General features: G+C 38.3%; 4 protein-coding genes and 1 long non-coding RNA gene across 9 annotated transcripts in view; 2 read left to right on the top strand and 3 right to left on the bottom strand.

Annotated features, from left to right (window-relative positions):
* The window catches only part of LOC121315478 (tyrosine-protein kinase fyna), a 69,299-nt gene extending 16,482 nt beyond the window's left edge, over nucleotides 1–52,817 (bottom strand). For 2 of the 4 annotated variants that reach the window (XM_041249590.1, XM_041249591.1), the window contains exons 1-3: nucleotides 52,616–52,817; nucleotides 27,786–27,852; nucleotides 114–370 (exon numbers count right to left, since the gene is read on the bottom strand). In XM_041249590.1, coding sequence (XP_041105524.1) covers nucleotides 114–360 — 247 coding nt within the window. In that variant the 5' untranslated portion in view covers nucleotides 361–370; nucleotides 27,786–27,852; nucleotides 52,616–52,817. The remainder of the gene's footprint in view (nucleotides 1–113; nucleotides 371–27,785; nucleotides 27,853–52,615) is intronic. The other 2 variants (XM_041249594.1, XM_041249593.1) reach the window with 2 other exon arrangements.
* Nucleotides 52,818–67,486: 14,669 nt separating this feature from the next.
* Nucleotides 67,487–74,262, top strand: ccn6 (cellular communication network factor 6). The gene is made up of 5 exons (XM_041249589.1): nucleotides 67,487–67,621; nucleotides 70,180–70,459; nucleotides 71,876–72,106; nucleotides 72,865–73,058; nucleotides 73,325–74,262. The coding sequence occupies exons 1-5, from the start codon at nucleotides 67,574–67,576 to the stop codon at nucleotides 73,604–73,606; spliced, it is 1,035 nt and encodes a 344-aa protein (XP_041105523.1). The 5' UTR covers nucleotides 67,487–67,573; the 3' UTR covers nucleotides 73,607–74,262.
* Nucleotides 74,263–74,635: 373 nt separating this feature from the next.
* On the bottom strand, nucleotides 74,636–85,485 carry tube1 (tubulin, epsilon 1). 2 transcript variants are annotated; one of them, XM_041249587.1, is made up of 12 exons: nucleotides 84,511–85,485; nucleotides 84,191–84,264; nucleotides 83,761–83,813; nucleotides 83,321–83,381; nucleotides 83,105–83,220; nucleotides 82,455–82,576; nucleotides 81,868–82,055; nucleotides 81,156–81,328; nucleotides 78,545–78,685; nucleotides 78,130–78,270; nucleotides 76,023–76,197; nucleotides 74,636–74,948 (listed from the first exon to the last, which is right to left on the bottom strand). In XM_041249587.1, exons 1-12 carry the CDS (start codon nucleotides 84,533–84,535, stop codon nucleotides 74,790–74,792), a joined length of 1,428 nt encoding a protein of 475 aa, XP_041105521.1. In that variant the 5' UTR covers nucleotides 84,536–85,485; the 3' UTR covers nucleotides 74,636–74,789. The 2 variants fall into 2 exon arrangements, with proteins under 2 accessions (XP_041105521.1, XP_041105522.1); XM_041249588.1 differs by lacking the exons at nucleotides 83,105–83,220; nucleotides 83,321–83,381.
* Nucleotides 85,486–87,550: 2,065 nt separating this feature from the next.
* On the bottom strand, nucleotides 87,551–130,852 carry lama4 (laminin, alpha 4). The gene is made up of 40 exons (XM_041249586.1): nucleotides 130,380–130,852; nucleotides 122,550–122,651; nucleotides 121,428–121,555; nucleotides 120,931–121,011; nucleotides 120,118–120,332; nucleotides 119,529–119,629; nucleotides 118,538–118,718; nucleotides 117,986–118,078; nucleotides 116,288–116,439; nucleotides 115,601–115,711; nucleotides 115,078–115,189; nucleotides 114,654–114,818; nucleotides 113,750–113,943; nucleotides 112,296–112,412; nucleotides 110,939–111,087; nucleotides 109,871–110,012; nucleotides 109,058–109,157; nucleotides 108,388–108,504; nucleotides 107,217–107,402; nucleotides 106,438–106,577; nucleotides 105,955–106,119; nucleotides 105,392–105,537; nucleotides 104,595–104,757; nucleotides 103,499–103,632; nucleotides 101,181–101,355; nucleotides 100,450–100,581; nucleotides 99,688–99,830; nucleotides 99,091–99,220; nucleotides 98,706–98,843; nucleotides 98,008–98,141; nucleotides 97,298–97,456; nucleotides 96,773–96,926; nucleotides 96,057–96,250; nucleotides 95,665–95,854; nucleotides 94,486–94,641; nucleotides 92,938–93,097; nucleotides 92,503–92,633; nucleotides 89,160–89,253; nucleotides 88,411–88,530; nucleotides 87,551–87,820 (listed from the first exon to the last, which is right to left on the bottom strand). The coding sequence occupies exons 1-40, from the start codon at nucleotides 130,485–130,487 to the stop codon at nucleotides 87,675–87,677; spliced, it is 5,658 nt and encodes a 1,885-aa protein (XP_041105520.1). The 5' UTR covers nucleotides 130,488–130,852; the 3' UTR covers nucleotides 87,551–87,674.
* LOC121315474 lies at nucleotides 106,526–113,880 on the top strand. The gene is made up of 3 exons (XR_005950275.1): nucleotides 106,526–106,614; nucleotides 106,996–107,081; nucleotides 113,797–113,880. It is a non-coding gene; the product is annotated as an uncharacterized LOC121315474 (long non-coding RNA).
* Nucleotides 130,853–144,179: the final 13,327 nt, after the last annotated feature.

The following is a 144,179-nucleotide window of genomic DNA, read 5'->3' as shown; positions in this document are numbered from 1 at the left end:
GCATTAGTAAAACCATGTATAAGAATGTCTTAAAAACACTTCAGGTCTGCGCTAATGCCCCAGACTGACACCTACAGCAGCACTGTGGAGCCCCTAGAGCCTGTGTATCGTACCTGTCCCGCCCCGCGAGCGCAGGGTCCCAGTGTGCAAGGAGGAGTTCACCCCCCCGAAGACAGTCACCCCCTGAGCAACGGGTGCGTGGAAATTGTTGAAGTTGGGAATTGTGGCTATGCCGAAGCCGGGGTAGTGCTGGGGTGTGGGGTCGGCACCATAGCGATAGCCTGCGCTGGGGGTTCCACTGGTGTCCCTCTCGTCTGTTAGTTTTGCTGCTTCTTTATCCTTGCATTGCACACAGCCCATTATCTAAATTCTGCAAAGAAAGAAGAGAGATCAAACACTGTACTTGTTATGCCAGTAGCAGATCTACCTGTATACCCCATCAATGACATTAATAACACATACTAGGTGGCAGTACTTTTGAAAAAGTGAGTCACAATGTATGCAGTAAAACATCCAAGTTTTATTTTCTAAGATATAGTCTTTAACAGATCATTCAATCAGGGATCAATATGGCATCACAACCTACATTCATGGTATGTGGTACACCTTCTTGAAACAAATATCCAGGCAACGGTTATTCACAGTTGGGAGAGTGGTTCTGAAGATACTCTTTTTTTTTTTTTTTTTTTTTTTATAGTCCAATTGATCAGAGACCAGAACTAATGCAGAATATAGGTCTCTGGATATGTAAAAAAGTAACATAAGATATTCAACCACGCCTACAATAGGGAAATAATACCATCACAATCAAGTCCTCCTGTTTTGAGATTCTACTACTGTTTCAGCAAACAACAACATTATGTATTCCAGCAGGTAAGAAGACCGGAAAATTATAAATTTTTTTATAAAATTGTTTTGTCCTTAGTAAGTCTTTAAACACTATCTAAATTAGACCCTCGAATACAAATTAATATCAGATTTAAATTGAACAGAACTGCAGAATTCATAAAAACAACAAAGCAGGATGAGAACAAATGAACCAATTCACTGCTGCTGTTAATAGCTTAACACACACTTTGTACAGAGTCAGGATAAGAAAGACAATGAAATCAGCAGACATATAGAGGAACAGTGAGACAAACTGCTGGTTTGCACAATCAACTCACTCCTGAACACCTAGAATACTATAGGTGTTTTCTTCAAACAAAACCAGTACTTTTTTCCTTTTTGAATGAATGAAATTCCAACCCTTAACCCTTAAGATAGATGGATTCAACATAAGGATCCTCTCCAGTATTACCCATTTAAAGATACAGGATCTGGCCACACTACCGGCTTTCTCTGTATTTAGCAGCAGTGGCTTATTTTATAATAAACCTGTAAAAAAACAAAACACACAACACACACAAGTACACATGGCTTGAAATCCACACTAGCCAAGCATCCAGTCCTGGGTTTCCAAACTACCTGGCACCTGGTCATTTTAATAATAGATCTAAACAAAGGAGGTTCTGAAACCCTGGACTAGGTGCAGGGCGAGGTGAGGTAAGATTGAATGAAATGCAGTGAATACTGGTCCCTTTTTAAATTGCACTGTTTAAAAGGCCAAAATACCTAAACTGGGATTTGAAAAACAGTTGAAATAAGATTCATGGAATCAAAAATAAGTAGTTCTGATGTCTTACCACTGGAGGGCACAACTGAAATAAATGCACAGCATCGTTCCATGGAAATGCTTGATCCACAGTTAATGAAATTCTGGGATGATCATTTCAAGGTAAGCTGTTAATTATACTGTACTCAAAGTCTCTGAAAGCCTGCCCATTCTTAGAGAATCACTTAATGTCTTACTGCTTGAAATTCATAGTGAAACTGTGAAGTCTTCAACCAATTGCAAACAGAATTTATATTTCAATTACAATTGTATGAAAACATTTGGGAATGCAGACATGTTCAGCAGACCAGATATTTTCTTTCTTTTTGTTTTACCCACAAAAATCCTTTTAAAATTATTAGGTTTGAGAACTACATGAAAAAAGTAGATTCTCCAAAGATGCAAGTTTACAAGAGCCTTTGGTCCAAGATTCCTTTACACCACACCCACTTTACAAAATCCTTTTCCTGACAACAGTAAACCACTTTTCTTTGCCAAATAAAACTGGGTGTTGGTGGCTCTGCAGGAAACACACTCGCCTCAAGGCTGCAAGGTCACAGGTTTGATTCCTGCCTGGGACAAAACCAGCACATCATGCATTTACCAACACCCAAAAACAGAGTGAGAAGCGCTGTTAGAGGCGACTACAGAAGTCTTTGAAATCCCTCCACAGGTAGTGACAGGGGATGAGCCTCTTCACAAACAATTACTCTCCAGGCACAGAGTGAGAAGGGCTTTTAGAGGAGGCTTTGAAATCCCTGCACAGGCAGTGACACTGTTCAATCATATGCACCTTTTAAATGTTAAGTAAGAGTCTATTGCTTAAAACAATAAGGAAGAATATGGTCTGGTGGGAGTCCCCATTTTACTGCTGTATCCTGATTTCCTTCAAATGTTATATTGATAATGAAACGTTTCCTTCAGACCTAACCGTTTCCATATTAGACAATACGGTTCGACTCCAAATAGGCCACCATTTAAAAATAGTCAAAATATGCACAATCCTGGCACGTTAGTTTTAAATACAACAATACGCTGAAGAGACCCACACACTGTAATAGATGTTGGTTGTCTACTGACCCCAATAAACAGTTATGACCCACAGTGGTGGTCCTAGAATCTTGGAGTCCATTGTGCCACACTTGCCAAGCTTCCTTGTTCAATGGTCCATGGTTTTTCCACAGCACTATTATGAAGTAGCATACTGAATTCTGAAAATCACCCGATAGTTTAACTTAGTTTCTTTGAACGCCTTATAAACTAGGATTTCTTTCACTCTCGCCCCCCACCCCAATCGATCCAATTATTCCCCCCTATTAGAAGTGAAAAATGTGCGCAAGTCAGCAGGAAGTAGAGTATAATTATCAGCACCCCCCCCCCCCCCCCCCCCCCCCCCCCCCCCCCCCCCCCCCCCCCCCCACCCCCCCCCCCCCCCCACCCCCCCCCCCACCCATCCCAAAACAGAGTTTGTATAAAAATGGAAAAGTGTTCAAACCCTTTGCCTTGGCAGACCTAAATTAATTCAGGTGCACAAATGATTCTCATGATTTCAGAATAAAAACACCTGTCTCTGAGGTTCCTTGGTCAGGTAGTGAATTTCAAGTAAAGACTCAACCATGTTGAAAAATTAACCTTTCAGCAGGACAATGATTCAAAGCACAAGGCCAAAGCTACATTGGAGTGGCTTAAGAATAAGAAAGTGAATATCCTTGAGTGGCCCAGTCAAAGTCCTGACTTGAATCCTACTGAGAATCGGTGGAAAGACTTGAAAACTGCTGCCCATAAGCGATCCCCAAGCAACTTGAGAGCTTGAGCAAATCTGTCAAGAAGAATGGGCACAAATTGCACCAAGCTGGTGTGTAAAGCTGGTAGAGACTTACCCAGAAAGACTTGCAGCTGTAATTGCTGCCAAAAGGTGCTTCCACCAAATATTAAGTTGACGGGTCTGAATACTTATGCAATCAACATATTTCATTTTTTTCTCTTTAGTTTGTGTTGACATTTACTGTAACTTACCTTATCCTCAGAAGTCTTCAGTTTCAGCATTCAAGTTTTGAATACAATTTTAAGTTCGGGTTAGGGTTATGTATGCATCATTTTATAATTTCACAAAATGCGACACCGTAGGAAGGGTCTGAATACTTTTGACACACACTGTTTTAAATATGCTATTTAAAATTTAGCAGGTGCGAGTAACATGCCTGGGGACTTACAAATGTATTGTGTAATTATTTTAATTACTGTACCGTGTTATGATACTTTTGAATCAAGAGCGCTATACATGTAATAAATAAATAAATAAATAAATAAATAAAACAACACAGCAGTGGTGTAGTCAGTTCTGAAACAACATTTTATGTCTGCGTTAAACACCAGTAAATCGGAATTCTGCTTTGTCAGAAAAGCCAAAAGTACCTGGTCTTGAACAGCATAATGTTTCACTTTCTAGATTGTCCAGCAAACACAAGGCAATGTATGCATGAAACTGACCTCAAAACATCAACCCTTTGTACTGTACTTCCACATGGTTCATGTACACAAAAGAATGAACTTCACAAATGAAGGATGTCACATTGTAAGCAGTAAACTACTGTACAGCCAGCCACTGAGAAAGTAACTTGAGAGTAATGCAGCAAAGTAAGTAGTTTACAAAAATAGCCTGGGAGATCCGAGAAGCCAGAGGAAGACGCCAGTTCAAAACAGAGCAGTGTGTGTTGTATAATAATGAGTCTAAAATGACAGAATATCTGAGGGTGAGTGACTAAGAGGTATCGCCTTACTGCTGTGCATCTGCACTGTCCACAGAATAATCTGAATAAGATTGATTAGAATTAAGATTGCTAATAGTAAGATCTTACCCAACAATCACTGCTGAATATAGCATCAGACTCTCAGATGTGACACACTGGCCTCCTAGCTCCCAGAAAGCTTTTATTAAAAATTTGTAAAAGCATAAAAAAGAAGAATGTTGTATGCTAGAATGATACATATCTCCACAAAAGGACAGCAGAGAATCAATATAAGCCTCCCTGAACACTTCCTTCATCTGGAGCTACTAACACGCGCCCAAACTCAGCATGTTGTTTTTGTCATTGGAGATGTTTGTCACTTGAGTATATTATTAATATAGAGAGAGAGAAGAATCTTAATTGTTTATTTTAGGTGTTCGTACTTTCAAGTCAAGAAGAAATCCTCTGGACCAAGATGTTGTTATCATTAGCCAGATGCAGTAATAATGAGGAGGTCCGTACAAACGCACTTCATATGGGCAGATACTATAGCTAATACACTGTATGTATCTTCTTTTATATGATTACCAATTCACAAAGAAGAGGCGTGTTCTGTACCCTATCATTCGTCCAACCAATCTCAAGCCAGAAGTCATTGATAAGTAGGTCACCATGGCATCACCTAGATTATGAAGCCATCAAATTTTAATAATGATTTGCAGATGTCATACTTTAGTTTTTATAGGCAGTAATCCATACAAGACTGTTTCACATTTTACTTCAATGTAAAAGAGAGGTAATTGGTACAATGACTGAGTCTGGTGGAGCCCACAGTGATGCAAGTGGAAAGAGAGTTTAGTGCACAATTATTTCCAGTAACGAGGAAGAATGCAGGGTGTAGCCTTGCGCTGCTGCCATCTTTGAGAAAAAAATGTTTAAAGTGCATCCAGGAACAAAGAACTCAGAATTTGCTTCCAAAATGGTGACACAACGTTTCCTGGAGGTCCCCTCGTCAGCTTAGGCATCAGCTGCGGCAAGTTCCAAGAATTTTTCTTCATTGAAAAAAAAAAAAAATCTCGATTTATAACAGATGCTGTAGAGAACACTTAAGGGAACACGTCAGCCACATTAAGCAGTTCCTTTCAGCTTATTTAACCCTGATAGCATTCAGCCCACTGGTGTTACTGTAGCAGCAGACTGAAAAACAAAAATACTCCTTTTTCACAGTACTGTATTATTAGCAGTAGTGTTTTTCTTCTTTGTAACATTGTCTGGGGCTGGCCCAATTAACAACTAAGTAGCTTGTGGTCTAAAACTATGAAAACTGACCACCTGATTAAGCAAAGCACAGAGTTAAGAGCCTTGAAGAAAAGCCTGGTAATTACTGTTAAAGGCCTGGTTTAATTTTATTCATCAGCAGCTCTGAGGAAGTGGAAGTAATCGTTCCATCCAGGCCACAGCTTCGGAGATTGACTGCACTTGCTGTGCTTATCTAGGGAGCAGTTGTTCTGCTGGAACTGGCCCACTGCCTAGAGGTCAAGGGGTCGGGCAACACAGCGGCTGCAAAAAGGGGGCAGCACAAGGAAAACCAAACCATTATCTGCTGTAGGTTGTCCATCACGCTTCAATTAAAGCGTGATGGACAACCTACAGCATAGAATGGTTTTCCTTGTGCTGCAGAAGCACTTTTCAGTGCTGTAAATTTCACGAAGGGGGCTCCTGCCACACATTGGGAGCACAGCCTGCAATATCTGGTCTCCATTATCTTGTTTGCGGTACCTTTTACAACACAGATCTGCTTAGACGTCTGCTTGCTGCTGCTCCATATTCCCTAATTAAAAAGCAGTCAGGGACCATTTTATTCCCCACAACAAACTATTCATTTTCTAATGCTGCTCCTTTGGGTTGAAAAGAAGCAGTGCATTCTACTAAAAGAATGACATTTGACTGAATTTAGATTTTTTGTTCTACATGAATTGGAAATGCTGTTTAACTGTTTATTACACCTTTAATTTAGCATGAAACATTTTAAAATTTGATGTGCTAAAAAAAACTTTTTTTTTGGTAACTGGCTTCCTCCATGTTTCCTTTGTTTGGCTGAACAAAGCTCATCTCTCTAGTAATGTACAGTTTAGGGTTTCTTTTTGCTGCATGTTGTATTACATAGCTGCAATGTATATTATGAAATGAAAAATACTGTGGACAAATATCATAAGAAAGGTTACAAACGAGAGGAGGCCATTCGGGCCATCTTGCTTGTTTGGTTCGTTTCTACCTCTCTTGGCCTTTCTAACTTCCATTTTGATTTGCACTTGCAGTTTCAAGTACTCGTTCTGTGTACTTTGTTCTTGGTCCCTTTTAAATTCGCTGCAAAGTGCCTTTTGTCTGGATTTTTTATTTATTTTTTTCTTAATTGATCTATTAAACCATTTTGCCCTTTTTGCTTTAGATATTGATTGGTCTACTTTTTTGGATATGTTTATTTTTGAAAAATAGCCATCCTTTTTTCATGGAAGGACTTTACATACGGTTCAGGTTGGTCGTGAACTTTAAATGTATGACCCTTGCTTTGCAAACTACTCTTGAAAGGCAACCCTCCTCAAAAGGTGCAACAGACCACTGATTTGTTTTAGCCAGGGGACATGTCTTAGTGAATGTGTAGAACGAGTAGGACACCAGAGAGTAATCAGAGTCAGCCGTACTACACAGTGCACAATCAGCATGTTGAAATGCCTGGTGTTGGACTAGCAGTGACATCATTACGTCATAACGGTTTAACATTGTTGCAGACAGGAGGCTAAAGAAAGCTTAACAGTGTAGCCGACAGGAAGAGGTCGTAATGCTGCGGCAGTTAAGGGTACTATCCAGAGGGAATTTTGTTTAAGGTCCCTTAGCTGTTGTACTACAGGGATTCCTTCCCATCTTGTCATCAGGCCAAAATCTAAATGTGACTGCCTCCAGTCACGAATCTGGAAACAATTTTATCATTATTTTTCATGGCCAATGTTCCTCCCACAGAGAATGATCCAGTTCTACAGGTGTCTCCTCAAACACTGCATCCTGTTGGATGACTGTCTGGAGCAGCTGTGGAAATACAATGCCAATACCAGCTTTCCCTTGGTTAACCAGTTAGTCACAACCCAGAGAAACTGCTGTCCACTGTCAATTAAGATCAAATTAAATGTGCATCACGTTACTCACACTTTCAGGTTCTCTGCTGGTGTATGCACTCTTGACACTAGACTAGTAGGTCAACCCATTGCAGTGCTGAGAGCCTTACTCTTAATAGTAAGGTGCTGAATTACCACAAATGGACAGAACAGATTTTTTAAAAATAGTACTTTTAGTTAACAAAAAAAAAAAAAAAAAAAAAAAAAATCTTATACTATATAAAATCAGACACTATGCAAGCTGAAATAGGTATTCTCAATTCTGCTACTGGGTTGCTATAGGAACTGTTTTGTAATGTGCTGTAGTTAGGGGAAAAGGATATTAAACCTTGCCTACCTTGAAAGATTTATTTTATTCATTTTGAAAGACGGAATGATTCAGATGCCCCAAAGCTAACAACTAAGGCACTCATTGCAAAGTTCTCCCAGGGCATTCTCAATTATTAAAACTGAATGTGATCAGCAAGCAACCACAGCTTCTCTTCGGCGGGCCCCCAAGCCAGCAGTCACAATCCCTGCACGCGCAGGAATATGCGCACAATCTTTCAAAGGGACACACTTCAGGATCGCTCAACCACATAACATGATGAGTTTGGTGTTACAGTGCTATGGAGTGGCAGCCTTTACACTGTGTCCTGTGTTCAGATCCTGGCTCACCAACCTCATGCGAAAGTTCAAGGCTGCTTAGATTCTTTGACTTCAGCAGTACAAAAGCACTGTAGAAGTAGGACCAAAACAGAGACGACGAGAATATTTCAGGATTTTACCTGCAAAATTATTCACTGCAATTCAGAAAACCTAATGATCAATTTTGTAGTACAGACTTGACCAAAGGCATTAGGCCATGCTGGCTAATCCTGGCTAAATAAGTGATAATATCAAGTGCTGCCTTAACTCAGTGGAGAAACATGTGGGTGTTGGATGATCTTAACTTCCCTGCAGTGACGATGAATCGGTTAACTGTACAGTCATCAGAAGCATCAATTTACATGTGGTCCGTCACACAAAACCTCTTAACTGAAACAATAACACTAAACAAAAATCACCTTCAGTCACTGCAATCTCGCTGCCATCAGGAGACTTGCATGTGCTCTAGGGCTTGTGGGAATTGGTTGGTTTGCCAGCTAATGTTAGAATATATTCCCTTACTTGGCATTGAACATTGTAGGATTGGTTTAGGATCACAGTCCATACCATGTAGGCCTCAGAGGAAGAAGCCCACTATGCAGGCTTGTTTTTATTAACCACTTTCCAGCTTATTGCAAAAAATGTTGCTAAAAAAACAAACAAACAGTCCGTCTACCAGCCTGTGAGGTGGAAACAGCTGTTCAAAATTAGGAAACTGGTAGGAGGCCAATGTCAAATAATACAATTATCATCTACCTTGATTATTAACTGGTAATAAAACAATCACCTATTTTGATTAACTGGTAACAATACAATTTATCTTGATTATTAACTGGTAACAATAGAATTATTATCCATCTTGACTATTAACTGGTAGATGCCGATGTTGAAAAAAAATACTACAATTAGAATATTATCATCTCGGCTATTCTCTAGTAAAATGATTGCGTACAGATCTTTTCTCCTAGTAAACCGGAATCTGACAACACACAATATCTGCATTACTAAGATTAAGACGCTGGATAACTAAAATACATCTGTTTTTTTCCCAAAGTTTGCAACATGTCTCTTACTAAAAGGGTACAATAAATGGTTGTTATAAAACTGTAAAAATTCAAAACAAAAAAACTCAACAACTTACCATAAAACTTCAATTAATTGGCTCAGGCATTTATTTACAATATTTGCCAGCAGACCTGTCGTGTACTGGAGACCGGTGATTATATTTGATCACTAGCTCACATGCTTCATGAGGTCATTGAGAAGCTGGTAACACACAACTTTGTAGCAACATTGTAACTCAATTTAAACATTCCAGCAACTTTGTTAAAATGTTATGTGTCAGTGGGAACCAAGTAACAGTTTTGTCTTAACAAAATTACAATGTATTGCACACCCTCAAGAATAAAGTGAAAGTATTATTACAGTCTTTGTACACTGGTTAATAAGGATACGGGATGCAAAACATTGGAAAATGAACAAGCAGAAGTATAAATTTGTACTCAAAACAGAAATAGATCTACCATTGTTAATAATAATAAATAATAATAATAATAATAATAATAAATAATAATATTAATTCACTAAAAAGACTGCCCTGTAAATATCACAACACAAGTGTGTAGGCTACGCTTACACACAATAACATCTAAAATGTTTTTAAAAATGAAAAGCAATAAGTATTCTTATCAAAAATAATGTATTGTACAAATCTCAAAAAGTGTACATTGTTAATACAACAAAACACGTTAAAATACACCAAGAGGTTTGTATCTGGCCTACTTTCAGCACACTTAATTATCAATTTTAAAAAAACGTAATAACTGCATTAAACAAATATGCAGGCCTACCTTAAATCATATTTTCTACTATTTATTAATCCTGAGAGTCACTTTCATCGCTATCACTTATTAGCAGTTCACTACGCTCAAGCTCCTCCTCATCTTCCTCAGCTTCAATGGCAATGACAGAGACCCGGCGTTTATTTACAATGTTTGCCAGTACACCCGGCGCTTACTGGATACTGGCGATTATTTGAGACCTGGCAATCACTTTAAGTTTTACGGTATATGTTTCAAAATGCTAAATCATAAATTCCAATACAGGTGGACAAACATTTCATCAGTGTTGCGTACCTCATGAAATAAAACCATGTGGTAAGTTTATTTGCAGACCCCTCTTTGCTAAAACACTACAGAGCAGCAACTTGATCACCATTGTTTATTTTATAGTACACAAGACAGAGACCAGACCTAAAATGTATAACATGTTGCAGGAAGTATCTCTCTATACATATCTCTGTATTTTACTTTGTTGTAATTTCCTACACTGCTGTAAGGCTCTGACAGCAATACAGTGACATTTGGTTGTAAATCTCCTTCCTGAAGTGTAAGGGTGCTAAGCAGCTAGGACAGAGTGCATTTGTTTAGCAAGGGGTCATGCACTGATTTGTAGTGAGTAAGAACCAGGAGGGACAGTGAAAGTATATTGCTACTTAAAATCATGAGCGTTGTGTTTTTGTTTGTTTGCAATTGTCTTGTATGTTACCAGCCAGTTAATACAGTTCCAGAGCTGTCTCCAGGGGCCAGCAAAAAACTGGACAACACTGCACCTTTGTCACAAATATAAAACTGTAAATCACACATCACGAGCACTACTGCACGAACTCAGGACTGGTGACTGTGCTGGTATTATTGTGGAACGGATACTTGTTTATTATTTGGGACTGTGTTCTGTTTTATATCCTGTGCTGTACACATTGGTATGTACTGCTGGGGAACTATCGTTTGGTCGCCAGACCTGGAAATAAAATAAAACTGGATTACAATTCTGTCTGCTTCTTTCATGCACTGCTTCACCCCTACACTCGTCTACAATAACCCACTTTGCCACAGAGGCGTAAAATGCTTGTTACAAATGACACCGCTGTTACTCAAGGTCAAGCTGACCTTATACCTCCAACTCATTCAATATGGTGAACAAAAATACACAAATAGTAATAGTCAAATCCTTCAATACTCAAATTTGTATTCATTATACATATACATATATATATATATATATATATTATATATATATATATATATATATATATATATACACACACACACACACACACACACACACACACAGAGTACCGTGAAAGTATTTGCCCAGTCTGACATTTTACTTCATTCATTTATTAAAGAAAATTATGCAACACCCAATGCCCCTGTGTGAAAAAGTAATCTTCCCCCTTAGAGTCAATAACTGGTTACGCCACTTTTAGCAGTAAAATAACTGCAACCAAACGCTTCCTGTAGTTATTGATCAGTCTCTCACAGTGCTATGGAGGAATTTGGCCCACTCCTTCATGCAGAACTGCTTCAACTAGGTGACATTTGTGGGTTTGAGCATAAACTGCTCGTTTCAGGACCTGCCACAACATCTCAATTTAGGTCTGAACTTTGACAGGCCATTCCAGAACTTTAAATTTCTTGTTCTTCACCCATTCTGGTGTAGGCTTGCTTGTGTGTTTCGGATCATTGTCTTGCTGCATGACCCAGCTGCGCTTCGGCTCACGGACGGATGGCCTGACATTCTCCTGTAGAATTCTGTGATACAGAGTAGAATTCATGGTTCCTTCAATGACGGTAAGTCATCCAGATCCTGATGCAGCAAAGCATCCCCAAATCATGACTCTACCACCACCATGCTTGACAATTGGTATGAGGTTCTTACTGTGGAATACAGTGTTTGATTTTCATCAGACATAACGGGGCAAAAATATTCCATTTTTGACTCATCTGTCCATAGACCACTGTTCCAGAACTCTTGAGGATCATCCAGGTGTTTTTTGGCAAAATTGAGATGAGCATTCATGTTCTTCTTAGTGAGCAGTGGTTTCCGCCTTGCTACTCTGCCACGAATCCCATTTTTGCCCAGTGTCTTTCTGATGGTGGAGTCATGAACACTGACCTTAGTCAAGGCGAGAGAGGCCTGCAGATCCCTGGATGTTGTTCTAGGGTTCTTTGTGACTTCCTATGATTTTACAGCTTGCTCTTGGAGAGATTTTGGCAGGACGGCCACTCCTAGGAAAATTCACTACTGTCCCAAACTTTCTCCATTTGGACAATATGGCTCTGACTGTGGTTTTGTGGAGCCCCACAGCCTTAGAAATGACTTTGTAACCATTTCCAGACTGATAGGCATCAACAACTTTTTTCCGGAAGTCTTCAAGAATTTATTTTGATAGTGGCATGATGTGCTGACAACTCTGATGGGAAGGGCCAAAGTTAGTCAGATTTATTTTAGGCAGGGCTGGCCCAAAATCAGGCCTGATTGTTAACCAAAGTATTCAAACAGCTGACCCTAATTATCCCCTTAATTGGGTTGAGTTAACTAGGGGGCAATAACTTTCACACCTGAAGTTTGCATGTTTAACTATCTTGCACATCAAAGAAATGAAAGAAGCACCAAACTTTGGTGTCATTTTTTCTCTCAGACTCCCTCTACATACTACAACCCACAAAAAGATCTGACCAAAATCAAAATGTGAAAATTAGGCAGGGGGCAAATACTTTTTCATATATATATATATATATATATATATATATATATATATATATATATATATATATATATATAGATATATACAGCTCAGCCAGACTCAGAGTCACTGGAAGGCAAGGCAGACTGGCTCGCTTTGTCTTGCCGAGGAGACTTCAGCTGTCAGATAATGAATATTGTGCACAATACCCCAAGTGTTTTCCTCTTGCGCACCACTTTCAAGTCAAACTAGTAACTGTCACTGCATACCTATAGCAAAAGCTTACGTACACCGTAACCAGCTAAATTTGAAGTACACGCTTTGAATGACAGGCGCTGTAGCTGGCAAATGAAAGTGCACAGTCTGTGCAGGTTTTGATGATTGACAGTCATTTAAACAAATTTTAGCACTCTAGCAGTGCTTCAGTCAACGAGATCTGTCAGAACAGGGTGAAACTGCAGTACTAATGGACCACTGAGATGACTGACAGCAACACCCAGCCACTCATAGCTGAATGGCGACAGGACAGACAGCAAACATAAACTACACAAACGAGTGGATTTCTAAATGATAATTTTTGATAAGAAAATAAAAAAATAGCAATTGGTATTACTGACGTTTATCGTATATAAATTTACTTCAGTCGCTCACATTTTTGGGGAATTCAATTTCATTCATACATACATATACATACATATATATACATATATATATATATATATATATATATATATATATATATATATATATATATATATATATATATATATATTACATTACACACACACACATACACCACAATAGTTTTATTTTCATTTATCTATACATCCTACCCCAGAACTTCCAAGTGAAAAAAATATTCTAGACATTTGTAGAAAATTATTTGAATGAATTTGTAGAAATGAATGAATAAAAACTGCAAATAGCTTGGTTGGATAAGTGTCCACCCAACCCCCTTCCCTTGTAATATAAATTCTAAATTAGCTCAGGTGTAACCAATCGCCTTCAAAATCACACACCAAGTTAAGTGGCCTTCACATGTGTTAAATTGCAGTGATTTACAAGATTTCAGGACAAATTCAGTAGTTCCTGTAGGTTCCCTCTGCTGGGTAGTGCATTTCAATGCAAAGACTCAACCATGAGCACTGAGGTGCTTTCAAAAGAACTCAGGGACAAAGTTGTTGAAAGGCACAGATTAGGGGATGGATTTAAAAAAAAAAAAATCAAAAGGCCTTGACTATCCCTTGGAGCACGGTCAAGGCGATTATTAAGAAGTAGAAGGTGTATGGAACCGACAAGACCCTGCCTAGATAAGGCCATCCCTCCAAACTGGATGACCGAGCAAGGAGGAGACTGATCAGAGAGGCTACCAAGAGGCCAGGCCGGCCAATGGCAACTTTGCAAGAGCTACATGCTTTTATGGCCAAGACTGGTCAAAGTGTGCATATGACACCAATATCCCAAGCACTCCACAAATCTGGCCTGTATGGTAGGGTGGCAAGAAGGAAGCCATTATATAATGAAAGCCCACCTCGAATCCCATTTGAAGTATGCAAAAAAACTCAGGAGATTCTGTAGCCATGTAGCAAAAAGTTTTGTGGTCTGATGAAACTGAAATGGAACTTCTGGGCCTACACGTAAAACGTTGTTTGGCGCAAAACCAACAAAGCGCATCACCCAAAGAAAAAGCTGAAACTGGGACGGAAGTTCACCTTTCCACATGACAACAACCCAAAGCACACAGCCAAAGCTACACTGGAGTGGCTAAGGAACAGAAAGGTAAATGTCCTTGAGTGGCCCAGTCAGAGTCCCAACCTAAATCCAATCAAATTTGTGACATTAATTGATTGCTGTACAACAACGCTCCCAAAGGAACTTGACAGAGCTTGAACAGTTTTGTAAAGAAGAATGGTCAAATTCCTTAATGTGGAGTATGATGTGTAGATAAGTGTAAAAATCCTCATTTAAATGCATGAAACAGAGGCACTGTCAAAAAAAAGGGGTGTAGACTTTGTATAGGCACTCCGTGTGTGTAATATAACACACATACACACACGGTTTTAGATTATTTCATGTATTGTATTTCACTACTGCATACAAAAAACACAAAATCCTAGGCAGTTCTTAGTGAGAAAGACTGAAGTACTGCAGATAGATACCGATTGCTTTGACAGTAAACATTAGCTGATTCAAGCAGTTGGGTTACATTTAATTATGCTTTTTTATTTTTGATGAAACTGCAGTAAAAAAAAAAAAAAAAAAAAAAAGGAGTCAAAAGGCAGGGTAAAGAATGCATCTATATATTTTGACACTTACACAGGTTTGCGTTTTGCAATCCTAACCTACAGCACGTCTTGCTGTAGGATGCTGCTCTACAGTTGTTTGCTAAACTCTGCCCGTAACAGTAAAGCGTAATCAAACCAGTGCATTGACTCCGCAGAGCCCGGTAGTCCCAAGCTACTTCCCCATGTTGTGATTTTTCATTTTCGGGCTCATTGCCAAAATGTGAATGGACATTATGAATGATGTTTAGAGAAAAACTATAGCAGCTGTAGATTTCCTTAAAACAAAACACACAAATTACAGTTTTTCTAAGAAAAAACAATTAAACTTCTCTGGATCACACTCAAAACCTCAGATCCCCATCCAAGTGCACTGTGAATCATAAGAACAACATAAGAAAGTTTACAAACAAGGAGGCCATTCGGCCCATCTTGTTCATTTGGCTGTTAGGAGCTTATTGATCCCAGAATCTCATCAAGCAGCTTCTTGAAGGATCCCAGGATGTCAGCTTCAACAACATTACTGGGGAGTTGGTTCCAAACCCTCACGATTCTCAGTATAAAAAAGTGTCTCCTTTTCTGTTCTGAATGCCCCTTTGTCTAATCTCCATTTGTGACCCCTGGTTCTTGTTCCTTTTTTCAGGTCGAAAAAGTCCCTTGGGTCGACACTGTCAATACCTTTTAGAATTTTGAATGCTTGAATTAGGTCGCAGCGTAGTCGACTTTGTTCAAGACTGAACAGATTCAATTCTTTTAGCCTGTCTGCATATGACATGCCTTTTAAACCCGGAATAATTCTGGTCGCTCTTCTTTGCACTCTTTCCAGAGCAGCAATATCCTTTTTGTAGCGAGGGGACCAGAACTGAACAAAATATTCACGATGAGGTCTTACTAATGCTTTGTACAGTTAACGTTACTTCCCTTGATTTAAATTCAACACTTTTCACAATATATCCAAGCATCTTGTTGGCCTTTTTTATAGCTTCCCCACATTGTCTAGATGAAGACATTTCTGAGTCAACAAAAACTCCTAGGTCTTTTTCATAGAGGCCTTCTTTAATTTCAGTATCTCCCATATAATATTTATAATGCATATTTTTTATATCCTGTGTGCAGTACCTTACACTTTTCTCTATTAAATGTCATTTGCCATGTGTCTGCCTAGTTCTGAATCTTGTCTAGATCATTTTGAATGACTTGCTGCTACAACAGTGTTTGCCACTCCTCCTATTTTTGTGTCATCTGCGAATTTAACAAGTTTGCTTACTATACCAGAATCTAAATCAGTAATGTAGATTAGGAATAGCAGAGGACCCAATACTGATCCCTGTGGTACTCCACTAGTTACCACACTCCATTCTGAGGTTTCTCCTCTAATCGGTACTTTCTGTTTTCTACATGTTAACCACTCCCTAATCCATGTACATGTGTTTCCTTGAATCCCTACTGCGTTCAGTTTGAGAATTAATCTTATGCGAAACTTTGTCAAAAGCTTTCTGGAAATCTAAATAAACCATGTCGTATGCTTTGCAATTATCCATTATCAAAGTTGCATCCTCAAAAAAAAGCAGGTTAGTTAGACGCAATCTCCCTTTCCTAAAACCATGCTGACTGTCTCCCAGGATACTAGGTAATTTTCCATTTTGGATCTTATTATAGCTTCCATAAGTTTGCTTATAAGAAAAAAAGTCAGGCTTATTGGTCTGTAGTTACCTGGTTCAGTTTTGTTTTCTCTTTTTGTGGATCAGTATTACATTTGCAATTTTCCAGTCTGTCGGTACAACCCCTGTCAAGAGTGTTGCGTGATCTTGGTTAGCGGTTTGTAAATAACTTTGTTTCTTTGAGGTGAATCATGGTGAACCAGGTTTGTTGAGTTGCTCTATTCAGTTTTATGATTCATACCTTAGGACAACTAAAACTACCTTGATTGGCCTACTGATATATTAAAAGAGAAGTAATTCATTAAAATGGGAAACGTAGAAGGAATAATCCCCATGTAGCTAGTCTATTTTACTAAAAGAATGAGGTTCGCCTTTATTTTGTAATTATAACTGCAGCAGCACTGCTGCTTAGAGCAGACAGCAATTAATACTTAGTAACAGAGCAGGAAGGATGTGGTTAACCTAGTTGCATTGTGGCTTGTAAATGAAGTTTCCATCAGCTACTTCACATGAAGCTTTGTCTTTACCAGAGCTTCATGGCAGCCAGTGGAAGCTGTAGAGCTCGACTGCAGCTTGCTCGGGTCCTTTATAGTAAGTTAGGCAATAGGGATCATCAGGGTTATTCCGTAAAATGCAATGCCTATGGCAAGTCATCAATGCAAGATTTGTCGCTTCAAGATTGTGTCTGCCAGATTTCTACCCCACTACACAAATCTGAAGTCTATACTTGTCAATTTTATCAATGATGGGTGAAAAAAAAAAACACAACAAAAAAAAGTTACTAGTGCACGTTACAACTTTTATAAAAGTTTGTTTGTTTTTTCAATATTTATAAATGTCTTTTGGCAAAGGTTTGATGGCTAATAAACCACCTGCAGGGGCCTGTGGGTATTTTATGTTTTGTATGGTGTGTTATTGTTTGTATGCATGTATGTACTGGTGCACGGGGTATAATGTGGGTTATGTACACATTGATTTAAAATGTATGTTTGTATTTAGGCATGGGGATATGCACAATCACTTCACATGCAGATTAAAAAGTGGGTATTTGTATGTGGGCAAGGGGAGTGCACAATTAGTTCACGTGCAGACTGTGCCAGGATTCAAGTGAATGATTAATCAGCAATCGGGTCCCAGCACAACTGTAGAGAAGAGTCACAAATGTCTCACTCGGAGTTCGGGTGTTCATGAGGAGAACGGAAGTAAGAGAGAGCAGGTAAAAGTAATTGCAGATAATAACAGAAGTACAAGTGCACTTTGTTAGACCACTCTGTAAATAGAGAGGCAGTCCTCCACTGCCTTTCTGATAAAAATCGCTTAAAATTGATCAAACCAATACAATTGCAAAACATATCAAAACAAGGCTGACCTGACGTAGATCTTCTTTTACGTGTTTATGTATTCCCAGTTGTTTATGAAACAATGCTAGACAAACAATGACACAGGAAGCCTAGTAATTAAAGGCAGCAACTGGAGAGCAGCCAACACAGCTCTGCAACTCGGAGGAATCAATACCATGTTCAACACAAACTAATTTAGCTGCTCCAGTCCCATCAAATCTACTTTTCAATATATCTGTATACTATTTCCCATTTTGGAATGTAGCAGGTAGGTAGACTGGTACAAGTGTGAGTTTGTATGAACAAAACAAAGCCTTGCTTTTTTTGAGATATTCAGTAGAAGGTACAGACCTACCATATGCTTGAATATATATCTTACCTCTGCTAATGAAGTGCTAGTTACAATGGAATAAAACAGATGTCACAATGTGCACCTCAGGCACTGGTAGCAGATAGGAGTATATTGTATGAATTATTACAGAGTACTACTCTAGCATCATGCTTGCAACAGGAAGTTTCTGCAACCAAACAGTGCATTAACAACAGTGCTCTGATAAAATAAATTATTATAAAATCCAACTGGTATGGGGTCTCCCATGACTCCAGTCTTATGATCTCTCACATTACCACCGTATAGGTCTTATGAATATACCTGTCATTTGACAAAATTCACAGGCAATCGCATTAACGAAGGATGAAGAATTTAAAAAATCTGCCTAGAGACGAGCAGCAGCTGAAACCTGTCATCTACTTGCCTGGGTTCAATTAGAAGTTATACTGTATAATTTGTTGTTTGAAGTTGATATTACTGGATGAAATATAAAAAGTGAGCCAGCAGATTAAAAAGGCAGTTCCTGTTTAAAAACAGGTCAAGTGCACAATTCTGTTTCTACAACTTCAATGAAACACAAAGCCTGTCTAAAGCCTTTCTCTTCCCGTCTTCTCCTATAGTGCTGTGGGATTACATTTCCAGGAGTTGATACTGCTGGTAACACTTACAACGCCCACGCATGATTTTCAGACAGTAGAGCTACATTTTCACACCCAATCCAAATGCAAATTTCAAAATATCTCCATAGCCCTTTGTGACAGAAATACAATGATTCTTGGTTGTAAATCTCCCTACCGACCTGTGAGGGTGCTAAACAGCAAGAACAGAGTTCTGCTGATGGGCTGGTCTGACTCTTCTTTCCCAGGGCTCAAGGGAATTCAGCCAGACTGGAAGGGGGCGAGACTCTGTTGCAATAACTCATTGACCAGGAAGGGAAACTATGTGGCAGCCGCAGATTGGAGAGACGGTTGCACTCGTTTACCAAGGCGTCCTGTGTGACTGCATAAAAGGGATTGGAGAATTGTAATGTGTTCCTTCATTTTGGTTTTGTATTCAAACCTAGGACTATGAGAGACTAGGGGTGTGCTGACACATCGATACTTTTCTTGACGATATGATTATGAATACAGTGACCCATATTGTTTTGTTTGTTTTATTTTTATTTAGAATTTTTTATACGCATACAAACTTGATATGCGCTTTAATTCATGTCAACTCTGATAATATTATTTATTCATATGTATCCTAGCAGCCTCACATACCAAATGTGTAGCTAAGGATGTTACGTCAAGCACACAGGAAGCTGAGCGCAGGCAGGTTAATAATGTTCCCTAATCATCTCAACAAGCTTTGGAGAGTGACAGCGAAATTCAACCTGCTCCGGCCTGTTTAAAAGTTTGGATTCATTTTGGTTTTAGCAGCGTGATGGACTCGTCTCAAGTTCTTGATAAGACTTGATCTGATCTGTGTGTAAAATATGCAAGACTCGAAACAAGTATTCAGGGAACAAAACCAATCTGAGTTTTCACCTAAAAAATGCCATCAGATTGACAGCACACCACCACCATCGCAGTTAAAACACACAACCACAGCAAAGGAAGTGTGACCACTCGTTATGCACATCCTAAAATAGAAAACTTTAGGTCGTTCAAAATTATCTGCAACATTACTGCAAGCTAAAAATATATCCCAGACCATAGTGTAATTTATTTGCAAGGATATGTGTCTCTACTTTACTGTGGAAAACGAAGGGTTTCAAAAAATGATAAATAATTTGGAGCCAAGGTACACTGTTCCTACCTGTCGTTATATTACTGGAGCTGCTCTTCCTGATTTATACCAGCGAGTTAAACGACAGATCATACAAGAACTTTCTAGGGCAGAGAGGATATCGCTCACTTGTGATAGCTGGATCTAAGTGACAATTACCTGTCCCCACGTATCCGCAGACTGGACACTGGTCTCGAGCGTCCTCCAGACAAGGGCTTTACTGGAAAGCTGTACCGGTGAGAATATTGCAGATCTGCTGAAATCAGCTATCGAAGAATGGAGCATTGCAGACAAGAACACCGCAATATTAACCAATAATGCTTCCAATATGGTTATTGCTGCTCGTGAAGCTAATATGACACGCATTGTGTTTTGCTCATACTTTGAATTTCGCGTCTCAGCGTGCACTGAAAATACCTTCTGTAGCTCGCTTGCTGGGTAGAGTTAAGCGAACTGTATGAAAAACCTCAATATATAACCAAATTATACTTGTTTTAATAAGAATCTACATACAGAAGTTACTTTTTTTTAAATGTCAGGTTCAGACATTAAAAAAAAACATTTGTTTTCAAGAACTTTGCAAAATGTATTATGGTTTTCAGTATTTGTATTCTTTTTAAATAAATATTTTAAAGCATAAACATGAAACAGCAAAGCAGCATGTGAAGCTTTTTTGACCATTGTTATTATTGTTAACACTTGGCACAAACAAATGGGACAACAGTTGTGTGTTTTATGTCTTATGCTTAATTTACTGTATCGCGATACATATTGTATCGTGACCCCTGTATCGTGAAGACACCGCCGATACCCTGCTCTCTGAGAGACCTCAGAGAATGTAACAGTATCGTTAGTGTTTTGTTTGTTTTTGTGTCCGTTTGTAATTTGTCTAGCTTGTGAATTACCAGATGGCTAACACGTTTCCAGAGCTGTCGTCTTGGGCCAGCACAAAACCGGAACACTACACCACTGTCACGAAATAAACTTGCATCACCCACCTGGTGTTTGTATTATTGTGGTGCAGATATTTGGGACTGCAATCCTGTTACCTACATTGGTGTGTACTGTTGGGGGATTGTTGTTTGGTCGCTAGACCTGGATACAATCAATAAAACCTTTTCAAAACTGGATTACAAATCATCTTTCACGCACTGCATCACTCCTGCACCTGCATCCACTTAGCCACTTTGTCACACTCTTCCAAAATGATCAGTTACCGAGACTACAATCTACCAGTCTAGCAACCGGTCTGATCTTAAAAAGGAGTCTATCAAACAATGCTTGTCAAGATGGCAAGCAGTTTTAGAATGAGTTTCTAAATCAGGTTAATAGGACCACTGAGGCGAGCCTAGTATGAAGAATGCAGATCAACGTTCGATTCACTCTTGTGAAATGTGGAATGACGTCTTGTAGTCTCATGTGAAAATACACTTTCGATAAGGAATTTGCAGTTCACAACATTACCTTTCCACAAAAAAATGTCTGTAGGGTTATTGCAAAGGAAGCCCTCTTATGTAGCACAATGAGATTAGTGTCTGTGTGCTCCACATCTCTGGAGTCCCACAGCTCATCACCAGGTATTGCTGCATAATCAGAAGTTAACACGATTGCGCAAGGCTCTAAGCCCAAGATAATGAGGGTGAATGTTGTACTGAATGCTTTGAGGCACAGTACTATACTGTAAGCTACAGACATTCCCTGACAATAAGCTTCTCCAAACGACAGGGCTGGCTAACCAAAAGAAAAGCTCATTGTCCACTGGCTACTGAAGGAAAACGGAACAAGATATAGTTTCAAATGAGGAAGGTAGGAACAACCTTATTCTTGCTTTTCCAAACTGACAGGATAATGAAAACAGGCACCTCTGAATCATCCGAGTGAAAAGCTTTACCACACTTAAGGAAGGTCCTGAACCCTTTAGTAACACAGGTCTTCTCCTTCTCCCTTTTGTACTCATCATTCTGTTTTCTAGGGATGGCAGCTGTACAAAGTACAGTTTTATTTTCAGATCCTACAGTCTTTCCTTATTTGAATGTATCAACAAACGCTTGTGTTTTCAGTATGGTGTTCCCAGCATTCATCTGGTGAGAAGAACTCGGTCTGTTGGAAAGACTGCGGCAAGATTCATGCAAGTCATTTCACAGAGCTGGTAAAGCTTCCATGAGCACAGAGCTGACAGTCTGAAGTAATGCATACAATCCATGATTTTAATCTCTGCCATCTAGTCTGGCTTTCTAACACTAGGTTCCCAGCAGCGAGGCATGAAGAGTAGGAACAGGAGAGTGCTGAACCCGACAACTTGCATTGTATGGCTTGACTGTCTAAACTGGCTTTAACTGTTTTCACGGGGTAAACAGCTGGGAAATGTCCCATAGAAATAGTTGGATTAAAAAAATGCCTGGAAACAAGAGGTCTGTCCATGAGTTTGTTTCATGAGTTTGCCAAAGGTAACAATCCACTGTGACATCATAAAGAGCTTGGCACAGACCAAAACAGCTCAGGGTCACAGACTGGTCAGCATCCAGTGCCATCAACTTTCTGTGGCACTGCAAAAGGTATTAAAATATCCAACACACAATTTGTATTATAGATCCCTAGTCACAAAATGTTACATAAGCCAGTTACAGACCTCCCCTTATATGCTTTCACTATGTATTATTACACACTGCTATGTTTTTACAAGGTCAATAAGGGGTAACCAAAGCTTTGAAACATCTTGCCTATAAAATATCAGAGTTGTAGCACATACACACACACACACATATATATATATATATATATATATATATATATATATATATATATAGCTTTTAGTCCCAGGGTATTGGACTGACCTTTTAATAATAATTAATAATATAATAAATAATAATAATAATAATAATAATAATAATAATAATAAACAACCTTGCATGGATTGAAGAAATAATCAAGGTTCATCTTGTGCAATGTACATGCATTTGATCACAGATGGCAAATGCAAATAGAAATCCTTTATTACCACTGTGTTTGTTCAATTAGTGCAATTGCTATTTTTTTTATGGTTCCTGCTTACCAGGTAGATTCTATAATGTCTGCCACAAACACACACACATTTCAGTTATAAAATGATATTATTAGTGTACATGTTGGAACATCATTTCCAACAGCTACTCAAAATGATAAAATAGCATTATTACTCACATAATCCATTCCACCAGTACCACTGCAGTGAAGTGAAGTGAACACTGGTTTATGATCAGTGAATAGGAAAAGAGAACACACATGTAACAAGCTAGTTAAAGCACAGTGTGCTTCTGTACATGTTCAGAATATCAACTACACTATATTCACATGTTATTTTTAAAAAGATAAGATAGTTTAAGATATGTTCAAATATGGAAGCACACAATATCCTGTAGTTGACTCTTCTGGCCGTTCTTGAACATACTGCTGTACATTTCCACCCCAAATCTTTCCTGAAAAAGAGTTAGGAGGCATTAACTATTTGGGATACATTAAAGTTTCTCCAATAACACTTGCGTAGTTACAATGACAACTTATTTCAATTACAAGTTACTTTACAATTACACAGTATTTACATGCAAGGTTGTTTATTTACAATGTTAATTACTACAGGCAGTGGACCCAAAAAAAAAATAAAATAAAAAAATTGAAACACCTGGGTAAATGAGGGATACCAAGTATATTGAAAGCAAAGGCTTCCACACAGGTGTGGCTCAGCTCATGCATTAAGCAACTAACATCCCAGCATGCTTAAGGTCATGTATAAAAATGCTGGACAGGCCTGGTTGCCTATAATTATGGCTAGCATGGCTGCAAAAGAGGGGAGATTGTTGGGGCGCGCTTGGCATGGGGCGTCGGTGACCAAGACAGTTCAACTTGCTGATGTTTCACGAGCAACAGTGTCTAAGGTGATGTTGGCATGGAACTCCGAGGGAAAGACATCAAAGGGCAACAGTGGGCGGAAGCGCATACTCCAGGATCGCAATAGCTGTGATTAATTCAAAGTGCAAGGCAAAACAGGAGAGCAACTGCAGATCAATTGACCGCAAATTTCAATCTGGGGTGCGAGTAGCCAGTTTCATCAAAAACGGTCCGTCGAGAACTCCACAGAGCAGGATACCATAGTTGTGTTAATGTACAATCTGCTCATTGCACCTGGCAATGCACGTTTGTGAGTCCAGTGGTGCAAAGAGCACAGACAATGGACTACCGAGCAGTGGAGAAATGCCACATGGTCAGCCGAATCATATTATCCATATGTCATCGCCTTCTCAGTCACCATATCTAAACCCAATCTAGCATTTATAGGATATTCTAGAACAATGCCAGCATTTTCCACCTCCATCAACCAGGCGTGAGTTGATTGACTTTCTCGTGGAAGAATTGTCCCGCAACCCTCCTGCAGAATTCCAGCGGCTGGTAGACTATGACACGGTGCATACAGGCCGTACGTGGTGGTCCAACGCCCTACTAAGTGAGTTTACATTGGCGTTTCCATTTTTTGTCCACTACCTGTATGTTACCACACATCTACAGTATAGTTAGTAACACTAAATGTAAAGTGTTTGTCTGAAAAGCTAGTTTCTAGAAGAACAAGTTACAATTAATATAGATTGTACAATATCGGTTTGTTACATAGTGTTGCTCTACTGACTGCATTGATGAATGTCATATTTTACCTAAATCTGCACAACAGAAGTGCTAGTGTGCTTTTACTCTTTGAATAAGTATTGTGTGCTTTGCTGCTGTCAGCATGCTCCTTTTATTAATGTTCACTCCTGCTCCTGTGTCAATGCCACACTATTAATAGGCACATGCCATTCTGTAAACCCCCTTCTGCAAAATCTGCGTTTTGCAATCAAACATTCTCTATACCCACTGTACACTGCCAGATATTTCAAGAAAACACACCGTTAAGCTTCTATTCTAGCAATCCTGGAAAAAAAGTGGTCAAGTACCATACTTTAAAAGCATCATTCAGTTCTAATGGGTCTGCAGTGCAGCCAGAATCACCCTGTGTGTTTGGTTTTAATGGATCTGCAGTGCAGTCAGGATCACCCTGTGTCTCCATGGTTTTAATGGGTCTGCAGTGCAGTCAGCACCACCCTGTGTTTCCTTGGTTCTAATGGGTCTGCAGTGCAGTCAGCATCACCCTGTGTTTCCTTGGTTCTAATGGGTCTGCAGTGCAGTCAGCATCACCCTGTGTTTCCATGGTTTTAATGGGTCTGCAGTGCAGTCAGCACCACCCTGTGTCTCCATGGTTTTAATGGGTCTGCAGTGCAGTCAGCACCACCCTGTGTTTCCTTGGTTCTAATGGGTCTGCAGTGCAGTCAGCATCACCCTGTGTTTCCTTGGTTCTAATGGGTCTGCAGTGCAGTCAGCATCACCCTGTGTTTCCATGGTTTTAATGGGTCTGCAGTGCAGTCAGCACCACCCTGTGTTTCCTTGGTTTTCATTTCATTAATGCACCGTGGTGTATTGTGTCATGAAAACCATTCCTTCTAGGCATCACGTAGGCATCTCTCCAGCACTTCTGCCACATTACATCCAGTTAACCATCAACAAGTCCAATGACACTGATGTGTTTCTAAAATAACACCAACTTAAAAAAGCAACCGAGTATGGGTATCGAATATCATTATTCGGTCGAATGTATCCTTGTTGATTAGCTTGGAGTATAATTTTCTGTTCGAGTCATCATAGCCTGGTAACTCAATAGTTTAAAGGCTCTCACACTTGCCTTACAGCTGGTACACCAGCAAGATCCAATACACAGAACAAAATGTGCTATTTCTTAAATCCATTATGGGCAGTGTGGTGCAGTGGGATAAGTTAGACTCTTATACCATCTGTACCTATCTGGAGGCCAGATTGAAAGTTACCAGTGTGATGACTGAAGCGGAAAACGATTATGCAAAATTTATATGAAGAATACATTAGTTTAGATAACTAATATTTCAGACCCGTACGAAGTTGCTCCCTATATGCTAATAAGCTGCTGTATGTTTCTTGCCTTTCTTCACAGCTGACATGACTTTACAACATTAGAATGTTCTTTATTCCTGGGAACCAGAAAAGCTCCAGAGAATAAATCAATATTTCATGAGCGATGATCTTTCTTTCATGTAAGCTTCAGAGTTGGTAAAGTAAACGATGTGGTAAGAGTTCCTCCTGAGATTTCAAAATATCAATTTAAATTCATTTGCACTTTAAAAACAGGGCCCTACCAGATAAGCTGTGTACCTTCCGATTTTATGCATTAAAAAAATCTGAAATATGCACAAAAATACACGACAATTTTGCTGTACAGCTTGGCTGCCTCCCCTAAAACTTCGACCAAAAACTACATTTCCCAGAAAACAAGGTCTTCAGTCTTCCCTTACTAGGAAACTGTACACAAGAAAAACCAACCGAACAAACAGTATTCAATCTCTGGCTAGCTCTGTTGTCTTAGCATCCAATCACAGTAAGAATGAGTTCAATTCTAAACTACACAGGTTGAGGCGTGAACACCCAGTCCAGCTACAAATCCAACTGGAACCATCGGAGGCAACCGCAAAAAAAAAATAGAAGTGCCTAGAATATTAAACGAACGGTTTTATAACTTAACGTACTTCTTTATTTTATTTATCTGTATGGCTTTCTACTGAAGTTTTAACATATTCACCAAGTTTAAGAATGTAAAGTTAAAATATAACGCGATCAACTTGCAGCCAGTGCGATACTTCAAAACAAATGCGGAGAGCAGAAAAACAACCTTGTAGAACACACGTGTGTTTGTACGGTAGTTCAATGTAAAATTGAAGACTCTTTAAATATCTACCCCATTACCATTAAAGATTATACAGTATTTACCTTGAAGTCACAAGTAATCTCAATAATGTTGCATTTTACCCCCTGAAAATCCATTTTACTCTGAAAATTAAGAGTAAGTTACTCCCAGACCCAAAACTTTAATTAGGAGCGCTGGATACATTATATAGAATAAGAAAATATAGTACAAACCTATTGATTATTTTACAGAAAAAGCCATATAATTAAAGCACAACATTAGTTGTCATGCAGAGAAAAACCTGAAACCACATTAGCAATTTTTTGGAAGTGCATTTATAGTTTAGACTGTACAAAAATGCATGAGTAGAAGTTGCCCAGCTAAACCAGACAGCTGAAATCACAGATCATTGATTTCGATCTTCTGTTTCTGAACTGCTGAGTTTAGCTTCCAGACCAAAAAACAAAAACACTACATCGCTTGTCCTCAGGACTGAAAACAAGTCAAACACTGTTAGATGCAGCTTCTGTTCAGGATGTATTCCAAGCTTACCAGCAACCGAGAAGACCACCTGATTTTATTGGATGGGACTCTTAAAACTGTCTCAGAAGGTTGCCTGATGTTCACAAAGATAAATTACCAGCATTTGTGTCTCGCAGCATTTCTCAGGGTTTATTCGCCTTTTTTTTTTTGACCATTACAAAAACAACAACAACAACTTTCAATGAATTACTTCTCACAGAAAATTTTTCCTCAAGTCAACCAGGAAAGTTACTTGGTCGTTATCAGTGTCCAAAGTTAAATCACATTCAACATTGTTATTAAAGAAGTGTGTTATTTAAAAGACTTAAGGATTAAAATTAGCTACCTGAATAACACAGTACATAAACATACAGCAATTAGGCTCCTTGTACTTACCTCAAGTTCCAATGTAGCAAGATCTTATTCGCACCACATTGCTTTGTGCACAACTTTTACTGAAGCCCTGTGGGGAGAAAGCACAGTTCATTATTTACTAGGTTTTAAATAAAATATGAGCATCAAGCAATGGCAATACGCACTTCGCTCCAAAAGAGAGACTTTGAAAAATGCTCAAAACAGCACGAACATTTTGGCAGGAATGTGACGTTATTGTGATTAAAGAATCTCTAAAACTACCTTTTGATATGCGAGCGAAGCAAGTCAAGCAAGCCCGGATAAGATTGGAGTTATCCAGCTGAATCACTGCTCTTATTCTCTTAACTAGAGAGGATTGGTTCTTTTGGAAAATTTAGGACCAAGTCATTTTAAAGTGCCAATATGCCTTTCTCTTCTTCCTCGTTTTAAATGTTAAGCATGACTCACCCCTGACACAAACTGTGGAAGGAAGAACGGGTGTGACTGAACAAGAAAGCAACTTTAGAATAACACCACACACTGTCATCAATATAAAACCAGAGCAAGGTCGCTGGCACGACAGCAGCAGCACTGCAGAATTAAGAGGATTTCAATTCTCTTAGAACAAAATTTACAGCCTATTATACCAGGTCAATCTGTCTGCTCTGGTCATATGACCCACCTATGCTACCAAAAACAAACTTAATGGGTGTGCTGTGCACTGGATGCAATATTATCCACAACACAGAAAGATAATCGAGTTCTTGCAGAAAGAATTCAGTAGGAATAGGTGGCAGAGTGGGTTGACAACGGGATAGGATGCCAGTCGTATTTGATTTCACCCCAGCTCAGTGATCAACAGCACTTTTAATCTGTTACTGGTATTTCTGCTAATCTGCACATTAGAAAAACTCCAGCACAGCTGGAATTGATTGCACGTTCATGGGCCTTTGAGTATGGGTTGACAAATGGCTATACAAAACACCCCCATAATGGAATACACTCAATTTATATTCAATAATGTTAAATCCCACGTTTCATCACAACTAGATTCATTTTCTCCATATTGTATATATCTGAAAAACTGCAAAGGGCAACATACAAAATGACAGCCTCCCTTGTATCCCCGTTGCTGGATATTTCTTGTTCATCTCTCAACACTCCCCTAGGGGGAGCCACAGGGTATGGCAATAGTGTGGGTAACTACAGTAGGCATACTGTACTGTGAAAAGGCAAAAAGAAAATAGGTCTTAGCCTGACTAGTACAGCCTAGAATTAAAACATATTCAAAATAGTTTTTTTCATTTATCTACATATCCCACCCCACAACTTCCAAGTGAAAAAAATATTCTAGAAATGCGTAGAAAAATAATTAAAAATAAAAACTGAAATAGCTTGGTTGGATAAGTATCCACCCCTCTTGTAATAGCAATCCTAAATTAGCTCAGGTGTAAATCACAGACCAAGTTAAGTGGCCTCCACTTGTGTTAAATCGTAGTGATTCACATGATTTCAGGATAAATTCAGCAGTTCTCTCTGCTGGGTAGTGCATTTCAAAGCAAAGACTCAACCATGAGCACCAAGGCGCTTTCAAAAGAACTCTGGGACAAAGTTTTTGAAAAGCCTGACAAAGTTTTGTGGTCTGCCTAAACTAAAATGGAACTTTTTGGCCTAAATGCAAAACATTATGTTTTGGGCAAACCCAACACAGCGCATCACCCAAAGAACACCATCCCTACTATGCAGCATGGTAGTGGCTGCATCATGTTATGAGGATGTTTCTCATTCACAGGGACTGGGGCACCTGAGGATAGAACAGAAAATGAATGGAGCAAAGTACAGAGAGGAAAACTTGCTTGCCTCTGGAAGAAAGCAGGTGGAGTATACTGTGTAGATAAGTGGAAAAATACTAATTTAAAAATGCACGAAACTGAGGCACTGACAAGTCAATGTGAAAAAAAAGTTCAAGGGGATGTAGACTAAAATTTATTTTTATATATCTATATAATGTCATAAAGAAGGCCTAAGGGCAAAAAACACTGCTTTAAAAAATGACCTTTTCCAGACATGTTCAAGTACACAACACTGATTCACACTTGCTGGTGTTTAAGTGCAGCCCCTTCATCTTCTGCTACATGCGACACAGCCGACGAGAAAAAAATAACCAGATTATTTCGCGTGAAGATTTCCCACATGGTTACACACTCGCAACTAAATGATGAAGGAGGAACAGACCCTTTTTCACTAATGAGCTATAAACACAAATCCAAGACTTTCCTGTAATGCGAGCTGAGTGAATGCGACACTATCAATCTTCACTGGCATATTTTACATCAAACTTCCAAATCACACCTTTAGGTTGTACCATTAACATCTATGATAACTTTCAACATACAACAAATGCGACTGGTTCACTGTCATCTTGAGTTACAAGAAAAATTAAGATAAATAATATAATTACAAGTGTGTCAATGTTTTATGAACCTAAATCCTTGTGATTTGCATATGAACCCTGCATAGAAACTTAGGTTGTATTTACTGTATCACATCAATCTAAACAGCAATCTTTTGGCTTACTTGCACATGAAAGCACCCCATTTATATGGCATGGTATCTATCAGCTATACAAAATGCACCAAGGAAAAGTGGAAGGTTATGTTACAACAGTTTTATTGCTCCGACTCTCTGGAACTCTCTCCCAGCTTTGGCTCCTGATGCTCCGACCGTAGTTGGATTTAAATCAGCTCTCAAAACCCATCTGTTCTCTCTTGCTTTCCATGCTCCTTAAGCCTGATATCTGTTATTAGCTGCTGCTACTATTTCACGTATTGTTACTATCATGTATTCTGCACTTTCCACTATCGTACCATTTCATGTACTATGCACTTTACACTGTATTTAGTTACCTATTTTATGTATTATACATTTCCCTATTTTAAGTATTAATGGATTTTCTTGTATTTATTGCATCTTGTCAAGTGCTTTGTAATGGTGGTCCACTATGAAAGGCTTTACATAAAATAAAGACTGATTGATTGCTTGCTTAATTATTGTCATGCAACACAGTATGACTAAGATGTGTCAATTGTGTGTTTTGTTAGTTTGACAACACTGCATATGCAATACTATTATTATTATTACAAGTTTATTTAGCAGATGACACAAATCACACAAAAATCAGCACATTTTTCACCCAGTTTGGAAAATATATTAATGCACAATTACAGTAAGCTGTTTGAACTGCAGACCCAGATCCAGTCCTGTACGCTGTTGCCTTCTTCAGTCACATTAGATTTCCAACCTGAAACCGAAGCAGCTCACCGACCACTGGCAACTTGAGTAATGCTTCACTTTAGAGCCTGTATCTTTATTTCAGGACGGTCCTTTTTGAAACCACTCAACCTTTGCTTGTTTTAAACTTTACTTGCAGTCTGCAACTTGCTGTAGATGGGCTGTTAGGACAGCAGTATGATACCAATTAAACTCAACATCTACAGTTTAGAGCGAATGCCAGTGATTATGAAATATGCTAGGGAGAGGTGATGAGTGCAGTCACTTGACTCAATGACTTTCTTTTTGTTGGGTGGACTGCCAGAATAGTCTTATTCCTGGGTGGGCTAAAAGATAAGGAAGAGTGAAAACGCAATTACAGGGATGAGTAGCCTATACCATGCTGAATGACCGGCAGGTATACATAAACATGCACTCAAAATCGGTTCATTGTATGATTTTACACAGATGTATCACAAGACAGGGTCCTACAGTATAATTATGGCCGTTGCCTCTACAGCATATAATTTCCCCCCACCCAAACAGGGACAGCTCAAATACCTAGGAATAATACCACGCCAGGCTATTCTACATCCGTGGTTTGCATTTACCCCTTTCCAAATAATCTCTCTATCGCGTTCCACCATCTGGAGATAGGTATATTATAACCCTATGAAACAGGAAAAAATAGGGTATTTTCTAAAATTACTAAATTAAATTAGAGTACTTGCAAACCCTAAACTCTGGAAGCCAATGGCATGTTAGAATGAGGTCAATTAGACAGCAAGCCAATATTTCAGTTTCAGATTTGTTGTGTGTCGCAGGGCAGATTTCAGTAAAACTAAACCTTGCTTGGCAAAAAAATGCAGCCATACACAGAGGGTATGTAATTCTGTATTTAAAAATGAACCAATAGGACCAAGTTACAAAAAGCTTTACGCAGACCATTTAAAAAGAAAAAAAAAAAGTCTTAATTTGCTGGCTCAGCAGGCACACAGGGAAGGAGGAGGGGCAAGAGTTCAGCCAAGTACTGTAAGAACTGTAAATGGAAAACTGCTGTTAAACTAAAATAAAACGAGTTAACGACAGTGCAAAAGCACCAACTAAAAATGCTGTGTCAAATTTCAAGATCCAGGCTGCAATAAGCATGCTGAAATAATTCCAAATTAAGAGTCCAAAAACAGGTTATGCTTTTGAAAAACAAAACTCAAACAAAAAAAGAGAAAGCAATTCCAAAAGTCATGCATAAGTCATGCATAATTCCAACACATGCATAAGTGTAAAGAGAAAACAGATGGGGTAGTTTGCATAAAAACAACTTTAATTGAACTTGAATTTTAATAGTTGAACACTTGAGCATAGACAATGTAAAATGCTGTGTGTCTTGTTGGTATCGAATCTAGTCAGAATAAGCACATTGTTTTGAAGTTAATTATTTCCAAAACTAATTTGTTTAAAGCAGAAAGGGGATATTTATATCAAGCAGTCAAAAATGACTTTGAGCAAAATGCTGACATGTTAAAGTGTTTAGTGCAGTCGTCTGTTTGTGTTAATCAGCTGCAAGACAATTAAAGCTTGTTGATGGGCACTCGCTGTATGACATGAACACTCAGTAGGTCTGGAGTAGGGAATCCAATTTTCCACCAATCACAGCATTTCATTTTTATTTTAAATCCCAGGATTCCATTTTTGTATTAATAAATAATACACACCTTTCACTTTTAATTAATAATTACCGGTTATGGAGGTGTAGATTAATGCACTCAGGACAAAGGAGTTCAATTAATTAATAAAAAAAAGAAAAAAAAACATTTAAAACTCCAGAAAAGTAAAACGTACCTAGTAAATATTACACTTTCCCCCCCCCCTTCTAAATTTTAGTGGTCTCCAATTCTTTTTACACCAGTTCTCCCCAATTTGGAATGCTAAATTATTTTTTATCCCAGTTCACCGCTACAACCCCCTCGGCAACTCTGGGAACTGAGGCTGAAACATGCGGCCTTCAAAACGTGCTATTGCAAATTTGACATTTTTCACGCTGCGGATCCATAGCGAAGCCACCAGACCTATAGTGCCAGAGGACAACACAGATCTGAATGATACTACTGCTATGCAATTTAAATATGTAAATTAGCCACATGTGCGCTCAATGCTCACTCACTGGCTGCATTCACGTACGCATATTTTCCTAATGCTGCGCAAATTTTGTGCAAAACCTGTCCAAGTTAGCCATCTGCGTAAATTCATCCGATAAATAAGCCATCAGGTCACGCATCTCCCGAGCGCAGGTACTGCGCTACAGCAGCCACAGCTTCAAACAGAGGAGCGGTAGCTGACAAAGAAGTGCGTTTACAAGCAAACCCGATCCTCACTTTGTGCTGCTGCCACATAGGCAGGAGGTGTGAATAACACAGAAAAGGAGCTTGTATAAGTTACCACTATTATATAACTCAGTGGTTTTGAACCCTGGTCTTGGAGTACCCAATGTACCCTGTGCCTCTGTTGGTTTTAGTTCAAACCAAGCTGCTCTCAATTACTTCATTCAACCCTTAACTAATAATATGCCCAATCAGAGCCTTGAAATCATTAAGCAGTTGGTGTTTCAAGTTAAGTATAAAATTGTATAAGGAACTTGAATCCTCCAACATTTTATAAGCTGAACTATTCAAAAAGTCAAATTATGTAAATTATTAGTTCATTTTAGAGTTCAATTACACACCAGAGCTCGGTTGGAACAAAAACCAGCAAGGAACAGGGTAGAAAACCACGGATATAACTTATATTGTCATTAAACAGCCTTTGGGAAAATAGACACCTGATACCATTTGATAGTTGATGTAAATGTTATGAAGCAGAAATGTAAAGTTACGATCTTCTAAAAGTGGAAAGTCTAAGGAGAGCATGTTAGAATGGTTCAACTAATTCGGCTTCCATGTTTGTTCTCTATGCTTTGCAGCTAACTTCCAAATTGTGTCCAAGCACCGGCTACCAGACCGTGACGTCAGACGCAGAATCTAGCCGGCAAAAAAGCATCGTGAACGCAGCCACTGTCAGCAGCCGGCTGGGGTGTTTGTAGAGTTAACCCAACAGAAAGGAAACGCACACCAGTACGGCTGTGATTTTATTTGAAAGGAGATTCAACATTGTTGATTCGATTGCTAAGTTGCAAAGTACTACAACATGGTTAATAAATAAATAAATAAATAAATAAATAAATGTGTTGTTCACCATTACGGGATTGTTCTAGCATACCCAGGCGAGAGCTCTCTTACCCGTTTGAAAACCACTGTTCTATATTAATATCAACGCTAACCATGCATCTTAGAAGGCCCACTGCTGCCCTTAAGCCAATAACTAGAAGAGGCAGAACACTGTAGCAGTCAATCAAAATTTTTTTTACACCCTGGAGCGGCCACAACGGTTTAAAAAGGTCAAATTAAAGAAATACCCACTCGGATGAAGGATGAATTGATTTAAAACAAAGACTTGGCCAAATCTGACCAATCCTTGCCTGACAGCATAATTAGGGATTCTCTTCTTGGGTGCAATGCGAGTCTATTTAGTAATTGACCTGTACAGAGTATACATACCTAATTAAACTCAGCCATGCCAATTAAGCTCATACTAAAAAGCTGTAATGCCTACACAACCAGGACTTGAAATTAATGCCGGTCATGTGGCAATTGCCATGTGTGCCCCTTCTCAATTGCCGCAATGCCCATCAAAATGTACGTATATTCAGGGCAATTCTGGCCGCAGTGCCTTTTTGCTACAGCAACTAGAGACGCCTGTACATACCAAATGGCTGTACTGGTGATGCCCATTAGAGTTTGTATTGTTCCTTGTAGAATAATAAGAAATGCACTAATTACTGCTGTAAATGCATTTAACTTTTAAATAAGCAATGCATTTAAAAATTATTTATATAAAATAACCTCCTGACCATAGTGGACACTTGACAATTCACTCTGCACCAAAAAATAACCAACCACTGCAGTATTTTCCACTATGCTTTGCACAGCTCGCAGCCCCTGCAACACAGAACAGAAAAGCCAACTAAAACAATGTGGAGGACCATTGACTGTATCAAAGTGAAACATGATTTTCTGCCTGAAAAACAGCAAAACAATGTTTGAGAGCCATATCCCAGATAGTCTAGCTCAAAAACAGATCTACTATTATTCTGCTCTTGCAGGAGACTCAAAGACTGCATTCACCATTTGAAGCCTGGGGGACCAGCAGGATCCCCATTATGTGCTTTTCCACCAATACAAGATAATACGATAAAAGAGCTATAGGCACAGACTTCCTTCATATCACACAACTGCTAAAACACAACAAGCACCACCGCTCTAAACTGTGTAAAACAAACTATGTCCAAGCTTTATACACAGAAGAAAAGGTTAGCGTGATGAAGGCACAACTTAAAATAAAAATCTCTTTTCAAAAATCTCTTTAGAAAAAAAAAAAACACACCCCCCACACAAAGTCTCTGTGTCCTTTCAGAAGCTCTCCAGTGTCCAGATCCCATTATCACTAAAGGTCACCCTGCCTGTCACCATGAACTCACAAAGCTGCCTTTCTTTGGTTTGTAAAGCAAAGCCATTAGTAAATGAATGCATGACAGCAACACCTCATTTCTAACTGTATAAAAATGCTGCACAGAAGTCTAATTTTGTAATGCTGTGGATTTAGTGCGTTTTTCTTCCCTCAACTTACATGGTGATGGAGACCGAGGGCGACTGCAATATGTACAGGATTGACACTGTACCTTACTTCAGACTACATCAGTGATGCACAACTCTGGCACTCGAGAGCCATTCCAGTCTAGGTCTTTATCCAAGCTGGAATAACAGAACCTGCTGAGGGTCAATGAACAAATTCAGGACCTCATTGGGGGAAAAAAAAAAAAACGCACCGTATTACCTGGAATTAACGCCGCCCTTGAATTAATGCCTCACTCATATCACCTTTTAAATATACGCTGCCCTCGAATAAACGCCATTCAATAAAGAAACGTAAAGATTTTTTTTTTCTACCCCTGCTCAAAAAATAAATAAAGAAACGCACAACTCTGGCTATGTACATGTGAAGCCCCCGAAGAGACTGCAGCCTCAATCCACCATGTAATACAAACTAATGCACACACCCCTCAGGAAGCTACATTGTATTTTATGGTAGAGACCCAACAGACAAACCAAGATGAACTACATACAGCACAGCAGTCCTTCAAGTTTTTTTCCCCCTCAGCAGAGTTCAGTGCCAACACAGCAGGGGATAAAAAACAAGGGCTGTCCTCAGCTGTGAGTCTGTTGGGATAGGTCTCTACCAACTTTGCACACCTAGATTTGGCAATTTGACCATCCTTCTTTACAAAACTGTTCAAGCTCTGTCAAGTTCCTTGGGGAGCATTGATGGACAGCAATCTTCAAGTCATGCCACAAATTTTCGATTGGATTTAGGTCGGGCTGTTACTGGGACACTCAAGGACATTTACCTTTTTGTTCCTTAGCCACTCCAGTGTAGCTTTGGCTGTGTGCTTTGGGTCGTTGTCATGCTGAAAGGTTAATTTCCATCCCAGTTTCAGCTTTCTTGCAGAGGGGAGCAGGTTTTCCTTCCTACTTTGCTCCATTCATTTTCCCTTCTATCCTGACAAGTGCTCCAGTCCCTGCCGATGAGAAACATCCCCATAACATGATGCTGCCACCATCACACTGCTTCACAGTAGGGATGGTGTTCTTTTGGTGATGCGCTGTGTTGGGTTTGCACCAAACATAACGCTTTGCATTTAGGCCAAAAAGTTCCGTGTTAATTTCGTCAGACCACAAAACTTTTTGCCACATGGCTACAGAATCTCCTGGGTGTTTTTTGCATACTTCAAAACAGGATTCAAGGTGGGCTTTGAGTAATGGCTTCCTTCTTCCCACCCTATCATACAGGCCAGATTTGTGGAGTGCTTGGGATATTGTTGTCATATGCACACTTTGACCAGTCTTGGCCATAAAAGCATGTAGCTCTTGCAAAGTTGCCATTGGCCTCTTGGTAGCCTCTCTGATCAAACAAACAGACACTTTATCCAGTTTAGAAAAGGAGTCTTGTTTGTAATTCTAGGTCTGGTGACCAGTAACAATAACAGATCACACATATCTGCCCCACAGTAATACAGACACTGTCACCAGTCCTGGGCGAGTTCAGTAACGCTCGTGGTGGACGATACACGTTGCTTTGACAGCAGTGGTGCCGTTCTGGTTTTAGTGCTGGCCCTCGGCGACAGCTCCAGAATCGTGTTGGCCGTCTCGTGCAACAAACAAGACTATCATTTACGCAGACAAAAACTCACAAACTGCTTCACTTTTTAACTCCAGCTTTCCTTCAGTCCACATCAGTTCTTCTCATTTAAACCAATGCGAAAGAACAGATTACAATTCTCCGTCCCCTTTTTATGCTGTTATGCATGACCCCTGGGTAAACGAGTGCAATGGCCTCTCCAATCTGCAGCTGCCACGTCGTTTCCCTTCCGGGTCAAAGCGTTCTTGTGACAGAGTCTTTCCTTCTTCCAGACTGGCCGACTAACCTACTAAAATAAAACTATGGGCATAAACATGACTGCACAGCACACGGTCCTGCAGCAGGATCAGTTCTTAAACAAAAATGCTTCGTGGCTCTGTTCCTATACTCAGTATATGAATGGCTGAAAGGAAAATACATTGAAGTTCAAGCACCAGATGCTGTAGAGCAGGCCTGCCAGCTTACAGAATACAATCGTAATTCAAAGTGAAATGTTCTTGGCAAAGTTCAGTTGTGCAACCTCAGTCTAACTGGTTCTAGTGAAATACAGGCCAGAATATTCCAAACACAGAAAAATCTACCTGCAAAATCCTGCTTGTTGTAGGAAATTACTGATCTTCTACTCCTATCCACGGGGATAGATCCCTGCATCTTAACTAAACTGACATGTCAGTCCTCATTTAAAACAATACCACTTTATCCGATGAAAAAAGGACACATGCAAAATGAAAGCATATGAAAATGCTTATTTTATATATGAAAAATTTATATTTGTACGTTTTTTTTTTTTTAACCTTAGTGGGACTTCACAGCATTATTTAAAAACAAACAAAAAACCCACCACAGGCTATAGGGCGTCACTAATGTTAAAAACAAGATGAGTACAAAGCTCTGCCTGCAACAACAGCAAAAAATGTTAGGCCTGTCAAAGTTGTGGAATTAATCTTGCCTTTCAAAACCATCAGTTAACGTACAAATCTCCTACATGCTAACCCTTTAACGCTATTGTGATGTGTGCATGATTTCTATTTTTTGTACTGTGTCATACTGCACTGCTAGGAAAAGCCGTTGATTAGAAGAACCAAACCGAGATTATAACATGTTCCATAATACTAATATAACTAGACTACTATTACGACTACTTCTATCATCAGCAATAAACAAAACAAAAAACATTACTATTAGCCCAATAGTGCAAGTCACAGGCAGAATTGTTAATATTGGTAATATTCAAGTGTGAAATGTCTTTTAACAGCACTGTGATGTGTGGTGCAGATAGTCGTGAAACACCAAGACATTTCTGGAATAAATCAAAATGTCAGCTACAGTGTACCACCCATTTCCTTTGGCCTTCACCTTCAAAGTGAAGCAGTTTATAGCAGTCGTTTGTACAGCAAGATTTCATTCTGATTTTATATTGGAAGCATAAAAAAGTAGACAAAATCCACCCAAGTGAATTACAGAAAGCCATTAAAGTACTTGGCAAGCTTTCTTGGAAATGTAATGCGCTTGATCAGTGACATTGTCTCCTCTCCTCTTTTTGGTGGTCTCCCGGCAAGCATCATAAAACAGACTGCAGCTAGTTCAGAATGCCATTGCCAGGATCCTTACCATTAACACATCATGCACAGGCTACCTGTAAAGTTCAGGATTACCTTCAAAACTCTCCTGCTCACCTGTACCTCCTCAACTTGCTGACCCGCTATGTCCCTGTCCACAAGCTGAGGTCCTCTGACTCTGGCCTGCATGTTATCCCAAAGCAAAAGTGCACCACACTTGGAGAATGCTCGTTTAGCTTCATGGCTCTGACTCTTTGGAATTCTCTCCCAGCTTTGGTGCGTGATGCTCCCACCGTTGCTCGCTTTAAATCAACTCTCAAGACCCACCTGTTCTCGCTTGCTCTCCATGCTCTTTAAGCCTGATATCTTCTATTCGCTGCTGTGTTGCTACCATTTCATGTATTATGCATTTTCACTGTATTTAAAAAGTATTATGGATTTTCTTGTTACTGCATCTTGTAAAGCACTTTATGATGGTGGTCCACATAAATGGTGTTATATAAAAAAAAGATTGATTGATTCGCTTGGGGTACATCAATGCATGCTGTGGCATAGAGCAAACCACAAGGAGCACAACAAAAACAGATACCATTACTGTGTTCCTTCACAATAAAACTGGACTATATTTTTTAGCATCAGTTGTCATTAAAGATAACTTGAGACAATACATTATTTTGTATTACCAAGCTAACACAACAGGCCTTGTCTTTTGAGGCACTCTGCTGCCCAGGCAAACACTACTCAAAGTCCACCTCCCTTATCTATCTTGGAGGGAGAAAGAGGTTGTTCAGGCAGTTCTGTAGCAGTTTACTTCACATCAAATGAGCTGTAAAATGTGGCAACTCTGGTTCCCAGGTCTACTTCTGTGAATGAAAGGCGTGGTGTGGAATTATTCTTCTGCATCTCTAGAGTGTCATTGGGAGTATGAAGAAAGGTAATTGTTAAATTCGGTCAATATTCTTTTATCCTCCAATGCTGTCAATTATATTTTAATGCCCACCGATTAAAGGTCTCAGCTTTTTTGTGTCAAACACTCCCCCACCCCCCCCCCCCCCACCCCCCCCCCCCCCCCCCCCCCACCCTACAGTAGTTGCAAAGGCTCTTTGAAGCAGAGAGAACATATACAGGTGTAATATGCTACACCTGCACACTTTCAATGCTTACAACAGAATCATTCCAGTGTGGTCAAAATGGGTCACATATGAAATGACATATCATCCAAATCCTTTTTGTTAATGGAAGAAACATACTGTATCTGCATTTTAAAACCCACAGTACTTAACACAATGGATCTCTGGAATTTGTTTTGTTCATCTGAGAAGCCTGAAATTCAACACATGGGAAGTATGTGTAGTTTCACTATAGTAGTGAACAATAGTCAGTTGTGTATATTCATAGAGCCCACAGAAAAAGTAAATCCATGACCTGTAATCTACATCCATAACATAAATCTCTAAGTATGACATAACATTATACAGTAAGTAAATACATACAAAAGGGCCTTCCGATAGTGTCACATTATGAAAATGCTAAAAACGTCCTTACCCAGTTCTGTTGCAGTAAGATAACCTCTTCTTTATACAGTATATGTACTGTAACCATGCTCAGCAAGTTTGACAAGTAACGTACACATACATGCCAAGTTATAAGTGCTAGTCATCAGGGACACAGACCTAGTGAGCATGTACTACAATGCAACTGCATGTGAATTTAATCATAAACTGGTCTCCATGTTCTGTTTTAAATAATGCAGAGCTGTAAAATGTGGCAGATTGACAGCACTGGAAGCAGAGTCCTCTGTGGTATTAACTGTAGAACACAGCAGCTTGCACATCAGTGTGGGTGCCAGGAGGAACGGTTTCTACAGATTTCAGATAATACAGGAAAAAGCATCCTGCTACTGCTGGAACAGTTGTCTGGAAAAAACACTCCTGCAGTAAACATAATATCACACTAGGAATTTCAATTGATGAGCAGTTCACATTTTAACAATAACAATAATAATCACACAAGACAGAAATATTTAAATTAGCAAGACCTCCACCTTTTTTTTTTGCCGTTGACAGAGCTAGGAAATTGGGCTTCTCCAAGATTCACACACAAGCCTGGGAACACCCTAAAGGTAGAGTCCACCCAGTCTTTTGATAGCCTAGTGCGGATAAAAGCCATCCGTAAAAGTACCGATAGAACAAAAAATATTGAAGCTTTCATTTACCTTTAACATATAGATTGTATTTCCTAAGATCATCAACGTCAGCAAGGAATGAAGCCTAAAGACTAAACATTGGATCCTAAAAGTGACAGACACAGGTTAAAGAGTCACCACTCCATCTTAATTCAAATCAGCAGAGGCAAGGTCAATGCAAACTCTGGCATGAAAAAGCTGACCGCTGGGTTTACTGTGCTGCTCACACAGCTACATGCACCTGTTCAGATATGTAGTGCTTTTCTACAGGAAGCACCACTACGTTTCTACAGGCTACCATCAAGGTAAACCTCAGACTTGAAAACGTAGTTACTGGGAATAGAAAATCACTTTAATTGAAGGCTTGCATCTACAGTAAGCGTAGCTGACACCAGAGGTGTTGTGCTGCTTCCATCCTGTGCTGCTGACTGCAATAGTTAAGCTTTTGTTATACACTACCTGTACTGTAGATTAGCAATGTTCCTCCACTCAGTGAAGCACAGCATCAAAAGGTATACTGTAGTGTCAAAAACCCATTTCACATATAGCAGCTGGCTCTGAGCTAAAATTATATATGACATGCAGCCCGTCTTTGCCTTCCTCTTTCAATTCATTGTGTATGCTGACAATTTCAAAAGGGTAGTCAGGAAAATATAACTGGGGCCAATGATCCTTTGTTTTCACAGTGGTCCACTACAATTTCTTGAATCTTCAGGATTTCCTTCAGTGTTCAGCAAACTGCCTGTCAATGTCAACAGCTGCGAGTAGGAGAATGCTGTGTTTCGAACATTCACAACTAGAAATGGGAGTTTCTGTAAACGAAAGCAACTCAAGTAGCATACTTAAAGGTGCCTGTCATAACAGCTCTAGTGGTTTGGGAACATGAAAGGAAAGATTTGAATCATTGATACATGTCCAGGAGGTTAAAAACAGTGAGGCTGGTAAAAGGTTAATTTCCACTGGCACCTGTAATCAAATTGTATTGACAGGATCAGCTTGTAAAACAGTCTGAAAGGGAGTGGTTTGTACCATGAATATGATAAAAAGGTTAAAAGCGTGTGGCATTGCACAGACAATATGAAGCTGCCAGCTGAAATGGTTTATAAGAAATTAGTAGCAGTAGGTGCAGCGGCAGGATCCCCCTCACAGTGGCCCTTAATTACAGCTTGCCTCCTTATCCCTCCCATTAGTTTCAGGGCATCGACTTTGTTACCATTCCACCATGCTCAAACATCTAGCTCTTACGGTACTTCTTTCCATTGCAGTTTATAATCTGACAACTCAGGACATCCATGGAGCCAGTCACCTTGCGCACTATTTCGGTGTGTGGTGAATTCAGCGGTTCAATTCCATCATTGTCGTCAGCAAAAGCTTTTCTATTTTTTCCACCTGGTTGTCAACCACTCTAAAATTTACTCTCCGAATTCAAGAGCAAAGCATTTCCCGCTGCTAAACCCTGAGCAGCCAGTACATTACAGGATGTCTCCTTTTTATTTCTCTCATTCCTTATACAACGCATTACTGTCTAACAAACATGGGGAAGTACTGAAGAGTGTTAGTTAGCAGGGAAAAGTAGTACTGTGCAGGGCAGGGCATGTGGCTGTCAACATTTCCTCCGAAGTGAGAGCATGTGTGTACCAACTTGATACCGCTGTAGTTAGAATAAAACATGAATATCAAGCCTAAGCAGATGTATATAGGAAACCACACCAAATAATTCTAACCAATGACTGTCCAAGCTGGAACTGCTCAATACTATAGAGATTCCTGATCAATACAAACAACTAGTTATTACAGGCCGGTCACATGGTTTTATTCAGGAACATCAATGAAGCTCATATACAGCAGGGTTTGCAAAGAGTGTATGTTAAACAAGTAAGATTACACAATTGGCAATCTGGTCAACTTTGAAACTACACTTAAAAGGCAGCAGTTAAAAGCCACAGAACTGTAATTACAAATTAAAAAAAAAGCAGTAACACAGGACTCATAACACCTGGTTTACAAAACAGAAAACAAAGTAAATGCTCCATTTCAAGGGGGAAAACAGACTAAACTAGCGCAAAATTAACTTTTAGACTAGCACATTTAGATTTTACAATTGAGTGTCTATGGAAGGACCAACTATCTTCAGTACTGAATCCTTGAACATTAGGGCGTTTTACAAAATGTATGCCAATTAGAGATTTTTTTCAAAACTACAATGAAAACATTTTCTGCTTAAAATGTTATGAAACATCTGCATAAGCACAAAAGTTTAGCTTGGTTTTCCATGTTTAAATTTTTTAAATATGCTTTACCATACAGTATCTTTCTGAGCTTTATAATATCTCTTGGTGCTTTACAACCTTACCTATGCATTACCATGTTTTCACTGTGCTTTATTACACTTCGCTATGCTATGAAAATAGAAAAAAAAAACAAAAAAACTTGTAACCAGCTTCAAGAATCATTGTTTATACAACACAGTAAATGACAATACAATGAATATGAATAATGAAATACAACTAACCAAAATATTAAGAAACCGTTGTATCAGTAGACTAAGTGATTAATGAAAGGGCTACATCTCAAAATTACCAATGTGTAGACGGAAAGACAAAAGGTCTTTGGGTTAAAGTTTCCTGGGCTCAGGCTTGGAGGATTTCACAAGAGCTCACAGAACACCACAATCAAATTTATCAGTATTTATTTGGAACATGAAAAAACAACTTCGGAACTAGCGAATCAGTTGGCAGAAGAACGAAGAAGCAGAATAAACACCAGAAACACTTTTCTTCGTGTGTAACAGAGCAGAAAGACAGCCGCTAGTCATCCACAACTGACAGTTTTAAAACCAAAGACACTGTTAAGAGGGCCAAGAGCAGCATCCTCTACTCTGTAAAGCACTTTGTGATGGTGGTCCACTATGAAAGGGGCTACATAACATTGAGTGATTAGGACAGGCGTGAGATGTCGCCATTAAAAGGAAAAGGGCTTAGCTTTTGGGTTTTGCAGATAAAAGAAAGAGACGTTTAAAAGCACAGTGCGAAACACAGTGGAAAAAAGCAGACTTTTTATTGATGTGGGAGGATGTGGGAGGCTGTATAATCCACCCTGCATCACCCACACCAAAACCTTTTCAGAATGTGTCTCACATTTGCATCATTACACAAAGCTGTGGGTGCAGTGTCAGCATAGGAAGCAAGGTCCAAAAATACACACCAGCAAGGACTTATTATTATTATTGTTATTACAGGGAGTAATAATCTAACGTTTCCACCAAGGTCTGAACTTAAACACCTGCGGAGGGAACACAACATCCAACACAGGCTGAAGACCCAGGAATGCCGATCACATGCTGCATGTTTAACAGGGCTGTCACCTCAGTTTTGAATATTTCACCAACTGAAAATAAATCTTGGTGTGTGTTTTTTTTACCTGGTGGGAAATAAAACTTAATTATGAAATGTTTTTGCCTCCATTTACCTTTAACTATCATAACATTTTAAATGAAAAAGTAGACTTGATTTAGAATATAATCTTTACATTATGAATCTAAAATTGCTCTGTTAAAATAATAAAACCTGCACAGCCTTAGCCACAGAGTACTGTACCTCTCATTATAAAACCCACCATTATCATTCCTTCCACTCTTTGGGTCTTGTCAGTATTCTCTCTTGGGATATTAAAGCCATACAGCAGTTTGCGTATAGCACTGCTCCCGATAATGAAATTGACTTTATACGAGTATGCTGTTCAAACGCTGACTGAAATGTAAAATTAATCTTTGTTCTGCTTTCTCTAAAACGTATTTCTTGTTAAGGGGATCCATCGACATTTTAAATATAGTGTTTTGGTAAAGAAACTTCAACTTGTGTGCCATGCCTATATTGTGAAACATTAGGCTAAATTCTCAAAGCTTTTTACTCCAATGCCAGAAGCATTTTTTTCATAAAGGAGAAACACCCCCCCACAAAGTTACCAACCCAGAAATAAACAAATCAGACTTAATTCAGGGGCTTGAATGCAGTATTAAAAGATGTTTCTTATTTGGTTTTGGACATTAAAGCAAGTTTTTTTCTTTTTTTTAACCATTCACAAAATAATCGCACGAATGACAATTGAGTAAATAGCTCAGAGTTCTTTTTTTAGAGTACTCTCATACAAGTCATACACTTTACATGCACAGGGAAGAGTCAAAGTGGACAGGTAAAACAGCTGCTGTAATCAACTACTTATATTAATATAAGTGACATAGGAGTGGGATACGCTCATCAAAACCAGCTGTCATTTGACAAACGCTGCATTAACTCAACATTTGTCAAGGATATAGTTAGATTATCAAAAGTCTTGAGGTAAGCTTCTCAGAGCTCCAGCCTGCATACAGCATGTACTTTCAAATTCAGTGTGCACATGTATATTCTATAGGGGCCTGTTCGCAATACAAATTTAGCATGAAGCACACATCTGAGATGATCTGCTGCACTATAAGCATTTCACACAAGCTACTTTCATTTAAAAAAAAAAAAAAAAAAAAAAAAAAAAAAAAAAAAAGGAATCTTTTTTGAAAATGTCTGGCAGGAGTTTGTCGGTATGAACACAGGTTTGCACTTTATCGAGACACCTTTGTTCTCCGACGCTGCACATTTACACATGCTTGTATTAATATTGCATGTGGGAGCGTGAGACTTTATGCCCTTTTCATTAAAGTAGCTGGCAAAACAATTCCACACATTTTAGCTGCTGTCATCTCACAAATGCAGTTTTTAATTCTATCATTATAACCAATGAGATTCTGCATACATGGATCACCTGACTACTGAATATTTAATATAGTAGATACTCGGGTCGAGTAGAGTAGAGACCCAGTCAGTTCTAACTGACCTGTAACAGAATGCATACTGATTTAAGCATTCAAACATTAACATCACAACTATGATGAGAATGTAAAACCTTTAAAAGAGCAACATGGTTTGTTTGTATCTAGGTCCAGCAGATGGGTGTGCCAATAACTCAACAAGCAAAACGAAAGAATTTCTAATACAGTCGTAACCAAAATACTAAAAACCCTTTGTCTATATATGCAATGAATTTTTTTTATTATTATTCTTTAAGAATAACATTGGAATACAGTCATTCCAAACTAAATCGTCACAACAGTGTTTAATTTTATTATGTCGCCAGCTACGGAGTTGAAGGAGTCCAGAGGGAAGTGAAAGCACATCAAACTGCAGGTCTCTTTGAACCATCTTTACTAGATAACATGGTCACACAGTTTGAGCCAAAAATGCAATTCATTTAGTAATAATCCTCATTCTGAGGAAGCTCTTTCCAGAAGGTATATATCGAGTATGAAGTACGCATCTCAAATCGTATGTGTCAAGTATGACGGCAACTTCGAACATGCAAGCAACACTTTGTGTAGACACTTAAAGGGTGTAGTGTACATTTCCTCCTGCATCCATGATCAAGCATGCAAGCAAAACGAATGCTACTCAGTCAGTCATTCTCCCATTACTCTTGATCATGTTCAATAGCATGTACTCAGCTTACTAATTGACACGGACAGTACTATTGATACCATGCAGAACTAATCTGATGACACTTTTGCTGCATCAGTCTGGTGTGATATTTCTCTTTGAGATAATGCTGTATGTCTCTTGCTCTCAGTTTGTGCTGTAGCTTGCATTATGGAAGCACAGCCTCTTTGTAAATAAAGATCATGCATGGAGTTTTTTTTTTTTTTTTTTTTTTAAAAAAGGGATTTCTCATTTCCAGCCAATCTGGAGTAAAACTCCATCTGTTTTTTCCAGTGGTGTAGAAAAATGTATTTCACGCAATTTTTCGACATCTAGAAATTACATGTACAACTGCGTGAGACAATGTTCTGGAAATTCAACCTAATTATATGAACAGAACAAATATCGGTTTTATGACATATTTTTGAAGTCTGAGTCTTGCGATAGATTGCGACTTGCTGTTGACTGATTAAAGACTGATTATATATATATATATATATAGAAATATATATATATATATATATATATATATATATATATATATATATATATATATATATATATATATATATATATATACCAATGGTGGTGGGACCACCTGGATAGAGAATTACACTATGTAACACAATTTTTGTTCCTGGGTAGTAAGTGTTATTTCCTAATTGCTTATGCCTCAAAAGTATAGAACATGGCTATTATTCCCCACAAACTTTGCTTTTGTGACCAGGACAGTGATATTTCGAAATATCACTATTTCCAATGGGACAACATATGTATCCAAATTAACATGTATTTATACTAAAGTAATACAAAAATGACTACAAAAGATTTAGAAGTGAGTAGCTTTGAGATTTACGATTATACGAGCATTTAGAAAACTTTAACCATTTACAGTATAATCGTAAATCTAGAAAAACGACTCACTTCTAAATCTTCTGTAGTCATTTTTGTATTACTTTAGTATAAATACATGTTAATTTGGATTCATATGTTGTTTTTTTCTGACTTTATGTGAACAAAAAGACACACATTTGCCCGTTTTCCCATTGGAAATAGTGATATTTTGAAATATCACTGTCCAGGTCATAAAAGCAAAGTTTGTGGGGAATAATAACATTCTCTATACTTTTGAGGCATAAGCAATTAGGAAATAACACTTACTACCCAGGAACAAAAAAAAAATTGTTACACAGTGTTATTAAACTGTGAAGGAAACAGTGGCAGGGCATTAGAAGGCCCAGCTATAAAGGGTGTTTATGTGTGGAGGACGAGAGTGGTGCCGTCCGCCACGTTATTGTTTTGTATTTGCTTATTTTAGAACAGGGTTTCCCCCTCCGCCCCTGTGTTATAGTGTACTTGTTTGTTGCATTTATGGCACCGTGTTATTGTTTATTCAGGATTTCTGTATTTAAATATGACGGCGAGAGCCGTGTGTTTGTTTTGTAGTATGGATGGGTAGCACCATCCATGATAAAAAACTTGTGCAGAAGGTGGTCATCTTCCAAGTCTAATTAGTGAATTTATTAATTGGGAGATGACCACCAAGACAAAAACCTGCTAGGTTCTCCGTTCCGGGTGTGGGTGTCCAAAGGAGGAACGAGAGCGAGCGATGACAGAAAGAGAAATTTAAAATGATAACAGGAACCGTGAAGGCTTTGTTAATCTCTTATTTGTGCTCTGTGAGCATTTATTTGTGTTCAACTATTTTATTTATTTTTGATGTATTTAAATAAAATGCGCACAACTTGTCACTTATATTTGGTTAAAATTCACTAGATGTGATCGAAAAAAAATGAGAGCAGGTGCAGTGACTGTTTATTGTGCCGATTAACAACTGACATCACGAAGATGCTGCAAAATTATCTGTCGATCTTGAACAGGTGTTGCGACTCTTGGGGTCTCCCAGTTCGTGGCCTGTCATTGATAGTGTGTGTCTGGTTATACCGTCTCGCCAGGTTTGAAATTTCTGACTGTGAGCAACCAAGACAGCGAGACACAGTACGCTGCCCTAGTCCAGCCTCCAGCATGCTGATTGCTCATAGGCACTGCTCTCAGACTTAGCATATTGACTTTTTTCTGCGATTTTCTTTGTTACTTTTATTTAAGGTTGTAATTCAATAGCTGAAATGAGTCAATATCCAGTGCCCAATCAACTGTCTCACTAATTAGGTGATTAAGTGCATATGCGTCAGTCATAGTAACGGATAAATGATTGATTGATTAAAAAGAAACCAAAAACAAACATTGTCAATGTCCATCATTTATATACCTTATTTTTTTCAAAAACAAATGTTGATGCTCAGTATACAATATAACCCAAAACAAATATGTGTTCATGTTTGTACATTTATTAAAAACTGTGAAGGAGACCGATTACCAAGTCAATTTTACCACAGGTCCTTCAAACCCTCATCTATAAGCCCACCAAAGGTCAAAAGTCATTTAACACGTGTTTCCACAAGTGCTTCAAAGATGGGGCCATTTTTGATACTTTTATCCTGAAACTTTTTTGTGGTGTCTTTAAATCAGACAGTAATGTAGACAGACAGCAGCAGAGCTGCATACAGATAGTTAAATTATGAGCACACCTAAGCAATTTCAAAGTGAAATCTCCTCTACTTTAGAAAGAACATGCACTTAAAAAAAACACTCAGGAATTTGACAATTGGACAATTCTAAGGCCGCAAGCAACATAGAAATACTAAAGTGGTGGTACTTATTTTGCATGAATTCTACAGAAGACCTCTCTGTCTCTGTACAGAAGCAGAATCACTCCAAAATGAGACTTGTTTCAATTATGACTACCCCCCCTCCCAATACAATATTGTTAACATGATGCTAAATAAAAACAAGCTTTAAACTACTTGCAGTTAAAAAATACAGGAAAATAGCCACCAATTTAAAACTGTGCAAGAACAAACAAACATGTTACTGCAATTTGAGGTTAGCTTCAGATGGCAGTCTCAATTTTTTTTTTTTGGTGGTGGCTACTGCTGACAGTTTTTAAAATAGTGAATTCAGTTTCAGCTAGAAAAAGAAACAACACATTTTAAAGAAAGTCACAAATGGCTCCAGCATTAAAACATATTTCTTCACCTTCTGCCGAAAGCCACATCCTTGAGAGAGCATACAGCTTCAGAGTTAGTAATGTCAAAGCCATGCAAGAGAATTACTGAACCACTGAGCACTGCAACACCTTTGCAAAAGAGAATTCAGTATTTGCATACATGTGTGTAGAATAGATGTTGTGGCCATGTTGACGGTAATCATGATTAAACAATGGACCGTCATTTACCTAAAAAACCCCTCTGCTTCTAAACGAATCCGGTTTAAATAACAATATGAAATCTGCTAATATCAGGGGAAACTACTAAACCACAGAAAGCAAAGCTTAAACTACCTTCCCATATGCTTCCCACTTGGGTTTAACTTGAAAGCAACTGGAAATCACTCATTTAATTTAGCAGCATATCGGGATTAAATCAATGTTGCAGACGCTGTCAGTCCCAGTTTGGACTGAGGGCTGACAGAGCTCGATATTTCCAACTCACACCGACAGGGGAAGTTACCGAAATCAGAGTCCAATGTGAATGATGCAAAAGCAGACAAATCTTCGACTGCAGAAAAAAGCATGTAGGCTGAATAGCTGAGAACATATGGTGCTGTTGGAGAAATACTGGAGGTTGCTGTATTCATTTAGAAATGCAATTATACAATAACTCCTGAACTTCAAATATTAAAGTAAAAACAAAACTGCACTAAAAACCTTCAGAATGATTGCAAACACTAGAAAATTCAATTTGAATCTCTTATGAAGAAACCAGTGCACCGTTACACCCAGGAAACTGATCATGTAAAAATTAATGCAACAAATTTACTGAAATTGAATAGAAAGAAGTACTGAGATTCAGAAAGATTTCTCACCAACACACACCACTGAGATCAATTGACATATTTGTTATAGGTCCCAGCCAATACCATGCCAGAAACGCCTTTTTTCCCCACTATATCAGGAGGCTCAGTGCCCAGACAAACACTATGTAAAAATGTTTAAATCATGCAACAGAAAGTTAGAGAACCCTATGTACTGCAGTATAGGAGACGAGACATATTTAATGACTCATTCACTTAATTTGATAACATGAAAAAATCCATTTGTTGCAGTTTCTATGTAGTTTATTGCCAGCTGCTGCCAATACTTGCAGAATGAGGCGAACAAAATTACATTTAAGTCTGGTTTAAGTTAAGGAAGCAAAACCATATCTTAAAATAGGGGTGCGGTCTCCTTTCATTTTTTAAACAACATTTTCAATAAACTGAGCGGCTGACCCACTGCTACATTTGCACAAAGGTCTTCAGAAATCTCAAAATAAAATCTAAAATATTTTTTTAGTGCAAAGACCCCTAAAGACTTTAGTTATTTTATGCAAAAGTAAATGTCTGTGGTTCTAGCTCATACACGGCTTCCCACATGTGCTTATAAAAAGTAACAATCTCCTTAAAACCATAAAAATATACACATTTAAAAAAAAAAAAGTGTACAGGACACTAACATTTAAAACATAAAAAGGAAAGAAATACACTTTTGTAAATCACTTAAAGTCAGAAAAACAAACAAACAAAAAAATAAACCAAACAAACCACAGACTACGGTTGTGCTTTGACAAATCCAAAGCGATCTTCTGCTTTTGGAACTGATGCGTTCCATCTGACCCAAATATTTATAAAAAACAAATCCCACAAATCCAGCCCGATTCATGACGTCAGGCTTTGCGTAGCCCGTGAGAACACAGCATGAACAGGAAGTGATGCGGTGGAAAGGTTTCATCGCTGTAAGGCAAGAATTACAGAAAGTCTTAATTTTTTTAATTTTTTTTTTTATAATCCTTGCTGTAAAGAACGATGTTGGATCGGGAGGGTGTAGGACTCCATACATCTCAACTGACCTTTATTAAAACGAGAGCTCTTTTTAAAATCCAAATTCGTGTTCCTCCCACCCTTACAGAAATGCCCTATAGGATCGTATAGCGGTACTATAGGACATTATGGGACTAAAAAGGTTTTACAGAAATCCTAAAGGATTCTTTAAAAAAAATATCATCCTATAGTACTCAATCCACCCCCCCCCCCCCCCCCAGTGTATCCAAAACAAACTAAGGCTAGACAAAATAACTCTGAAATAGTGTTTACTGTTTGACTCCGCACTTTGTTTTCAAGATGCAGAATTCCGTATGCTTACATTTTTACATATCTAAATATTTTAAAAACGTAATAAGAACAGCTCTATTGCCGATGTAACGTATAACCCCCTATTGCTGCAATGGTTAACAGAAGCATGCTTATTTGGCGCACAGTAGTGACAGAGATTTTAAAGAAGTGGAAGTTTTCGTCTTGGAAAGTAAACAAACTGAACGGTCAACAAGGACTTTCAGTGCGTTAAAGAATGCAGTAGAACAATATAATTGTATTTTAGTAGGCATAACTATTATAACATCAGACACCGCACATTCAACCTTGTAGCCATTCATTAAAACACCACAACTTAGTTGCAAGCCGATATGGTTTTAAAAATACCTTGCAGCCCGATTTGAATCACATGTAACAGAAAGTGGCGACAATAAACACCACAGTAGTATATTAACAATGCTGCGGCATGCCTTTCTTTGTAACAAAAAAACCAAAAACGAAATGCTGCCTTAGCATCTGCAGACACAGCACATTGATTTAATTAACTTGTATCACAAATACTGCACTTTAATTCGACCTCGTCTCACTAAAAGTGCACAGACCTCCGTTCATATACAGCCTAACGGCAAAGCACAATACAATAACAGCCCTAACGTTTTGAAGCACATCAACACACACCGTAGGACTCGGAATATGTTTATTTTTTTATTTTCGAGTGTCAAACTAAAGCAACCCGATGTATTTAAAATAACTATTGTTCATTTTTCTTAAATTTTTGTTTTTTGTTCCGTCAAAACAAACAAATACATTTTCCGACTGTAAATAAACCATCTCGGTAATTATGCATGCTAGTTTTCCTAAAATACAAATAAAGCGTCTTACCTGAAGCACGGCTGGTCAATTCATTCCCATATCCCCTGTGTACGCCTCTCTAAAAGCAACTTTTTTCTTTTATGTTTTTTTTTTTTTTTTTTTTTTTTTTTTAATTAAATATACACACGATAAGCGCAGATGATGTTAAAAAATCACGTTCCGTCTGATTATTCTGCTCTGTCTCTGAGGTTAACAGATGATGGCGCAGCTGCAGCAAATTCACAATGAACTAACGGGACCAGCCCAGTGACAGGCAACGCCTGCAACCAATTGAAGGGTGAAGAGGACTCTCACAAGCCAATCGTCTTGCACTCCTGGAAACGGGGGTGGAAGATTGATTAGTAAATAAGTTAGGTGGCGTCTCCACTCCGGTGACCCGGGTTGATATTAATATTATTAGTGGCAGTTGCTTTGTGGATGTACGCAGAGCTCTATTTCATCCGTATTGAAAGCCTGTGATAGCAAAAAGAGGTAGGCGTGAATGCGTAAACTGGGATGTTGTTGCAGTGTTTTGTGAAAGAAGAATACGAATTTGCATTCTGCCTATGACCTGTTTTTAATAGCGCAGTATAACATGTAATGTTATTTTCTGTGATGTAGTTTGCTACACAACAAGATGGGACAAACACACATGTGGCACTGCCATCTGTCAAGGGCTGGACTTGCTTGGCAAGACTACATCAGTTTCCCATTCACATCTGTGTTGATAGAGGGCGACGGTTCTCAGGCCATAGCAGGGATCTATCTGCTGAGCGCCGGTGTGTCTTAGGAATTGTGCGGGTGATGTCATGTCACCCATCGCCAGCGTAAATCGTGAGCTACACCAGGTCGCATAAGCAGATGTGAGTGTGCACTCGTGTTTCAATTCCTAAGTCACTTCAGTGTCTTTAAGACCGTTCCTCGTGAACAATCAGTAATTTCTCATTATCAGCCCAATATATTTATATTTCACCTTGAAAAGGCTGAGTGTTTTTCTTTTTTTTTTTTTTTTTTTTTTTAAATCTGACTATGCTGTTCTCAAATAAAATTTCAGACGATTGGCACCCTCTACTGGCTGGAAACCCTAAAATGCAGTGTAATTTAAACCATTTGCCATTTAAATTTATTTCGTGGAAGAAGCACGAGAAAATGACGTGTTAGGGAGACCGGGGTTGCTTGTCACAGGGGTTGGTTGTCACAGTGCTCATAGCTATGAAACCGGTATTATTTTGTAGCATGGGTCAACATTTCAAGGGTCTGTATTTTTTTATGTTCACTAAAAAGTAAAAATATAACTTTTTCTGTCATTGTGCACAGTAGAAACTTTATGTTATTTAAAAAAAACACACACACACACACACACACACACACACACACAAAACCCCTAAAAATGTTGCATTATTGTCTACTGTAAAAGCAAGAACATACGTTGTGACAACCAATCCCATATCGTGTGACAGCCAACCCCTGTAGGGGGCAGGTTGTCACAGGTGACCGGCGCATTTTCAACCATCTAAATATCACATTTGGAATAAAGTGATGCTGAAATAAAAAAAAATAAAAATCAATTTGTATGTGAAGAGTTACTCTTCAATATAACGAGGAACAGAACCTCGCAGCATGTCACCAGATTGAGGAAAATAATAAAGAGAAAAAAGTGTTACAACCAACCAAATTGCACAATTTACAAAATAAAGGATTCAGATCTGTTTAAATCAAGCATTGCACTTGAATTACACCAGGCTTTTTTGTTATACATTTATTTCTCAAAGTTTTGCTTGCAGCTTGGAACAGTTCCACCCTACAATGCAGCCTGGACTGCATTACAAAGAGAAAGTATTGATACAGTACATTCAGCAGTATACCTGATTGTGACAGAGATCGAATGACACGTGGTGTTAGATCTCCCGCCAGACCTGAGAGGGTACTAGATAAAGGGAGCAGAATACCCTGGACAAAAAGGCATGACACTTTTCCCGTGGGTAGCTGGGAGTCAACCAGCGAGAAAAGGGACTGAGCTACTGTACCTGAACTCAATGACCCGAATGTGAAACGGCGTGGCATCCGCGGATTGGAGAAGCGGATGTGCTCGTTAACCAAGGGGTCACGAGCGAGGGTATAAAATAGGGGCGTAGCAAAGTAATCTGGTCCTTTGTAAATGGTTAAAAACAGCCTAGAAGAGTCCATGCATTTTCCTAAAACCCGTGAGTGTTCTGTTAGTCTGTCTTGTAAACGTTGTTTGTTTGTTTCGTCTGTTTTCAAGATGTCTGTTTACTAGCACGATCCGGAGCTGCAGATGCAGGCCAGCATTAAACTCAGACACCAGCACTTCACTTTCCACTAGGAACTGTCTTTTCACCACAAGCACTTAATTCATGTACTGTATAAACTGTGTCTGTGTCTTTGTGTTTTATGTGGGTGATAAAACTGGACTTTTGGTTGCGGCTCAAACTCGTGGGATTATACAAACTGAATATTGATTGGATTTTAGTGAAGTGTGCATAATAAAGCTGAGTTTGTGTAATAAATCAGCTAGTAGGTCACCAGCGATCCATGTTGCTAGTTAATCACAATGAATGGTGGGTCCACATAGATAATGAATTGCAGGTTACATAACTACAGTAGTTACAACATTTATACATACAGTATACAGTATGTGTATTTTTATCTTTTCAAAGCTGTGGCTTTAATTGGTGCATCATAAGATGCAATTATGAATTACAACCTGTCAAAAATTGCTGATAATGGGGAAAACAAACTTCAACAATTTGAAAACAATTCACCACCAATTTGTTTTTTATGCAGTATCAACTGTCGCTCTGAGAAAGAGTTATGGATTTTGGAGCAAGTAAGGAATGAATGAATTCATGCATAATGAAACAGCCAGCTCACTGTAAACCATGGAAAGGTACATTTGCTACAATATGACAGCCATAATAGAACAGATGTTTCCTGCACTGTAGTCTGTGCAGTAACCGTCCAGTAAGGCTGAAGATAAACTCCTTATGCTGCAGATCAAATCAGGGGTGTTCAGTCATGGCCCCAGAGAGCTATTCCACACCAGATTTAACAGGTAACAGGATATAATAAACTACTTCAGGGTCTGGATGGAGGTTTAATTTGTTCAATTAAATCATTTAGAAAAGGGCTTGCAATTAAAAAAAAAAAAAAAACGAGTAATTGGCACAGATAATTACTGCAGAGCGGAGCAGCTGTTGCTTGGGCTTTCTGTTGCTGGTTGTCTTCTCTTCCAGTTGGTTTCTTACTTTCTTGCAACCAGTGCATGTCCTGATCTCTGCCAAGACATAGGATCCACAGTTATTTGGGTCAAGGGTTGGAGAAAATCTGTCACGGTCATTTTGTACAGATGTAAATTAGCTGAATAATAATAATAATATAAACCTTGATAATCATCTCCGCCAATCAGGTTGAGTAGAGTAGTCATCATCCAATCCAATGGTAGATTACCTCTAATAGCTAACGGAACTTTGACTTTGGAAGCTTGTTTGGTTTATAATGGCAATAACATCCTTTGCCATTGCCTGGTAGATAATGAACACTTTCTTTCGTTAATTGCCCTTGCCCTTGGCTTTAGGAAACTTCCAGTTGCTGTGGTCAGTAATCTATCAGGCTTAATGAAATCCCACCACCAGAAAAGGAGCATAAAAAATGTGCAACTACACTACTATTTCAGCACAATTCAAGACAATTCCATTTTGAATTAGGGTGTGCTTGCTGGAAGTTGGACACAAGAAAGGTGGGAAGCTTTAAATGCCATTCTATTTATTCTCTTCCATTTCCCCCTCGCCATGTATTATGTCGCAGCCTTATCACTGGTTCTGAATTCTGCTGCTCCAATATCAAATTTCACAATCCTCCAGGAATTACAGAGGTTTTTTAAAAAACGACTTCATGATTTTAAAGAAATCACTTGATGAGATGACCTTTGAACTGTACTCCACCTTCTCCATGCTGTCACGTTTTAGTGGTGCAAGAGGGCATTCTCTAATGCCAACAAGCCAGCTAAGTGGTGTCTGTGACTAAACATACAAAAACACATGGAGTTAAAGTGAACATTTTACTAGCTAAAGAAATATGTTTTGATTGTCATGTCTGAAACCTAATTTTTAGGTTTGGTTCATTGGAAACATATTCTTTCTGAAGTTAGTGATGTCATATAATGGGATACGAATGGACTGGAGAGATATCAAGCTGGCAGTTTTCAGAACTAACCTATTATATCAGCAGTAACCCAAGAGGTCATCTGACACAGAAGAAGAGGCTTTTCAAAAAACACGTGTCACCCTGGGCGATGTCATATGTCTTTCTGCGGTTTAGTCAAATCAGTCCTAGAGATACAATTGCCTAAAGAAAAAAATATTTACAAAAACTGATGTGATGCAACAACACAGCACATTTTACATAGGAAAATATCTCTAATAAAAGTGTTACAAATATTTAGCTGCTACTCTGCACAAATTTAATGTAACCTCAGTTCCCTGAAAAAGAAGATGACTGCCAAATTGAATATTTTTGGGACATGCCTGCTTGTAATGTATTTGATAAGTATTTTATATCAAAGCTGCTGAAAGGCCCCTCCGCAGAGTGAAGTCCTCGGTCCCCCAAGATAATAGTCACTGTGTGGAGATCTCGGCCTCTTTTACATTGAAGCCGTGAGTGCGAGTGAAGCGATCTCACAAGGTTGCCGGTCATCTCTTTCAGGGAACTGGGGTTACATCTGTAACCTAGTGTTCCCTTTCAATTTGAAGATGACAGCTAAATTGAATACTTTTGGGAAAGTATACCAGAGCTGTTGTGAGGGAGAATGAGCAGACTGCATCTGAGAGACACCTCACTACTGCCATCTAGTGTTGGTGGTTTGAGCGTGTAACCTCAAGGACCCTAGTACTTATTAAAGGCATAAAAGGATCTACAACATTAAGTCGGTAGAACCTGGTAAATGTATGCGGGGTAGTCCAGCTAGCCGCAGTACATATGTCGGTCAACAAGCACCTCTGGTTGAGTGCGTGGCCACCCTCCCAGGTAGGGGTAGGCCGGCATTAGTATACGCAGTCAAAACTGTGTCCACAATCCAATGGGACAATTGCTGCTTAGAGAGGGCTTGACCTTGGGTTCGTTCACCAGGGCAAACGAAGAGCTTGTCAGACTGATGCAGCACTCTCGTACTATCCACATAGCATCTCAATGCCCGAACTGGGCAGAGGGAATTCAATCTCCTATCTGACTCCTCCGCGAAAGGAGGGGGATGGAAAGCCTCTAGTTCCACTGACTGATTCAAGTGAAACACTATAATCACCTTAGGGAGGAAAGCAGGGTTCATGTGCAACAATACTGTTTCCATCGTGCCAAATGCGCATATAGGAACTGTGCACGGACAGTGCCTGTAGCTCGCTGACCCGCTTAATGGAGGTGATAGCTAACAGAAAGGCTGTCTTCATAAAGAGACATTTCAGCTCTATGGTGTCTATGGGCTCAATTGGGGTCTTAGTGACAGCCTCCAGTACCATGTAGAAAAACAGGTCGCCAGTATATGAGTGCCCGCAATACTGAGTTGATAGGAACGTGGCAAGCAGATATGGCAAATCAGCAGCTGAAAGGCTATCTGGTGTAACCTTGGGGACCGAAGTCCTCCCTGGTAGTTCACGTGCGCAACCATGCCATGCGGACAAGGACATGTTTGTTGCGGAGCACAGGGAGAAAATGTTACAGAGTGAGGTGGACTGCTCTCTGATCTAGTGCATTTATGTGCAGGGACGTCCAGCACCCCGACCAGGATCTGCAGACTCCTCTGTCTGCCCAGACCGCTCCTCAACCGGAGCTGGATGTGTCTGTCGTCACCACCCATCCTTACACCTTCGCTCAGGTGAGGGGCTTGCCTCCACAAGACTAGCGCTCTCCAGCACAGACAAGACACTGTCAACCGTCGCGCTTGGGGTGTAGCCAAAAGGCATTGAGCCACGCTTGAAGCGGGTGCATGTGTAGTAACTCTAGTTGGATGCTGTGTCTATCAGACCCAGTAGTTTCAGGCACAATGCTAATTGCACTCTGAACGGTGGTTGAGGCAGGGCCAGGCAGTTACGAATAGCAGCTACCCTGCCGTTCAACAGGTAGGCTCGCATTGCAAGGGAGTCCAGCCAGAGACCCAAATAGACTATACTCTGCACCAGTGTTAATTGGCTTTTTGCATAGTTGAGGGTGAGAACCAGCCACAACTATTGCTCTGTCATAATTGCCGCGTGGGCCACTGCTCCTTCCTGGGACTGGGAACAAATCAGCCAATCATCCAGGTAATTTATCACCCTGATCCCTTGCAGCTGCATTCATGCACTTTGAAAATGTGCAGGGGGCTAAGGAGAGGCCGAATGGCAGCACGGAGAACTCAAAGATGCTCCCCTGAAAGCGAAAGTGGAGAACAGATAGGAACGTGAAAATATACGTCCTTCAGGTCCACTGTTGTGAACCAGTCGCCCGGCCAGACAGACTGTAGGATGTGGAGATGTGTGACCATCTGGAACTTTCTCTCCCTGAAGAACCCTTTGAGATATCTCAGGTCTAGGATGGGCTGAAGGCCGTTGTCCTTTTTTGGCACCAAAAAATACCATTATAAAATCTCCTCTACAACTAGTCCAAAGCTGTGGCCAGGGGAGATAGGAACATCTAGTAAGGCCCTTGGAAGCCGAAGATTTGTAGTAGAGTGCCTGATACTACAGGTAGCTCAGAAGCTAACGGCTCGGAGAGGGTTATGGAGCACAGCATACCGTTAAGATGCCTCCTGTGTTAGCCAGATGCGCTACTTGCGCTTCAGCCGCATAAGCCTTCTTAAGGTGTGCTTCCGTGATCCTGCATTGGCCATTAGGGCATACAGGATCTCGGGACAGGCCTCCAACTGGGGGGGTTGTACTACGGCTGTTATGGTGGAGTCTACTGGCAGGAACTGTGCCAGCACTACCGCCTCCGTGCCTTTCATTGACGTGAGTGCGGCTGCGCTCTTGGACATGCTGGGCGCTGAGGCCGGGTGTTGCCAAGAGGACTTGACCTCCTCCAGGAGCGATGTCCCGGTGGAAAATGACGCTCAAACATCAAAGGAATGGGAGTTTAAAAAGGCAAGATACACAAATGACCTCATGAAAGTAGCTTATCGGCAGAGTGAGAAAGACAATAAATATCTGCATAACATATTGCTAGGTCTGAGTCCTGATTCTCTGTCTGCAAGAAGGACTCCTCATCCCAGGAAGCCACTAGGGAGAGCGCATCCTGTTCCTGCTTGCTCATCACCACGTCCTGTTGCACAACCTCTATAGCAACCACTGGTGAAGCTGGGGTATACTCTGGGGCAGGCGCAGGGAGGACCTGCTGCCTGCTTGTGCTTGAATATCTGGGCCATTTGAGCCTTTAATTCGGCAATATCCCTCGCCTGGTCTGCGTTTCTAGCACTCTTTCTGCCCCTTGAGGGAGATCTAGAGTGATTGCAGTGGCGCTGTGGAGTCTGCGCACAAAGAATACTTTGCATAGGGCTCAGAAGGTGGGGAGGGGAGGCCTGAGATCCCAAGGCTGATGACGGCTCTTCTAGGCTGGCTGCAGGGTTCTCATCCGAGAAAAGTGGCAATCTTTTCATAGGAAATCCTCGATCTTTGGAAAACGTCAATTTAAATATTGTTAGTAGAGAACAAATCAACCCAGATAAACAGTTTGCGGCCCTTTCCATCAGTGCCCGAAGATTGCAGTGGAGTGGAGTACCCAAGATGGTGTCCAGACCGTGTGGAGCTCTCAACCGATGCAGTTTGTAGCTTGCAGCGTGGTAGTGCAGTCATGAACCTGGTTTTTTAGACACTAACACCTTATGTGTGAGTGGTGATGCGTGCAGTCTGGAGTGTTGTCTTTTATTTTTTTTAACTGACAGTAAAATCAATAGTAATTTGTTTCATAACCTGTTCAGGTATTTTTTACAGTTCAAAGTGTCATTTTCTGTGTTACTGTGTTAGCACAATTTATGTTTGAACTTATATCCTTTTGAACTCTGCTAATTCTAATTCTAAGAAAGATTAGTTGTGTTAGTATTAAAACCTCAAGCCAGAAATGTTGCAATGTTAACATCATTGCTGTCCTTTTGAGACAATTAAGTTGTAACCAAGTTGGGTATAAATAAAGCACAGTTGGAGTTTGATGTTAGATCAGAGGACGAAGACTGCTACACTCTGCATCTCTGGAATTGGTAGATATGCTTATCTTTACCTTTTCTATTATGCTTATTGCTAATCTAAGTTTAATAAAGTATTAGTATTGAACTTACTCTTGTTGTAATGAGCCAATTATACTGAGTCAACTCACAACATAACACTCACTTAGGTGAGTCACTTAATAATATGATGATAGATTTAATTAATTCACTTGGTATTCATTTCTGGTAACAAGATCGGTTTCAACAAGTGACTAAAAATTGAGAGGTACACTGGTGGAAATGACTGTGGGATTATATACAACGTGAATATTACATATTTGTAACATGTATTGATTAAATATTGCTGAAAATGTGATAACTTGTATATACTGGTAGCTGGCTATGACACCGAAATACCAAATTTAAGCATGTTAATATTGTACAGTTGTATACAAAATAATGTGCAAGCAAGCTTGGAATAAACAAGCCCCTTCACCCCTTTCTCCCGGTCCCTTCCTTTAACAGAAAACAGTGTAAATGCTGCCGCCATTTAAAATAATATATGTCCCTCTAGATCGATTGCCACTGTATAGAATCATCTTGTTTATAATTTAGTGCAAAGAGAAAAGTGGAACTGGACACGTCTGGATTGGGGGACCCCCACACTGTGTGAGACAACAAGCCAGGGGTATCCCTTCAAAGATCAATCTTGTCTTATCATACATGTCTTTGGTGCTGTATCTAGTTTATCTTTTTCAAGATAATCATAAGGATATTTAAATTTATTATTCGCATTTCTGGGTCATCAGCTACTTTTGAATGAACAAAAGACTTGCCCCAATGTGCCACGCAAAGTACCACCCAACACTGCTGTAGTTCTCCAACAGACCTAATAGCTCAAATTTGTTATTAATAATGGTTGTGTTTCTGGAGAGTATGGTAAGGGACACTAAGACCCCATTCACGCTTACTTAGCCGGCCTTGGGTCGTCTCTGGGCCGCCTCAAATTTCCGTTCACAGTTGAGGTTTTAGGGGGCCTAAGTGCGTTCACATATGTGACTGAAAAGGAAGCCTAAATTGCGGTGAAGTGCTTGTCGGGAATGTAAACAGTGACGTAAACACTACATTCCCGGAAGTCAACATAAGAGATTGAGTTGGGAAATTTGCAAATGTAAATATGGCAATCTTTGCTGTTGCTGTTGGTACTGTACTTATTGCATAAGATACGATAAAGGCGTGTGTTGACAGTGCAGTTGGTTACTGTGGAAAGAAGCGTTTGTGTTGGATCGTGTGTAAATGCAGCAAACAAGGACGTGTACATTACATTAGTCACAATACAGATTATTATATTAATGGCGACTGAACATGCAATGTCGTATGCATTATTTATCAATATTGAAATGTACATGATTTCCATTACATGAGCGTAGATGTTAGACTTCATGCTGATTTGAACTCTGCTCTCGCCAAGATAAGCACCAACTAAGACATAGCTTTATAGTAAACTAATGTGATCCATCTCCATCTCCATCCATTTGCATTGCTTTCCATCTGATGATGTAGATATCCTTCTGTTTGGTGTTGATTTCTGAAGTGCAATGCTGGCTCCAGGGATCAGCTTATTTTGCCTCCCCAGTGCATCAGCACACACAACGGCTGCGATGCTGGCTCCAGGGATCAACCCAGTGTGGTCTCCCCAGCGCATTAGCTTGACAACCGTCTGGATTGAGCTAAGTATGGTACATCTCTGGGGTCTTCAAGTGGGCACCTTCCGTCCTTGATGTTTCGTCGACTAGCCCACGACACCTCAAGAGGGCTCAACAGTGATTCTGGCGTCCCAGCATCACCCCCCTCCATCCCCCACTCAGCACAGCCCAGCTTACTTACCTGAATATCAGTGTTGCTTTCTTTCTATTGTGCTTGAGATCCGCATCCAGAATCATTCTGTCTCAACCACAGCCAGTGACTTCTCGTTTCTGCTGCTTCAGATAAGTTCTTCACTGTGCGACGCAACTCTTGGCCACTGAAACCGACATCTCTGAGAAACCGGGTTGTAGAGTGTGCCACAAATCCTCAACAACCCACCTCCACTTAGCTACAGTCTGAAATGTGTGTGTGTATGTGTATATATATATATATAGTAAGTTTGATCATTTTAATGAAAGCAGTACAATGAAGAAATACTTACCATTCATGACTGACCCATCATCATCGTCAAAAGTGTTAGTGTATTCAATGCATTCCCCATTGTTATTTTCTGGACTGGAGATAGCCGTAGGTCCCATAGAATACAAGATCCTTGGTGGGTTTATCTTTGGCCTGCTGCTCAGTATTTCTGAGAGTTCTCTGAAAAACTTGCAGGTTTTTCTCTGAACTCCACTCAAAAGGACGTATCTGATAGCCCCTTGCACCACAGAGATAACACAGACATAAAGGAGATAGCTGCTTCTGCATCCAGCGCTCAAAGAATATCACAGACATTTTCAGAGCTTTTTGAGATGTTATAGTAATAAAATAATGGCTTGGATCGCATTATTGAGGAGTTTGGTGATAAAACAAGTGATCAGGAGAGGATTTATCACTGTGCACGTCTATAAAGAGGTATGTCAAAAACACTGTACAGCGAACAAGGGGTGGGACTTGGCTGGATATACAATACTGAGTGTACGTTTGTGGTTCAATGACTTTTAAACCTGTTTTACTTTGAAAAAAAAAATAAAACAGCGCATATAAAATAAACAGCGTATGTGAAAATAAATTGGACCTGACACGCCTGACAAGAGCTGAATAAATTGACCTCTAAGGGTTAATTTCTGCATCGTCCCAGCTGCTACCTCTTAAAACTGACATTGTTTGATCTACTACGTTCGACCTAGTAGGGGATTGGTTTGAGCTGAGTGACCTCATTGACTCGATAAAGCCGGCCCAGGTCCTGCGTTAGGTTCACACATACAGATAGGCCAGCCCTGAGGCGGCATTGCCTACTTTAGGCCGCATTAAAAGCTGGTCTAAATTTCACCCTCCTCATGGCGCTCACGCATGAGATAAGGCAGCCATAGCCGGCCTAAACCGCGAGTGTGAACGGGGTCTAAGACCATACTGGAGACAGCCTGAGGTGATCATGAAAATGTGAAGGAAGACAACTTTATCCTTGTCTGAAAATGTTCTATTAAAATATGAATCTGATGACATGGAGGTAATGTTTCTTTGAACCCACACAATCAGGGTTAGGACATTCTGTGGATGTACATGAAGTTTCCATAACACGTTTCATCAAAAAGCCGAAACCCATGATTCAAGGGCAACAAAAATAGACAAGTTCTGTAAATTGATAATGTAACATTACAGTACTAGTAGGGAGTTGACAGAGTTAACCCCAGCCACTTCCAGTGGACACAGTTGGAAATTAAGTTGAGACAGACACAGAACAGAGGGTGGGAGACACTGTTTTACATGGTGAGTGTATGGCATAGACAGCCATTTGTCAATGAGGAATATTGTAAATGTGATTCTTTAAGATCTGTCTTGACAAACATTTGGGATCAAATCAGCTGCTGGGACCAGCCGAGCATTCATGAGATGTGTGGAAGAAGTGTATAATTTATTATGAGATTCTTTTTAACTAGTCACTACAAGGAAACTATTCTATAACAATGGCTTGAAGATAATTGGAGCCACTCTATCTGGGTAAACTCCCACAAGTATGTATCATTCAGGATTTACTATCAAGCTTCAGACACATAGACTAAACACATTTGTAAACAGAGGCTCTGATTCTAAACAGACCAGATTTTCATTCTCCTCCAGACCATGCAAAGACATTTAATCAACCATCAATATTCAAATGGTGACAGTTAAGCTGCTTATCTGGCAGGACATCAACAGACAGTAAACACCAGGAGAGAATCTAAAAGCCTATTGAAAGATATTCAAATATAGAATACTAGCACCATCTGGTGGATAGTAAAAGTTGTTTTAAACTAAAAACTTAGACTGAAGGATTCAATCGGAAATTACAAACTGTGAAATTAAAAAGTTAAGAATATTCTTGTGAAACGTCAATAATTAAAGAAACAAACCTTCAAAAAAACAGTTTTAAACACAAGTGTTTAAACCTCAAGACTAGATTACATTTAGTATGTAAAGATCGAAAATTTCTTCAAGAAAATGTAACTAACATTCCCAGTAAATAATACAATATTTTGCAAGAGTTATGTTCCTTTGAAAGTTCAACGCTATATTCGGAACCCTGCTACTTACTCTTTAAACCTGCGATTTTAATGCTCTAGAAACTGCTGTTCACGCTCTCTCGCCTGAAAAATTCACCAAGCACGTTCTGGCTGTATTATCACTGCAAGAAGACATTGTAATATTCAACTGAACATAAACACATTTTCACCAGAAATGCTGAGAAAAGACTTTCAGAAAACTAAATGCAAGTCTGAAGTAATTGTTTTGCTAATTATAAGTATAAATATTAATAAAAATTGCAACCAGTAATTGCTGGAAAAATAATCCTGTATTTACTTTAAGACCACTTACTTTGGACAACTTTCTTCAAGTTAAATTCTTCAAAACTCCTAAACATAGTTGGAGGACTACCCCTCCTTCAACTTCATTTCTAGAAAATCCAGAAAGGATCAGATTGAGAAACAACATTCATCGCTGGATTGTTTTTGCATCTGAGACTCCTGTGCAAACTTTCCCCATATAGAAAGTATGGTAACTATGCAGTTTATTGACTTTAGTGGTGTGAAATAGGAATTGATTAAATGTTTCTGATGAAATTAAATATTAATATATGATTGGATATACTTTGAATGACAGTTCTGATAATGCTCATATATATTTTTATGTAATTTTTGTAACTAAACAAATTTGTAGATATTCACATTACATTTGAGCATTTTTTTTTGTGTGGCCCTAAATATTTCAGTGCGCACCTGCATTTTTTAAACATTGATACAATGTTTCAAACAAACTTGGTCCCCTTTGCTCACAGCGAAGAGTGAAAAGCAAGCACACTGATACAATGTTTCAAACAATGTCTGCTACTGGGATGCTGAGTAATTGCTTCAATTAATCAAAAATTATTTAAACCAGAATGTTGAATGTGATTAACTTTGGACAATGATAACAACCAAGTAACTTTCCTGGTTGACTTGAACATTCTCTCCTCCCAGCACAGATCACCCGAATGAGAATGCCTAAGTCACAGTTCCCTTTCTGGTACACCACTTGCTCATAGTAATGTAAAATAATTGCCTTGGCGTTTCAAACACAAAATTCACATAATGAAATAACCACTTGATTAAAGTAAAAAGTAAAAAAACAAGAAGTTAAATAACACCCACTGTGCACCTGTCTGAATAATTTAAGGAAAAAAACAATCAATCTCCCTACCAGGGAAGGTTACAGTACCCATGCACCTGCACAGTGTTCAGCAGGAGGAAGGCTCTGATGATTTCAAGGGTTTTCTGCAAATGTTTCCTAACCTGTTAAGTGTCATTGCCCTCATTTGAGGACAGGTTACTTTGTCATTTTTTTGGAGCAAAACGTCTTAATTTGTAAAAGTTATTTATAACTGCTTTATAGTGTGTTCATTATATTGTATTGCACTTTGCTATGCTTTTAGTATGGTAACATTTTATCAGAGTAGGAACAGGACATTCCATTCTGAAAATAAATGTGCATTGTAGAGCTGAGTCTAGGTTATAAAGATACACTTTTTTCACCAAAAAAGAATGTCTACTAGAAGCACAGCCCTAAAAGATTCAAGTGCAAGAGGGTTGTTATGAGCAAATCGCTGAGGTGTGGCCTACGAAATAGGTCTTAACTTAGTAGTGTTAACAAAAAGCAAATAAATACATGTTTTGGTTTAAGCTGTGTTTGCAATTTAGAACTTTGGTAATAATCATCACAGCTGAGTTAACAGCAAAATGTTCTGTTATACAGATTGAAGTAGATGACTGTAAATCTTTTTGATCGGTGGAGGATCTAAAAGTTTGTAGCCTCTTTACACACCCTTGGTGTTACTCTGACACACACTGGCTTATTTTCTCACTTATGTATTACAAGCAAGTTCTACAGCTGGTGCCACAAATTTCAGATTTGTAGCTACGTGTTGGATGACGTTGTAGCCTTAATCAAACTGTAGGATATCAGTTTGCTTAGTGGGCAAGATGAGCAAATTTGATTATACAGAAGGGACTGCTGTTTATCATTACTGGAAAAGAAGTTAGTACTAAATTTACAACGCCTCAAGTCATCGCCATCAGCTGTAGCTATGATCCCTTCTGTATGGAAAGCAGCTCCTCTTTTAAATCCTTGTTGTTTGTAGTTACAGAAAGCACTATCATCAAGCGATTGCAGCCTGTTATGAGCTTTATATATTGACGTAGATGAACAGCAGTGAATTAGTCAGTAGAGTCATAATTATGTTTTTCTACTGAGCCAAATGAGCGACTTGTTCAACAGTCCGATTGCTAAAACAAACAAAAAAAAAGATATTTCTTTCAAATCTACTGTATCGCCTTTTGGTGCAGGTGTGTTCATATTAGTTTGAGGAGATTCTGTGGGCTGTATGCAGCAGTAGGCAAACTATATATCTTGAGCATGCATGAGGAAGGACTTTTATGAAGAGAAATATTTCAAGTTTGAATCTGTATGCTAAAGGAAAGGTGTGTTTGGAGAGGAGACAGAGGGGAGCTTTGTGTACTTCCACATCCAATACAGATCAGCTCGCGCGCTCTCTCTCTCGTCCTCTCAACCTCTACTCTCAGAATTCTCACACTGCAAGCACAAATAACATGCTGGGCCTGCTCTTCTATACCCTTCTAGTCACTTTCGTGCAACAGGTAAGACTTTAAACTCCTCTTAAATGCTTCAAAGTAGGCAACAAGGTTTAATAGATATTTATTTTGTGGAGATCAATATCATACTGGTGAAGTTAATCTGGGTCTATAAAGATAGAAGACTGTATTAAATGTCACAAACTGTACAGTATCATGTTTATTTTCTATACTTTTTAGAAATGTGGTATTTTCTTGTTGTTAAAAGTTGTCAAGATGAATATAAACAACTTTTAAAATTTGAATGTTATATTTAAAAGTATAGTAAAGTCTTTCCAGGAGGACCAGGGGGAGTTTGAAATATTTCAGATTTTCTGTACTGTAAATACAAGTTACGAAGGTCTGGTTTGCATGACATTTTCTATGACAGAAGAGCATTATGTTTTAAATATCCAAATAAAAATACATCTTAAAAAAAAAAAAAGATGTAAAAAAATTTAACAGGATGGCCTAGTTAAATTATACACTTGTTGAAGATTTCATTTTTTTAAAACATTTCTCATTATTGCTTGTCATAAAGGGTATTACAGTCTTAACACAGTATGCAAAGTAAATGTTCAGTTGCTGTACTTTGACTTTTCAAGAGAGAGAGTCTGGGGTCTTATTTAACTGCTGAGGCTAATTCTCACGCATCATATTAGTTCAGAGAGAGAGCAATAAAATACCGTAGTCCATAAACTTGACACAGAGGGTTTAGACTTACATCATAATCTATAGGACTTTTGAAAGTTATGATTAACGGTGGTAGAGAAATCCTCCATTTTCAGAATAAAAGCTCACAGCTGTGAGCTAGTGCTAGTCATTCAGGGCTTCATATTTAAGTAAATAAATTGGGCTTCAAAGTATAGCTGCCTTTATGCTCTTCCTTTTGAGCAGACAGTGGTGACGAGGAGACATTTTCTCCATACCTTTTTCTGCCGTTAAACTTATTAGAAAGCTATGTTTATGCACATTTTTCAACATTTATTTTTGACAGTTTTTGGAAGCTTATTACTGTCGTCCATGAGCCTAATTTACTCACATAATCAGTACTGAGCTGTGATGGGGAATATTTGTTTTAAAAAAAATTTGGTTTTAAAAAAATATTGACAAATAATGTAAAGAAAAAAAAAATTCTCGTTCAAAATTTCTCAAAAATCTTTGTGGGTTGCAAATAACAGCTACTTAATGGTTTGTACAGTATATTTTCTAAAACAGTACAGCTGGTCCAAGGGTGAGACAAACACTGCCAACGTGGTGAAGGCACTGCAGGCATCCAGTGTGCAATGTGTTTCAATTGTGGTATATTTTACCATTCAAAGATTGCTGCCATTTTTTCTTGAAGGGCAGTTGGGGGTGAAATCAGCAGCTCAGTCTTTTCTCTGGAATGGCACTTAAGGCGTCAGTCTTGAGAGTGAGACACATGTGCAATGGGTTTCAACACCTAATTCATTAGAACATGTATTTAGTTGTAGCCGCTATGCCACTCGCAAGATGGTAAAGGGAGAAGAGGAAACTCCTTGTTAAGGTTCTTTATTGAGCAAGGACTTAACACTACCAGCATCACTCCCAAGCACGTGACCAAGAGACCAATCAAAAGTTTAGAAAAGTCTATTATCACAAAGAGCAACTATTCTATTTAACAGCAATAGTTTCAGTGTAGCAGCAATGATTTAAATGTAGCAGCAATTGTTTCAATTCAGCAACAATCAGGTGACGAGTAAAAAGGCTCAGCCCTTAGCAACAGCGCGTACTACAAAACACAAATATCAGTGAAAATAAATATTAAACGTGAACCAAACACGAATCAAATATTATCAGTGAAAATGAAGTAAATAAATACATACAACCAAATCTCAAATGCATTTACACAGAAAAAAAAGAATCTTACAATCCAAAAATATAACGTGCATGAATACTAAAAATATTACCCTTCTATCCAAACTTGTCAAACTTGCAACAAGGAGATGCAGCTTTTATAACAGTACTGGTTAAGGATGCAATTCTGCATAATGGTCTTATTAGGGACAATTCCACAAAGGTATGTACTACAGATTGCATGTGCTTCATTTGTTTTGTCAGGCTCCTCTAAATGTGATTTCTAACCAGTCCTCTTCCTTTACAATATTCCAGATGGTCCAGCTTGAGAATCTCACTCTCCTTGCAAGTTTAATTCTCCTGCTTTCCCCTGTTGTGTTAAAAGTGGATGCATGGCACATTTTAAAGCTTTGTGTGGCAATCTATTCTGTTGCAGTGTTAGTGTTGCAAATATGTACATTTGAGAAATGGAAACAAGCCATCGACCAGACATTTCTATTAAATCTCATGTATCTATCACGTACATCAATGCCTACTATAGAATACATTAGTTAGATCATCCTGTTTTGTTTATTACACCTGGGATAAAGCCAAAACAGGAGTTTTACATACCGGTATAGCATTTGAAAACTTTTGAATATTATTAATATGGCATTTTGCATTTATCACAAAATTATTTGATTTAATTATCCTGACATATATGAGAAAGCCTATTGCAATGGAAAAAGGAAATTGCTCCTCCTCTTAGCTTTGTATTATATCTGTAGTTTTCCTGCAGGGCACAAAGCAATGGTCAGTTAGCTGCACCGGAGGCTGGACCAGGCAGCCCTGAGCGCAGGCAGTTCTGTCACTGGCCCTGCAAGTGCCGCAACAAGCCCTTGTGTGCTCCGGGAGCCAGTCTGGTGAGGGATGGCTGCGGATGCTGCAAAATGTGTGCCAAGCAAGTCGGGGAGATCTGCAATGAGGCTGAGGTGTGTGACCCTCACAAGGGGATGTACTGCGACTATTCAGCCGACGGGCCTCGCTTTGAGGTTGGTGTGTGCGCCTGTAAGTAACCGTCTTATAGAATTTGACATTTTGCTAAAACTGAATATAATGTTTCTCTTTTTTCAGTTTTTTTGGCATGCTTTGACTTATGCAGAACCTGCTCCCTTTTTAAATAATTTCTATGGGGTTTCATGAACTTTTTACGATTTCAGCCTGCTTGTCATGATAGTTCCAGTTGTGAGAATTCTTTTGTCTTGGAGATTATCAAGTAAGGGGATACAGTTAAAATAGCGATCAAAATACAGTTGTGTAGCTTCAGCAAAATGGAACTCCTGATGCCTACGCTTGGCTGCCCCTTGGTACAGCAGATGAGGAGGTCGGAACACAGTAAATAAACTCCATCAGAACTTCCCCTCTGGTGAGACCAGAATGAATTTGATTAGCCTGACTGGGTTTATTCTCCCTGGAATGTAGTGATGAAGTGTGTCGCCGGAAAACTGGATCATCTGCTGGTCTGCACATACGTTTTGCTGCCATAGAAGTTTCACACATGAGTCACGAAATCGTTTCAGAATTGGGCTAACTTTCCACAGCTTATTAGTATTCTTTTTCTCAGCAGTGACATCCAAATTGTTAACAAACTGTAAATGATTCCTCAGCTTGAAGAGCCTGTCTTTTGGAATCTGGGTGATGGCTGGGATCTTGAGATTTGGCCTATAGCACAATCTGATTCGAGGCAAATGCATACACCCCAGAACAACATGGGAGCCAACTAGTTGTTTTGATCTCATCCAGGGTTATCTTGAGTTGTACCATGGGCTTAGCTTGTAATCCCCGTATGGTGGTTTGCTCACTCGCCAACTGCTAGAACTCATCATCATCATAGTATTCCATATGGGTACAGGTACTCTTGGCATCATCAGGAGCAGACAATGGATTACTGAACGCTGGAGCCAGCTTGAACGATTTCCTATTCCAGATGGGCCCTTAAGGCTGTTGACAGGATGCAAGTTCCTCATGAGAATTACATTTAATATCTCAATTTTATTTACACTGGATATGTTTAGCATTTTAAGAAAAATAGCATTCATAATATACACAGTATTTTCTGTGCTATTGTAACCATCCTTATAAAGCTCAATTCTTTACCCTGCTTTTAGCTACTGACAAAGAGTTTTAATGTATGCACATTGCTATTGTCTTATACATTCAGTGTGGAGGAAGCTGGTGCCATTATCACATAACGTCCAAGTGGATACGTTTTGTAATTTTACCATGTTCGGGAGAAGTTGCTACACGGTACCACAGGTTCATACACAGTAAATAAACTCCATATAGACATGGACTTTAACAAGCTTTAAGAATGTTATCTAATAGTATTACAGATACTCCTGTGAATCAGGTGACACTGAACAGTGGCTTGCATTTGTTGCAGCAAGGCAGACTGACTAACTAAACTCTCTCTGTTTTTCTCAGACATGATGGGAGTGGGATGCGAGCTCAATGGTGTTTTTTATAACAATGGTCAGACTTTTCAGCCCAGCCCCCTGTACAAATGCACATGCGTCGCTGGTGCGATTGGCTGCATGCCTGCCTTCACTCAAAAAGCCTCTGTTATGCAAGGAATTGCTGCTAAACCAGCACAGCTCAGTGCTGCCAGTGATCCAAGGAAGCACCGACAGGATACATCCTACAGAGCAATGCCAGGTGTGTATCTTGACAAAAAAAAAAAAAACCTAATTGCAGCAGGGTGAAGCCACAGAGTTGCTGCCTATACTGCCTGATTACTTTGGCACCAGGAAGCAGGAATTCAATTACCCATCATCATTCTTTACTGTAGTTGGGTTCAGTTTGTGGAGAAACATTAAAGGCTCAGTGTTCCTTAGTCTAATATTGATTTCAATTTAAGGAAAAAATTAGGGCGCAAAGCTTTCTAAGAGTTGTACTGCTTTTTACTGCTACCATTTGAACCAAAAATCGGCTTGTGATTTCCACATTTGGCATAGCTAATTATAGAGTACTGAATATGTGTGGTTGCCATTATATTAATTCAAATACAAGCAATTGAAAATGTGCCCACTGCATCTGTGACTTTCTAGTGTTATCTAGCACCAAAGGAATATTGGCCAACAAAAGAAACCAGACACTGCAGTAGACAATTGTCATGTATATAATGCTATGCAAAAAGTCCATGTCGCCTAATATGACCCTCTTATTGCCAACAAATAAAATACTTCAATTTGACTGTTATGGAATGCGCTTTATAATTTATAATCACTTCATGATTTATAATCATTAAATCATTTATAGGCTGTGTCTTATACCAGAAATAATTCAGCATTTTTTTTTTATCATGTCATATTTTCCTTTCATATCGCATTATATCAGATTCAGCAACGGCACTTTTAATCTGCGTAATATATTCTTTCAATTTAACATTGCTCTTCTAATAGTAATACTGATAGCTTACAGGGGTCATCCTGTAACATGGAAGAGAAGCTGCCTGGTCCAGACCACGCCATGGAGCCCCTGCTCCAAATCCTGTGAGATGGGCATCTCCATCAGGGTGAACAATGACAACAGCAAATGTGAAATGAGGAAAGAGCGCCGGCTGTGCTTCCTGCGGCCCTGTGATAGCAACATACTAAGAAAAGTGAAGGTACAGGAACTGATGAAACTACTGTGAGGGATGGATTCAAGTGCAAGTGCATTTGCATTTAATTGCAAGAAATACATGGCATTGCATTTTCATTTGTAAGATTTACACGTCCAGTATTTGCATTTGAACGCAGTTGTACTCAACCCTGACTATTATACCAGAGCATCCTTCATTTTTAATTTTTTTTTTTTTTTAAACAGGAAATTATATCTAAAACCAATGGAATGCGTGAAGTACATCACTGGCATGCTGTCTTTTTTTTTTAGATACCAAAAGGAAAAACTTGCCAGCCGAATTTCCAGCCACAGAAACGAGAGAAGCTAAGTCTTTCTGGCTGTACAAGCAAGCAAAGCTATAAACTCACGTACTGTGGAGTCTGCAGCGACAAGCGCTGCTGTAGCCCAAACAAATCAAGAATGAGTACTGTACAGTTCAATTGCACTGACGGGGGAATCGTTCAGTGGAAGATGATGTGGATCACCTCCTGCGTATGCCACAGGAACTGCCAAAAGCCTGGAGACATGTTCTCTGAACTCAGGTTTCTTTAGTTTAGGGCTGTCAACACAGAATGACATTCTTGGCAAGGTGGAGTTAGAGATGTTTTCAAATGGTCTAGAAACAGTTAAGGGTTGCGTTTTCTTATTTCCATAGTACCTACACTATAGGTTCAGGATTCACATGACAATGCAATGGCTATGGGGGGAAACTGCCTTTCATAATTCTGACCTTGGTCTGTTCACATCTTTTAAACGAGGCACTATACACCCTTTTCACTGTTGCTTGTGCAGTATGTCCTCATCATAAAAGTATACTGTACATGGGAGTTATGCCACAATGCAAGCTGATCCAAATTAACTGGTTTACTGTTTATTTTAGCAAATCTTTTGTTACAGGTTCAGACTACAGAATTGTACCACTACAGATCCACTGCTTCATCTGAGAACTTTAAATAATGTTGGTAGAATCGTTACAAGGGATGGGATAACTTGTATTACATTATGACCACGCATTTTTTTAAAAAGGGAAATTTAAACAAAGCATTTTAGTTTTTTTTGTAGGGTTAAAAAATGAAGTGTACTTGCTACAAAAATTGTGATACTATATTTAGTAGTGACAGTATTAGGATTTAAAGTCATATAAACATCTATACAGACTACAGATGTGTGTTATATACCTTGTACATAATCTAAATGCATTCCCAGCTGAGGAGGAGACCTGTGTGGTCTTAAACTTGTCTGATTTACATTTTTAATAATGTCTAATAAAAAGTTTAAACGAACCTTTCAGCTTTAAGATTCTCATGTCGGGTCCTTACATACACACATGTAACACTTTTAAGTTTAAAGTCTAGATAACTGCTTATCCAATTTTGATGAAACTAGGATCCATTCTTTATCTGGGGATATACTCTAAGGAGGAACATGTCTGTCCACAAGCACATGTTAGAATTTGCACATGCAGTGTACAGTATGTAGGTCATGGTGACCTCTCATCTTGGTCTATATAAATAAAAAGTTCTGGGGGGGAACACAAAACAACTTGACACCAAAATTTTTTTTTAAATATAAATACCTTTATTTACACAAAATATGCATGGTCAGAGTGTCAGCTGATGTTTACATTTCTCTGAAAGTCAATGTCAGGGTCATTAGAAACCTATACTGAACAACAATTAATTTATACAAAAATTGCTTTTGAAGAACCAAAAATAAATATTTTAGAGAAGAACCCTTATACAGCGATACTAAGTCTTTGTGCATCTGTCATCAGTAAACCCTTTGTTGCATCCACTTGATTGTATTCCTCAATGAGAGAGGACAAGGATGACACTGCTTCTGTGAAACAGCTCTGCTCCATCCCATCTACATGCAAGTAATGGTGAAGGTGGGCCTGGGATCACAAAATAAGAATGAAAGCAGATTAGCATTTTTAAAAAGAAGAAAGAGTTTAAAACATGTGGATAGTGCCCTCAAGGGCAGCTACCCCCAGTCCCCAAACTATGAAGGTATACCTCTGGAACAACTGAGGCTACAGCAGACAAACAAAGCATTTCAAAATGGTTTGTAGGGCCCAACTACTATGTTTTAATTTTATTTTGTTTTGTTTAAATCAAATCCCAGATGAATCAGTCACTTATGGCCTTAAGCTTTTGCAGTCCTATGTCGGACCATGTCCGACATTATGATTTTCCCTTTCCAGTCCGAACTTGGACCCTGTCCAACATCATCAAAAAGATGTAAAGCACAGGTCTCTAGTCGTTGCTTCTCCGGAAAAAACAGAGAAAACCATTCAATGGCCGAGTGAGACCGATAGGAGCCAAAAGAAACCGAAAAAAAGGGGCGTGAGCAATAGAGATAGTAGCTGAACAACAGAGATAAGATGGACACAAACAAAGGAGAAAGCTGCTTCTGCATCCAGAGCTCAAAGAATATAACAGACATTTGCAGAGATTTTTGAGATGTTATAGTAATAAAATAATGACTTAGATCGCATTATTGAGGAGTTTGGTTTTAAAACAAGTGATCAGGAGAGCATTTACAAATATGCATGTCTATAAAGAGGTACGTGAAAAATACAGCGAATAAGGGGTGGGGCTTGGCTGGAGATGCAGTACTGATGTAGTTTTGCCATGCAATGCGTTTTAAACCTGTTTTACTCTGAAAAAAAAATATTTTAAACTGCGCGTACAAAAATAAACAGCGTAATGTGAAAATAAATTTCACTGACATGGAATGACCATAAGCTGGAATATCCTTTTAAAATCCAGTATGAGGTATATCCTAATTTATACTTTTAAAAGCTATTTAACCAATGTAATGCAACAACTAACATAGGCTAGAACAGTGTTCTGACACTGACTCAGAGGGATCTGTTCGACTTGTCTAAATAACAGCCACGGACCCCCGTATGTTTTGTGTTGTGAACATCAACTCTGAGAACAAAATGCTGTCCATTGCACTATACCTTTTTCTTGTAGAGCTTCATGAATCTGTCTTTCAGTTCTATAAAAGTAGGCTTGACACAGGTATTGTTTGCCAAAGCTAGCAGGGAATGGGAATGTCCAACTGGAGGCACAGAACACAGACCAGTCTTCCAGCCTTCCTGGTTCCAGGACACAAATGGGAGAGAAGGTTTCAACCTAGATAAATAAATAAAATGTATTCAAAAAAATATAGAGTACAGTAATCCGTCACATATCAGACCGCGGTGGGACCAGAGTAAGGGTGGATATGTAAAAAGTCAGATAAATGAATCCTGTTTTAAATCCCATTATACACAGCTGTAACAATTACTGCATTCACACAATTATTGTTTTGAGAGTCAGCTTTTATTATGGAGCTCCCCTAAATCCCTTGTTTAGGTTAGAGATATTTGCGACAGGGCAGTCGTCTGTTGTGTGGGTGTGTGCATTCACTGCTGAGTGACAGGCAGGAGATCGAGACGGAGGTTGAAGTTGATATGCCCCGCAGGCGAACAGGATTTATTTACATATCAACACACTGAACAGCTCATGTGACTCTACCAGCAATGGCAGCGCATGGCGCAAATACAACACAGTGTACGAGAACTTTGGTAGGATCTACAATATCTGAACTAATCGTCTCTGTTCAAAAACAAACTAACGTTGCTGAAAAGGTTGACCATGGTGGATACATGGTTAGGGTGGATATGCGACGGATTACTGTATAAAAGACACTGAAGTAAAACAGTAAGGGATGTATCAGGATAATGAAGCAGTTACAACGTCCTGTCACAAAGGGTTTTTTCCCCCTTGCTTGTCACAATGGTCAGAAAATCAGCTTTTGCCTTTGCACTTGCTTCAAAGAGGGCAAACTCTGTTAAAAAAAAAAAAAAAAACCCTCAAACTAAATAAATAAGCTCCTGTTTATAATTAATAAAGATCAATTCCCTTTAATATGTTTTTTTTTTTTTTGTCTGCAGTTGTCTGCATAAAATAAACTGAAACAAGCCATGTGTTAATTTTACAAGACAGAAAGCTGCCTTTATCTTGTTTGGCCGATTTTATATAATTGAGTACCAATCAATGGAAACTAACTTAAGCATTGAGTGCTTTAAAAGTCGCTTCATACAGGCAGCTGACATTTTTATTACTGTACTGCCAGCTGTTGCCCTAAAATGACAAAATATGTTCCCAAACTAGCAAATGCTACTGTGTTGTCACATAGATGTAACTTTTCCTTCACCCTACTTTAAGGGCTAATCACACTGACTGAATTATCTGCCGTTAAGCACGCCGAGTGATTTCCGTCTATTTTATTCTTTGCTAGGGTTACAATCCCACGATTGACCACAAAGATTATGCATTTCTATGGAAATGAGCAAAATAAATACCAAGAAATTAAATCAAAATGAATTTACATCAAACAGATAAGACAAACAATAAACAACATTTGAGTGGTTTTAGTAAGTTTGATCACGGCAGGCTCTAAATGTCACATTGCTATTGCTTGGTACTCAATAATTGTGTAGACAAGAACAATCGAGGGAACGTTTTGTTAAGTGTCTTGTAACAAGGTTTTACTCCATTTAAAATAATAAACAATAACTTAAAACATGTTAATGAGAATTACTCAGATGTTATATGCATAGCCTTAGTAAGGACTACAATATAGTGAGGTAATAAATAGTTGCTCAATATGCTTTATTTATGGTGACATCAAACTTTGTATTTTAATACTAATGCAGTGAGGTGTCTGGAGGTCTTCACATTAGAATTGCAGTTACATAAATTTAAATAATGCAGGTTATAAAGTAGAGCAGTGTTTTATCATATCTACCCGCAAGAAACATATCACAAGAGCTCCGTTGTAGCTGAAAGGCGCTGTTAGTTTACAGCAGATTGGAATGCTTTCCCAGGGTGCATTAAGTAACACTAGTTGGAAATAGTTTTTTGTGCTTCTGAATAGGAAGCACAGGAAGTAACTACTTTCTACCCAGTTTACACCTTGCAAAAATTATATGATAAATGTAGTTCATCTATATTTTTTAAACACTCAAAAATGTGATCTCCTGGGATACCATACTAAAATAATGAAACCTTATGTCTCACCTTTCAATGTTCCTTCTGAGATCAGAAACTTGAACATCCCCTCGCACTATTAGAGCGCAGGCCAGGTACAGGTTGTGCTTTGGGTCAGCATGAATCAGCTGGTGATCTTTACTAAAAGCATCAGAAAACATCTGATCCAACCTGCAAACAGAATAAGGGTCAAACTAGCAATGTCTCTGTGTGAGATAGAAACCCCGAAATAAACAAAAAAAAAAACTTTCAACGTTTATAATTAATTTAAATCAACGCCTTTTTAAAACGCAACAGAGTGATTTTTTTGATAAATGAGAGCGCTGTTCAGTGGAGCTGAAAGGATCCTTTATAGGCACCCTGGAAGACTTCCAAACTCAAACCTAATATCCTGAACTTCTGAAAACACAAATAAACAGTGAAGAAAGCTAAAAAACTACTGTACCTCCTTGTAGGAACATTAACATCTGCCAGTGTGTAGAGTGGAGTTAAACTGGAAACCAGGTAGTGAAGTTTTGGAAATGGAACAAGATTCATAGTAATCTCATTGAGATCCATATTGAGGGAGCCCTCAAACCTGGCAGAACTGCAAAAAAACAAACAAACAAACAAAAAACCACACCAACATTACAAGCTGCAGAATAGATTCTTCATTTAATATATACACTTCCCCTGTTACATATTTTCAAGGCATGATGTGTATCATTGGAAATGTATCAATTGATTGTCAAGATTGTATCTCCCAATCACATTATACTGAAGCACTTTAAAAAAACGTACTGCCGATATCAGCCTCTCATACCCTGATCACACTTGTATTGGAATGGTACCGGTAAAATTAGTTTCTGTTTCGGATATACCGCTACGATACCACTTTCTGTCTTTTAAAACTCACTTTTCACCACAAGACAGATACTATTGTGATATACCTATCCACTTTTAAACTGGTTTCTATCGACACTCACATTAAAGATATTCTGTATTACACCAAGATACTCCGCTGATTCTCTATGGGGGACCACCGTCATGCTACGTGCAAAGGATTGTGGGATATTGTATTTAACATACTTTATTCACCTCATCAAACTAGTGAATTAGCGCACCGCCTTTTGTAGGGTGCATCATTTACAGGGTGTTCAAAGTATCAATCCAGGCATTATGTACAGGTTGATACAATTAACTTGTGTCATTCTATCACTCTTGCAGTTAATCGTTTTATGGCCAGTGTAAATGTTTCCAAGTAGGAAGGACTACACAGTAAATGGATGAGGGGCACATTTTTACACATTACTTGTACTTAGCACAAGCATGTCTGTAGTCTCTCACTAGATGTAATCATTAGTATTTTACAATGTATTTTTTATTTCCATTGCATTCACATAGTCCAAACTGTTTAAACATTATGTATAGCCTACAGTTTAGACTATCAAGAATAGATAAGGTCTACCTGACCAATGCAATTCAATAACACTCATGTTAAGTTGTTGAAGGACACTGGTCTATTAAAACCCATAAGCGAAAGAGCTCATATAGATCTTTATTGTGTCATTTTTCTTTTTTTCGGGTGAATAAAATATGTTGAATTCTGCCATTCTACTCAGGTCTGATAAACCCCTACACATAACTATATACTGATGGACATTACATTAGCAAATGAGATGTCCTTCTTTTGGAATACCATGTTACTTTTCAAAAATGTGTTATAATATTAACCTTTAATAAAGGAAAACACCTGTATTATGATGTCAGTGCAATGTCGTTTATTCATTTTAATAAAGAAATAAGCTTTTTTCTTTAATTACAAGTGATTTGTGTCATAAAACTATAAAAAAATCCATTACCTTTGATTCATGTAATAAGGGTTGCTCTTAAATGAATTCACGATCCAGTGCTGGTGTACATTTTAAACTAAGCATGACCTAGAAACTGTGCTGTCACCTGTAAGGGCAGAACATCCCAAAAACGGGGCTGAATTCTGAACAGTACAGCAGCCCAGAATTTGGGACGTTATCTAAAAAATAAATTGGCTCAGAATTTGGGTTGTTTTCTGAAACGCAGAGTGGCCCAGAATTTGGGACGTAACCTGAGAACAGGGGCAGTCTGTATGTAAAATTGGAATTACATTACAGATAAACGAATGAATCCTGTAACACAACTGTAATAGTTGGCAGGAAATATATATATATATATATATATATATATATATATATATATATATATATATATATATATATATATATATATATATTGCAATTAAAATAAATCACGCAAAACGATTATAGATATTTTCTATCTGAAAGAAAAAAGTAGATCACCACAGAAAGCCAATTCTTACAGTCATGCAGAACATTTTATTAAGTAATAGTTGCCCATAGTTTGTGATATCAGTACAGCAAAATAACACATTATACTTTAATTCAAAGGTTCTGGAAAGCAGATTGCTTCTCAGCTTCTGCTACCTGCACTTCATCTATCATATTGTAAGAGTTAATGCAATATAGGCTGTGTTGAAATTGGAACAGTATACAATACTGATTAAATAATAATGTCTCATCTCATCACAATGTTAAAAATGCTTTCCTACTCATGTTGACGTCATATTCCTCTGACAGACAAGGACCAATCAAAACCAGAGACTTATGCGGTTCCATACCAAAAACTGGGCCAGCGTCACCACTCGAGAATCTTGGTAATAGAATATCTTTGGTGTAAGCCTCAGACTCATTCATTTCGTTGTCACACTGATCCACCTATCCACACTTCACTGTTCCGAGTCATCGCAACTCTACCGGTACAAAACTTGTAAAGCTCTGGTCTGGGTTTCGTATCGGTACAGTTATACTGGTACGACGCCGGTAACAACTCCAGTGTGAACAGACATTGCAATACTGTTGCGGTATAAAAATGCAAGTGTGACCAGGGCTTTAAATACACAAAAAATATTACCCTGCAATGATAAAACTTTGTAAATTAAAACACAACACAGCTTTCATACTAAGATACTTCTATATATATTTTATGCAGAGTATAAATGTGATCAAATGTGTCCATCCTACCTGGTTAAATTGAGTAACATGTTTGCCACTATGTTGTTCATTGCATCGAATGGTTTCTCCTGGCCTTTGACTCCACCCTGACCAGAAATTATAGTGCTGCTCTGTTTGATTTCAGCTCCCAGCTTTCCAGAATGGGACATGTGCTTAATTTTGTTGATGATATCAACTAAGGACTGTAAGGTGGTACAAAATCAATGAAGTTATACATTTTACCTATTAAAAGTCCCTGTGCATAAATCCACATATACAAATACTCAATGTCATATTGTAAACTCTTGCAACATTGGCTTGGTTCACTGAAAACAGCTTGTGCTGCAAGCTAAGCACATTACTTTTCATACAGGTCAGTATAATGCAACAGTAAAAAATGTATTACCATTTTAAAATGAGTCAGAAAGTAATTTTCCATGAATAAAATAAATAAATAAACAAATCACACAAATTAATATTCAATGCTCAGTGCTGCACCATACAAAGAGAGGAACATATTAATGTGGCTGTCTGGATCCGTGGGTGTCATGTGAAATTAGAACGGTTACATTTATTCTAACTAATTATTATAAAGACAGCTAAAATAAAGTGCCCACAAATATAGTATTATAATATTGCTCATATAAAGTTGAACAACGTTTTTGCTGTAACATATCATGAGGGAAATTGACCCAACGTTGCGGTGCTTTAATTCTGTACTATGTCTCCATTTCCTACTCACTTGGTTTTCTATTGGTAGTACACAGTGTGCATGCTCTGTTAGCTCCCGCATGGCAAGAACGCTGTTATAGGGAGAGGTGATGACATCGTCCTCAGCAGAGGGGTAAACTGAAGTGACTATCCTGCAAACCTCTGGGAACTCATCTTCAAGCACGTTCAGAACAAAAGTACCTAAACCAGAGCCAGTGCCTAATGGACAGAAAACAGAAAGTAGTTTCCCCACATGCATACATGTCCTGATCACTAGGGGCGTGTTCCTTCACCACTACCGACAGTCCTAACGCTTCTAGTAGCGGCTTGCTAAAAGGAGAGCAGGGCGAAATGAAAGTTTGTAGCCAGCACCGTGGCAACTGACGTCACAGTGATTTGTGACGTATAATCTTTCAGGTTATAAGCCAGTAGAGGAGAAGAGCTCTTCTGTCAGAGATAGAGGACATGGAGTGAGGAAGAAGCCTCTACTACTCTTCCAGATGAGGCAGTAAATGGATTTTACAGGACAGTTCACAGCTGAGGTTTTTTTTTTTTTTTTTTTTTTTTTTAAAACTAAAGATCCTCAATGTGATCCAAACTCAACTTCATATAACTCACCTCCGCCCATGGAGTGAATAACAAAGAAACACTGCAGACAGTCACAGTGCTCTGCAGCCTTCCTCAGATTCTCCACAATCTCCTCTCTGTATGTGGACCCATACACTTTGTGTCCTACTGCCCTGTAGAACAGAAAGACATTGTGCTCATTCGTTTTCCTTTAAGCAGACTTCCTTCCCAAAGTATAGTCTTTGCTCAGTCAAAAGGAGAAATTACAATCATACAATTTTAATCAAACAGCCCAAACAAAGCTCTGCTCCATTAAACACCTTCCTATCTAAACAGAGATGCACTGTTTACTGTAACCAGAAAAGCTGGACGTTTGGAAAAGGACATGACTTGTTTCTGTTGAAAATTAAAGCATAATGAATACATATTTAAATATACTACACATATTACAACTACAGGATTACATGTGAGGTTATATTCTAGTTCCACGTTTCCCACAGCGCGCAGTATTTGAATTTGTCCCGAGGACAATGTAAAAGACTTCTAGTCGAAATGTTTGTTACTGCATTTTAGTTTCATTTAGTATTTCTAAATTCAGCACTACTAACTGTTTAATAGTTATGGATAATTTGGATTGAAACTAATTGAATAGACCCCTAAACTCTATGATTCAGTATACCCTTGTAACATGGATATCTCACCAGTTGTTGCCTGAGCCTGATACATCGGTAATGAGTTGCTTACTGTCAAAAACATCTCTCAGAGGTCCTTGAAGTATTTCATTCACCACACCTTCCTCCATGTCAATCAGAACAGCCTTGGGAAAAGTTATATACAATATTGCAAAAGCCTACGCCAAAAATGTATAAAAATAAATGCTTTGTAAAGATGATATATAGTAAAGTACTTTATTTTACCCTAGCTTTTAGGGATCTTATTTTTCCTCCAGAAATATCATTATTGTCCCCATCACTTCTCCTAAAAACATTAATTAAGCAGTGTTGTATTAAATGGGGTTTTACAAAAAAGATTAGTTTTGAGATCATTTTATAGATTAAAAAGATTATGTATTAATTGTATGCCCCAACGTACTTCTTAAAAACATTTCACAGCCCTGATTAGAGCTACTGTAACAAAAGTAGTTCCAGGATTAATGTGGATCAGGATCCGAGTTTGAAACAAGCTGTAAGTCATACTCTAACCAAACTTTAAATAACACCCAGAACGTGCACTAAAATGTGCTTTTCAGAATGTAACACACTGATGCTCTTGTGAACCCCTCTTGCTGTAGTTCTAGTACTTTTGGACACTACACATATTAGAAAGAGAGCTACAATGTAATACTGTAAAACTTTACCTGGTATCAACATTCCTGAAGAAACTACTTAGAGCGTCATCATAGATTCCTTTCTAGAAATGGAGAGAAAGCACAAGTTACAATCAGATCTTAAATGTACAGTAACCATCTCCTTGTAAACTTTTCTGTGTGTGTGTGTGTATATATATATATATATATATATATACACACACACACACACACATATATATATATATATATATATATATATACATACACACACACACTGTGTTACTTCAAGCATCTTTTAAAGACTTTTTAAGAAGTCTATATCAACCTCTACATTTCAAGAAGGGGAAATTGTCGTTATACTTTTTGTAAATTAGTGATAGTTTAAAATAATAAACACGAGTTACAGCTCCCTGGCACAATGGCAGTGTACACGTTTGTAACACATGTATTTATACATATATTAAATTACAGTACTTACTTTATTTACACTTGCATGTTCCCTTAAAGCGAGGTCCCAAAATCGACAGCCAACTTGATTGCCACACTGACCAACTGTGCAAAAAGAAAACAGTTCATGCAAATAAAGCCTTAACTTAGTGAGAATCTGTACGAATCGGTGTTACACACAGGCTATATAATTCAGTGCAATAGATACTTGCGGCTGATGTTTCTGGGCGTTTGACTGTCAAATTCATGGGATAAATTAACAATAGTGTTTCGTTACCCCCTACGAATAAATCGTTGTTCTAACCAGATCTAATCAATGCTGATTCAATTTATAAAACACATTTGACTTACCCTGTACCACAACAGATTGTGTCATCCTAGCAACAGGTACTTATAGTCACAACAGAGTCCAGTGTATTTCGAAGTGTTGACTTTGTAATTACAATGCGTTGTTCTCACATATGCTCAATAGATCAGTTTGGACTGTATTCCTAGAGGCATGGATGCCAGTGTATACCAATCTGCAGCAACAACCCGATCTGTTTACAAAGAATGTCAAAGAGCAGTTACAGTTTGCGCGCCTCCAAATACGAATGTCGTCGCCGTTCAGTGACGTCGATTTCCACAGAACCACAGATATTGCACTACTTCATTCTTAACACCAGGGGGCACCAACAATATTCATGCAAGCACAGGTTTGGTCAAACTTCTTTCTAAATAATACTGCATTTTAGCTACATTTAGCCTGTCCGTCAAGCATAACACATGGAAAAGGGAGAGCACACATTCTCTTGATCTTTGTGGTTTGAAAAGAAAATGTAGTTAATTTGTAGCGATATTTTTAATTGGAAGAAGTTGTATTTCTATTTTTTTAACTGGAAAAAAAAGCTAATTAGTCACTGTGAATTGTTAAATAATGTACATTCCACTAGTATTATTATGAAAACGGAACAAGGAACAGGATTATCACTAATCCTGTTTAACCGTGCATGACCCTAAAATATTGTAACCAACTCACTGTGATTCATTTGCTTCCTTTCTTAAATGATGTAAAAGTAGGGTTGGTTTTGGAGAGAATATGTATTTCCCTGTTAGGGTTACAATATGACTCCATGTAGAGTAGAGGAGACGGGGAACAGTTGTAACACGGGACGGTTGTAACACCTTGAATTTCTCCAATCAGAAGCAAGCTGGAGTACCATCACTCACTTGGCACATGCTCAGTTTAGGTCTCTGTCTGCCTGTGGAAGAGGAGCTGTCTGTGCCAAAGCTCAGAGATTGTATCTACACAAATCGATTTTTGGCCTAGTAGAGTAAATTTATTCCCTGATTTTCTTCTTGTGATATACACCTGTGTTATCCAGTTTATACATTCAGGTTTTTAGCTTTCTTATGCCTGATCTCTGCGCTTATAACTGACACAATTGATTGCTCTTAGTTTTGTTGTTTCTTGCTGGAACAGGAGGTTTAGTAATGGCTCCCTGGGATGGGGACAGTTGTAACAAGTATTACAATTGACCTCATACACCATTAGATTAATTATATTTGGGCACATGAATCTTGCACTGAAGGAAACAACATGTTTCACAATTGTGACTCAGAGTGACATACATATTCTTGCTTGATAAGGCTGATCATTTTAGGGGTGTTGAAAAGTTTTAAAAGTAGGACAACAAAAAAATTTCCTTATGTGAACATTTTTGTTTTTCAATAAAGATATTCAGTTTTTGAGTTATTTTTTTTTAAGTTAAATAAAAACAAACATATTTGCTTCATGTGAAAATTGATCTTATTCAATAAAACCTTCAACTCTTGAGTTGAAGGTTAAATGGCCTTAGGGTCAATTGTAACACCAGACACCTTATATTTCAAGCCCTCTTTCAGTGTGTATATATCAGCTCTTAAAACAGGATCACTATGAAGATGGATAGAGGACAGGTGTAAGTTATTTATATCAAAGTCTGGTCAAACTAGCTCAAATCATCTGTGCAGAATGGAGAGAAAGGTAAAAAATGTTCCAACTGTACCCGGTCTCTCCTACATTAGGACAGTTTGGGACAGTTAATCAATAATCATCTTACACAAATTGACACCCATTATTGATATAACGGACTGCACAACCACTCGGTCTCTGATAAACACATTTGAGTGAAAGTGGCTGTGATTATGACAAAAAAAACGTCCCTGCTTTGAACTTCCATTTGCGATATAGGCCTAGATCTTAAACGTAGAACACACAGTACTTCTAAATTGCATGCCCCCAATTGAAGCATCACACTATTAATGAGATCAGTGATAAAAATAGGATTGATTTTAAAGCATTAGTTATCATTCCATTAATCCCTGTAGTCTGTTACACCTCAACAGTGTCAGTAAGGCATTCAAACAGATCTGTCAGCTAAAACTTTAGTGATCAGTTGTATATTTTATTCACAGTGCCTAGTACTTGTTTTACCTTTTCGTCTGTGTTCAGTATATGTGCTTTATTTAACCTCCTTGTCATTATGTGTGTGTGCACTCTATTAATAGACATCTTATTTAGGACTGCATTTTAAGGGCTGTAAATTATAAAGGTGAGACAGTGGGACTTTTATACATTTAAACATCTCCTTGGATAGAAAATACTTTCATCTATGTATGTAAACTACTATTGTTAAACTTCACTGTGTAATTAAAAAAAACAAAAAAACAATTGCCAAGTAAAAAAAAAATTACAGACCCTGACTACCTTGTCTAAGGAGACAATAGGTAGTCCAATAGGAAAGCTGATTTGTGTCTGAAACCCATTGTATGAGTTGTGATTTATTTCCTGGCATGCTTTATTAATACAGCCCCATATGTATTAAAATAAAAACTCATGAAACATATTTTTGCAGTTTTAATGCTGATAGGGCAGTTAGTAAACTGCATTAGAAAACATGTTTTTTTTTTTCTTCTGCTTTCAATGTAGTTTGGTTACTACAGAACGTACATTCTGTGTAATACAGGAGTAGATTGTGTCTGGAAGAATCATTCAAATGTCACTTTATTTCCAATGAAATAATTAGCTTGTTTTTGGCATAATACTGTTTGGCCTCCGATAAGCATACATAAGCCACCTGATGTATGCCAGAACACTTGTGTTCACAATGAAATTGGGAAGCAGCACTTTTGTGATGGAATACAATCAAATAAATAAAAACGCAGGTTTTCAGTTGGCATGTTTATGTTAATAGAGCCTGAAGGCATCCTTGATAGTGTTCCTCATAATGACAGCACAATCTACCTGGTGTGGTAGCTAACCAGAGCGTGAAGAACACTTAGTCTTGGGTTCTGTTATTCAGATAGCAGTGCTGCCAGGTGTAGTAGTTAACCCTTAATAACTTCCAAGGAAACATTCTCACACAAAAGGTAGTGGCAATGCAATTTCATGCTTTTACTACATAAGACAGTGGATATACAATCAGATACATGTTGTGACTCTCTTGTGCTCTGCTTTGATGGTCAGCACTTTGCTTTGTGGATGTGGCAGGCTGCTAAGCTGCTGGGCAGGAGTTGACACTGACAGCTCCACTGACCAGTGCTGCTTTACTGAAGCTCACTGGCGTCTCGTTGATCATGAGGTTTCTCATACAGCCAGTGTAGGCTGTTCTGATGAGCATGCTCTGGGGGAGAAGAGATTCTGGAACAGAAAAGTAATACAGAATGATGAGCAATCGCAAATCAAACCCATGAATCCAATTCTGAGTTCATTATACAGGCTTTTACTACCTCTTACTTACAATGCTGACCATGATCAGAGTCCTGTTTGAGTCCTGCCTACTAATATATGCTCTGATGGTCTTGAATAATGAATCTGATGAAAAAAAGAAGCTATGTGGTGCCAGACCAAACTGAGTTTTACTTGGAGTGGCAACAGGTTAGATATTTTTAAATCTAGGTTGAAAACGTGCATTAACCAAGACTTAAGAGTTGTTATTGTGTTAGTCTAGGTACAAAGCCCTCATATGAAGGAAGCTGCTTTGTATATAAATGAGTATTAGTGATTACTTACTGTATACACATTCATTTTTAAAATACCCTAAATATGTACTACTTTCCACTCGTGTACAACATGGTTATTTGTCAGATTCAGGTGGTTTAGGGTTAATGAAAAAAAAAAAAACTTGTGGAACAAGTTATTAAGGTCAGAGTTCTGCGTTTTTCTTTTTTCACCTCGTATGTTGCTAATGTGTTTCCACAGTGCAACAGGCTGCAGTTAATTCAACTTACCCGGCACACCCCCAATAAAAACAGGAGCCTTGCTGTCTATTGCTCTGGTGTTCAGTGGCCCCACCACGTGGGTAACCTCTGAATCAACATCCAGCTGCACTACATTGGCATCCCTGATAACTGGAGATGGGAAAACAAAAACAAAAAAGACAAATGAGCACGAAAAGGAACAGGACAGTAAGTAATACAAACTATTGTAATATTATCTGACTTGTACCTCTTTTATTTATCATTTATACTTTGGAGCAAAACACAATGACTGTAACTCCAATAGAGGTAGACTGTTTCAGGAAAATAAATATATATATACATATATTTTAAATATATGAACTAAAACTTTCATTAGCTGAAATCTTGTCCTGCAACTATAACAAGTCACCGTATTTGGCAGGGGATGCATTTCTACATGCCAGCTATATCTTTGCCTTTCATTGTTCAAGTAGCATGACTATGGCTGGCTGGAAAACTATGCGTTTCTTTGTCAAAAACCTTCTGCCTCAACAGCTGAAACCAGCCTAAATGATTGCCTTTGAGGACATACTACACAAGACGAGCAACCAGTACCAGATTCTCTGTGTGTTCAGGTCTGTAGAGACATGGCTACTGGGGCAAAGCAGATGTCCAGGTCTTTAATTAACCTTCATCCTGCTGTTACTAGCACAGATCAAGCACTGGAGGCCTACGCTTCTATTCGCTTGCTTTCTCATGGGTTTTGTTGTGGGTTATGGTGAGAAATAAGGGTTCAATACCTGCAATTCTGTGCCATCTGCCGTCACATAGACCCTGTTTTGGAGTGACTGAAGTGGCAAATTCTCTAATTCCATTATGAACTTGAACAATCACCTGCAGGGGAGAAAGGATACAAAAATAATACATTTACAATGCAGTCTTTACAACACAAGTGTAACAGATTCACTTTCAAATGGATACAAACTGTAAGATATGGTAAAACAGAGGGTATTGGTTTTGTTTTATACTTTTCCAAAATAAAAATGTATAACCTGACAATATAGGACAGATGATAATGTGTGGCATTAACCACAGACAGCAGAATAATATATATTTTTTCAAGGTCAGGAAAACAATTTAAAAATATGATATATACAAATGATTAACAGGATTTGACAAGAAATGAGAACAGATTTTCATTTATTAAACTGAACTCACTTTGAACATGCTTTTCATCCTACTTACTGAAGCACTTTCTGGTCTCACCCTTATAAAAGTTTACTATGATAAAAACTTAAGGAAGGGTAGTAAACCCCAATGAAAATATTGTAAAATTATGTAGAGGCACAGTTTAGCATAGTAAATCACAGTAAAGGAAATGGCATGCGAGTGGTATAAACACAGCAAACTGAGAAATGACTGTGGTAAATATATACCTGTCCATGGCTTATGTGCATGTTTAGGTATTCACTGACTGTGGCCTATATATATATATTATATACTATATATATATATATATATATATATATATATATATATATATATATTTATAGTGCTTTTTATACAAAAGTATCATAAAGCACTGTACAGTACATAGCAGAAAAAAAGAACAAACCACAATACATTTGTATAGCATGTCACACATACAACTGCCAAGTCAGACCATTTAAATAACAGTATACACAATACTAAAGCAGCAATTTCAAATACATTAAAACCCACTAAGAAAGCCATTTTATAAAACTGTGTTTTTAGTGTGTTGCTTCTGTTGACCCTAGGAATAACCAGCAGCCCCACATCCTGTGATCTCAGAGTGCGGTTTGCAAGATATGGGGACAGTAACTCCTGCAAATAACTAGGTGCTAATCCAATAAGGGCTTTATAAGTTAACAGCAAAACCTTAAAATCAATTCTATACTGCACAGGGAGCCAGTGTAAAGAGGCCAAAACAGGGGTAATATGTTCACTTTTCCTGGTTTTAGTCAGTATTCTAGCAGTATTCTGTGGTATTCTGAACAAGCTGCAAGCAGGATACCACACGTTTTGGGACACCAGAAAAAAGTGCATTACAATAATCAATTCTAGATCAAAGGCAGCACTTAGATCAAGAAGAATTAATACTGATGGAAAGCCTGAGTCAGTGCTTATCAGCAGATCATTTACAACTCTGACAAGGACTGTCTCGTTGTTATGTGCAGCATGAAAACCAGACTAAAACTTCTCAAATATACCATTAACAGTTACACACTTTTGCAATTGAATTGCAATAACTCTCTCTAGAACCTTATTTAAGAATGGTAGGTTGGATATTGGCCTATAGTTACTGAGGACTGTGGAAGGGTGGTGGGCAATTCACCGACACACAGGAGACAAAACTTTATTTGTAATGCTGTTCAGGCATACTGACTTATTTTTAACCACAGAGGGGATTGTAGTCTTTGGCCTGAAAACTGGCAACAGTAAACAGGCCCACAGGGTTACCAATACCGGTATATAGTCCAGTGCACATACAAGTGCTCAAAATAATAATGAAAACAAAAGAGACAAAGAAAAAGGGAAAACAGAACACCACTAAAAAAACTGCAAAATAAAGGTGATGCACTCTGCAGCACTTCCTCGACCATAGCTACCCGCACGGTCCGGGTCTCTGTCCTATACTCCATCGTTCCCTCAGACTACGGTCTATACTTTTGGGGCCTGCCCACTGTTTCTCCGCTACCCCTATATTTATTTTATTTTGTTTTGTTTTGTTTTCGTTCTCCGGCCGTTCTAGGTCCGCATAAATAGAGCTTCCGCTCGCTCGTTTGTCATCCTATAGGTGTTGACCTGAGGGAAAAACAGAGTTATTTTAGAGGCCCAGCAATCCCCCAAGGCCCGCCTCCCAACCACTCAGAGAGAGGGAGAAGCCACACCCCCTCGTCCCACCTCTCCGTGTCATTGCCATGACTGACAGGCGGATCTTAAGGATTGCTGCAGAACCATGCATGCGCCAGACAGTCAGCACAGATCTCCCCTGTTACAAGGACTTTAGGGTGTTTTTTAAGCATAGGCTTTACCACAGCGATCTTAAGAGCTGAAGGAACTGTACCAGAGGAAAGTGAACCATTTATAATTTTTAAAATGTGGGTATTAATAACACCAAGAACATCTTGTAATAGTTTTGTAGGAATATGATCAAGAGAGCATGCACTAACTCTCATATGTTGAACTAGCTCTGTCAGTTCCTGTAAGGTAATCAAAGAAAAAGCCCCCATAGTAGCCTTATTAGGTGTAGTTGGTAAATTGTGCTGGAGTCCTCCTTAATAGAAGGTGTCTGCGGTAACTCATTTCTGAGGACTAGTATTTCATTTTTAAAGAAATGTAAGAAGTCATTGCAGCTGTGAGAGGAGCCAATGTCAAGAGTAGTATTATTAGGGGAAGAATTAATTAATTTATCTTGGGTAGCAAAAAGAAATCTATAATTATTTTTTTGTTTCACTTAAATTAGAATAATATGATGATCCAGCCAGCGCCTTCCTATACTTAACCATTTAGATTCCCGCCATCTCCGTTCTATTTTATGACCCTCATTTTTCATCTTACGAGTTGTATCATTAAACCACATTAAAAGACACTCTGAGTTTTGATTGGCGCTACAGTATCTAAGATACCAGTCAAGGTGGTGTTAACCAGCTCATCTACTGGTGAACTCAGAGAGCGGTAATGAGCTCAATACATCAGAAAGCTTAACAGCACTTGAAGAATTAATTACCCAGGATTTAAATGTACGGTCCATAGTCTTTGTAGTTACTGACAGATTCACCTCAAAAACAATGGCAAGATGATCATAAATTGTAAGATCTAGGGTTATAACATTCTTAATAGCTAAACCACGAGAAATTACCAGATCTAAAGTATGGCCACGATTATGCGCAGGACCTTGACATGCAGTTTGTAATCTAAAAAATCCAATAACCTCCAAAATTCCAAGGAGTACAGAATCAATGTCAACAATAAGGTTAAAATCACCCACTAAAAGAATCCGATCATATCTGACTGTCAAAATAGATAGCAGATCCCCAAGTTCAGTCAGGAATAGTGGGTTTGACTTAGGTGGTCAATAAATAATTACACTATGAACAGATGATGGACTGTAGTACTTACCTGCCCGTGGTTTATGTGCATGTTCAGGTATTCACCACCTGAGGTGGAAACATGTAGCAGAATTCCTGAGCTGGCTCGGGGGCGCACCTCAAACACCAGCTCGAACTTCAAGCCCAGGTTAAAGGAATCATCTGCAAAAAAGAGGTGCCATCATTTTTAAATTTGGTTAGAATTATTCTATTACAGAATAACAATGTGCTAACATTAAGAATGCTTTAATATATACATTTTTAATACATCCATATATACTGAAAACTTCAAAACTTGTATTTATTTGTATTAGCTGAAATTTGGGGCTCCTACAATCTAATGTTTGCAAAGAACAGTTATGTTGAAGATACTGTGTATTGTGTTGAGATTAAACACCTCCCCTATCTACTGAAAACATTTATGCAGATATTTGTGTTGGACACATATCTCTGAACCCTACATTACCCAGAACTACATATCCGCCCTCAGCTGAGAAGTACGTTCCAGACTCTGTGGGCCCATTGAAGCATCGTGTGACCCCAAATGTACGGGAGACTGAAGAGAGCCACTGGCCATTCAGCTGGAAGCTCTTTACACAGCCAGTAAAACTGTGTACGGAATTGATCTGAAAGCACAAATGCAGAACATCGTTAGACAGTGTTGAACAGAAGGTTGTGGAGTACTGGCAAATTCAGAGATAAAACTAGAAGCTTTTATTGTTACTAGATCCACCTATTCCTCATTTTAACAGCTTACCTGTATTATTTTACTTTATCATGATAATGTATTTATGTATTTATTTATTTATTTAGTACTTTTTTTCTGATTATCCACCCCTCCCTACTTTTCACAACTTAATGTATATGAGGGGCCATATATCTAAAATAGAAAACAATGATGTGTTGGAATCTATACTTTTATATTATACTGTATCACAATGTTGTTAGAAAGCACTTTGTGGCAATTTAACAAAATGTTTTATCTCTGCACTTTGGTGTAACCTTTGTTTACTTATAGTGATCCATAATGCTACAGTAGTACAGTAGTCTCCGCGTATAGGAACACCTCCTAAAAGAACACTTCGCCTAAGGGAACACCCTTGTGGTTTCTCCATTGTAAATGCTCTGGCTAAAGGAACAGGAACTTTGCTGAAAAGAACACCTTCTTGGCACCAATAGCGATTCATTCACAATGGATACAGTACTGTTTTGAAATCTGATAACTCATCATCATCAAACTTAAATTAAAATGGTTTATTCAGTCTTTTCAATAGCGATTTGTCATTGCGAGAGTGTCTTGCGGCACACTGATTGATTTATTAAATCTTTCCATAACTGTCATATAGATTAATTGTTTTAAATTCCGATTTCCATGAGTGCACCTCATCGCTACAAAATGGAATGTAAACAAACCGCAAAATGCACTTCTGTTTCTCTTCCTACAAAAAGTTGGAAATTGTTGGAGCTCTTGAAAAAAACCTGAATCAGCCACAAGTCGCAGAGCAGTTTGGTGTTTCCCATTCTGGTGAGTTGCTTTACCATTCTGTTAAATAATGTGCTTGTCTTATATATTGCTGCTGCATTTTTTAACGTGTGTAAGGGTGCTGTGTTAATGTAGTTTGATAGTTAGTTTATTAACATTACATGTTACTTTATTATTATAGATTATTAACACACTTGCCTATTGCTTTTCTCTTATTCAGTTCATTTCATATGTTGATGCACGTGTGTCATGACAAGTAATACATATGTATTTATTTATTTATTGATTCATATTGTGTCTGGTGGCTAACTCTGTCTTAGAGAACACTACAGCTATAAGAACACTTTGCTTGCTTCCCGAGGGGTGTTCTCTTAGCCGGAGACTACTGTAATATTGGAAATATATAATATTTTTGCTATCCCATAACTTTTTTTTATTAAAACATTCCTTATATTAATTGTCTTCTATATTCACCCACCCACTATTGAGAAAGCGTTCATGCTAAACTATGGATGCCGTTTCTGATGTTACCTGTATGTTTTTATGAGCTTTCCCAGGGGGCACACCTCCCACATAGAAGACGCCACTAACATGCCAAGGAGCATCAGCCTCCGGGACAGTATCCTCCAGCACTCGAAGCCCATCGATTATTAAACGCCCCTCATTCTTTTCACGGGTAAATACGACCTGCAAACAAAGCCAGAGTAAGGGGTTATCAATTACCTTTGATTCTGATATCACTGCCATCTGGGGATTTTATATTGTTTTAAAGGGAATGTAAATATTATAAAGAAATCTAAAAGATACCTTAACTAACATTTTCTTGTATTTAACACCTTGTTTTAAAGTTCACAAGTTCAATTCACCCCTATAGCCTCAGTATAGCCAAATCCATTGCGGAAACATGGTACCATATCAGTACCAGAATGCTACCGTTTTAGGACTAATATTTGTTTAAAATCCATGTTTGTTTCTACAGGTGGTCTGGTATGGTTCTGTTAAGGTTTCTTTAAGGTAAAACACTGGTTTTATACTGTAGTTCCCTGGTGGTATTTTCAAAACTCTACTGTAATGGAAGGAGGATAAATTATTTATCAATGTGTACTGTGAAAATGTGTTTACTAGAGAGGCATATCAGCAACAGCGGTTCAATACAATTATGCACTCTAAATTTCTAGAATACAGGGCATACAAACATGTAATAACGTAGTAATAACTGGGTAATTAACTGGGCCATTTTTTTTGTTGTGTGACGCACTGCCGTTATGGATTCTGTCCCCTGACTGAGATGAGATGGGGCTCAGAGCTCTATAACCACAAATGTAGATGAGACTGGCTCTTTTGCACAGTGGTGAAGATGCTTCTTTGCTGTGTGTGGGGTCGATGGCTCGTGCCCAGCCTCTGCTCTGGTACACCAGGCTGATATCCATGTAATTACATCATATTGCCAAATGTATTTTCACAAGGCCATTTCCATATCATTACACAGTAGTTACTATATAAAGCTATCGACATCATCAGATGGGAAGAAACGCAAATAGATCACATTAGTTTACAGTAAAAGACGCTATGTCTTAGTTGGTGCTTATTTTGGCGAGAGCTGAGTCCAACATCAGCATGAAGTTTTCATGGAAATCATGACAATTACATTTGCAGTTACTGTAGTTATAGCTTGTAGTCTAAAGTACAACTGTTCTTTTGTTCACTTACATTGTGCCATGCTCCATCATTATATTTCTCCTGGCTTTTGATTTTTAGCTTATTGTTCCCAACGTTGAACATATAAACTAATCTGCCATGAGTAAGGAACAGTGCCATGAAATTGTCTTCCTCTTCATTTGACACGTAAAAGATAAGGCCATGGGTGGACTGGGTCCTCAAACTGAGGGAGAAGTGGGACCTACAGTGCAATGCAATAAGCAGAAATAAAATCAGAAAACAAAAATAAATTTCACTTATGATGAAGTTTCAACAACGTATCACAGTTTTGGTGCACTGCAATAAACAAGTACATATACAACAGCATGACGCATTTAAAAAGACAGAAAACTCTATTTCAAACAATAAACAAAAAAAACATAATTTTAATACAGTAAACTAACCTTTCCTTGAAAAAGGCAGGAATGCTGCCATATTCCAGTCGGCTGTTTGCTGTCCCCCCAAACTGATGTGCATGCTGTGTAGCTCTGGGTCTGGCTGACAGATAGCAGTGTGCCTCTTCCTTTCCTCTCAGCTCCTCAGGGTTATCCTTCAGAGAGACAGGAACCTCTGGGGTGCGTAATTTATCTCTGACCACCTTTGCAAAAATGAAATGGTATTCACATTAAACAGTGTCTATAAACAGCTCAGTCTAATGATGAGCAAGCCTTTTAAACTTACTATAAATAACCTTAAAAACAACTTGGCATGGAAATATCAGTTATCTTATTTATACAATGTTGTTTTCTTGTTGTTTCAATTCATTTTGTATAATTTTTTGTTTCAGTCGTCACATTCTGCTAACTTTTAAAATGCTAGTGCACCAGACTTTAACCATTAAGATGTTCGCCTGCCACATTCAGCTTCTAAGACATGTAATAAATACATGAGTGAGAAATACCACAGAGAACAAATGAGACAGTTCTTACATACAAGCAAAGTGTTGCAGGGGGGACTGGTTACTAGTAACTCCCTGGTGTGCAAGCTGTACTTACAGGATGGTTTTGAGAGATATATTTATTGAACTTTGAACTAATTTGAAAGGGGGTATTGCTTGCCTGGTGCTACAATTGTACATTACTAAGGAATCTTAAGGAGTATTTTTTTATTTGGTTCTCACCTTATTGGCACGTCCTGTCTTGGGTTTCGAGGAGTTTCTGTCAGGTTTAGCGTACAACGCAGCGGGAGGTTTCTCCATGGGGCAGCCATGCAGCAAAGCCTGAACCTTCTCAGTGTACCTCTGAAAATCTTCCACCTCCATGTCTCTGTCAGGCCTGTCACACACACACACACACACACACACACAACAGTACACAGTCTGTGCTGTCTTTTACAATGCAGTCAGTTCTCACTGTTGGCCTGTTCTAACGATACAGAGCCTTCCATTGCAATCCAATGATATTGTGTAATTTTAAAATTGCTAAATGAAACCTATATTATATTGATTCCTGATCAATGCTTGTCAAGAACGCTCTGCAAAGTAAAATGCAAGCAAAGTCAGAGAGAGAGAGCGAGCTGTTAAAAAAGACACAAAGATCAACCCACAGACTGCTAGAAAATATACTGTGGACGTGGAACAGTAGGAAATAGCCTCACATAAGATATGGACCTATAGAAAAGGTTTTGCTCTTGAAAGATCACGTACCTGCTTAAGAATGCATTGCTGATGCATCCTGTGAAGTTCAAGTACTGGCCACTAGGTGACCCTCCAAAGTAGAACTTGCTGGGTGCAGAAGCTTGTTGCTGTGTGATACCTTGGTGACTTTTTCTTTGCCTGTCTTTGTCATCGACAATCAACTGATACCTAAAGGGCAACATCCCAAAGACCCACAAATTAACACAACGTTAAAGCAACTCAAATATTTGACAACATACTACATATGTCACTACACTGTGTACAGGTAGAGTCTCTCGTTGTACAATCCAAATCAGCTTGTGCAGTCTGAGAGAGAGAGAGAGAGAAGGAGAGAGAGAGAGAGAGAGAGAGAGAGAGAGAGAGAGAGAGAGAGAGAGAGAGAGAGAGAGAGAGAGAGAGAGAGCTGCACACTTCTTGCTGCTTACACTAACATCTGTGCAAGATTCTATCAAACAAAAGAAAATGTAAATCACTACCATGAACATTCTTTCTGTGCACGGGATGACAGGACAATCCCGTAACATGATGTTACTATTAAAATTCAGTAGGAAGCATTATTAATGCCGGTACCAGTCGTTTCATCAGATAACTTCTTCTGGGTTGTTTAAAGAAAAGGAAACACTTTGGCAAATAAGAACTCTACAACTGTGTAGTCCCTTAGTTCAAATAACTGCAGAATAATATGCAACAACGGAGGGTCAAAATACAGCAGGCTTTACCTCTGTGCAGTGACCGATGCAACGAGGAAATGAGTTTGGCCATCGTTATAATGGTTCTTTTCTGACCGAACTTTGGTTCCCTTAGTATTGAGGACGACTGTTCCATTTTCCAGAGAGATGGCAAGCTCATCAGACTAATATAAAATACAGAGTTAGTTGTCATAGTTTTGTATAGACCATGAAATATCACAGATAATGTATCAGACTTTGCACAGCATTTTTTTGTTTCAGTTACATCCTGGGGACTTTTTAAAACTGAGGGACAGGGAGTGTTGCAGGGGGACAGGTTAGGTTACAATCAGAGTTGGGCTCAATTCTTTTTTTTCAATTCCAATTCCTATTCCCTTTAAATCATTTCCAGTTCCTTCAAATGCAATTCCTTGGCACTGCAATTGATGAAAAGAGAATGGAAATTGGAATTGGGAATTGATTTTAAGAAGGAATTGGAATTGAGGAAAGGGAATTGACCCCAACCCTGGTTACAATCTTTTGTATCAGCTGTACACTGAGGCCACAGGAATCCTTTACATTTCTGAGTTTGAAAAAGTCACCATAATGTGATGTGTGAAACAAAAAATGCTATACAACATGATTATTTCAGACCAGAACCAAAGGTACTTTAAAGATTTATTTATGTACTTAGTACATATGTACTGTATGATATACAGTAAAACACATTTGCTGAAAGGCAGGCATACCCCCTCGGTGTAGTAGAAAAGCAATCCAGTAGACTGTACTGTTCGGAAATCGAAGCCTCCTTCAAACGTCTGGAAGGGAGAGATTTTCTGGCTTGAAGCGACAAAACTTTCACCATTAAAATAGGCTTCACGGGACATCTGGACAGAAACACAGAAGACGACGACTGGTTTAAACAATGTATATTTTGCATGTACAAACATTGCAGTCCCTTTTACATTGCTTGATGGATTGCATTGGTTTATAAATATATATTATACACTATTATTTACAATATCACCTTTATTTAAAGCACTTTATTTACACTATAAATGTTTTCTCAATTACAGTACGTCAAGTAACTACCTGAATCCACACATCTCTTCTTAGAGCAGTGGCTGTACTTACAAGTGATTCTTCTGGGCACCCAGAGCTGATTCCAATGGTCCCGGCCTCCTCCAGCAAGTTGAAGTCCTTCTTTTGGTACTGGAAGCCCTTGAGGCAGCCTCTCAGCCCAACAAGGGTTGCTAGTTCAGGCCTGGAAGAACAACTGATTTTACTTTGGCTTGGATTTTCCCTTATGGAGTTTAAAATGCCCCTTCATTTATGTTAAACTTCCTTTAAGCAGCATGCATGAGGACTGTATAAAATAGGCATAGAAAGAGTTGTTATAATATAATTTTGTTTACATTAAATAAGTGGAAAATACTGACCAAAGGGTTTATAACAAGTATGCCCTACACTCCTTGTCCATGCTGCAAATACTAAATGAGTGCTATATAGTATAACGACAGTTATTGTGACCTTCATCCACTTTGTGATGGCAGATTGACACATGCCTTCATACTGCATACCTCCAGATTGATACTAAAGAATGTTCTTTTCAAGATTCATTACAATTAGAAGTGGTTCTCTAGATTCTGTAAAAATGTGATCTATGAATGGCTAGCTCTACTATATCCTCCTCACCAGGGATATGGCATGATGTTTATTGTGAAGTCATACCTGGAGTGCAAGATTTCAGTAGGTGCTCCTCCAATATAGATGTCAGAGAAGGGCATGGGCTTTTTCTCATTTTCCACAGACTTCACATGGCCCCTGTCTACCACCAGGATGATCTTCTTTGAGTTATGATAAATTATTGAAATCTGAAATGCACAGGAACATGATGTACAGTGTGTGTGTGTGTATATATGTATATATATATATAGTAACGGATGTAGCAGGACAGGGGGTCTGCAAACCGAAGAATGGTTTGTTTATGGCAGGGAGGCTTTTAACTCTGTCCCTGCCATAAACAAACCATTCTTCGGTTTGCAGACCCCCTGTCCTGCTACATCCGTTACAATAGTCCGTCTACAATATACTGTAGTATATATATTATAAGGTAATATTCTATAGATCGATACACACAATTTATTCCATTAGTAGGAATCATTTGCTGTAGAATAAAGAAAGTTTCAACAGTAAAGTTATACATTTGGAAAATCGATAGTTCATTCTCAAAGTTAGTTTCTTAAAACCTTGAACATTAAACTATCAAGTAACCTGGTGCATAACTAGCTTACATACAGTACAGGATGCAGATATCGATCAGACTTTCCTTATATTGGGAGTAAAGAACCTGACACTCTTTTGCTATCACTGAACCCCATTATGTACAGTATATACTATATGACAGAGAGCATATATATATATATATATATATATATATATATATATATATATATATATATATATATATATATATATATATATATATAGTACCTCATGGTATCTGGCATCATTAATCTGTATTTTCTTTAAATTGTCTTCAAGAACAACAGGACCATTACTGAATCCAAAGTCATACATTATGCGCAGGAGGCCCTTCTGCATTTCCAGTGTGAAGAAATTGCTCTGCAAAAACCACAACCAATTAGAACCGTACTCCTTTACAGCAAGGGTAAGAGGAAGAAGAACCACTCTGGTTGTGCGATACTGTACGTGAATTAAACATTTTAACAAACACAAAACAATGGACAAATTAGCCATAAGGAAATTAAGCCATAAGGAAATATTTCTCCATTAATCTTGCTTGACTTGAGTATACAAATGTTATTTTCATACATCAGTACTGGAATATTACAGAATGTGATACACTGAATCACCTGCATGCTATTGTTATTATTCACTATTGGAAAGTTACTGAACCGCTATTGACCTACTTGAACCTCTAGCGAATTCTACCAAAGGATTTATAAGCAGGTGCTGCAGGTCAGGAGAAAGAGAGTCCAAGTAGAGACTAGGGAGAGCTGCAGTTCATATCATGTTCAGTTAATCTTATTCACAGTAGCAGTGTAGGTTTGAAGAATAGGTCTTGCAAACTCTCTGATTTAAAGACTCAAGCCCCTGTTTATTTATGATACTTTTAAATCCAGCAGGGGAAGATAAATATCTTGATGCATGCAGTGGATTTAAAAAGTAAATTGTGTGTCCAGTTTTGCAAGGGTACTTACACCATTGACCATCAGTAGGAGGAGCGCATCATCCATCACACTCCGCACTCCTAAGTCGAATCGTGTCAAAATCTTGCCAAACTTTTCTCTCTTCTCAATGTTACGCACAAGAGCATAGCCTGTGCCGTCAAAGAAGTAGTTTGCTGCCCGACTCTGGGTGAAAGCCAGCTTGTACCTACAAAAAATGAAATAATAATAATAATAATAATAATAAATAATAATAATAATAATAATAATAATAATAATAATATAATATCTGTATTTGACTCACTTTAAAAATAAACCCTTAGCAATTTAAAAATGAAGAAGAAAACCTAAACTGCCTTTTGTAAATGAAATTAAAAACAATATAAAACAATTAAAAATAAATACAATGCAGTACCTGGGACAGGGGGGCGATGCTGTGGTGTTGAAAATGCAGTATGCAGTACCTGGGACAGGGGGGCGATGCTGCGGTGTTGATTTTGTAAATACAGTATGCAGTACCTGGGACAGGGGGGCGATGCTGTGGTGTTGATTTTGTAAATACAGTATGCAGTACCTGGGACAGGGGGGCGATGCTGTGGTGTTGATTTTGTAAATACAGTATGCAGTACCTGGGACAGGGGGGCGATGCTGTGGTGTTGATTTTGTAAATGCAGTATGCAGTACCTGGGACAGGGGGGCGATGCTGTGGTGTTGATTTTGTAAATGCTGTGGTGTTGATTTTGTAAATGCAGTATGCAGTACCTGGGACAGGGGGGCGATGCTGTGGTGTTGATTTTGTAAATACAGTATGCAGTACCTGGGACGGGACAGGGGGGCGATGCTGCGGTGTTGATTTTGTAAATACAGTATGCAGTACCTGGGACAGGGGGGCGATGCTGTGGTGTTGATTTTGTAAATGCAGTATGCAGTACCTGGGACAGGGGGGCGATGCTGTGGTGTTGATTTTGTAAATACAGTATGCAGTACCTGGGACAGGGGGGCGATGCTGTGGTGTTGATTTTGTAAATGCAGTATGCAGTACCTGGGACAGGGGGGCGATGCTGTGGTGTTGATTTTGTAAATACAGTATGCAGTACCTGGGACAGGGGGGCGATGCTGTGGTGTTGATTTTGTAAATACAGTATGCAGTACCTGGGACAGGGGGGCGATGCTGTGGTGTTGATTTTGTAAATGCAGTATGCAGTACCTGGGACAGGGGGGCGATGCTGCAGTACCTGTGTTGATTTTGTAAATACAGTATGCAGTACCTGGGACAGGGGGGCGATGCTGTGGTGTGATTTTGTAAATACAGTATGCAGTACCTGGGACAGGGGGGCGATGCTGTGGTGTTGATTTTGTAAATACAGTATGCAGTACCTGGGACAGGGGGGCGATGCTGTGGTGTTGATTTTGTAAATTATGCAGTACCTGGGACAGGGGGGCGATGCTGTGGTGTTGATTTTGTAAATGCAGTATGCAGTACCTGGGACAGGGGGGCGATGCTGCAGTGTTGATTTTGTAAATACAGTATGCAGTACCTGGGACAGGGGGGCGATGCTGTGGTGTTGATTTTGTAAATAGTATGCAGTACCTGGGACAGGGGGGCGATGCTGTGGTGTTGATTTTGTAAATACAGTATGCAGTACCTGGGACAGGGGGGCGATGCTGTGGTGTTGATTTTGTAAATACAGTATGCAGTACCTGGGACAGGGGGGCGATGCTGTGGTGTTGATTTTGTAAATGCAGTATGCAGTACCTGGGACAGGGGGGCGATGCTGCGGTGTTGATTTTGTAAATACAGTATGCAGTACCTGGGACAGGGGGGCGATGCTGTGGTGTTGATTTTGTAAATGCAGTATGCAGTACCTGGGACAGGGGGGCGATGCTGTGGTGGGATTTTGTAAATACAGTATGCAGTACCTGGGACAGGGGGGCGATGCTGTGGTGTTGATTTTGTAAATGCAGTATGCAGTACCTGGGACAGGGGGGCGATGCTGTGGTGTTGATTTTGTAAATGCAGTATGCAGTACCTGGGACAGGGGGGCGATGCTGTGGTGTTGATTTTGTAAATACAGTATGCAGTACCTGGGACAGGGGGGCGATGCTGTGGTGTTGATTTTGTAAATACAGTATGCAGTACCTGGGACAGGGGGGCGATGCTGTGGTGTTGATTTTGTAAATACAGTATGCAGTACCTGGGACAGGGGGGCGATGCTGTGGTGTTGATTTTGTAAATACAGTATGGGACAGGGGGGCAATGCTGTGGTGTTGATTTTGTAAATACAGCATGCAATACCTGGGACAGGGGGGCGATGCTGCAGTGTTGATTTTGTAAATACAGCATGCAGTACCTGGGACAGGGGGGCGATGCTGCAGTGTTGATCTTGTACTTGTTCTTGAAATTGTACAGGCTCATCACATCTTTGTTCAGAGCTGCCAGTTCGATGCAGCCTATAAAGGGGGACAAGTTCAGGCTGGCTGGGAGCTGGGGAACAGAAAGGAAGGGCAAATCAGTTTCATTATATAATGCGTCAGAGGTGATGCCAGGGAGCGTTTCGACTTTTTGAAAGGCCAGACTGACTAAAAGCTGTAGTTAACTAAATGGTGTCACCAGTGCTTGTCCATGCATTAATTTTGCCACTGCAATAATAAATGCAGGCTTCTTGAACTACAGTGCATGACAACAATAATATTTGCTTGGGTAATAATGATGCTGTTAAAACTATAGTGTATCACTCACGTCAAATGTAGAGTTTCTTTCATTTTCTGTAGTGTGTCTCTTGTTGATACATTGCTAGTAATTCATCCTTTTAAAGCTACATTACAGTAGCTTCCCTTGGTGCCATCATGACTATGTAAGAGAAATACTGTAGCGCATGTGAATAAGGTTTCAGACATTTACTTTAGATTCCTGTAAGTGCTGTTCTTAATTAAATACTGAATTCACTTTCAGTTAAAAAGCATATTGCTTTTCATTAATAAATGAACAAATACACATTTAGTACAGTTAAGACTCATTCATAGGGCTATTCTGTGACAAATCCTGACACCCTGGACATAGCACAGTCTCAGATGAGGAAATGAAATACTGTATGTAGGGTGGTTTTTATTGGGAAACTCAACATTTTAAATTGCAGCTTCATTAGAGCAGTGGTTCAAAATATATACTGCATTGCAGTTCTGGATTTTGATCAGACGCATTGATACTAAAGTAACTGAAACTCAAGATCGATTTAGGTTTGTATGTCATTTTTATTGTAAATAGCTTCATGTATAAATGCCTTTGGAGAGGCATTTATGCATGAAGTAGACATGGAGGTCTAATTTAAGTGGTAGTATTTAGATTCACCCCTCTTTGGATCAATTCAATTGACCCAATTTTTTATTACTGGCCTTGAAGGCCTGACACACTCATGCAAACAGGCAACACCCTATCGTCTGGCATACCCTGAAATCTGGAGGAACACCACCAACAAAGAAGACAGTGTTATCAGGGTCTAGGTCAAACAGTGATTCAGTGCCTGGGGCCTCCCCTTTCTGGATGAATTTCTGTTCCGCTGTGCTACCAGGACTTGGAACGGTTAGAAATACTTTGCCATGCCTCCCAAGCCTGCAAAGAAACATATAATAATTAATACACTTGTTTAAAGGGCATCTATTGACAAGTGTCACCGATGGCTTGAGTGGTGCATGTGGGTGGTGACGTCAGGTTCAGTAAGTAGTACAAAACAAAGGTAGGAGCGGGCAAAGCGATGCTGCTGGAGTGGGTCTTTTATACTGTGGCTGGAGCCTTAATTACCCATCAGACAATTACCTTATTAAGGCTCCAGCCACATTTCCACAGGCTTTTCTGGGATGGGATTTAACCCCTTCCCCGCCAGCTATACTTTACAATAAACAATAATGTCACACAAATACAATACATAATAATGATGAAAATAATAATACATAAATAATAAAAGGGACAGGCACCTTGCCACACAAGGCAACATTTTTTCTTAAGTTTTTTTCCCGTAAATCTGTAAATTGTAAACCACAAAGATCACTATCCATCAAGTAGATGCCCTTTTAAAGCTAACAGGACTTAAGAATTCTGAAACAGCAACACAATTTTCAAGCAGCCTAAGTGATCCAGCCCATGCACAAAAACATATGCTTTAGAAAGCATTAATATCCTCTGCAGCAGTCATCTCTTATGAATCGGGACACCTAACTGTCACCACTAAGTATTTAATTTACATTACCTTTCAGTTTTGATGAGGTTAAACTGGGGTGGCCAGGTGCTGACAGGCTTGGAGCTCAAAGGTATCTCAACATCTCCACCTCCCAGATTGTAAATATACACCAGGTTGTCATTCTTGATAGCAAGGCCCATATAATCTTTTCTTCCCTAAAACAGTCAGAAAGCATACAAGGGTTATTAATACTTCTATTGCTAATAATGAATGCTGTTAGGTTTTAGGTTTTGGGACAATGAATGTTGCTAGGTTTTAGGTTTTGTGATTTAATTTTTAGTGGACAGTATCTGTAATGGAACTTGGCTGAGCGAATCATAGATTATAGCTATGATACCAAATACAAAGACACCATTTAAAAGTGTGTTATTTCTACAACAGGCCAAGGTAAAAGTTACCAACAGATTTAGCATGTAGTGTTTGTATAGCCCTCAAAATATGAAGTCTGTAAGTTAAATGATCTCAGAGATATGGTTTAAGGGTTTATTTTTATAGTACAGTTTATGAGATATAAGCTGTTAAATAAATGGCAATGACAGGGCTTTACAGTTCTGCAGCATCTAGACTCTTACATTTTTGTTTCCCAGGTACATGATGAATCTGTCCTGCCCTTTGTGCTTTTCTGAATCCACCTTCATGAACAAACTCATTGAGGTGAAGGCTTTCAGCTCCTCCAGTTTAGTCTTCGGATGAACCTCAACTGCTGACTGGCCATCGAACCGCATGGAAACTTGTACCTGTTGACAGACAAGTGGGAAAGCTCCTTAATCTCATCCTGCACTGATTTCTAATTTAAGACACCTGCAAGCCACTCTATCTCATACTGAGGAAGCTCTAAAAGCAAAAGGATGGTAGTTTAGTAGACCAGTGAGTTTGTGACTCATTAGACGAGAGACAATGTTAAAGCTAAACGTAGTTCAGATGTCTTTAATTACCAGGATCGACAGCTGCTGTTTAAATATCTATGACACCATAGAGTTTGTGTATTGGGGTCAAGAAAACAACCACAGTGTGTTTGTTTTTCCCATGTTTGATACTAGGGCGCTGCAGATTACCTTGCTGGCCAGACTCTTGGTCTGTGCAATGAGCTGCCTAATTCGCAGGATGCTGGATGAAATGTTACTCATGGGCTTCTTCTGCTCCACCACTCGCAGTTTATCCAGCAGTTCAGGAACCATGTCTGTCAGGTTTTCCACTGTGAAGGAGCAGAGAGGCAAGACATAAACTTAAGGGTAAAAGAGGCCAAACATTTTCTCCTTTTTTGAATCAGGCTTAATTTGAAGCACTAAACTACTAACACAGTGGTGTCATCATAATCCATAATTAGTTTAGAAACAGGAAAACCAACTACTTATTTAACAATAACATTAGTTTAAATCAAAGTCAACAGTTTGAAGCTGGGCTAATGTAATGTTGGCAGGGATTGGGAAATGGCCTTTCATTTTGTCTCCTGTGCCTTGTTTATTTTGTTTGTGTTTTTATTCTTGTTTTGTTTTTAATGAATAAACTGGTGCTTAAACTGCAGCTTTCTGTCTCTGGGTCGACTTTCAGCCTTGGCCACAATGCTACCTTTCAGAAGTTTATTTAAACCTGCATCGTTGCTTTTGTTTTAGGGACAGGCAGCATCAGATACTGAGGACTCCATTTTGAAGCAAATGCAAAAGCAAAGTCAAGAGAGTGAACAGTACAAGTAACTCAGGTAAATAATATTTTTTCATTGTACCTTTTTTTCAGTGTTGGCAAATATTGTGAGACTGTCTGGGCATGTTCCCTGGGCATCCCTGATGCAGACCTGTATGCTGTTTTGTTGGTTTATAAAACATTGGCTGGTTACCTGCTTCCCCTGCAGCGCTCACTGCCCTGTTGTATGCAGACGTGTCATACTCAGAGTTGTCCAGATTCCTGGCCCAGCCTTGGACTGTGTCATTAATGGGAGTGACTGTTTGAAGGACTGTTGCAGTATTGTTCAGGGTGTTTACAGCAATCCTCTTTGAGTGCTCCAGACGCTGCGCTGTGTTACCTGGTGCAGAAAAGAATGCTTGGAATTCAGTCAAAATAACATTTTATCAGCCAGGCACATGCAGCAGGGGGTGATATCTGGAAGGAAACAGCAATTTACAAGTGAAATGTGGGAGCCACATCTGCCACTGCTTGAAAGGAATCGTCAACTATATTTTTAGCATATGTGGTACAAAAATGTAAAGTATAGAGCAGTGTTGTCAAGCTTGTACATTCTTCCTCCTTCACCACAAAGCATCACTTCTGAAAATAAACTGAATCTGGTATATGCAGCCATTATTTTGTAAGTTTGGAGCTAACAGTAAAACTTTTTTTAATCTGATCATTTTTTCTTCTGCTTTTGATGGCGGCAATGGCCTATTATTTTATTTACAAAAGTATATGAACATTGGATCACTGGTTCTACTTCTACAGTGAGAATATTGGAAAAAGTCTGGTCTGTTATTCTGTGACCTTGTTGTTAAGGTCAAAGGCTTCACACATTCGTTATTGCACTTAGTTGATGGATGGACTAGCATGTCTAGATATTGTCACATTGTCACATGGCAATTATCTAATAAGTACAGAGTTATATCTTTCACAAGAACTGCCCAGTACTGACAACTGGACAAAATACTGGGTCAACCTCAGACAATTTCTAATTTTGAATGAAAACAATCAAATCTGAAATGCCTATCTAATCCTGTTATAATACTAATGAATGAAAAACAAAAAAGCCACATTCAAGTTAATTCATTCTTTTTATTTTGTTGCTGTCTAAAATATTAGGTGCAAATACAGTGGAGTACTGAAGTTGAAGTAATCTATTTCAGTGTTTGCATAGCATTAAAAACGCTAGCTCTGCAGATCAAATAGTTTGATATGGACAGAGTAAAGATGCATTTGGTTTCAGGAGTTTAATATATATTGGATGGCACCCTTAAAACAACTTCAAGTGATGCTTATCCATGCAGTGCATGGCTGCAGGCACAGGCCACAAGTCTTACCACGTTCAATGGTCTTCAGTTGACTTGAGGATTCTGAAAGGTCTTTCTTGACAGAATCCACTTTAGCGAGCGCTCCATTAATATTTATTCTGGCAGCACGGACGGCAGACTCATTGTCTTTGGAAAACAGTGGTACAAAAAGGCACAGTTCACTTGGAATTCTTCTAGAAAACAGTTGTTAACTAAATGTATCATTGCATCACACTCACTAAACACATGCTACAGTTTGTTCAGAATTCTGCTGTAGGACTGCTAATCTGATTTAAAAATGATTTTGCATCCTGGGTCTCTGATCTAAAATTCATGAATCTCCAGTATAATTCATAGGAGCTTGCTGTTTAATGTGGAGTAAAATTAATTCCTGCAATACATTAAATGGCCAACAGGTGGGGGTGCCTAGCCTCCGCTCAGTTAAATATCAAACTAATTCTAATTCTACCTATATACCTGCTACAATAGTGTTTCCCTATCCTCAGTTAAGCAACCCTGCATTTTGCTCTGTACGTTTTCTGAATAATATTCTATGGGTTTATATTCATACTGGCTGATCCTATTACTGCATGCTAACTTTTTGCACACATGTGAATGTAAGGCAATGCTGATTGTTTCACCAGTGCCTCCAGTGCCCACACTTTACTGCACTATAAAGGAACAGCAATGTGGTGCTTACCCGTTTCTTCTTCTGACTGCAGCAATTTGGTGGCTTCCATCAAAAGAGTTTCACTTCGGTCCTTAAGAAATCCAATCTGAGTGTTTATACCAAATATAGCCTAAAATATAATGACATGAACAACACATGTAGGACTTGAAGATCTACAGGGCTGCCTGTAACTCACTAGACATTAATGCATTTCACCCAGAGTGGGCTGTGTTCTAATTAGTCTCGGGTGAAATGTGTATTTTGCTCTCACTTTAACCCTCTGTGGACATGAGTCAACTTGACAAAATAACCACATCAGTAGACACAATTTGCAGTACCTGCTTGAGAGGCTGTGGACTGACGGGCTGTTTCAGGTTAGGACAGGGGGGAAAGGTCATGTCAGAACCATTGTCCCCTACCTTTAATGTACCATTTTCCAAATTTGAAAATATGTATACCAATCTGTACCATTCAGTTTATTAGTTTATTTATTCTCAGCAACTATTTAAAAACAAATGCAATGGGAAAATCTGAGTCAGTTTGTGTAACTGCTTCTAGATTGAACCCTATATTGCCAACCATTGCATTCTGGCTGTGGGAAAAGCATGCAACAGTAAAAAAAAATAAAAAATAAAACACTGCAGTCTAGTCCTTGAAAATATACGGACCGTTCATGTTTCAATGGCCTTTTAAAAGCTGTAGTTGTGCCAATTAGTATACAGCAATGAGGTTGTAAAATGTTCTTGTTGAACATTTCTGGGCCTTTGATAATATTCATATAGGTACTCTTCATGTGTTTATACTGAGAGGGGTGCAACAATGTTAAGACCTTTTCTTACTTACATCCTCAGCTCTCTCTGTGTAGTTGAATGTAATTACTGCAGTCTCATTTGCTTCTTCAACATACTTTGCAATGTTTTCGTACACATTGGAAGCGTTTATTGCTTTCTGTACAAACCCGTTGGCATCAATATTTTTCAAATAACTGTAAAAACAGAAAAAAACTTAGTTAAAGCTAAATGCTAAATGTTTAAATTAACCCTCTATAGTATATTATAAAACTTGAAGCTGCTGCTATAAATTATTTTCATTACTAATTTTAGCTTGCATAGAATTATAAAATTTAAATTGCAAGACCAGTTGTAATTTGATTACATGTGTTCCTTTCTTAATCAAATTCCCTCAAAATGGTATAAAATCTTGTGACAGAGAGCGAATTAATCCTAGTCAACAACCTCCCTCCCGACCTGGAAGGGTGCTGTGTAACAGGAACAGTGTGCCCAGTACTGGATGGTTTGGCAGTTGATTCCAGGGTCAGTCGGAAGTCAACCATCCAGAAAGGGTGCGGAGTCACAATACCAGAAGTCATGACCTTAATGCGGTAGGCGATGTGTCAGTCATGGATTGGAGGATACGTGATTGCACTCTCTACCGAAGGGGGCGTGACTGAGGGTATATCAGGGGATGTAGCAAAGCAATCTGTTCCTTTGTTATGGTTACGGAAAGATCAGTAAAGGATTACTGTGTAACGAAAAGAAACTGAGTTTTTGTGTGTTGCTTTGCCTGTCTATTTAACTGTTACATTTGTCATTATATAACGCTAAACTTTAGGAACTGTAGCTAAACCGCCAACAATTAAACCCATAATACACTTCACCACTGAACACGTATAAACCTGTAAATCACTCACTCTGCACTTGTGACCGTGTTGTGTTTGTGTGTGTCTTGTTTAGTGTATTATTATTTTGGGACTGAACCCATGGTTTAGCTGAGCGATACGCAACCCAGACAAATCAAAGAGCTGTTTTTCACCGTGAACTGTCTTGTTTCTCTTATTCCTGAGCACTGCATCACCTCTACACCTGCACACTGCAAACCACTTTGCCACAAATCTGTAAAGAAACAACTTACTTTTCCAACTCGGCAGCAAGTTTCTGAAGTTCTTTGGCATAGTCTGTGGCTCGACGAACCAAGTCCTTGTCGTATCTCGACAAATTAGCTTCTTTTTCCTTCAAGAGTTTGTTGGCCCCATCGATCGCTGCATGGAACTCTGACACATTCTAGATTAAACAATAAATGACAGTAGAATTATTGGACAGAACTATTTCAAGTGCAGTGCAGTGCCCCATATTAAAATACATGTTATTGGTATCTTTGCTATATTTTTCCATATACCAGTTTTCAGCAGGTACTGTAGTTTACATTCCTCAAAATGCAATGATTAGCTGCAATGATGCAAGTTTCCTTGATCCTTGAAATGCTTGCTATTTTGATAAAGATGCAGCAATTAATCGCTACCATGGTTTTTATTTTGAGATCATCAATTAATTAATCAATTAATTGCCCTGGTTTCTTTTGGAGGCTAAGGTAGCTAGCTGCCTAGAAACTAGACAAAAAATGGAAGGAATTCCTCCTCTAATATCCTCGCCAATATTGCATCTTTGATATAAAAAGAGAAATATCACATTTACATTTTTAATAATCTAAGGCCTGTTCCACTTCTTTCAAATGCTGAGCTTTTGTATATTAACCCTCCTATTATGTTCAGAATTTAGGTACCTGAAACCTAATAAGAGGGTTAAATTGAAGCAAGAATGTTACAGTGTATACTGAATGCAGTATCCATTAAATACCCGTTTTAATCTTATTACCTGTAAAATATCTGTGGACGTCAAATTTAAAAAAATATCATCCTTTGGCTGTCAGAAACACCCCTGGTACATGAGTCTTTGGAGGCAGCAGCTGCCCTGTAGGTAGTTAAAATAACCAGAGTGCTTTCTAAAGCTGCTAATTATGGCTTCACACTCAGGATATCTTCTTCATAAGTAAGCTGTCTGTTGCAACACCAGCGCTTCAAGTAGGTCTCTCTCTGAGTCTCTAATTATTTCATTGAACCTATTAAACCATGACCAGGTCCTAAGCACATCATCATGTAATTATTCTTATTAGAAGTTATGTCCTGATTAGAAAGTATCAGTTACAACTAACCCCATAAACCTGTTTAGTCTAAACAGTTTTCAATAAAAATGTCACATATATAAAGATATATAACCCTGTGGTACTTCCTGTTCAGAGTTGCCTACAGTATTTGTAAATGAAAAGTCCATTGTGGGGGGTTTTGTGTTATACTAGGCAGTGCTTTACATGTTTTTATGCTGCATCTGTATGCCAAGGATTGTAGAGTTTTGATAAAAGAAAATCCAGCAGGAAATGGGTTTGGTCTGATTTTTTAAGGCCACACTGATAATACTGTTCTGCATTACTGTACCTTTATCATAGTTTCCAGTTCGCCAACATCAAGGCCTGTGTCAATTATAATGTCTCCTGCAACCTGTAGTGTCTTGTTAGCATCTCCATAGTCTTCCCTCAGCTTTTGCTGCAAATTCTGTAAAAAGTGAATCATGTGACATTACATTTCAAAAGGCAGAAAACAAAGCTCATACAAAAGGATTTCTTAATTTAAACTGATTTACCCACTTTCAGTTAGGAAAGGTGTTGTCATCAGCCAATCTTGTCAACCTTGTTTATAAGGTATAAACTTAACCTACATTATCATCCTTTAAAAAAGTACTTAAACAAAAATGATTAATTATAGAAATAACTCACTGCAAGGATCACTAAATATTTAATTGTGAACGTTGAATAAGTCATTTACTTTTTTTGTGTATTGTATGTTCACATTTGAGGTACATAAAAAGTGGAACCTTTTTTTTATTATAATAGCAAAACAATTCATTTTATTATGTTATTATAGAAAATCCTGATCATGAAACATAATAGATCATTTTTTATTGGAGAATCCACCATCACTTTCTTTTCGTTCTTCTTATAACTTATTAAAACAAAAAATGTCAACAAGAATACAAAGACTTTTTATTTGAAATGTGGTATTTTAAAGGGAGTTCCACTTTAAGGAATTGACTGAGGCTTGACATTAGCCCATGGCTAAAAGACACAATTGCACTACTGTCAATTAATAAAAACAAAACAATGGCCTACACACAGAATTCCATCAGAGGTTCCGGAAGGCAATTAAAGGGGGGGGGGGGGGGGGGGGGGGAGGGGGGATTTTCCACATTGTTGCAACGGTTGTTCATAACATATTATTAATCACTTGTTTTTTAGAGAATCTCGAAATGCAGTTTCAAAATAGATCCATTAACTTATTAAAAGATTGTGGTTTTGTGTGTGCCAGCAGCTCTTTGTGGAAGTTGTAAAAACTATTCAAATGTTCAAATATATAATAAGAATTCCACCTCATGATTTGTAAAGGTCAATCCATAACACTGCTTGTCTTCTTGGCTTTCTTTCTTTATAGTTGTACTTTTTTTAAAGTCTTTATTTTAGATTTTTATGACTGAGTGTTTTAAGTTAAGGATAAATATAGCTAATTTGCCATCTTGACGATTTTGTGCTTAAAGTAAACCATATAGGACACTCCCACCATGACAAATTGCAGCCTCTAGCACACTTAACAAAGATACAGTCATAATTTAAAACACATTTTTATAGCTAGCAACTGACTATCAGTCAAACTAAATGTACATATCACTGAGGGGACTGAAAGTGTGTTTAATCTAGACAAAAATAGCAATTTTGTGCTCTATATTAATTAAGCAATGATGACAAAATTCCACATGCCTTCTTCACCCATCATGTTATCACAGCGTGGGAGTCTCACAGAGCTCGGTCTGTGGGCCGGACACTGCTGTCGAGAGTTACCTCATTCTCCTGGAATCTGACAAGGTTTTCTTTGTGTTTCTCCTCAGCCTGCTGAACGGTTCTCACTGCCCCCTCAAGGAGCTCCCTGGTGTCAGACAGCCTGCTGCTGAGCTCCGAGAGCTTGTGCTGAATCGGGGAAACCAGACCCATGGTGCTGTTCAGCTTCTTCTCCAGCTGAAGGACACGCCTTAAAACTAAACCACATATACTGTAATATATAACACAGCCACCTTTAATCTGTCCTCTATTATCACTTGTGAGGGGCGATCCCTGTTGAAGGGGTTACAGTGGAGGCAGCTGTAGATACATTCATCAGACTTTACATTTTTTCATAAATCTAAAAAACTGCTTCTCCTGTCATGATGAAACTTGGCATCAACATTATTTGTGGGGTCTATGGGATTGTGGGGATATACGGAGGTGCCTTTCTTTATCTGTACATCGGTCTGTCTGTATGTATGTCTGTAACACTGGTTTATATACTCTATATCAGTCATCATCAATATACTTTACCATGATACTTCATTTGTTTACCTGAAGACGTCTGGTTGTTAAATACCACTTATTCAATTTTCATTAAACGTATTTCTTATTCTACACCATTCTGCACATACTGCTGATACACATCAAGACTGTCCACATAAATAAGTTTTACAATATTTGAGTATAATGAAATATATATATTTTTTTACAAGCGGCAAAACCATTAACCAAAGACAAGGTATTGCATGATACAGTAGAACAGAAATGTTAGAAAAAAAAAGCCTTCTAAAAATATATATATATAATATATATATATATATATCTATATATAAGAATATATATATATATATATATATATATATATATATATATATATATATGTTTTTTTTTTTTTTTTTTTTGTTTTTTTTGTAGAACTTACTTTGAGTTGCTTTCATGGATTCCTCAGTAGCGATGGGTCCATTCAGAGACAAATTCAGTTTTCTCATAGTGTTCACTATGTCCTCTGCTTCCTCCTTCCTCCTGGTGATTTCTTCAGAGGTCAGATTATGTTGAAGACTGTAGTAGATCAGCTTGGCAATAATGTCTGCCGGCGACAGATGAAACAACAGAAGAACGAGACTGCAGTTACAATCATGCAATAAGAACCCAATGATTCATTGACTTTTGGATGTTAATTGTGTGATAACCTTTATCAAAGCGATATGACAAGGGTATCTGCCAGCCTGCAATTCTAACTGTGACTAGCATGATCCCCACTGAACCCATATTTGATCTGTCTGCTGCCACAAAGGTTTTATTTCTAGAGTTCATATAATCTCAGAACTATTAAATCCAGTGTGCACCTTCAATGCTCTTGCTCACTGCAATGAGCTGTTTTTCAAGGTGATCTGCACGGAGGTGGGTGTCTTGTGTCTCCTTCTCCACTTCAAGTCCTTCAGAGATTGTTGTATTTTCCTAACAAACAGAAACCACAGCATTTTTAATCACTACTTTACATTTGACCACAATTTGCATATTCTAGAGCACAGCACTAGTGAAGCCCCAACCTGGAAAAATGCCCGGTTTTTATGGAAGCTGCATAAAACCAGAGCTCATTGTTTTGTACAACTGTACAATAACAAATATAATATTGCAATAATATGAACGTTAATTACCAGTCCAAAACGAGCAAGAGACATATTGTTATGTTAAGCTTTTGTAAAAGGAAATACTGTACAAGAATCTTTTTGCAATAAAACGTTCTTTTACCATGGTAACATGTGACATATTAATGTATTTAAATGCATTGTAAAATGCATATTTTCCAGTTTCCTTTATTACGGCAACAGATTTTGTGTCAGTTTGAACAGATGCATGTTTGCATACCTTTTCAGCCAAAGAGTTCAAATCTGACTGTAGATTTGTAACGACATCCTCAACATTGTCTGTTTGGAGTAATCTGTATTCAGACTGGTTCCTCCACCTGGATAACTGGCTCTGTGATTGAACCGGTGCAAAATGAATTGTCCTTTAAAAATCTTTTTTAATGAAATAAATACAAATAAAAATAACAAGCAAAGCTATTGTATATTCACAGATGAAAACCATTAATTTACTTTATTGTCAGTGATTAGTTGTGCATTCAATGTTCATTCTGTTATCTCGATAATAGATCTTATTAACATAAGTAAGAAAGCCTACAAAATCATTTTAAACCAGTAACAACTTAAAAGGGGAGGGTGATATTTGTTTTATGAACATCCCTTGCTGTTACCTGGTGTAGCGGACCCCATTATAGACGGTCATGCCCTTTTATGAATGACCTAACTGTGCGTCAGTGTGTTGTATATTATTGGTTTCCTTGTAAGTGATCATGAAGCCCAGTAGTTTACAAGAGCTCTATAAATGCATATTTAGAAGAACCAGACTTGCAGCTTATGGTATTGGCTTTTTTGTAAGTATGTAGGTTGTGTAAGCTAGACATGTGGTTTACCCCACCAGATCTTGGACAAAGGGATACAATATCTAAAAGAAGTCTAATAACAATAATGCTGCTCCTGTTATTTCCAGTACCTTGAGGTGCTGGGTTGTGATGTTGAGGTGATTGAAGCGGCTGTTGGCAGCAGCTCCACTGGAAATGTTTACCATGCTTGCTTTGATTTCTTTCATAGATTCATTGGAAAACATCAGGTCCTCAATTACATCCCAGATACATTTATCACAGGCTGATTGGCAAAGCAGAACAAGAGGCAGTAATTTATTTAGATTTAAAAACACAGAAAATAGATTTATTTCTCTTCATGGAACATAAAGTACATGGCAGTAAGCTGGTTTCAGTTATCTTCTTCTGCACACTGTGCCAATACTAAAAGAAACTGATTTAATTATTTAACAAACATTTCAACTACATTTGTTTCTATACCGCTGTTCTTCAACTTTCTACTTATACCTACTTGCTGTTTTCTCTTTCTATATGATTTCATGTTTTTTTTTCTAACTAAATCCTACATTTCTCTCTCAGCCTATGTGACTATAAGTGCATTGTAATTTGCATATTTCCACATAGTATAAGGTTAAAGTCTGCTATGTGCACACCAGATTATTATAAGACTGGGAAGTATCATCAAAGTTCATGCATCCATTAATGGTTAAAGCCATGAAGGGTTAGGGTTAGGATTAGGGTTAGGGTTAGGGTTAGGTAAATTTACAGTGACCAAAGGGATTTCAGAATTCTAAAACTCTAGGTATATTCTGAGATACCAAATGAATGCACTCAGTCATGTCTATTCCCTGTTTTTGTCTGTGTTAAGAATCTATGAGCTCCATGACCACGTTGTTCAGAATCTATGAGTTCCATGACCATATTGTTCAGAATCTATGAGTTCCATGACCACATTGTTCAGAAGCTATGAGTTCCATGACCACATTTTTCAGAAGCTATGAGTTCCATGACCACATTGTTCAGAATATATGAGTTCCATGACCACGTTGTTCAGAATCTATGAGTTCCATGACCACATTGTTCAGAATCTATGAGTTACATGACCACATTAGTGGTTTGTAGGGGCTATATAAAACAAGCAGGGATTCTGACCTACCAGTAAGTATGAGGACATACAGTAATTTCCCTCAAGACGGTTCTATACCAGAATGTGGATACAGCCAGAAGGCACTAATTATACTCAATAATACCAGGTATAATACCGGTCTTTCTCTAATGCAGTGCTTTACAACATTCAGATTCTTAAAATGCCCTTGTGTCGGTCCAGTGATGTCATTTTTTAATTAAAGTACTCAGGAAAAGACACAGCACTGTGCTGAGTCCAGTGCAGACAATAAAAAGCTTGGCTTGTGCACACTGAATAATGAAAAAAACAATGAGGTAGGAAGAGTGACACTGACATCCACGCACTAATCATATTTACCCAAAAATGGTTTGCTTGATTTTACCCTATATCAGCAGCAGGTACACACAGTTAAGTAGGCCACGGAGAACACTGAATTGTTAATGCAATATTTTTCAATTGACATTTACCCTGAGCTTTCAGTCTACTTTAATCAATACCTGCCTGCTTGCAGTTACTGTTTGTCCTAATTAAACACTTCCTGGATAAGGTAAATCGACAAATAACTTGAACCCACTGGCTCCTACGTGTTATACAGAGAATAACAGCAGCCTTAAAATAACCCAAGCACTATTTCCAATTGGTATGATGCACCAGCATGTAATGTTATCTAGTGCAATCTAATTTCCACATTCAACCAACTTACTTATATCACAGGCATTGGTAGCTGGTGGTATAACAGGAACTGAAAGACAGTGCCCTGTTTCACTGTTGCATGATCCTCCTCCACAATCACATTCTAGAAAGCAAAATATTAACAGTTAAGCCAATGTAAGATGAAAAACCTTTAGGAAACTTTTTAAGCAATTATTTTCTGAGACATACAGTATACATAATCTTGATTTGAGCTGCTTAGTGAAAATTGTCTAAAATTGGCTTCAAGTTTAGGCACGGTTCAATCAGTGAAGACCAGAACATGAAGCCAAGCTGTGGGTGATTCTCTGCAAGAGGGAGCGGTCTTAACAAAGTTCCCAGCAGGCCGTTTAAAATCAGACTGAGAGCCTCCGAAGTCAATTGTTGCTCATGCCAATATCATTATCTTCAGTATAAACCGATCGTGAAGTTTTAACAGATCTGATCATGAACATAATAAACAAAAGAACATAGTGTACCTCAGTGCAAAAGTTATCAAGCTGTCTCTAGTCAGCTATACTATGGCAATGAGTATGAGAATAACCACTAGATACAGTACACTTACTTTGGCAGCCAGAACGCCCATAGTTCCAGTAGCCATTCTTACAGCGCTCACAGCGCATGCCAGCAGCACCAGGCTGACAAACACAGGCTTGCGTCACAGGATTACAGATATCATTCACAGAGGCCACGCCGCACATGCACCTCCTGCATCCACGGCAACTGCTGAATCCATAGTGACCGACCTACTCGTACCGGAGGAAGTGCTCATAAGGTTTATATGTTTACGGTAACACTTTACATAAAGTGTCTCTATTGACTGTGTATTTACCTCGTAGTTACTTAGTAAATACATGTGTACGTACATATAAGTACAGTGTTATTATACATAGTTACAATGCATTTAATTTGTACATTTTTTAATGATATAACCCTAAATCTAAAACTAACCCTGTTCTTAACCCTAACCGTAACACTAACCCAAACCCTAACCCTATCCTTAACCCTAATCCCAAACCTAAACCTAACCCTAACCCTAACCTTATCCTTAACCCTAACTCCAACTTTAAATCTAACCCCTAGCCCCGTAACCCAAACCCTAACCCTAACCATATCCCTAACCCTAACTCTAACCCTTTCCTGATACAATTGTGCAATTACATATATTGTGAAAAGCAATTTACACATTACGTAAATTGTAACTATGCATAACAACAGTGTAATTATGTGTAAACACACATGTATTTACTAAGTAACTACTATGTAAATACACAGGAATTAGAGACACTGTAAAGTGTTACCCTGTTTACACAAACATAATAAAATGCAGTTCCATTATATTTGGTAAATCCACATACCTTCTCTAGCATTCCCTTAAAAACTGCCCTAAAATAATTCAGCTGATATATTTAGGTAAGTTAATTTATTTGCTTTGTATGTTAATTTACTTTAGTGAAGAACAAGGGGTGTCTGTTATTAGCTTTACATAATCTCTCGACAATTGTCAGCATTCACAGCAAACTGAAGGTGCCTAAAACGCTAATTTCTTTTCTTACCTCACAGCGGTCACAGGAAGAGCCTGTGACTCCTGGCTTGCAATAACACCTTCCGGTCCTGTCATCACAGGAGTCTGTGCCACACTTATCACAACTGCATTCTACAGATAATGATGAAAAATACACAATAGAACTGGATCATAATGGACATTAACTGGCATCACTCCATATTATGAAAAATCGAGTGAATCAATTGATTGGCAAACATTCCTAATCATCTTATAATTCCAAAGAGCACTGTTTACCAAACTATTCTTTAAAGAAAAATGGTAATACATTTGGATGACCCTGTATTGTTAATAGTCAACACAACCAAATCCATTACTTCTCACACTAATTCTGTGTTTAATGATGTTTTATACTAGTATAGGTTTATATTTTTGTATTGTTCAAATACGAGCTTACTTCAAGCACATGCATTTCCCCATATATATACGCAAAGCTTTATGTAAGGTATACTACAGTGGATCTATCTTGATACACTTTGGGGTTGATGTGAAGGTGTTTTTCCTAACCCTTCATGATCCTGTTGAATATAATATAAGCTCACAAATGAAGAAATATCATAGTGTTTATTCGTGTTTTTTACCTTTGCAGCTCTTGGTGCTGATGGCATCCCCATAGTAACCAGGAGCACAGCGCTCACAGTTGACTCCTGTAGTCTTGTGCCAGCAGTTCTGACAGTGGCCAGTTGTATTGTGACAATCACTGAAGATCAGGTTAGGATCAGAGTTCCCATTGCAGTTACATTTCTTACAGGTGCCGCCAATCAATAAAGGGTTGCCGTAGTAACCAGGGGCACATCTAGTCAGTAATAAACAAACGTTGCAGTTGAAAGAATACAGTACATATTTCTTCAGCAATTGTTACTATAAAATACATTTAAGTTTCTGCTTCTTGTTTTTATATCACTGGACAGGAGAAATAAAAATACAGATTCCAGTTCAAGCATTAAAATTCAAAGTCAGTGAATATACAACACAATCACTATAAACCTAACACATCTGAGGAATATTCAAATTGGCAAAACCTCAACTCCTAAAACCTGACTTTTCTTCACTCTTTCTTCTGGTTCAGTGTGTCAGGTTAGTTTTTCCTTTGGAAAATGTACAGTAGAGGTTTTTGGCCTGGTCAAAAACTCAACTTTTTAAACATCCTTGTAAAAGCCTTTGAGAGAGGACAGTGAGTGTTCTGATTCAACACTTTTAATTGGTTCTTCACACACAGTATCACACTGTTGCTGTTGCTTTTTAAGGTTGACCTCTTATCATGTCCTATATGTACCCATTCTATCCCATTTAATTCTGGGTACTTACTGCAAAATCTTTCCACTTGATGTCCATGTGAAACAGATACATGACATAGGCACAGTGTTGGGCTTTGTATCAACAGAAGTACTGACCTTTCACAGATGGGCCCAGCATAGCCTTCCTTACACATACACCGAACTGCACTGCCTTTCTTTTCACATGAAACTGCAAAGCTGACAGAGAGAAAAACATTTACACAAGTTTAACACGAATAATAATTAGTACATTTTAGTATGTATTTTGTAAAAGGGCACAAAGTGGGTGGGTGATTTTATATCCAATGTGTAAGTACATTACACATTACACTGGGTATAATAGTGTCATTAACTGACCACACAGTCATAAAATCTATGACTGGGTATAATAGTGTCCTTAACCAACCACACAGTCATAAAATCTAAATACTAAGGAATGTTGGGTTCATGTTCGGTTAATGTTAGATTTAATTTTATAAAAGGTAAAACGGTTTTGAAATGTGTGTCTACTTGTTCTTTATTTTAATACACAGGTAGATTTCCACTGGTTGTGCCAGTTTTTTAAAATGATTGGAGCCACTAAAAACCAGCAAAAAAAAAAGCTTAGCACGTACTTGTTGGAGCTGATTGGAAAAGGACACGAGCAAGGCTTGCAGATCAGCTGACCCTCCTCAGCCTTATCACGAACGTATCCATCAAGACACTCTTCACAATAGTCTCCAGCTGTGTTGTTCTGACAATTCTACAGATCAAGGCAAGAGGAATAGTAGAGCATACTCAGGGAAGTTTACATACAAAGCGTGCATTAATGTTCTAACAGAAAATAACAACTGACTGTCTGTTACAATATTAGTTTGAAACATAATTTTACTGGTTTCATTTTACTTTTCTGAGTTGCTTTGACTTGTGTTTGCTTTGCTTTAGCTGTTTCCATGTTATCTCCTTGGACCACCACAAGCAAAGTCTGGATCTGGCAACTGGTCACTTTCTCATCAGAAAGTCCCCTGTGGCAAATTCAAGTCTTGACTTAAACAATTCACTGTAAATTATTCAAGTTATTCAAACACTAACATACTGCAATTAAAAATGTAATAACAGTATATATGAAATGGAAATAAAGGAAAATCCACTAATAACAGTGAACATTTTAGCCATTATTGTAACTACAAAATGCAATGGACAAGAAAGCACTAATAGGGTAGGACAGAAATCACATGCACAGTGTTTTTCATTGACCCTACATATCAGATGTACATTTCTTCTGTTCATTTATTTTTTGTGAATGCAGCATCTGACAGTAGAAGAAGAAGGGATAGAAATCAAATCACTATCTTTCGGTAGAGGGAACAGTTACAAGTAAGGTCAGTTCAGGCAATTTATTTATATTCCTTAAAGGTACTTGGGAATCTACCAATCAAACTGTAAACATGGGCTGTGACATTCTTGAAGCCAGATTGATGGTTTTAAGTAGCTGAATGAAGTGTTAATGTTTACTTAATTTGCTTAAAATTACTATATTTCTCCAGAATTCAGATTTTTTTTTTATAGATTATGTTGCAAATTTGTAAAATATATTCAATATGTGAAGAGATTCAGTTTTTAAGTGTGAATATGATCTAGTCCAGTACCCTGTGGTAGAAAGAATATGAATCGATCAGTTAATAATAATAATAATAATAATAATAATAATAATAATAATAATAATAATAATAATAATAATATAGCCAGACACTTACATTGCAGATACCTGTTACATCTTGACAGCTGTTGGAGTGACCATTACAGCTGCATGGTAAACAAGTTTCCAGCTCATAAAGAAAATATCCTTTTCCACAAACCTAAAAATAAGAAGCAAAACACAATAAAATACTGTGCATTACTCAGTTGCAGGGAACACACTCCTTCAAGTTTCTCATTTGACTATGCCGGGTTAACACGTACTGTAGTGTTCTGGTGGTCTGAGCAGCATGCATTAAAATGATGCATTGCAATTTTTACATGAAATACATTACGTAGTGAGCCTAGTGTGCACCATAAATCTAAATGGTACCGCCCCATTTACTAACAGAGAACGCACTGATTTACATGCACACTATTTGGCTCATTTACATACCATACTACTATTACAGATTGCTCAGAGCTGGTCTGCGGTAACAGGCACAAGGGGAGGACCATCCAAGTTTTAAAGACTAAATCTTCCATTTCAAATCCATAACTCATTCATTTTCCTCTTCGGATCCTACCCATATGGCCTCTGTGTGCAAGTAATGCCTCCATGATTTTAGTCCAGAAAATGTGTTAAATAGTGAGCCTATCAGTGGTTAAAGCCTGGTTTCCAAGCAAACTAATTATCAATCATTTTGAGGTGAACACTACGACTACCGCCCTGTAGTAAATATGGTGCAAATTAAGTTCATGCATTACCATACAAATCACATATTCTGATTAACTTGGTGTGACACATAAAAATCAGCCATAATATGCCCACTATTTCGTACAATAATGAGCAACATTGCAGTAGTAAATCTGGAAATCATGAACGTGCACACTAACTGCAATTATGATGCACCATAATGTTTAACGGTCTTTCGTAAATGAGGCCCTATGTACTTGCAATCCATTAAAGCAGAAGTTAAGGAAAGCTTGAAATGAAACTGTCAGGGCTAATGATGTCAATCAGAATGGTCTTGAAATGAAACTGTCAGGGCTAATGATGTCAATCAGAATGGTCTTGAAATGAAACTGTCAGGGCTAATGGTGTCAATCAGAATGATCTTGAAATGAAACTGTCAGGGCTAATGGTGTCAATCAGAATGATCTTGAAATGAAACTGTCAGGGCTAATGGTGTCAATCAGAATGATCTTGAAATGAAACTGTCAGGGCTAATGGTGTCAATCAGAATGATCTTGAAATTAAACTGTCAGGGTTAATGGTGTCAATCAGAATGATTTTTGTTGATATTTAATTAAATGGAGTTTTGCATGGAATAAAAACCCCTTTAATCTGTTAAAAGAAATGTCAGCAAGGCCTTTTCAACAATGGGCAGAGAAAGGAGTACAAAATTAAGAATATTCAGAAATATTCTCTTAATTATATTGTTGAAGTTCAAATCATTAAAACATAATAGCTGACATTTCACTGACATTTATCACAAAGTTTCAAATGCCCTCTGATTGATTATGTTTAAATAGCTTGATTTGTCTGATTCTAGTGTATATGTCATATTTACATGGCAAAAGCATATCATGTGCATTATGTTCATGTTTCAAATTATTTGGAGATTGATGCAACTGAAGAGATGAAGCTGTTCGGAATTTTGTTACAGGTAGCCGAAAATACTGTGGCTATTGAAAGTGATTGATTAACATGCTGTCATAGTCAGAAATCAGAGAAAGTAATTCCACATAATTAACTAGTTGAAGAATTGGTGCCTTCATCAGTTCAGGTATTTCTGGTGTATAACTCAATTTTTTTCTGAGAAAGTTCTTAAAAATTGGTTCGTAACCAAATCGACTACAATGTCTCTGCTGTCTTATGATATCTTTTTTAATTTGTAAAAAGCAGTTTGAAATATCACTTCAAAGTTCTCAATATAATTCTCAATAATTCTCTCAGTATTGTGTGAAATTCAGCTATGCCGTTTTATTTTGTATTTCTTTTTTAATTCAGCTATGTTTACTCACCCTACCCTAGCATATTTATGTCCTGACTCTGCACACTAATGATTGGACGGCTGTAAAACCAGGGCAGATCTTTGACATTCTCATTAGTTAAACTCCCAATTGTATCCAAAGCATGCTGCGTTGATGGGATAAATTTACTTTCTAATCACCCTGTATGTAAACTGTTGAGAGCATATACTGTAAGTAAATGAAAAATAGCTTTTTTCAGTGAGTCAAACTGCTGTGTTTGTTTTCCCATTTATCATTTTGCACAGAAAGCCTGTCACTTGATTTGCCTGCAACTGATTGTTAAATATTTAAATCAGGAAGAGCCTATTCAGCTTCACATCCACAAAAACATAAGAGCAATTAGGAATAAGAGAACACAGTATTTCAAGCATTGACTCACTGCTATATAACCATGCATTCTGTAAGCCTTTTAATTGCCTCTCCAAAGTGCCTGGATTCACTACAAACAACAATGTGTTTTTCATAGGGTGTCTATTTATTTGGCACTATATCCTGTATTTTTGTGCCAGCATGTAACACTTTCCATTTGTTAACATTGAATTTGAATGAGCCTCTGATCTGTGAGCTACTCCCGCACCTTGGTGTGGTTTTCAAATGTAAGTATTTGGATGGCTGATTTGTATCCCATGGTTTAGGTTATTTATGTCGAAGAATCCCAGCACTGATCCCTCACTACCACGTCTCAATTGAAAATACTCTCTGCTTTCGGTTGCTTTTCCTTGGTTTCCCATCACAATTAGTTTAAAAATGCATCTTAATGTTTCACTTTGCCATAGGCCTTTTGTAAACCCAAATTTACATCATACACCCCATTTGTATTTTTAAACAACACCTAGGAAGTTATGTAGGTTTGTGTTTCAAGTGGAAACTCTTCATGAAGGTTTCCTAAATGGTATAAAACAATTTAGCTGTCTGTTTAATGAAAGCGTACCAACAGGATATCTGACAACAAGATTTGATCATTTTGTTATTTTTTTGTGAGCACCACTTTTATTTCCTTAGATGGGCTGAATGACCACTTCTCGTTCATAAACTTTCTTGTGTTTTTTTGTTCTCCATTTAAAAAATATCTTGACATTGTATCTTCTGCATTTCATAGATCCAAGCCAGACTTTTTCATGGGCATGTGTTCAGTGGACTCCAATGCAGTATGCACAGCAGGGCCTAACATACTGTTAAATGATGTCTGACATTTTGAAAAAAAAAAAACAACCATTAGTTTTATAGCTAGCTGTCCCACAGCATAACTGAAACCAAACCCTACAAAAACCCATTCAAACAACCATGAAGATCTGAAGTCCATTTGAAAAACTAAATTATGGTTGCAATTATAGTACACCAAGGGTGTCCAAAGTTTAATTGGAGTTTGTGAAACGAGATGCTTTTCCATTAAGAGCTTTGGTCATTTAGCACTAATTAACAGTGCATTGTTAATGAATATTGTTAATCTGTAAGTCAAAAAACAGAAAATATATTCTGTTTAAATAAAGATTTCAGCAGTGACTCTGACTTTGAATAATAGATGGCTGTTAGAATCTAACGACTTGGCCTTTAATCTCTCAGTATCAATTGGCCACTTATTTCTTGACTTGTGAGGCAAGACGCATTTGCACATTCCTAAAATATGTGCCTAGTTCCACAACATATTTTTTCCTTGATTTGTTTTCTCGCAGGCTGAAACACAAAGATATGCTTCTACTGTGAACTAATGGGAAACATCCTGTGAACAGTAAAGCTTTTATAGCCGGCTCCTGCTGCTGCTGCTCACATTCCCAGAATCCTCTGTAAGCAGCCTGTCCTAAACACTACCAGGCTGTACAATTTCTTCTGGTTCGGGACTAATTCCTGATGCCACTGCTTTAATGTAAACTACATTATTAAATAACAGAGGGAAGTATAGGAGCAGCACATACTGTGTAAAGAATGGCAAAATGCTGGTGGGTCCCAGAATATAAACCATTTGTTTTACTAACACTCTCAAACATGTATTAGAGGATACCTGTAAAGAAGGACAATGCACCTGTCTGTAGAAATCCCTTTTGACAGTTGTTGGGGCTGCTAGGCGCAGATTACTGCGCATTTTAATATTCCAGTAAGACACAACCTGTAGCTTGAGAATAGTTGGAGAATCAAGTCCACAATCTTCAGCGAATATGCTTAAATACCCTCCTCTGTATTCTTAAAACAAACACAGTGGGGGCTACATACAATAACAAGCCTTGATTTCAATGTACAATGATGTCCAAAACAAACATATTCAGCAGGTCGTGGACCATGAAAGTGCTCAGTCATTTTTTCCATATACAGTGGGAACGAGGCTGCCTCCAACTTTGAAGCCATTATTGGTCACAGCTGGCTAAAGATTCTGTGTTTAGTTTGGCACACAGAGATGCTTTTGTTATGGTAGTCAGCCATCCTATTTTCTGAGAGTAACCCTACACATGACACCACAGAATAACCTATTTGAGTGTAACAGTAAGTGCAATTATTTTACTGCTTGGTTCTAATATCACTGCAAATAAAGTGGTGCAAATGTAACAGGGCAGAGGCTGTGTGAGAACTGACAGGGGACAGAATTCATAATGGCTGTGTGTCACACAACACTGCCTGATCTCAGTCATTGAGATCTGAGTCACGGCACCAATGTAACAGGGCGGAGGCCGGGCCCAAAGCAGGGGGTTTTGTGACTCTAAAATATGTTAGCATGGCATTTCCAATTAATTTTAATACAATCCCTTGACTTGTAAATAATATACCAGTACTGTAATTGCCAGAGGACTGGTTTGTACATTGTCCGTGACAAGGGGGAGGAAGAGCGTTGACACACATGACAGGTAACTATTTGAATAAAAATGTGTTCATAAACAAAGTTCAGATAATAGGAAAGGGTTTATTACCTTTTTCTAATTCAATACTGAATCCATTTAAGTGTAGTTAGTAAATAAGTACCTCACAAAAATACTTGTTGATTGGTTTGTAGTATAAGAACCAAACGAATCTAATTTCCTCAAACCATCTGGTTGTGTTTTAATAAGGGGTAAATATATTTCCTAATAGGATGGTAGCTGCAAACAATATTTAGTTCAAATTTTTTAGAGCTATTTACTCCGAACACAACATTTTAACGAACCCATCAATGAAGCCACCAAACCATAAATAAACAACTCAGGTGTTCAATCTAACGGCTTGAAAATAGTTTGAAGTTGTTTCTTATTTTTGTTAATATTGTAAGTGTTGCTTTTACTTTCAGAAATGTTTTTTTTTTTGTGTTGGTTTAATAGGTTTGAGCATCTACCTTATAGTTTTAATAAGAATTATTAGAGCAATATACAGTTGTAGTCAAAGGTTTACATACCCCAAAGGAAATATATAATTTCTAGAAACTTCTCGAAAACAAATAATTCTAGAAAAATATTTTGTTTCAAAAGTTTTGCTTTTGTGGATGAGAAAAAAAAGTTACAAGAAATATAGTAAAAAATAGTGTATAAGTCTCACCGGTTTATAAGTCGCCGCCCCCCCCCCCGCGAAATAGGTCACACTGGTGTATAAGTCACTCCCACCTTTTTAGGACCCCGTAAAATACCTAGAAAATAGACTTATACAAAGGTTTTTACAGTAGATTATTTATTTCAACAATATTTTTAGCATAATTCAAAAAACGCTGATTCAAAAGTATTTTATATCCTAACAAGGAAAATAAAATCAATAGCTAGTTCATGGACCTTTAGCAATAATAACCTCTTTTAAACGATTAGGATATTTGACAATGAGCTTTTGGCATGATTCTTTAGTGATTTTTGACCATTCTTCAATGACAAACTATTCCAGTTCATAGATCAGGACTTTGACTAGGTCATTCCAGAACCTTGATTTTATTCTCCTTTAACCATTCTATAGGCTTCTTTAATCATTCTATAGGCTTCTTTAACCATTCTATAGGCTTCTTTAACCATTCTATAGGTACTCTTAAAGGTATCAGTACTCACATTTTCTGTAATTGCTCTTATTTGAAATCATTCTCATCCATTTATCGTACTTACTACGTGTTCTTACTCATATAAGCAAATAGTTACTATAAGGTTTAACTGCACTTAGTCAAATTCATTCTTACTTATAAGTTACTGTGTGCTTTATTTTGCTCTTACTTGAATTGATTTTATTGTACTTTCATACCTGCTCTTATCTGTATTATGATATTCTGAAATGTGGTATTTTATAATGCAATAATTTGTACTGTGATAACATGTAACAATTGCAAGTCGCCCTGGATAAGGGTGTCAGCTAATAAATAAATAATAATAATAAAAAAAGTTATAAAGTAGATTTTAATGTGTGATTTGGATCGTGGCTGTTGTCCTGCGGTTTAAACCAAGTTTTGAAGCGGAGGTTTTCAAATGATTGACCAATATCTTTTAGAATGCTATGGAATCTTTTTTTACCATGTATTGGAACTAAATTTCCTGTGCCATCAGAGGAAAAACAGAAAAAAAACTTTTCTTTGTAGGCCTCATCAGACTTTCTCCAGATGTAACGACTATCATCGTGACCAAATAGCTCAACTTTTGTTTCATCATTCCATAAAACCTTTGACCAGAACTCATATCCATCATTCAAATACCATTTCGCAGACTATTGTCCTTGTGACATTTTCCTAAGAGTGGCTTTTTCCTTGGCCTGCAACCATTGAGACATTCACTGTATATACATTTTTGACTGCAACTGCAGGTTAAAGACTTCATATTGAAATGTTTGTTATTGTATTATTTCAGTTTCATACTTCTAAATACATCTATATATTTCCATTTGACTACTAGCAATTGATTTATATTGGTTGATAAATAACTACAGAATAATTGTGGAAACTGCACAAACAGTGATTACATTCCTTCATTGAAAGGACAACAGTGATGTTAGTTACCAAATATGGTAATGAGCCATGAGTCATTATTGTGATATACAGGTTTTAAAATGTAAAGAATTCTTCACAATCAATGAAATGAAGAAACATTTTAATTTACAAATTATTTTTGGCTTTTTTTTTCAAGCATATTGGAGTATTTGGGGCGTGTCCCCCTTTATCTAGAAATCTGAAAGAATAACCCCACAGAACAGGAGGATAGCATGAGTATTTTTTAATAGATACACCCTTTGTAGGTATGCAACTAAAGGATAACACATATGTGCATAACAACACTAATGGAAATCTGATCACATACCCAGACACTTATCCACTGGTTTGTCTTATCACTGTATCAGGTGGTGAAGCTAACCTTTTTTTGGCTCCAACACATTTTTCACCTCAAGCCTGTTGCAGTCTCTATCACATGTTTCACTTCACTATGAAGCTGCTAACAGCACATGTCCATAAAGTAACAATATAAATACATCACGATTCACAATTGTCATGCGACACATGCTCCCTGTGATCTTGGTTCCCAACATTTCCTCTCTGTTTGTGTTACACAAGTGCAATTAGTTTCACCACAGATGGTTTTCATTATGACTTTGAAGAAATCCCTAAGCCAGAACTCACAGAACTGAGAGCCCAGCCCCCAAAAACATAAAGCCGTTTCTCAAACTTGTGCTGTTTAGCTATCAAGCTGAAAAACATATATCATAACTTCTATTGAATCGTAGATTAATAACCTAACATGTCACATGTCAAAATGATTTCTTGATTATTTTAGCATAGAATCTTCTTGAATAATAGCTACAAAACATACTTTTTACACATATATTAAACTATATTTAAGTACCTGGGGGTAAGGAATAAGACTGTAGTACATTTCTTTTGTTAACACTATAGTATTTTGCATTTGTTTCCTTATGTGTTACCAGTTTAAAAAAAAAAAAAGAAATGAAAAAGAACTTACGTTGACTACTGTAGATTGCTGTCCCCTTTCCCCTGCGGCAATTGCTGGAGAAAAGAGTCTCAATGATATGGCTAAGAAGCACAGTAAGGATAAACAAATCAAAGCCATTTCCTATTTTTCATCCAAGCTTCTTGTCTATCTCTTGATTATTGTAACCCCCTCTTTGTTCGTTTCCTCCCAGGTTGGGTGCTTCAGTTGTTTTGACTTTTCCCCTGTCTTTGGTTTCCAGATGTGGTGCTGCTTACGCCAATCTGAAATGCATGCACTTCCTTCACTGCCGGCAGACTTGTTTTTCCTCTGGAGCCTCCTATAAAATAGCATACAGATGGGCAGTCCTTTGAGACGGAGGGGGCGAGAGACTGAGAGTGTCAAAGAGGGATGGAATAGTAGAAAGGCTCTGCTTGTATCCCTGGCCACCTTATCACCTCTTCCTCAGGATACAGATTGAGTCTATAGTAAGTGTCTGGCTTCTTTCCCATGTTCACAACACCCCTTCACCTTCAGAGGAAAGCACGTCCCTCCCACTTTCAGCCTGCTATCCAAGAACCAAGGCCTAGCTTCAACTTAGCCGAGAGCTAACTGTCCAGCCAACCTCCTCCCCTTGTTTTCTTAAGAACCGTCATTTCAAAGAAGGTGCCAGATTTATTAAAACCGTGTTAGAGACCTAAAGCACTAAATATGTCAAAAAGGGTCGCAGTCAAGTGAGTACAAAGGTATGTTGTTAGAATAAAGGCCCATTCTTTCAATTTTTGTTATAATTCACATGTAGTACAACAGTATTGTTTCAGCTTTCTGATATTTATTTGAAGAAGTCAGTTATGTTTGTCTTATATTAACCCTAAGACTATGTATTAAACCAGCAATCTGTTTATGTCATATAGATCTATATAAAGAACACAACTGGAGAATAGAAAACTTGACTTACCTGTACACAAGGGTATCTTGTTTGCAGTTTAATGTTTAAATCGGGCTTATAGCGTATAGAAAATCATGTGGAACACTCAGCTTTAAAGAGTAAGCAGCTCCCAATGTTATTTGTAATCTTGTTTCCTTTACTATTTTATGGTGTTTGCAATTGTTCGGATTGGTTCTAGTTATTATGATTTTTCTCTGAATTTGTCTTTGCCTGGCTTTGAACTTGCTTTAGCTTGTCTGAGGAATACTAAGCGCTGGGACTGAACAGCCTTCCTAATTACATTTAAATCACATGAAAATGTGACCTTTCAACTTTCTTTGTCTGTGCAAATGTAGAGCAGATTATATTGTATTTTGAGCCCATTTAATTGCTATAAGATATTAATCTTAGTAAATGCAATGGTCTGTTTGGTAAAAACCCAATTTCGAGGACTGCCAGGTCACACATTGCCTTTGGGAAAAAATGTTCCAGAGACTTATTTCCAAAAATAGCTTGGCTCACATCTCTCGCCAGCTGAGTCCATGCTTAGTGTTGCATTTACTGCAGAAACATTTGCAAAGGGGTTCTGGATAACAACATAATTCCATAAATCGTACCTGTCGTGCACTTCTATTCACTACGTTGGTCTCACGTGTTCACACAAATGCAAATGTATGCATTTTCTTTTTAAAATGATGTCTGGAACATTACTAGGTTATTGAAAGCTCTGCTTGTCTCACTGTCAGGGACTGTTCACACCCGTGGTCATTTCACCCCTGCAGGAAAAGAAGGGGACAATTTAACACCATGTTGACATGATGTCTGAAGTACAAGACTACCTGAGAGTAAGTGAAGCAACAAAGCTTTCTTCAAACACTAGCTTATTACACTACTGATAATATTTATAGAAGTATTTTGTTTGATGTGACTTTTGTCAGTGGACTAAACCCCCCACACCCCAAAAAAATAAATAAATAAAATAAAATAAATGTACACTCTGTCCCTGTGTATATTTGTATTATTTTCTGTATTGTTGGTGTTCTTGTTTATTGTTTGGGTGTATTGTGTGTTATTATTAGTGTAGCTGTGTGGCAGCCCTCCCAGGGCATTGGTGTGTGTGCTATGGGGAGTCTTGGGTGGCAGGTAGGAAATTTAAATCATCCCCTGCAAACACATGTGGGAATGTGGCTGGAGCTGGTAATTGAATGAATGTTTAAATGATTAATTAAGGGTCCAGCCAAAGGTGTATAAAACAGTTCACGGGGTTAGAGAATTTATGTTGGTGGGTTAGTTGTTGCAGGTATGTGTCTGCGTTGTTTTGTGTTGAGGTATCAGTTGGTGTTCAGGAGAGTTTTTGTGAAGCTGTGTGTGAGTGAAAGTGTCAGCTTAGCCTGAAACCACAGGGTACGTTTGCAGTGTTTTGTTTTATAATGTATAATTAAATTGTGCAAAAGTGTGTTTCCCTTAGGGACAATGACCACGGTACTACCATGGCACATAATTCTGACACTACTTTGGTTTAATTAAACCTGCAGCTATCCTGTGTTTGCATCACTTCCTGGTAGAAACAGTTTGCCAGTGATGTCATCCTGATCACAATACCGCATATATGGTACAGATTGATAATGCAGATCAATTTCCTGTGCAACATTATAGCAACGATTGGTGATTGAGAATGTTAACAGTATAAAGTATACGCCCCCCAAGTGTAAAATAAGAAACCACAGAACATAAGACATTTTTCTGTAAAATGTTTACTTTGAAGGCAAAAAGCTTAATTCCTTTGTTTCCACCAAGAGCGACAGCTGCTTCAGCAGTTTTCAAATGGTGTTGGTGAAGGCATGACTGAGTCAAAACACACAGCTGTTCCCTTTCATTTTGCAGGTTTAGATGTTAACAGTGAACTGATCTGTACATATGTTTAATATTTGTAATATGAAAACAGGGATTAAGGTACTCCTTACCATCTACAATAACTATAGAATTCTGTTTGAGAATGCTCTTTTATTATCATTTTTATTATGATTGAATGCATGTCGTAACTGAAGCAGTCAGTGCAAGTCCCACTTTTTTAAACTGGTCAGTGTGTTTCAGGAGCTGTGGTCTTAGCCCACTTCTTGTACTGAACAGGCACTGTGTTGGGTGTTTGATACCTTGCCAGCTGTTTAGCAAATGACCTGTAAGATTTGGTACTTGCATAGTTTTTGTAATGTTATTTTAAACAAGTCTGGATAACAGCAATAGTTTATTTCAAATAAACACATTACAGTACACCAATTTCTTATGGAAGGGATGGGCAATTCTGGCTCTTTCAGACCAGTTATTTGTTCAAATTCTTGAATGATTCAGCAATTTCTAACTCCTTCCAGATACCAAAGAAGGTCTCTATTTAACTATACCTGTTAAGCCTGAAGTTGACTGGGCCTCCAGGTCCAGAGTGTGTCCACCCTTGTCCTATAGCAACAGGCTTATATATGGTACAGGGTGATTATTCTTACTTTCACAGATGTTTCTCCCCAGTGAAGTGCAGCTGTATAGTTGTCATTGAGGGATGTCCTTGGGAACATTCTTGTAAAATGAATATGAATATTAGAGCTGATTAACGTGTTCTCCTCTGAAACGTTGCTTGATATGAGGTCAGAGAACAGATGGAAAATCTCTGACCTGTTGATGTAACCTGTCTGACACACAGTGCAGCTGTTAGGTTCAAATGTTAAACCTCTACAGCATCAGTGTACCTCTGAAGACTCTTATTAAAATGAGCATGATAGCAATTTAATACCACAGAAGTACCAGTTTACATTGCAACACTTTTTAGAAAATCCAAGAACAACTTTTTTTTGACAAGTTGAAGCACTGCTAGTTGAAGCACTATTAGTTTTAAAGCTGTGCTCATTTGGGTCTCTTTCACCATTTCATGTCAGGGCCTGTTCAAGCCAAGTCCTTGATTATTTGGTTCAGTAAAACAATTAAAAATGGCACCTCTTTTTAGTCTGGTGAAGCACCAGTGTGAAGTACTAATATTGAAATTGATGGAACTATCTCAGTACTGCTCAAGTGCAACTTGAAGGTCATAACTGTCCATCACAATGAAACACCCAGGGTTAACGGTGAATGGGTTCATTCTAGGAGCTGATATAGTTCAATATTTGCATCTCTGAGCGCTGAGGTTCAAGGTTCACATCCATATATAGTACTGGCCCCAGCAAAAAATGCTGTTGCTTAATAACATCCTGTGGAGCTTTAGCTCTTTATGGACCTTTTCAAGACTTCCAGTTGCTGACTTCATTAATAACAGGCTAGAAACATGTCATGAGAACCAAACTATGAAAACAAGCAAAAAAAGGGTTAAAATGACTCAGATTTCTAAAGTTTTGACATACTGTAGATAATTTAAAAAAAAAAAATCAATTCTGTATTCTCATGAAAACACTTATTTGGTCCTAAATGTATGTGTACAACTCTATATGAACAGTTTGTTTTTTAATGCATAGTTTAAAATTATCCGCCAGAACAAGAATTTGTATGAGGAGTTAAGACAATTTGACGGCTCTCCTTCACTTATAGATCCTACATGTAATATCTGGCACCAAAGAACTACATTTCCTGTAATGCTACCCACAGGATCATCATTACTAGCAAGGACTGCACTGTATCAATTACTGTCAACAGTTACAAAGCACAGTACCTCAGAGAACTCTGTCTAAGGGTGCACTTTCCCTGCAGTAGCATGTTTCATTACCAGCATAGGTAATTTGACAACAAAGTTGTCAAATTACCTTGACAACTACAGGCTTTTAGTCTGTATCACCACACAGCCATGCTTTAACTGGGTGAGTCACTGTGGGACACTTCCATATTGGAATTAAAAGGTTCTGTTCATCCCTCTGATCACAATACAAGGAGCATCCAGGTGCCTAATTTAGGCAACATCTGTCATGTGCACACATGATCAGACATGGTGATAGCCATAGTATTCACTGTGTGATCGACGTTCTCTGCTTTGCAAAAAACCTCAAACCACATCAATGGTCTAGTCTAGTAATATCTGTTAGAGATTAAACAAAGGAGGGAGCACTGTATATCAAGGTGTCTAAGGTATTTTTTTCTCATTTCATAAAACATTACACAGTAATATGGAACTAGTTAGTGCTTTGTTTTTGTTAACCTTTTAAAAAGTTAAAACACAACAAACCTGACAGCTTGTAGTAAATCTCACCCGTTTGATTTCTATTTCTGTTTTTTGTTTTAGTTAGGGAGTTGTAAGCAGCAGAGACATGTCACTGTGAGTATACCCTATATTAAATTGTTTCTTCTAGTGCTGGTTTAATAATCAGCACAGATAAAGACAAAGATACATTCCTCTCTAAAGAACAGGAGTGCAACGAGGCCTGCTGGAGGATTTATATACACTTGATAAAAACCAGATGGGGCGAGAGGTCATGTGACTGGAGCCTTTTTAAGGACTGGAGAATATGTAAGCTGCCATGGGAGTGTGACTCATTCCTTCAGTACTCATTCCTCCAGTTCATTAAAGTGAAACTGATACCTAGACAAGGCAGGATCCTGATTATGTCATGAATATATAGCAAGCTGGAATTTCTTTTTCTCACCATTGAGATTTTACACAGGCCAGATATCTGAACATAGACTCAATTCTCTTTTACGTAGAGCTACAGTACCTTATAAATGAATTCTGTATTCCTGTTGACATTTTTCTGGAAATGGTAACAGAGCCTTGTCACTGCTCCTGTGTAATCTATATAGTGTGAATACATTTTTCACAGTCCCTTTGCAGCCATTTTGTCTCTGTCGCTGTTTAGAGCATGACGACTTTAAATTCTTTGCCAGTTATATTACAGTAATCTACAGGCCTATCGTCAACCATACCACCCCCCCCCCCATACATCATACTTGTAATATAAACAGAATACCCCATGAACTATCATAGAGTGCTGTGCTTTATCACTCATGAAGATTTCCATAAACAACTCGGTTAATTGTGCATTTTGGAGTTCCAGAAATAAACTAGGCAAACTGCACCTCTACTGAAATGTGAACAATGCACACTTCTTTTTAAAGCACCATCTGGTGGTAAAACTTTCAAACCATAACTCACATAGTTAATTCATGCGCAGTGGTGGTGTTCTTCTAGCGCAGATTTCCGCAGTTCTGCTCAGATATGCACTGTTCTGGACATCAATTATTTAAACAAACAAAATGTACTAATTCCATGACAAGTGATGCATACTGTTACAGTAAAGTTAATGTTAATCAATTACATCAAACTAACTCTGTATAGGTAGATAATATAAGACTTTAAAAAAGATCAACTATCATTAATACATTTCATATTGTTTATATTGGTGTTTACTCGTAATGGTTATGCAATTCTGAGAGCAGTGATAAATTGTCTAGCAACATTTTTGGCAACTTTAGAATATCTAAATAGAGCCTTTCTCTGGATACTTCTGGAAGTTGTGGAGATGGCAACATTGATGTAGGGTGAGGGACCCATTGGGAGTGAAAAGTGCCAATAATAATTATAATAAATGAACATACCAACTAGAATTTGTGGTCGTGACCCACAGTTGAGAACCATTGGCATAGTGCATTGTTGCTTGTTTTTGTACAGAGAAATATTTGTTGAATTTCAACATTGAATTTTGAACCAAATGTGACTATTTCATTGATTAATATATTGGCTCTGACTGACACTGTGCTTGGCAATTGGACTGCATTGTTCTGTGGTGTGGACGTTGATAAAGCAAAAGTTGCAGATGGTGTGTGTTTAACATTACTTTGGACTATAGCTAGCAATTTGTTTATTTTTTTTTTATTGCTGCTGTATACTTTTCTAAAATCATATTTTGCAAAAACACTTTTACAAAAACAACTCCACTATTTATAAATACGCTATGTATATTTCTGTTACATTGATTGTCATCCCAAAGATTTATGGCACAGGAGGCTGGAATATACACCAGTGGAAACCTCTATGACATTTTTAATATTGTTGCAGCTGCCTAAGATTACAATTTAATTTAAAGATAGAGAAAAATCCCTTTCTGTGCCACCTAAATTAGAACCGATCCTTAGTTGAGATGAGCATGCCCTATCCTGGGAAAACACAAGAGTCTGCAATAAGTCCACGCATATTGACATGAAACGTCTCGGGTCCTTTCCATGGAAAACACAATCAACAGCAGAAAAGAAAGGTACTACTGATCTGACCTCCTCAGCTGAGCCTGACAGACAAGGTAAGTGACATGGCTCTGTGTTTATTTGTTCTGACCTTGGCCTTAAATATTTTTTAATTAAGGATGTAAGCTTGAGATCAAAGTCTGTTCAGCTAAAACACAGAAAAGAGGTGCTTCTACTTAACACGATTGAATGACTAAAAACACGTTAAGCAGAATTGCCTGGAGTAGTTTATAAGAGTGTTTGTGGCATGACCGATGACATTAATAGGACACCTTACTGACTGAATAGCTATACAATCACAGACGACGAGTTATACAGGCCCATGATGCCCATGCTCCACCAATGCTCCACCAATATTCCGGAATGTGAGCTCCGCTCCTCCAGTGTTTAAGATTATATTATACATACATTTTGATTTGAACTATATGTCCGCTAAGTGTCAGCTTGGGGGGCACACTTAGCTTTTGGGAGCTGTTGCTTGTGGCTGGGGGCCTCATTTTTAAAGGAGACGTGACCACAGCGTGATAAAAAAAGCTTTTAAAAAATGAGGCCCTGATCCGGCTTCATTTGAAAGGCATCCATTTGAGTGCCTGAGGAAGAAAATCACACAACCTCAATTCAGCGGGTGGTTTGAGGTGTGATTGTGTTTAACACTTCAGACTATACTTGACTATTTTCTAGTCTTTAAAAATAATTTCCGATCGATTCCATTCCTCATTATATACATCAAGATAAATACTGGACAATTGATTAAAAAATTACATTTTTTTAACGCTCATAGTTAATAACATTATTTAAGTTTATCAACGTTGCATCTCACGCCCTGCCTTGAGAGTTACAGTATTTCTGCCAGACAAGCAGTGGGCGTGCTCTTCTTTTCCTGCTTGTGTTAACTAGCATCTGATTTGCTGGTCCCATTCTACCAGCGAATCAGTTTTGAAAATGCTTTGTAAGTACTCTCCCCTCTGAGTGTTCGATGAAAACAAACAAAAACAAAAAAAGCTTGCCGTCTTGAATCCAGAGCAGGAAGACAAACTTGTATTCCGGGCAAACAGCCTGTAAATAAATTGTGCACATTGAAGAAAACTGACTGTATATAGTTTGCGCTTCTTTTGAGTTTTCATAATGAACTGGTGTATAAGAATATTTAACAATATTCAATAACATTAAAAAAGTTAATAAATACATTAACGATCAGTGATGTTAAATGCAATTGTAATGATCAGATATAGCGGGTTTGCATGTTGTGGTAAGTAAATCAATTTACTTGCAATTCTTCTTCTTCTTGTTGTTCTTCTTCTTATGTTTTAGGTAGGGATTTCCACATTGTGTGTTTCACAGATAGTGAAGGTTAGGTGGTACAGTATTAACAAGATGCAATGCTTGATGCTGCAGCTGTCACTGAATAAAAACAAAAGATGATTTTCATTAACTCGCGTCTAGTTTATACAAATTAAATTCCAACCCTTATGGAAAAAAACATATATATTGTTTATATATGGTAGAAAAGTATGATCCTTATATTTTTCATACATAGAAATTGGCCCCTTTTATATACATTTAAAATATATGGGATATAGTTTAAATATATTTTAGTCTGTTGTTATCGTATTCAGCAGAGCTATGTCGTTCATCCTCTAATACAATGGTTCCCAACCTTTTTTGGGTACTGTACCCCAAAACACTTTCACCTGCCTGAAGTACCCCCTTATGCGTGTGTGACCGGTGTGATTCCTAGATTAGGTGTAAATTTGACTAAATTAGGTTTAATATCAATATTATTTGTCTGTCTGTCATTTACCTGTGTATAATGATAATGTATTACTATAATAATACTCGTACTTTTATCAGTTTAATATTTGTATGACTTTTTCACATCTTCAAGAGTCCAGACCAGTTATACAAAAACAAAGATCAAATTTTATACGCATAGTAGCAGCCTACTCTTAATATCACCCATATGTATAGACTTGAGTATGACACATGAGGACTCATCAATCAATGAGAAACTTGACCCTGTCTCTCACTCATAAGCTTTGTCAGTCTCGGGGACAGTGTGGCAACAGCAGTTATCAAGCTTTTCTCCAAGTTGAGTCTGTTCCTGTGCTTGGTCTTGATTATGGTCATAGATGAAAATGTCACTTCACATAAATATGTAGCTCCAAAAGGCAACAGTTCATTCAGTGCATGTTTCCCCAAATCAGGGGAAATTCTCCACATCACACCAGAACTGTGACAGTGTTGTCTCTGAGTAGCTCATCTTCAAGCCACCATCTGAGGACACATCCAGCAGATTTTCCTGCAGTCTGGTAGGAATGTTGTTGTTGGTACTTTCAGTCATGAAAGGATTACGCACCCAGTCAAGTTTGGCAGACTTGTTTTCAATGTCAGGGAAGTAGGAGTTGAACTCACTGTTGAGTTTGGATAAATGTGTGTTTACCAGTTGCACCACAGGAGCTCTGTTAACATCACCTGTAGAAAAGTAGGTGTCAAACTGCTGGACACAACTTATGTCCCCATCTTCACATTTCCTCTCTCAGAGTTTGATCTTCTTCATGAATCCACACACTTTGTCATACATGTTTAGAATGTGTGTGTCTTTACCTTGCAGAGTTAGATTCATGTTGTTCAGTTTGCTGAACACATCAGCAAGATAGGCAAGGCGGGCTACCCAGTCTGTGTCCTCGAACACAGCCACAAGGGGGTGTGAGTGCTCTGACAGAAAAGCACTTACTTCGTCGGGCAGCTCAAAAAGCCTCTGTAGTGTTTTCCCTCTCGATAGCCAACATACGTCGGTGTGAAGCAGTAGCTGCTGGTGGTCAGTCCCACTGTCATGACAGAGCCTTCAGTCTGTGATTCAGAGGCCTGGACTCGATAAAGTTAATCACTTTCACTGTGTCATTCAAAACACCATGTAACTCAAGACTCATTCTCTTGCTGGCCAGTGCCTCCCTGTGAATGATACAGTGATTCCACTCAACGTCGGGGTTGACCTTTTTTATTTGGGCAAGTTATCCTTTCACCCTCCCAATCATTGATGCTGCACCATCCGTGCACAAATGAGTACAGGATTTCCAATCCGGACTGTGCTCTGAGAAAAAGCTGTCAATAATGTGAAACACCTTCTCACCCGTAGTGCTCCCCGTTAGCTTCTTGCAGAACAGAATGTGCTCATTAATTTCCAAAATGTCTCTGTATCTCACAAACGCAATCAACTGGGCTTCCCCGCTGACATCGCTCGATTCATCCAACTGCACAGCAAATGAACCGGAATATTTTAACTTTTTTTTATTTGAGAGCACATCGCCGCAGAGGAAACACAGTGGCTGAGGCTGCTCCGTAGGTGTGGATGTGAAACCGAAGAGGACATACTGTTCATGAAATTGACGATACTTTGACTTGTCAACTTTCTTTCTTTTCTCCACGTGTTCACTTGACCTGCCGCTAGCATTGCTGCTGCTTGGAACAGTGCGTTTTTTCAGCCATTGATCCATAGCTAGTGTCTTTCTTCTAATCAAAGCTAGCTGCCTGTTACCTGAAATCGTGAGTGACTCTGGCGTGTGGCTGCGGAGGAGCGAGCGAGGGTCAACTGGCGGGAAGTGACCAGGGTGAATAAAAAATACACACCAAAACTAAAGTAAAAAATTGTCCTATAAATACAAAATAAACTAGAGATTTCACACCAGTGACCTCAGAAAATGTTTTCTTGCCTATTGAGATTGAAATAACTTGAACATATGAATTGTTTGGAAATATTTTCCCAAAATTTATTTTCTTTTTGCACATTTTTGAAAATCTTCCCACGTACCCCCTGGGGACTGCCCACGTACCCCTAGGGGTACGTGTACCCCCGGTTGGGAAACACTGCTCTAATATACCATTTTATATGACAATGTACTCGAAGTAGGCATATTATATGTAAGCAATATTATATGCTATATGTAACATACAATAGATAGTCTGTATGTATATTTTATTGTGGGGTCAGATTGTGTACTTAATAATTGAACCATCTTTTTTCAACAATTCAGGACATGCAATAATGCTGCCCTGGCTTTACAGTATGTGGCACCTGGACTCAACAGAAACCACGTGTTCACTTTATAAATGGGTGCTGCTTTGGCTTCCATCTCCAGCAAAACAAACGTCTGCATTACGTCAATGGACAGTCCATGCTGGATTGTGCAGCATCTACAGCATATAATGCAAGGATGTTTTGGATAGTGTCAGACCTGAGGGCTGCATAACATTTTACTGGAATCATTTAATTAAGGGATGAGTGGAGGAAGGAAGTATGGCTTGACTGAGAACATTCTGCATAGCATGTAAACCACTTGAACAAACTGTGTCAGAAAAACATATAAAAAGCAGTAATGATATGGTACCGTATACTACCATGTTTCAGTTTACAGTCAGAGCTTTTGTAATATTTCAAACAGGACTGTATCTTAATTTGCCACACTTGAGTAAGACATGAAGACATCTGGAAACTTGCAGTAACACACTATATGCCCACAGTCTATTAAAAGGATTTGTCCCTGTTATCATGACATTATTAAGAGCAGCCAGTGACAGTGCATTGCATCATTCATAGATGCCCTTTATTTGCAAAGCCACTACAGTGGTCACCGCAGTTTAAACAGTAAAGAAGCTTAATTGGTTAACTTTAACAATTTGGGGGCATGATTGGCACAAAGATCTGGACTGCCAGTGTTACCCCAGTTTATAAGGTAACAGCCGAGGGGTCCAACCAATCTAATTAACACTGGGTCAGAGACTAGCTCGTTTGTTCAGTAACCAGAATGCTGTATATGCTAAGTTGCATAGAAGACTGACATGACTTTGTTTTGTAGTGTGTCAGGGTGGAGAACCCTAGATAGAAAATGCAGAGAGAGTCGATACTGACCCCTGTGGTGTACATGTGGTAGTGTACAAAAAGGCATTTTAGTACATGTAGGTCAGGTCTGTAACTGCTGGCCTGTGTAAGCCTGACTGTGTTTTGTACAAGTGGTGAAAATCTGAGCTAGCATGGACAAGTACTTTTTCTCTGTTGCATTAGTAACACCGGTGCACACCTCAATGCTTCAATAATAACAATAAACTCAGTCAGCTATCAGCGAGTGCATTACAGTGTGCTACAACATACTCTTTAGTCGCAAAAAATATTACAAACGCACATAAACCAACAGCAACCACAAATAGCATGAAGTTAAAATAAATCTTCCCATCCAGTACTCTGCAATGGGACTCAGTAATCAAATAATAGGTCAACCACTCTAAACTGTATCAAACATCCTAGCTAATCAAATATGTTATTATTATAGTATGCAAAAATATTACATTTTTATCAATGTGTTCAAATTATTGCAACATTTGCTGTGTGTGAGTGTGTGTGCGTGTGCTGTCCTGTCTTTCCTGCCGTTTGTGTCACCTTGCATGAGTCTGTGAGTGAAACATGTTTTGTGTCATGTGCACAGTGCAGCTGTATGTAGATGGGGTCTGTGTTTGCTGTGCTGTGATTTGTTTTCGGTTCCACCGGTCAACTGCTTACGCGAGATCGAGGGCCTTAGTGATTGGTCCATGTGTATGCAAATGTGCCCTTGTGTGTGTGTGAGCCAATAGGGCTCAGGGCAATTTATTTAGGAGCTGTCTGCGAGCAGTTCGGGACAGTGCTGTGTTGTATTGTGTTATGCTGACCCCTTGTCGAATAAAATCTGTTATTGCGATCTTGCTGCGGTCGTCTAGCTCCTTCTGTTTCCCCGAAATATATAGCTCTGCAAACATCAGTATGTATTTCATTCTTGTTATAGCAGTAACATACACTGTACCAACTACTATATTTAGCCATATTAAACTACAATTCATACATGCTTTAGATTTTGTTTTATTATCTTTTTGAGACTATGATTCACCCAGGATTGCACATCAAAACAACTTGCTTTTTAATATTTCTTTACATCTTTGACTGAGCATTTTAGAGTTACAGTATGAATGATGGCTGCTTATAACCAACATTATACTTCTGAATAGTCAAAGCTCTGTAATTAGCCAGAGCTCTGTAATAAAATAGCTTTGGGGATCTTATAAGACATGTAAACAACTTATACAATTATTTCATGATACACATATACAGTTATTTCATGATACACTTATACAGTTATTTCATGATACACTTATACAGTTATTTCATGGGCCATTCATGACGCTGTGAACACTGCTAGTATTGGGTCCTCTGCTATTCCTAATCTGCATTAATGATTTAGATTCTGGTATAGTAAGCAAACTAGTTAAATTTGCAGATGACACAAAAGTAGGAGGAGTGGCAAACACTGTTGTAACAGCAAAGGTTATTCAAAATGATCTGGACAAGATTCAGAACTGGGCAGACACATGGCAAATGACATTTAATAGAGAAAAGTGTAAGGTACTGCACGCAGGAATTAAAAATGTACATTATAAATATCATATGGGATACTGAAGGAATCTATGAAAAAGACCTAGGAGTGTTTGTTGACTCAGAAATGTCTTCATCTAGACAATGTGGGGAAGCTATAAAAAAGGCTAACAAGATGCTCGGATACATTGTGAAAAGTGTCAAATTTAAATCAAGGGAAGTAATGTTAAAACTGTGCAATGCATTAGTAAGACCTCATCGTGAATATTTTGTTCAGTTCTGGTCACCTCGCTATAAAAAAGATATC

Source organism: Polyodon spathula, chromosome 5 (assembly GCF_017654505.1).
Source record: "Polyodon spathula isolate WHYD16114869_AA chromosome 5, ASM1765450v1, whole genome shotgun sequence".
NCBI lineage: Eukaryota > Metazoa > Chordata > Actinopteri > Acipenseriformes > Polyodontidae > Polyodon > Polyodon spathula.
The sequence above is the reverse complement of the archived record's forward strand: the minus strand, read 5'-3'. Positions and strand labels throughout refer to the sequence as shown.

Coding starts and splice junctions, on each gene's coding strand:
- tube1 (XM_041249587.1), bottom strand. CDS start 84,535: ATGACACAATCTGTTGTGGTACAGG. Junction 81,329..81,867: donor TACTACCAATAGAAAACCAA/GTGAGTAGGAAA, acceptor ACCACCTTACAG/TCCTTAGTTGATATCATCAA. Junction 74,949..76,022: donor TGAAGCTCTACAAGAAAAAG/GTATAGTGCAAT, acceptor TTGTGATCCCAG/GCCCACCTTCACCATTACTT.
- ccn6 (XM_041249589.1), top strand. CDS start 67,574: ATGCTGGGCCTGCTCTTCTATACCCTTCTAGTCACTTTCGTGCAACAG. Junction 72,107..72,864: donor ATCCTACAGAGCAATGCCAG/GTGTGTATCTTG, acceptor TAATACTGATAG/CTTACAGGGGTCATCCTGTA. Junction 73,059..73,324: donor ACATACTAAGAAAAGTGAAG/GTACAGGAACTG, acceptor TTTTTTTTTTAG/ATACCAAAAGGAAAAACTTG.
- lama4 (XM_041249586.1), bottom strand. CDS start 130,487: ATGGCTTTGATTTGTTTATCCTTACTGTGCTTCTTAGCCATATCATTG. Junction 115,190..115,600: donor TGAACTCTTTGGCTGAAAAG/GTATGCAAACAT, acceptor TCTGTTTGTTAG/GAAAATACAACAATCTCTGA. Junction 99,831..100,449: donor ATGATGCCAGATACCATGAG/GTACTATATATA, acceptor TGTGCATTTCAG/ATTTCAATAATTTATCATAA.